This window comes from Arachis ipaensis, chromosome B5 (assembly GCF_059453495.1).
Source record: "Arachis ipaensis isolate K30076 ecotype BB chromosome B5, ASM5945349v1, whole genome shotgun sequence".
In the NCBI taxonomy this organism is placed as follows: domain Eukaryota; kingdom Viridiplantae; phylum Streptophyta; class Magnoliopsida; order Fabales; family Fabaceae; genus Arachis; species Arachis ipaensis.
The window spans coordinates 158660341-158788951 of NC_142440.1; the positions used below are offsets into that span (position 1 = coordinate 158660341).

A 128611-nucleotide genomic window follows, 5' to 3' on the forward strand; every position below is an offset into this window, starting at 1 on the left:
TAAATCAATTTAATTCAATATATTTTGTATGTACTCTTTTTGAGTACTAATTCAAATGACTTATTTTTAGAAAAATAATGTACTTATTTAAAATAAATAATTTTAAATTACTAGTTTCTTATTAAAATTAAAATTAATATTATTGTATAAAATTAAATTATATTAGAGAGATCGTTTATAAAAATATTTAATTTTTAAAAATTAAATTAATTTAATAATAAAAATTAAATTAATATTATTTTAATGATAATTTTTTTTATAATAATACACCTATGTCATTTATACAAATTATGAATTATCTCTATTCATATACGGGAACGATGGCGTAGCATGATCTTTCACCGGGAGCGCCTTTCTTACACTACCCATCCATGCTCGGTAAAAAAAATCTAAAAATGTAAATAAGGATGTGACCAACGACTTTTATCTCTAATAGGCCGATTAGCTAACTTATGGCATTCATATATAATAAAACTGAAAGAGTATACAAAGAGTACATAAAAATAAAGAACATTTTGTTATGTATTTTTTAATTGATTGAATTATAAAAGTAAAACTAAATATCTATAGAATATTATCTACAAAAAATAAAAACAAAGATAAGATAAAAAATAATATAAAGATAAGATAAAATGATAAAAATTAAAATTAAAACTGAATTTTTATATACTCTATTGGACTGAAATTATAAATTGTAAAACTTCTTTATTGTTACGAATAGACTAAGATAAAAAAAATAGTTTAATAACACGTGCATCGACAGAATCTAGACCACCATGTGTTATGTGACACAAAAGTTATCATCAAGACCAAAAAACAAACAAAAAGGCTCTTGAGAGTAATATTTTGTACTCCCTAACAATAGCACTAAGATATTTTACATGCACTTGAAGTGAATAAAAATTGTTAATGCATAGATAAAAATACAAAATTTAAGTATAAATTAATTAGACGTGTTTAAAACATTTATACGCAAATGAATAGTTAAGACTTTAGATTATGTAATTATTATTTAAAAAATATTATGTGTATACCAAAATATAATCACTAAATTAGCGATTATATATTTTTATGTATATTAATTGACACATTTTTTTAATTAAATAATGTCACTAGAATAATCAAACTTAACCTAGTAAAATAATCAAAGCTATAATATTAATAGATAAATATTCAAACTTATTTATAATAATAATAGTATATTAATTTTTTTTATAAGATATCAAATACATATTTCTATATATGATAGCTGATAAATAATTATTTTTGTGTAAATATAACCTAATTAATATTATTGTATTAGTGAAGCCTATGAAAGAAGTTGGAAAATCAATTTTATTTGAATTTCCAAACAATTAATTTTATATATAGGTATTAATTAAAGAATAAGGATCTATATATAAAGGGATCAAACTCGTGAGTCATGCCATAAAGTTATGCGAAAGGGTGATAGAAAGGAGGCTAATACAAGTAACACAAATAACAGAGAATCAATTTGATTTTATGCCAGAAAGATTCACGCACCACTGAAGCTATATACCTGTTAAGAAAGATGATAGAGAAGTATCGTAGTAATAAAAGAGATCTACCTATAGTGTTTATTGATTTAAAAAAAGCTTACAATAAGATGCCAAGGGAGGTCTTATGGAAGGTTTTGGGAAGGAAGAGAGTAAGGGTCGCATATATTCGTACAATTAAAAACATGTATGCTGGGGCTACAACTAGTGTGAAAACTCAAGCTGATTTGGCAGAAGAGTTTCTTATTGGTATAGGATTACACCAAGGATCATCCTTAAATTCATACCTTTTTACATTAGTCTTGTAAGTATTCACAGAGCATATTAAAGAGCCTGTGCCATGGTGTATGCTTTTTGCTTATGATATCGTCCTTATGAGAGAGTAAAGGGAATACCTAAATAAGAAGTTGGATTTATGGAGAGAAGCTCTAAAAGTGTATGGTTTGCGCATAAACCGTAGCAATATGGAATATACTGAATGTAAGTTCGACCGTCGAAGGAAAAACTCTAATACAGAGGTGAAGATTGGAGAAAACATCCTACGAAAAGATAAAAGTTTTAAATATCTTGAGTACATCATACAGGATAATTGAGAGATTGAACATGATGTAAATCATAAGATCTAAGCAGGTTAGTCAAAATGGGGAGTGCGTCTGATTTTATATGTCACACAAAAAGTGTTTTTAAAACTTAAAGGTAAATTCTAATGCACTGCTATCAGACCGACTATACTTTATGGTGTAGAGTGTTGGGCAGTCAAAGGGGAGCACGAGCATAAGTTAAGTGTGACAGAGATGAAGATGATGAGATGAATGAGTGGTCATACACGATTAAATAGAATAAAGAACGAATATATGAGAGAGAGAGTTGGAGTAGTATCTATTGTGAAAAAGATTGTATAATCGCATCTCAGATGGTTTGAACATGTGAGAAGAAGACGCACAGAGCACCCAGTCAAGAGAGTGGATGAGATGGAAGATGGACAAGGGGTGAAAAGTAAAGGAAGATCTAGGAAGATCATATATGAGGTTGTCAATCGAGATCTACATGTAAATGGTCTCTCTATAGGCATGATATATGATAGAGCTCAATGGCGTCGTTTGATCCATAGTTGTCAGGATCGAACCGGTGATCGAATCGGTCAAGCTACTGGTTTATTGGTTTATTAGTTCAACCGATAAATCACTAGTTGAACCGGTAAACCCGGTATGACGTAAATAAAAATATAAAATAACAAAAAACTTAAAATTAAAATTTGAAATACATATCTTCACTAATATTTTATGAAAAATTAAATCTTAAATTCTAAAAATAACTAATAAAAAAATATAAAATTTGTCACTAATACTACAATAATATCTTAATTTGACACAATAAAAGTAACAATTAATTCACAAAGCCTATCATCTAATTATAATATCAGTAGATTTTAACACTAGTATCAAAACAAATAACCTTAATTACAATAATAGCATTGAAATCGATCCAAGCAAATTAATAAATTTTTAGTGAAATATATATTTATATTAATAATGGCACATAATTAAAATATAATTAATTCAAAAAATAGATAATACAAAATTAAATTAAATTAAATATCTATAAAATTATGTAATTGAATGTATACTATATAATTACTATTTGTCTTATATAATAACAAGAAGCATGATGGTTGAGTGGCAAAGGGAGAATGCTGGTCCGAACCTTTGCTTCAGCATTTTGGAAAATTTTCAAAACAGACCAGTTCAGTTAGACTGGTTTACACCGGTTCTCACTGATTTTGACCGATTCTTATTAGTTCACACCGGTTCTTTTTCTTGAATGGTCCAAAAAGTAAACCAAACCAGCTTAAGGTATGATTTACCAAATTTTTTGTCAAATCAACCGGCCCAATTTAATTTTTATAACTATGGTTTGATCCATATAGTCGATCCCATCTAATGGGACAAGACTTTGTTGTTTTTTTATAGGTATTAATTAAATTATCAAGTCTTGCTAACAAATGTTTTAAAAATACTAGTTAATGATATTATATTAAAAAATTTGTAGAAAATACATAGTAAATTATTAGAACACTCTTTAACTAAATACAAGTATTATAAATAAGAGGAAGAAGTGATTCGTCGGTAGATATGGCGCGAGACTGACAAAAATGGTTCAGTAGGATGAAACCCTTTTGAGATTCAAAGGGTCTTATGGTGTGCAAACTGCAAACATATCACTTATGTGGTTCTACATTTTAGTGATGACAATCAAATAGATAAAGAAAGTAATCGAGGAAACAAAATACATCAAATTAAACCTTGCAAGTAGATATTTGATGTTTGGTTAATCATAATATAATACATACATACATCTTAAGTACTGTACAAGTGTACAGACCCTACACAAAACTAGGAAAACTATACACTCATTATTATTTCCCTTTTACAACATTGTAATGGTAATTGATATATACAAAGAACACCACAATGAATGAAGGAAACTAAGGCTTTGCTTAGCCAAGATGCTGTGCAGATAGCAATTACAAATCACAGTAGGACATTATACTAGGCTGTGACTTGTGCCTTTCAGCTTGTTTCCTTTCCAAGGAATCTTGCATAATCATGCAAAATTGTGAACCTCCGATGAGGTGTTTTCCCTTTCCAACACCAATCTAGGTAGCAGCACTCTTCAACTGATCATCCTGAAGTATATCTGCATTGATGTAGTCATCTGTATCAAGTTCAACCTCGTATGTTGAAAGAACCTTCCTCTGCATGAATTACAACAACATGCGCAGTTGTAAGGAAGCTGACCAACAAACATGTTAAACTATTTTCAATTATTAATAACTATTTCTCAATTCAACTAATTTCATCTAGACTTTTCTTTTCTCCAACTATATCTCTTGTTTCATTTGATGACATATATCCTTATTACAGGTCCAGTAAAGACATGTAATCATTTTATTTTTCAAAGATATGGCAAGCCAGAGATTCAGTAGCATGAATACTTACATGGTCCTCAAAATCTGGGCTAGTTAAATTGACAGAGAGATTTCTCATCAACAACAGGACCTAAATAGAGCCAAGGTCATAGAAAGAATAGATTTGTCAGAACTGTTAAATCATAAATTCATTTATACAGTTGCCGAGCAGAATAGGATAGACTAGACTGAGAGAAGTAGAGAACATAAACATACCGTCTCAACATCTATACGGTCCATGTTTTTCAGTTTGTGCAAATGATCAGTTGTATTTGGATCAAATACACTGCCAATGAAGCTGTATACTTGAGTGAAATCGGGAAGCACTGCATTAGAAGAGTGCGGAAATTCATTATAATGGCAGTTAATCTATATAGAATGTAGACAGCATAAAATAAAAGAGTAACCGTACAACAAAAGACAAACTTGGATGAGAGAGAGAGAGAGAGAGAGAGAGAGAGAGAGAGTTAATCATGGAACAAGAGCACATAAATTTTCAAATAGGATCTTGCATGTTGAGCAAAGTGGAACTTACATATACGCTTAAACATAACATTATCTGCCTCCATCAATACAAACTATATTTTTAAAGCCTTGATAATTGTAAACTAAAACCAAAAAACATTACCTCTTAGTGGAAAGCTACTATTCCCCTGTCCATTGGATTCATCACCTGGCTGCACTCTGGGGGTACTCTCACTGCTACCAGAAGGGTCGTTCACTTTTGGTACTGCAAAACAAGTTTGATAGGGGAAAACAAAATATTGTTACTGTCTCTCTGTTTTTTCCCCCTGATAATGAGTATCATGGTTTATAAACAAAATTTTCAGAAAATTTTGTCAAAGAATATATAAACAAAAATTTATATACAAAAAACTGTAGTATTTAATACCATGCAGTAAATTAGTGGTTTGCAAGGTGGAGTTTGACCATGAAGGCACCACAGTGTTCATAATAGGAGTTTTAAGCATTGTGGAGGGGTCATGTTTCAGGACATATCCGGACTCAAGTAAAGCAGATGAAGATTGAAAAGATTCTGATAGCTGTGAGAGTAAAGGAGCTGCATTAAACAATTACAGATTATTAAATATAATATAGCATTAAATTATGAGTTTACGGCACAAACACAGCATACACACAAACAAACATATAGTGAATGATGATGACCATTTTTGGAAGCCTTTTGAGGATAAGGATGCGCAGCTTTTCTTTTCGGCCTGGGTGGAGGAAGATGCTCACTTGTCCCACTCTTCTGAACTTTTATGAAGTATTTCTGTGCATGACTACGAATCTACAAAGTCAACAGACATTACGTTTTGAATTAAATTATCCATATAACAATGAACAAGCCTCAACAACTCATAAACATCTACAGTACATGCATACAAATGTTTCCCACTGGTTAAGCTGTTGACACTCAACCAGCAAACGGCATGAAATACGATCAAATATATTTCCCCAGAAAAGATGTTTCTTCTAAGTTACATAAAAAAAAGTTTTCTTCCGCCAATGTATTGATGTTTCTGTAACCAACTAACCACATTCCAAGATATTATGAGAAGCTTCTTCCAATATACATTTTTCATGTTAACAAGTTACTCATTTGAATGCAAAACCTAGACTCAGAAACATGAAATATTTAAGACAAACATTTCTGAAGAAGACAAGTTTTTTGTTTTCCTTTAGTTTGGAATAACCTGTATAACTGTCTTTGATCCAACAAATGCTCCAATCTTTTTCCAGTCACGATCAAACCTGGATGCAGAAAGAAAAGATCAAAATATCAGGACACTGCAAGACAATGACACCAAGCTTGAGAAAGCAAACGAAGAAACTCACTATGATTTAACTTGAAACACAATATTTTTCATGTAAGGCAAGCAATTAATGAAGCTTTCTACTTCTACCAATACATTGCAAGCAATATAAAATTTCAAATATCAAAAGATATAATAATTGGAGAAGAATGTCCATATTTTTAAGGTTATGTGGTGTCACTAAACTTGCCACTGGAAAGAATTAGCTACTTCGTTCTCTTTACTTGCTAATAGATGTTTCTACGAAAGTCCAATAACTGCTATGCAAAGTGACTATGCATCTGCTTAGCAATTTTTTGGCAACTTTGTAACTTGGTATACTCATTCCTTTGTTTCCCGTCTCTTTTCTTAACGGGAAATTCTTATCCTACTCCTAGTAATTTTTTTCTTACACTTCAAAACAGTTAATACAACCACGTAAAATGAAAGGCATCAAAGAATTGAACACCAAAAAGAAGTAACCAAGTCAACAACCCAAAATGCTTAAGTGTAGCTAGTGGAAAAGCTTAAGCACAGCTCAAAAGAACAGAGGCACAAATTTGATGAACCCAATATCCTAACTCAGCTCAAAAATCAAACTTCACCCTACTCCATTTGTTCATTTTCCAACATTTTCAGTTCACCCACTAATCAAACCAACCCTAAAATTTCCCCCAACCTAAAAACCCTAAAGTCTACACCTTAGCAAACAAAATATTCACATGAATTTTACACACCACACTAGAACTAACCAATGTCTCATACTCTCACCTAAAAACAGTCAAATTCATCGATTACATTTTTTCAGAATCAAAATCAAGAGAACAAAATAAAGCTAAAAATAGCAACAAAAAACAAAGGGGAAAAAAAAAGGAAACTTTACTTACAGTTGAAGAGCTTCGAGGAACTTGTCGTGTTCGGGTTCAGTCCAATTCTCCCTGGACTTAGTGATAGTGTATGGCTTTCGGATTTTCTTTGCGGCGTCCTCCGCGGAGTTAGGGGCGGATACAGCGGTGGCGGTGGCGGCGGCAGTGACGGAGGCGAAGGGGGCGAGGCCGGGAAGAGCGGCACCGGTAGGGTCCAAATAGAAGCCCTCCGGCGGGTTCGGGTTTTTGGATACCATCGAATTGGAATTGGAATTGGATTTCACGAATCACAATATTTTTGGAGAGAAATTCGCAGTTCTAAATTCTAATTTCTAATAGCTGCGGCGAATTACAACTTGTCTTATTAGGTTAAAGGTTGTGGCTTGTTTTTGAAAAATTAAAAATTAAAAAAACTAAATTGTGGATAAATCGATTTTTTATTTTTCCTAGTCATTTCAAATTTAAGACACAACATACAAGGATATTAAAAATAAAAAAAAATGTATTACTATAAAACTTTTGTTATTATCAAATTTCAATTCAGAACACGGTTGTAAGTTGTAATATTTTATTGGATGACACTTTATCGTATATTTTACTAATAAGAATCTTCTATAAGTTGTTTAAGTACCAAGGGAACAAAATTTTGAGAAAAATATTACTACAAAAATTAACTATGATGATGGGACATGGGAGAATTTAAGATTTTATAAAACTATTTTTTGAGTGTTGATTTTTCAACATAAAACCTTTTTTTAGGTATTAGTCCTTTGAAACTCATAATTAGGGGTGAACATGAGTAGTGGGTACGCGATTATTCGTTCGAATCCAAATCGAACCAATTAAATTGGTTCTGGAACCAACGGTAATTGGGTCCAATCCGAACCAAACCGATAACCTTTATTAGTAATTGGTTCGGATATCAATTTTAGGGGTGTGGAATCCGAACCAACCCGCAAATCCGATCATGTATTAATTAAATAAAAAAATAAAATATATATATATGACTTTTTCATTAGACAACGATTATTCACTATTAATATGTTTAGATTTTAATGAGTTTAGTTTTTAATGTATTTGGTTGTTAACATATTTGGATTATTTCTATTGATTTTACATATTTGTTGTACTTGTTGAATTTTTTAGATAAAAAATTAGTTTTTTTTTATAAATTTCAAAGTTATCGAGTACTCCATTATCCGAACCGAACCAATCCGTTCTTAACCGGTTTGGTTTGGTTCGAATACATATACAAAAAAACACAAACCCAAATCAAACCAAACCGATTCATGCTCACCCCTACTCATAATAATCAATTGGGTAATCCTATTTGTTTGTGTTATTAAGAATTTCCTTTATTTATATTTTTGGGTCCATGGAGAGGTTGTGGGCTTGTGGCTATGTGACTATGTGAGCGATGAGAGCATTGCCAAAATTAGTTAACTTATCTTATTTGATTTTAATTTTATTCCTATATTTTTTCATATTTTTATGGTTGTATTTGCCTGAATAATTAGAAGCCTTAACTAATTTGAGTTTCATTGAATAACTATACAATAAAATTATCTCTTCGTATTTATGTTTCTCTTGTACAATATTTTTTCTTTTCTTAAGAGTCTTGGTAGAATTTTAAGCTGAATAAGTGACTAACAAAGACTTTGATACCTGCAAATGTTTGCTAAATCGTAACATTCACCTCACATTCATATTTAAGAGTAAATGACGAGTTAATTAAGTTGATCAAAGATTTAACCTTGATTAAATCACATTATTTTTCCAATTAATAAAGAAAACAATAATTCTTTTTAGCCACAAAATCTACATATATACACGGTAGTCCCTTAATAATTAACTAACTTTCATATGTCAGATACTAGATTTGGAATGATGATGGTCCACTTGAATGAAGATTCCTTGTTGGTGATGTAGAAATCGAAAATGGAAGGGACAGTTACATTGCTTGGAAACAAGAGGGTGTTACCTAGTGGACCATGATGTGAGTGAGTGCAATGCAAGCAACAACTTGGATTTACTCAAATACAAAGAAAATTTAAAAAAGTGAGTGATTTAGGATTTGTCTCATTTGTTCCAACATATTGGTTATGAAGTTTGTTAAACTTAACATAATAACACCTAAAAAACTCAAGTTAGGTTGATGTAGTTGTTAGCTTATTAGTTAGTTTAAGTAAATATTGGAGATTCAAATTCTGCCTTACATATACAATAACCTATTGACTAACGATAAACTCTTAAATAAAACTTCGATTTGCGACGAATTAGTCCCTTACATCTGTGTTATGTATAGTATATAACCTATTAAATGTACTTTTATCTTCAAACAAGTGATGTTTACTTGCAACAAGAGGAGCATAAAAACAAATTCCTGTTTATTTTGTCTCCAATGAGAAACAATAATCACGACATGGCAAATTTAAACTACACTCAAGAATTTTGAACTAATTAATGAGTTACAGTATATATATGATGAGATTAAGGCCAGTTGTGGGCGAGGAGGGCCGACACCGTGGTTCGTAACCACGTGCTCTAATCCTCTGAGCTACAGGCCTCATCCCGTCTCCACTGGATCTGTTTTCCGGAGTACCCTAAAATTGAAAAAAGGGAACATTCCCTTGCGTCGTTGTGCCTGGATTGTGAGGGCTCTCAACCACATGGATAGTTCAATATGCTCATCGGTGCCTGACCCTGAGATGTATATCATCCAAGGCACGTTAGCATGGCGTACCTCTCCTGTTCAAACCGGTCGAACGACCTTCAACAAAAGGGTACCTGTATCCGAAATCGACACCGGTGGATAGGTAGAAAATACCTAAGGGCGCGAGACAATTCTCTCTAAGAAACTCGGCAAAATAGCTTCGTAACTTCGGGAGAAGGGATGCCGCTCACAAAGGAAATCTTCGAATTTGCGATATTTATTTAAGCAAACGAGTTAAACTAACAACTCAAACAAACAATTTTTTTAGTTTACCAAATCTTTATAGTATACAAATGGGAAGCTCATTTGCTGACGTGGCGCTCATACGTTGAGTCTGGGAGTTTATTTGCTTACGTGTCGTCACTAGAAACTTTTAGATTTATATTTATAAATTATAAATTATTATTTACTTAGGTTGTTATTTTCAAATTTTAAGTTTGGGTTGTTTTACTTAGGTTGTTATTTTTTAAATTTTAAATTATTTTATTTGTTTGGGTTGTTTTACTTAAGTTGTTATTTTTTAGATTTCAAATTATTTTATTTAAGTTGTTATTTTTTAAATTTTATTTAGATTTTACTTAGATTGTTCTTTTTTATATTTTAACACTATTTTTTAAAAATCTGTTAATTCTTTTTAGCATTATTTTTAAAAATTTTATTGATTTTTTTTTAAATTGCAGCTACATAAATTCTTTTAAAGAAATTTAGAGTTTTAAAAAAAATTACGTTAATTATTCTTCGGTTGTTACATACTAATATTACTATAAATAAAGATTTACGTTAGTTTAGAATTTTTAAATTATTATTTGTTTAGGTTGTTATTTTCAAATTTTAAGTTTGGGTTGTTTTACTTAGTTTGTTATTTTTTAAATTTTAAATTAAAGTCAACCAAATTTAAAAAATTTTAGTTATGATGCAACTATAAAAGGATAAGTTATGAGAGATGTAAAGCACCACAATTTAAAGTACATCAATCCCTTTCTTTACATATATCCAAAATCTCCCTACTTATTCCAATGGCTGGTATTCACAAAATTGCTGACATCAATCCTACCATCGACAATTTGTGTGTACATATACGAGTGATACGGTTATGAACACTATCAAGTTACAAAAATTCTCCATTGCCATACTCAATTGAGATTGTTTGACATGAAGACACGAGTTTTCTACTAATATCCTTTTATCCATGACTCCAAGGTTATTTATTTATTTTTTTAAATTAAAGTCTATGTATATTGGATTAGATATTGAATAAGTCTATATTTAACTTTTTTTTTATGTTATTTTCTTTTTTAAGCAGGTATCGAATAAAGTTTGGTGTCATTGATGATTCTGACTGTGCATGTAATGTAGTCTTTGACAAGGAGGCAAAACAAGTTTTGGGAAAGAGTTGTGTAGAGATACTTGATTCACTCCTATTGGTAAGATCTAACCAATATTTATTTCTAAAAACATTAGTGAAGATATTTTTATTGGTACTTTTTATATTATTTATTATTAATATATTATGTAATACCCTAAAGAAAGGAAATCTATTGGATACACCTACACTTTTGCTCAACCTAATTGATAAGATCTTTCTCTTCATCGTTGAAGTTCACATATATGATAATCCACATTTTTCACCTTCTTATAAAGTTAAGAAGATGACTGATAATGTTGTTTTTTGTACAGAATTTGTTGCTTGAATTCCAACGAAGTTGCGGCCAATGATGAATCCGAATTGTTGGAAAATGCTATTATACCAACTAAGCGACTATCCTCGGAGTCGGAAGATTCGAAGGTGGAAGGAAATACCTCAACTTGCAAGAAGATCAAGATTGAGAAAGAAACTTGAGAATTTGGATGCACATGTTTTGGAATCCCTTTTAGAGTCTATCTAATAGAATAATGCCAAGCATATGTTTGTTTTGGTGAAAACATTGTCTTTTCTTGAGTTATTTTTCTTTTTGTTCTTTTCGATTTTTATGTTTGGAATTTAGAATTTTTTTAAATATAAATTGAAGTTATTTGGTTATTACTTGTGATTTTATTTTTAATTTGATTCTCACCGTTGATATTATGATAATTTTTAATTTAATATTTAATGTCATAAAGTTATAAATTTCTTCTTTGAATTATTGTTGATATAATTAAGTTAGTTATTAATTTTTAATGTGTACTTATTTAAAAAAAATCTAATTATAATTTTTAATTAAAGTATTATGTTTAGAATTTTAAATTTAAATTCAAATATATTTTTTTTTTAATTTTTAAGTAAGCAATTGGGTTTGAGAATATTTTTTAAAAATTTATATAATTTATAAGCTACTATGCTAATTACAAAGGATTATAATAAAGTAAATAGAATTATCAGTCTTATTAAGATGTGAAGTTATTTATACTATTTAAAAAAAATATAATACTGTTTAAATTTTAGAAAAAGTATAATAAAGTTAATACTATTTATGATGAAATCTTTATAGTATACAAATGGGAAGCTCATTTGCTGACGTGGCGCTCATACGTTGAGTCTGGGAGTTTATTTGCTTACGTGTCGTCACTAGAAACTTTTAGATTTATATTTATAAATTATAAATTATTATTTACTTAGGTTGTTATTTTCAAATTTTAAGTTTGGGTTGTTTTACTTAGGTTGTTATTTTTTAAATTTTAAATTATTTTATTTGTTTGGGTTGTTTTACTTAAGTTGTTATTTTTTAGATTTCAAATTATTTTATTTAAGTTGTTATTTTTTAAATTTTATTTAGATTTTACTTAGATTGTTCTTTTTTATATTTTAACACTATTTTTTAAAAATCTGTTAATTCTTTTTAGCATTATTTTTAAAAATTTTATTGATTTTTTTTTAAATTGCAGCTACATAAATTCTTTTAAAGAAATTTAGAGTTTTAAAAAAAATTACGTTAATTATTCTTCGGTTGTTACATACTAATATTACTATAAATAAAGATTTACGTTAGTTTAGAATTTTTAAATTATTATTTGTTTAGGTTGTTATTTTCAAATTTTAAGTTTGGGTTGTTTTACTTAGTTTGTTATTTTTTAAATTTTAAATTAAAGTCAACCAAATTTAAAAAATTTTAGTTATGATGCAACTATAAAAGGATAAGTTATGAGAGATGTAAAGCACCACAATTTAAAGTACATCAATCCCTTTCTTTACATATATCCAAAATCTCCCTACTTATTCCAATGGCTGGTATTCACAAAATTGCTGACATCAATCCTACCATCGACAATTTGTGTGTACATATACGAGTGATACGGTTATGAACACTATCAAGTTACAAAAATTCTCCATTGCCATACTCAATTGAGATTGTTTGACATGAAGACACGAGTTTTCTACTAATATCCTTTTATCCATGACTCCAAGGTTATTTATTTATTTTTTTAAATTAAAGTCTATGTATATTGGATTAGATATTGAATAAGTCTATATTTAACTTTTTTTTTATGTTATTTTCTTTTTTAAGCAGGTATCGAATAAAGTTTGGTGTCATTGATGATTCTGACTGTGCATGTAATGTAGTCTTTGACAAGGAGGCAAAACAAGTTTTGGGAAAGAGTTGTGTAGAGATACTTGATTCACTCCTATTGGTAAGATCTAACCAATATTTATTTCTAAAAACATTAGTGAAGATATTTTTATTGGTACTTTTTATATTATTTATTATTAATATATTATGTAATACCCTAAAGAAAGGAAATCTATTGGATACACCTACACTTTTGCTCAACCTAATTGATAAGATCTTTCTCTTCATCGTTGAAGTTCACATATATGATAATCCACATTTTTCACCTTCTTATAAAGTTAAGAAGATGACTGATAATGTTGTTTTTTGTACAGAATTTGTTGCTTGAATTCCAACGAAGTTGCGGCCAATGATGAATCCGAATTGTTGGAAAATGCTATTATACCAACTAAGCGACTATCCTCGGAGTCGGAAGATTCGAAGGTGGAAGGAAATACCTCAACTTGCAAGAAGATCAAGATTGAGAAAGAAACTTGAGAATTTGGATGCACATGTTTTGGAATCCCTTTTAGAGTCTATCTAATAGAATAATGCCAAGCATATGTTTGTTTTGGTGAAAACATTGTCTTTTCTTGAGTTATTTTTCTTTTTGTTCTTTTCGATTTTTATGTTTGGAATTTAGAATTTTTTTAAATATAAATTGAAGTTATTTGGTTATTACTTGTGATTTTATTTTTAATTTGATTCTCACCGTTGATATTATGATAATTTTTAATTTAATATTTAATGTCATAAAGTTATAAATTTCTTCTTTGAATTATTGTTGATATAATTAAGTTAGTTATTAATTTTTAATGTGTACTTATTTAAAAAAAATCTAATTATAATTTTTAATTAAAGTATTATGTTTAGAATTTTAAATTTAAATTCAAATATATTTTTTTTTTAATTTTTAAGTAAGCAATTGGGTTTGAGAATATTTTTTAAAAATTTATATAATTTATAAGCTACTATGCTAATTACAAAGGATTATAATAAAGTAAATAGAATTATCAGTCTTATTAAGATGTGAAGTTATTTATACTATTTAAAAAAAATATAATACTGTTTAAATTTTAGAAAAAGTATAATAAAGTTAATACTATTTATGATGAAATCTTTATAGTATACAAATGGGAAGCTCATTTGCTGACGTGGCGCTCATACGTTGAGTCTGGGAGTTTATTTGCTTACGTGTCGTCACTAGAAACTTTTAGATTTATATTTATAAATTATAAATTATTATTTACTTAGGTTGTTATTTTCAAATTTTAAGTTTGGGTTGTTTTACTTAGGTTGTTATTTTTTAAATTTTAAATTATTTTATTTGTTTGGGTTGTTTTACTTAAGTTGTTATTTTTTAGATTTCAAATTATTTTATTTAAGTTGTTATTTTTTAAATTTTATTTAGATTTTACTTAGATTGTTCTTTTTTATATTTTAACACTATTTTTTAAAAATCTGTTAATTCTTTTTAGCATTATTTTTAAAAATTTTATTGATTTTTTTTTAAATTGCAGCTACATAAATTCTTTTAAAGAAATTTAGAGTTTTAAAAAAAATTACGTTAATTATTCTTCGGTTGTTACATACTAATATTACTATAAATAAAGATTTACGTTAGTTTAGAATTTTTAAATTATTATTTGTTTAGGTTGTTATTTTCAAATTTTAAGTTTGGGTTGTTTTACTTAGTTTGTTATTTTTTAAATTTTAAATTAAAGTCAACCAAATTTAAAAAATTTTAGTTATGATGCAACTATAAAAGGATAAGTTATGAGAGATGTAAAGCACCACAATTTAAAGTACATCAATCCCTTTCTTTACATATATCCAAAATCTCCCTACTTATTCCAATGGCTGGTATTCACAAAATTGCTGACATCAATCCTACCATCGACAATTTGTGTGTACATATACGAGTGATACGGTTATGAACACTATCAAGTTACAAAAATTCTCCATTGCCATACTCAATTGAGATTGTTTGACATGAAGACACGAGTTTTCTACTAATATCCTTTTATCCATGACTCCAAGGTTATTTATTTATTTTTTTAAATTAAAGTCTATGTATATTGGATTAGATATTGAATAAGTCTATATTTAACTTTTTTTTTATGTTATTTTCTTTTTTAAGCAGGTATCGAATAAAGTTTGGTGTCATTGATGATTCTGACTGTGCATGTAATGTAGTCTTTGACAAGGAGGCAAAACAAGTTTTGGGAAAGAGTTGTGTAGAGATACTTGATTCACTCCTATTGGTAAGATCTAACCAATATTTATTTCTAAAAACATTAGTGAAGATATTTTTATTGGTACTTTTTATATTATTTATTATTAATATATTATGTAATACCCTAAAGAAAGGAAATCTATTGGATACACCTACACTTTTGCTCAACCTAATTGATAAGATCTTTCTCTTCATCGTTGAAGTTCACATATATGATAATCCACATTTTTCACCTTCTTATAAAGTTAAGAAGATGACTGATAATGTTGTTTTTTGTACAGAATTTGTTGCTTGAATTCCAACGAAGTTGCGGCCAATGATGAATCCGAATTGTTGGAAAATGCTATTATACCAACTAAGCGACTATCCTCGGAGTCGGAAGATTCGAAGGTGGAAGGAAATACCTCAACTTGCAAGAAGATCAAGATTGAGAAAGAAACTTGAGAATTTGGATGCACATGTTTTGGAATCCCTTTTAGAGTCTATCTAATAGAATAATGCCAAGCATATGTTTGTTTTGGTGAAAACATTGTCTTTTCTTGAGTTATTTTTCTTTTTGTTCTTTTCGATTTTTATGTTTGGAATTTAGAATTTTTTTAAATATAAATTGAAGTTATTTGGTTATTACTTGTGATTTTATTTTTAATTTGATTCTCACCGTTGATATTATGATAATTTTTAATTTAATATTTAATGTCATAAAGTTATAAATTTCTTCTTTGAATTATTGTTGATATAATTAAGTTAGTTATTAATTTTTAATGTGTACTTATTTAAAAAAAATCTAATTATAATTTTTAATTAAAGTATTATGTTTAGAATTTTAAATTTAAATTCAAATATATTTTTTTTTTAATTTTTAAGTAAGCAATTGGGTTTGAGAATATTTTTTAAAAATTTATATAATTTATAAGCTACTATGCTAATTACAAAGGATTATAATAAAGTAAATAGAATTATCAGTCTTATTAAGATGTGAAGTTATTTATACTATTTAAAAAAAATATAATACTGTTTAAATTTTAGAAAAAGTATAATAAAGTTAATACTATTTATGATGAAACTAAAAAAAATTATTTTTAAATTAACAAATTTCTATATTCCTAATGGACAACAGACGTTTGATTAGAAAATTTTATTTAAAAATTTAAAATTTATACTAGCTAATTAAAAAATTCTATTTAAAAATTTTAAATTTGAATTTCTAATACTAATTTCTAATTAAGTTTTTAACCATTTCAATTTTTAAATTTAAATTTTTTTACTTGACACATTTATAAATTTTTATTATTATCTTTTAGATTGTAGAAGTACTTTCATCTTTTTCTCTTTTTTTAAGTATTTTTTTCTAAATTTACGTAATTTATAAGGTTATTAATTTTTAGATTGTATTTAATTTTATTTATTTTTATCGATAAATAATAGGATTGATACTATTTATGACGGAACTAATAAAAATTATTTTTAAATTAACAAATTCCTATATTCTTAAAAAAGTTTATTTAAAAATTTTAAATTTGCACTAGCTAATTTGGAAACTCTATTTAAAAATTTGAAATTTAAAATTCTAATACTAATTCCTAATTAAGTAGCTTCTTAACCGTTTTGATTTTTAAATTTAAATTTTTTTATTTGTCACATTTATAATTTTTTTCTATTTACTTCGTTTACATTGTTATTTTTTATATTATCTCAGCACAACAATAGAGGTACTTTCATCTTTTTCTCTCTTAGTTATTCATTTTCAATCTCTTTATTTAAGCAAATGAAAAAAAAATTTTAACTATAAGTTGAATTTATTGATAGTGAGATTAAACTTATATTTATTTGAAAAAAGATACTTTTATAAAAAAATATATATTATTTTTCGTAAAATATATTTTACGTAACTAAATAAATGAGAATAAATGAGAATAAATGCGATTTTACATAGACATAAGAAGACACTAATTTCATATTCTATTTGGTAAGTTAGACATGAGAAAAATTGTAAAAAATTAGTGTCTCAAGTTAAAAATTAGTGTTTCAGCATTTTAGAGAGACACAAAATACATGTTTTTAACGGGTGTTTGTGTATGACTATGTCTTTCATCATTTTTGTTTCCGTAAACAAACACCATACATGTACTCCTGTGTCTATATTTTGATGGAAATGTATACCAAAAATAAATGCTGTCATATGTGTACTACTTTATTTTTTTTTAATAATATAAAAAATTTGATAATAAAAATGTATTATGTATAATGTATATATATTTTTAATTGGTTAAAAAAATTATTTATTTAATATTTTTAGGTATATATTGAAAGATGCAAGAAGTCTAAAGAGAAGCAAGATTATATTGAAGAAAAAATTGATATTAAAAGACAAAGAAAATACAAAGCGAAACACAATTTAAGGTAGACTTCATATAAAAAAATAAATTAATTATTTTATCATTTTTGTTTTTAGGTTAGAATAATATATTTTTTTATTTGGTATTTTTAAGTATGTCAGTTCTATATATTTAATTTTTATTGGGTATACAAAATAACTAACATGTCATGAGTATTTTGGCCGAATGAAAGCTCATAAAATACAATATTTTCTATATATTATTTAGCTATTGACAAGTAATAAATTATTAATTTACATTGTCTTCGTAATATATTACTAAATTTGTTTATGAAAAAGTTATAGAAAATTCGAGTGATAGTTCCAATGGTGTGCATTTTCAATCGGTGTTGTCGAACATTACAAATAGCATTAATACAGATTTATTTTTGGATGATTTTTTTTGGAACTTGCTTATGTAAATGTACATGCACTTTATGTATTTTGATTTTCCTACTATTTATTCAATTATAAACTTTAACAGAAAATATGTTCAAAACTAATATCTCGAGTTATCTTATTAGGTAATAACCCAACACCATATCGATCAAGGACTCCAACTACTAATCTACACTCTGTAGATGAAAAAGAACGATGTTCCAATATTAGTGATATTAGTAATTCGGGTATCACACGTGAAGCATATGATAGCCCATGTCATTAGACAAGTCAACAACATCTTCAACAAACATCAAACAATATCGACCAGTTACAAAGCCAGCGTATGTTAATATGCTTTTATTACTTAAAGACCAAATATTTAACTTTTCAATTGATCTATTAAAAACAATCTTTGGTATATGTTAAATAATTATTATAGATTCATTGGAGTACACAAATCGAATTAGATTGCAAAGGGATGTAAGACTGAATAGAAAGACTATGCTACTTCAAAAGAGACATGGTAAGATAAGCATCTTGTAATTATCACAAAGTTAAAATTTTACTTCTTTTATCTTTAATACTATCTTCATAATATATATTCATAATTCATCTTATTCAAACATTTAACATATATTCATTTTTCTTTTTTTATAATATAAAGTACTTGATGTATTATCTCTAATGATTACAGGAGCAAGTACATCTAATTCAAATTTAGATACTAAAGAATTAGAAGAAATGTGCATAGCTGAAAAAGAAAGACACCTGATACAAAGAAAAACATTCTTGAAGGAATTGACTATAAATCTTTCAAAAATTTTTGAAGAAATTGAGGATATTACTGAAAATACGACTATATTAGATGATTCTGTGCAAATTGAATACCCAGTCATATTCGATGTTGCTGAGAATACAGGTAATTTAAGAAGTAGCAATATCAGCACTTTATTATTTACTATTGTTATGCTTTTTATAAACAAAAAATTATCGTTTAGTGTTCAAGTTTTAAAATTCAAACTAAGATATGGTTATATATTATAATTTTTGTATTTGAACATTGATTTATTGTAATTCTTATTGTTTGATTAATGTGAATGTAAAAGTTAAATATTGAGGTTGGCACAATGTAAAACTTCTATTTATATTTTACTTTGAATAAAGATAAAACAACATATTTAACACGTTTATTATATAACGACGATGATAGTGTTATACTAAATTTAAAAAATATATGGTTATAAAATATTATTTTTAATTTAACTTATCAAATTTAAATATAAGCCCGTGCATCGCACGGGTTTAACACTAGTAGTAATACAAATGGGGAGCTCATATGCTGACGTGGCGCTCATACGTTGAGTATAAGAGTTTATTTGCTTAGGTGTCGTCACTATAAATTTTTAGATATATATTTATAAATTATAAATTATTGTTTGCTTAGGTTGTTATTTTCAAATTTTAAATTATTTATTTGGATTGTTATATTTAGGTTGTTATTTTATAATTTTTAAATTATTTTATTTAGGTTGTTATTTTTAAAATTTTAAATTGTTTTACTTAGGTTATTATTTTTAAAATTTTAACACTTTTTTAAAAATTTGTTGATTCTTTTTAGCACTATTTTTTAAATTTTTGTAGATTTTTTTCAAAAATTGCAGCTACATATCTAAATTTAAATATATTTACGTTAATTTAGAATTTTAAAAATTGTTAATATATTTATTTACTTTATCTACAAATTTAATTTAAATTTAAATTAAAGTCAATCAAATTTAAAAAATTTTAGTTATGACTCAACTATAAAAGTATAAGTTATGAGATATGTGTAGCACCACAATTCAAAGTACATCAAACTCTTTCTTTATATACATCCAAAATCTAAAATTTCTCTACTTATTCCAATGGCTGGTATTCACAAAATCGCAGAAATCAGACCTACAATCAGACCTACAATCAGACCTACGTAAATTTCTAATACTAATTTCTAATTAAGTTTTTAACCATTTCGATTTTTAAATTTAAATTTTTTTACTTGCCACATTTATAAATTTTTATTATTATCTTTTAGATTGTAGAAGTACTTTCATCTTTTTCTCTCTTTTTAAGTATTTTTTCTAAATTTACGTAATTTATAAAATTATTAATTTTTAGATTGTATTTAATTTTATTTATTTTTATCGATAAATAATAGGATTGATACTATTTATAACGAAACTAATAAAAATTATTTTTAAATTAACAAATTCCTATATTCTTAATGAATAACAAACGTTTAATTAAAGAAGTTTATTTAAAAATTTTAAATTTACACTAGCTAATTAGAAGACTCTATTTAAAAATTTAAAATTTAAAATTCTTATACTAATTCCTAATTAAGTGGTTTCTTAACCGTTTTGATTTTTAAATTTAAATTTTTTTATTTGTCACATTTATAATTTTTTTTCTATTTACTTCGTTTACATTGTTATTTTTTAGATTATCTCAGCACAACAATAGAAGTACTTTCATCTTTTTCTCTCTTTTTACTTATAAGTTATTCATTTTCAATCTCTTTATTTAAGGAAATAAAAAAAAAAGATTTTAACTATAAGTTGAATTTATTGATCTGAGATTAAACTTATATTTATTTGAAAAAAGATACTTTTGTAAAAAAATATATATTATTTTCTGTAAAATATGTTTACGTAACTAAATAAATGAGAATAAAAAAGAAATTAAAGCGGCCATTGAAAATAAAACCTGTGCGATTTTACATATTCTATTTGGTAAGTTAGACATGAGAAAAAATTGTAAAAAAATTAGTGTCTCAAATTAAAAATTAGTGTTTCAACATTTTAGAGAGATACAAAATACATGTTTTTAATGGGTGTTTGTGTATGACTATACCTTCCATCATTTTTATCTCAGTAAACAAACACCATACATGTACTCCTGTGTACTCCTGTATCTATATTTTGATGAACATGTATACCAAAAATAAACGCCGTCATATGTTTACTACTTTATTTTTTTAATAATATAAAAAATTTGATAATAAAAATGTATTATGTATAATGTATATATATTTTTAATTGGTTAAAAAATTTATTTATTTAATATTTTTAGGTATATATTGAAAGATGCAAGAAGTCCAAAGGAAAGCAAGATTATATTGAAGAGAAAATTGATATTAAAAGACAAAGAAAATACAAAGCGAAGCACAATTCAAGGTATATTTTATATAAGAAAATAAATTAATTATTTTATCATTTTTGTTTTTAAGTTAGAATAATATATTTTTTTATTTGGTATTTTTAAGTATGTCAGTTCTATATATTTAGTTTTTATTGTGTATACAAAATAACTAACATGTCATGAGTATTTTGGCCGAATAAAAGCCCATAAAATATAATATTTTCTATATATTATTTAGCTATTGACAAGTAATAAATTATTAATTTACATTGTCTTCGTAATATGTTACTAAATTTATTTATGAAAAAATTACAGGAAATTCGAGTGATAGTTTCAATGGTGTGCATTCTCAATCGGTGTTGTCGAACATTTCAAATAGCATTAATACAGATTTATTTTTGAATGATTTTTTTTGGAACATGCACTTTGGTATATGCAAAATAATTATTATAGATTCATGGGAGTACACAAATCGAATTAGATTGCAAAGGAATGCAAGACTGAATAGGAAGACTATGCTACTTCAAAAGAGACTTGGTAAGATAAGCATGATAGATTGTAATTATCACAAAACTAAAATTTTACTTCTTTTATCTTTAATACTACCTTCATAATATATATTCATAATTCAGCTGATTCAAACATTTAACATATATTCATTTTTCTTTTTTTATAATATAAAGTACTTGATGTATTATCTCTAATGATTACAGGAGCAAGTACATCTAATTCAAATTTAGATACTAAAAACTTAGAAGAAGTGTGCATAGCTGAAAAAGAAAGACACCTGATACAAAGAAAAACATTCTTGAAGGAATTGACTATAAATCTTTCAAAAATTTTTGAAGAAGTTGAGGATATTACTAAAAACACGATTATATTAGATGATCTATGCAAATTGAATACCCGGCCATATTCGATGTTGCTGAGAATACAGGTAATTTAAGAAGTAGCAATATTAGTACTTTATTATTTACTATTATTATGCTTTTTATAAACAAAAAATTATCGTTTAGTGTTCAAGTTTTAAAATTCAAACTAAGATATGGTTATATATTATAATTTTTGTATTTGAACATTGATTTATTGTAATTCTTATTATTTAATTAACGTGTATGTAAAACTTAAATCTTGAGGTTGGCACAATGAAATTGTATTATATGATCTCATCTTTTTAATCCATAAATTGCATTCTTCGGTAATCTTTTATAAATATTATTTTTATACTTAACATGGTGAAAGAAAGGTATATTTTTATATAAAGTATTTGTTGCAGATATAACTGAAACAATTTATTATCTTGGTGATTATTAGATGTGATAGATATTGGTGACCCAGAATTTTTTTGTCGGCATTGCGACGCCATGATGTGGTATGAGGAGAGATCAGAGAAGTCCAAAACATGATCCAATTTTGAGTTCTCAATATGTTGTATGCGAGGGAAGGTACAACTGCCGTTTTGAAGCACTTGATCGGACGCTTAGGGATCTTATGTCAGTTACCGATCAACATAAGACACATAAACCATTTGGTGGTAAGGTTGTTGTTCTAGGAGGTGATTTCAGACAGATACTTCCGGTGATTCCGAAAGGAAGTAGACACGATATATTGGCATCCGCTATTAACTCATCCCATCTGTGGTCATTTTGTAAGGTTCTGAAACTGCATACGAATATGAGGCTTATAATGTCTTCTTCGGATCAAGATGAAGGTGAAATGAAGAGATTTGCTAATTGGATACTTGATGTTGGAAATAGAAATATTGGTTCTGTTGTTGGTGTTGAATCAGAAGTTGAAATTTCAGATGATCTATTGATTACAACTACTGATGACCCTTTCTCTCATTTGGTAGACAATTTTCATTAACAGTATGCTTTGCAATGACCATTAACATGAGTCAGGGTCAATCATTATCACATGTACAGCTTTATTTGCCAAAATTAGTGTTCACCCATGGACAACTTTATGTTGCTTTGTCAAGAGTTAAGAGTCGCAGTGGCCTCAGGGTTTTAATTCTAGACGAAGACGGTAATCCAAAGTCATCAACAACAAATGTTGTGTTCAAAGAGGTTTTTAATAATATTTATGTAAGAATAATATTATTTTCATTTTAATAGCATGTTATGATTTACACTTTTGTACAAATATTTACTATAGATATAACTAAGGGTTAAGTACTGTTTTCGTCCCTAAGGTCTGGGGCGAAAATCAAATTCGTCCCCGACCTTTTTTTGTTATTAAAATCATCCCCAACGTTGCAAAACGTTATAAAATCGTCCTTTACTACTTCAATTTTATTATTTTGACAAAATTACCCTTTATAATTAATAAAAATAATATTAAAAAAAAACAAAACAACACCCTCCCCCCCTCCCCACCCCCCAACCCGAACCCAAATCCTGCATCTCTTCAGTTTCTTCCCTCTCAGCCCCTCATCCCCTTCTTCTTACCCTTCTTCCTACCCATTTTTTCGAAACCCCCTCCCAACCACAACCTCAATTCTTCTTCTCTCTCTTTCCGCCACCGTACCATCTCCGCCCCCGTCTTCTTTTCTACCTTCTTCTCCCCGATGAGGTCCACAACCTCGCCGCCCAGTCCCACATCGCCGTCTCCATCGACAGCAAAATGCACCAAACCAGCGAATCCAATCCTATGAGCGTTGCAAGAGGTCACTGCCATGGACAGTGAAGAAGTCGGTGACTCTGTCCCTGCGATTGGCTTGCAAGGCGTGAACGACGAAGAAGTGGAGAAGAGAAGTTGATGATCTTATCGACTTGGAAGTCCTTTCCAAGATCGGTTCAGAGCTCAGAGTCGTAGGATTGGAGAGTGTTGGTGAAGTCTCGGAAGACGTAATGCATGTTCTCCATTAGTAGAGAGAGCATGGGTTGGTGGTGTTTGGCTATTTTAGGGGGTTTTGGATTCATCTTCGTTCCTCCTTTTCTTCGTTCTTCCTTTTTTTTTGAAGAACATAAACATTTTTTTATTCTTTTTAATTTCTATGGTTGCTGATTTTGGATTTGAAGTGCAATTGATGATTGTTGAATTGTTGTCAAATATAAATTTTAGTGATTTATTTTGTGGTTGTTGTTGCTGCTGAATTTGTTATTGTTGAATTTGCTGGATTTGTTGTTGTTGCTGGTGAAGAAGAGAAGAATAATTGTTGTTGCTAGATTTAGTTGTTGCTGTTGCTAAAGGAGAGAAGAAGAATTGGAGTTTTTTGGGTGGGAGAGGGGGAGGGGGAGGAAGGGAGAGTCCGAAAAGAGCAGAAGGAAGCTAAATTTGTTATTGTTGAATTTGCTGGATTTGTTGTTATTGCTGGTGAAGAAGAGAAGAAGAATTGTTGTTGTTAGATTTAGTCGTTGCTGTTGTTGAAGAAGAGAAGAAGAATTGGAGTTTTTTAGGTGGGAGAGGGGGAGGAAGGGGGAATCCAAAAAAAGCAGAAGGAAGGGGATGGGAAAGGAAGAAATATCGGTGATGGGGATGGGGATGGAAATGGGGATGGGGTGGGAGTGGGGTGGGGGGAGGGTTTTTTGTTTTTGTTTTTTTAATATTATTTTATTAATTATAAAGGGTAATTTGGTCAAGATAATAAAATTAAAGTAGTAAATGACGATTTTATAACGTTTTGTAACGTTGGGGATGATTTTAATAAAAAAAAAGGTCGGGGACGAATTTGATTTTCGCCCCAGACCTTAGGGATGAAAACAGTACTTAACCCTATAACTAATTTATCTATAACTCTTTTTTCAAATTTGAAATGAAATGTGTAACAAGGAGCACAACATCCTATGCCAATTGCTTTTCTAATGAAGTTAGTAAGATACTAGGTTGTAGATAAATTTTTATTAGCTTTTTGATATAAAATTTAGGGTAAAATTAACATGCTATTATTACCGTTATATATGTTCTTATTTTTTTATGTCTTCCTCCTTATGGTTCAAGAATATTATAAATTTCAAACTCTTCTATTTATATTTTACTTTGAATAAAGATAAAACAACATATTTAACACGTTTATTATATAACGACGATGATAGTGTTATACTAAATTTAAAAAATATATAGTTATAAAATATTATTTTAATTTAACTTATCAAATTTAAATATAAGCCCGTGCATCGCACGGGTTTAACACTAGTATGAGTACAAATACAAACACTTCCCAAGAAAAGCTCAAAAAGGCTTTATTAAGCAGGCCATAATCCCTTCACTAGGTGTTTTTTTTTTTTTTTGGACATGTCTTCACTAGATATTTATACACTCTTCTTTTCTTTTCTTTTTGTCAGATACTTAATTTTTATTTTGTACGTGTAGATATGTTTTGCTTTTGGGGTCTAAACTCTGAAGTCGTAATCATCTCTAGAAATCTTAGGCCCCAAATAAAAATTTGACCTTGAAACCATCCTATGCATGATGTGGGCTTTGTGTTTCCTTGACTTGCGCTAGTCTTTGTTTCAAACTTTCAATTTTATTTTATTTTCAAGAACAACAGGGTCTTAATAAATAAAATAAAATAACATATTGTAATTAGTAATGTTAATGAATCTATGATAGTATGATTGACTGACTAATGTGGACAAAAATAAATTAAATGGTACTTTCACTGCTCAACGAATTCAACAAATTTAGCTCCATAATAGAATGACAATAAAGGTAATTGTCAATTAATGGGACAAATGTACCTTCAAAACATATGCGATTTTAATGAATGCATTTCCATCCTGTGCTGTTTTGTAAATGGGATATTTCCGTAAAGATGCGTAAAACGTTTTTTTTTTAAAATGTTTACGTATTGCATTATTATTGGACGTATTAATGAATCTGTTATTTTTAAATTTTTTAACAAATTAGAATAAAACCAATTTTTTTATAACAATAATAATAAACCCAACTTCTTTTAGAGATTTAATTGTATTTTTAAATTTTTAGGAATTTAAATGTCCGTAAAATAAAAAATCAGGGATATATTTGTTTTTTTATCAAAAAATTTTAAAGATATTCGATTTAGATTGTGTAATTCGATTGGATCAAACCGGCTCTAATAATTAATTAATTATAATGCAGATAATTGAGTTTATTATTGTTGCTATAATAAATTAATTTTTTTCTGGTTTATTAAAAAATAAATTATTAACCGATTTAATAAAGATGTCCAATAATAATATAACATATGTAAACATCTTAAAAAAAAAAGATATTTTTAGTGTCTTTATTAAGGTGGTGGTCTCCTTTGTAAATATAGTTGTAATTTTATTAGAGGAGTGTCAAAGTCAATAAATTTTGTAATTTATAATCATCAATTAATTATTATTAGTATTTTTAATAGTATAAAATTATATCTAATAGTATAAAATTACTCATTTTTTTTAATAGTAATGTGTTGACAAAAAGTAAACGTGTGTGCTTGCTTAGTCATATTTTTTATAATTATAGTCCATGTCCGTATCCCATGCATGCCATTGGGCTTTGAATATGGACCGAGTCAGCTAGTTTTCACTGGATCAAAGATGCATGATGCATGATTGCATGCGACAAATCATGAATTGTTGTGGTAAAGCTTTCATGATCATTTTCTTTTTGCCAAACTAGGGAAATAATTAAATGCTTTATCACTCAAGAGTATTATTAAGTATTATTAGTCTCAAGGTTTTTGTTAGTTTTTTTTGTTGCTTATAGTATTTTCTAGTCTGATAGAATAATGATTAATCTGTTGCAGATATAAAATTTATTTAAAAATTTATTGTTGGCTAATAAATTGTTGCATATACAATACGAGATCTCAAAATTTTTGTTAGTTAAACATACAATAATCACATTTAAGCTTTGATTGGACCATAAGACCAATTAAATTTATTAAGAAATTTGGTTAACATGTATCTTAAAATTATTAAAATCATCCATTAAAAAAATCTAAAAAATATAAAATTTAAAATTTTAATACATTGCTGTCTATTTATTAAAATAACAAATTTAAATATTTTACTAATAGTAATATTAATATTATATCTATTTAAAAAAAAAATACTAACTAAACTCTCTATTGTTAAATTACCTATACCTACTTAATTGGTAATTACACTCTTGCCAATAGTGATGAAAAGCAACAAAGTCATTAAGATATTAGATAAGTATTTTAAAAATATTGATATTTTAGTAATTTTAATTATTAATTTTTATTATATCAAATATTTCTGAATAACTTATAATTTTCCTAAGGTATATTATTAGTCGAGTTCCGCTAGGGAGACAATGGACTATTTGTACAATGTGTACAATGGGCTATTGAATTACAAAATGAACATCCTCCATACTATCTAAAATAACAATCCGAGTACTAGAGATAATAAGCATCTTCCCAAAAGCTTAAAATGATTTTGAATTTCACCGAGAATCGAACTCTTGATCTTTCGAATCTAGAACTCTAATGCCATATTATAATACTACTCATCTAAAAACTCTATTGTACACATTTTACAAATATTCTATTGGCTCCTCATACTTTCCCTTACTAGTCAGGTAGCTAGCTAGAAAGTTCCCAACTGAAAGGATCCATCCACGAAAAAATAGTAGTATAAACACTAATAAAGAGGCTACAATAATATCAATTTATTATTGTTTGTCTCTTGACTTGGGGGTTGACTTGACTCCTTCAGTCCTTCATCATTGGCTTCTCATCACTTTCCTAATAATCCTACATAGCTGTACTACCTATAGTATAGGGCAATTCACACTATTTAAGAGTTTCGTTCTTCACCACCCTTCAACTGAATTAACATACCATATCTCATATCTAATATACACTAATACGACCGTTACTTCATCAAGTTCTCCAAGCTCATCTTAATTAATTAGCATATAGCTTCATTTCACCCTTTGAAACTTCATTTCAATAATCTTGCTTTAAACTCTTACAAATCATCAAACTCGTCACAAGATAGTAATGAAGGTTTGTTAGAATTATATTATGCATCATCAATCTTTAACCAATATAATCTAGCATGTTGTGTCTCCCATTTTTCATCATCTAATCAGTGCATCTTGAGTTTTAATTAGGATCTTTTGTACAAGTGTTTTATAAGTTAAGAATACTAAAAAAAATTGAATAAAAAAAATTTTTTTTTTTACCAATCAATAATCTAAGGATACTCTTTAACTGAATTAATTAATTAATTTGCTTTGTTTCCATGCATCAGGACTTTTTTTTTTTGTATATGATAATAACATGCTTAGATTTATTTTGGCTTATAGAAAGCTTCAAACTAAGAGCTATTATTAATTTGATTTGTTCTATTAATTAACAGAAAGCAGTGTTCAAGTTAGACATAAACGGTGACAAAGCCAAGCAAAAAGCTATGAAGGCAGTCTCTGGCATCCAAGGTATTCAATAATTATTTCAACTTATTATTGACTAATTAATATATTTAATATTAATACACTATTAATATGAAACAGTTTTACAAGTGGATCTAATTATGTAATGCTATACAAGCAAAAATAATTTTTTACATTGACTGCATGAATAATTATCCAAATGAACAAATATAATTGAATAACTTTGTAAACTATTTTAATTTTTACATTATCAATACATCAAAATTAAACTCTTAATTAATATCATGTATATATTTGACTTATGGACATGCATACATAAATTAGCTAGCTAGCTTCAAGAATAAAGACTGCGTTTGTTTTTGAGAATATGACAGGATAAGACACTGAGAACAAGATATAAAAGAAGACGGAAACATAAAATTTTGTGTTCTTATATTCTGTTTGATGATAAACTAGAACAAATTATGAAAATCTAATTTATTTTCATTTTTATTCATTCAAAAAAATTGAGATAAAAAATATAATTATAAAAAATTAATAAAAATAATAAAAAAATAAAAAATAAGTCTTGTTAGTGTTTTCGTGTTCTTCCTGTTAGGATTGACACAAAATACACTAATTCAATGTTTTGGACACATTGTTTCTGTCCATATCTCCTCTATCAAACACGATTTTGTGTCTCTGTGTCCCTGTCTCAGTGTCCTATCTCTGTAAACAAACGCAGCCAAATTGATTTTTACTTTATTTCAATTATTTTAACATATTAAGTTGTTATTATTACAATTTGTAGGAGTTGCTTCAGTATCAATGGATATGGCAGAGAAGAAATTAACATTAACAGGGGACATTGATCCAGTCCATGTAGCAGGGAAATTACGAAAATGTTGTCACACAGAGATAGTTTCTGTTGGACCAGCCAAAGAGGAAGAAAAGAAGGCATCATCAGAAGAACCTGCTATCAAAGTTTTTGAAACCTATCCTCTTCATTATTATCAAGCCAGAGCACCTTATTATGTTTCAAGTATGGAGGAAAATCCTAATTCATGTGTCATTTGCTAAGTTCTGTAATATCATAGACAAATGGATCAAATAAAATACGAGACACTAAGAGTACGTTTGATTCGTATTTTTATTTTTCATTTTTAATATTTTTTAGAATTTTGTGAATACAAAAATAAAAATTGAAAATAGAAAACATAATTTTAAAAACATAAACCAAACACATCATAGTGTGTGTCAACAATGGAGTGAAAGGTAATTTCCTTGATTGCAATGTTGTTATTAACTCGATGGGAAAACAGTTATATAGATGGTCTTATATTGCTGCTACTATATAGTTTGGAATCAATACTAAAATATTTCTCAGTGACTATTGCAACCGACATTCACGAATGATGATTCAGAGTTTTATTTCATTTTCCTAATATTTAAAATTTTAAATAAATAAATTTATATATTTTTAAAATTTTTTAAAAAAATACAAATTTAATTTAAATTAAGACTCTTAATAATTTTTCTTGTATAATTATTTCAGAGGAATTGAACGAGTGGTTGATAGAGGTTTTTTTATTTTATTTCTTTCAAATTGCTGCTATTGCAAATACAGTTACCACTATCTACTTCTATTAATAATATTAGGAAGAAAAAGGGAAATTATCTGTTAATAGTACCCTTGAAACTTGATAGAATAAGTGATATATGGGTTCAGTTAGTTATATAGATAGTTTAGCTTTCTATTTATAGTAAGTTTGGTTAGTAATATAACTGTTTTTAGTTAGTGATCTGTTCAGAGTCTAATATTTTATCATTGTGTAAGGCGCTCTGCTTCCTCCTATATAAGGCAGCATTCTCATTTATCAAAGGTAATTAATTCAATACACACATTATCACTCAGTAAATTCACAAATATGAAATAGACAATGTTAGAGAGACAAAAAAAAAAAAAAAAAAGACAGAACTTGTCTTATTTACCATTTATTACTTTATTTAGTATTCATTACAATTAATGAATGCTAAATAAAGCAAGTTCTGACTGATTTTGACTAATATTTTTTTGTTATCAAATATTTTTCATATGAAATATCTCAGCTTTCTCTAAAATTTGTATATCATTATTATTTATTTATTTATTTTTCAATGTTTCATTTATTGGGATCTGTATATTCTTTCCTCTCAAATCACACCTTAAATTGTTCAAATAGCATATCTCCAAATTAAAATTTTTGAAAAGGAAAACAGAATAAAAAAAAAAAACAGAACATTATGTATTTATTTTTAGATATTGAAATTTGAATTATAAGACTGTGATTTAGAATTATATTTAATAATAATTTTATTCTCAAAATACAAAATTTTAGTTTTTCACCTTTTTCAATATTTTTAAAAAATAAAAATATAAAAGATTGAATGAAGACGAAAATTAAAATTTTAATAATATTTTTTTTAAATAAAATAAATGTACTTATCTTAAATTAAATAAAATACTAAAACATAATTTAATTCTGCATATATTATACCAAATATATTATACAAATTTAATTTAATTTTAATTTTTTAATTTTTATTTCTCTGTGTCAATTTTTTTGCCAAATACAATTTCTAATCCATAAAAAATAAAATTTTATAGTATCTAAATTTCATCAGACTTATCTTTTGTAATAAATTTTAAATTTTTTAAAATTATTTATTTTTATAATTTTTAAATTAAATATTAATTTTAATATTTTTTTAAAATATTAGACACCACTTTTTAACCACTATAGCTATCATAGTTTTTTTACTTTTTAGCTTTCAGTCTTTTACCAATCAATGGACCTACCAAGTGCCAGCTAAGAATGAATGAATGAATACCAACCAAGCAAGCATCTAAGAAAGTTCCTTATGACTATCCTCATCATTATTGAGTTCTTGGGATCCATCCACGAAACCAATTTCCTACTACTTTTCCCCTTGACTCAGTTGACCCCTCTTCTCTCTCTACCCTCTTCTTCTTCCTATATAATCTCCCTCACACTTTGCTTTAATTCACCACCTTCACTTCAATTCTAATACACATATATTCCTTTGCAACTTAGCTTCAATCTTTCTTATTAGCCTCTCTACTTGATTAGAGATCACAAGTTGCATACAATGAAGGTAAGTTAGAAGTTTATAATACATTAAATAAAGTATATAATATGAGTATTTAGTTTATTATTAATTATTTAGTTTCATGTATGATATGTTAATATTAGTCCTAATAAAATCTTTTATTGATCTGTGTTGTTCAACAGAAAGTTGTGTTGAAGTTGGATTTACACGATGACAAAACCAAGCAAAAAGCTATGAAAACTGTCTCTGGCATTTCAGGTACTTGAAATAATTCTACCATCGCATCTCTTATTTTAGGAAAAGTATGGGGAACCAATGGAATATTTATACAATGTATACAATGGAAGTTTAGAGAGTATTAAAGATATAATCATTAGTGTTACTTTTTCCCATCAGTTGAAGCTTTTGGGATGAGTGGTTTCATGCATGGTATTAGAGCGCTCTAGTACTCGGATGATTATTCTAGATAGTATGAGAGATGTTCATTTTGTAACTCAATAGCCATTGTACACATTGTACAAATACTCTATTGTCTCCCTAGCGGGATCCCTTATTTTATTCAGCACATAAATAAATAACATTTAATTAATTTGTAGTAATTATTTATTTTATTTTTGCAGGGGTTGAATCAGTATCTATGGACATGAAGGACAAGAAAATGAGTTTAATTGGTGAAATTGATCCGGTACATGTAGTAGGGAAATTACGAAAATGGTGTCACACAGAAATATTATCAGTTGGGCCAGCAAAAGAAGAGAAAAAGAAGGAAGAAGCTAAGAAGCCAGAAGAGAATAAGAAACCAGAAGCTGCAAAAATATATGAAGCTTATCCACTTTATTACCAAATGAGACCCGCAACTACACAATATCATTATCAACCATACCAATATGCTACAAGTGGTGGAGAAGAAGAATATAATAATGGCTGTGTGATCTGCTAGATTAAATACTATTATTATGGAATGATTATGATGAAGAATCACATGAAAATTGAAATTCTCATCAATGAGAATAAGTGAATGTAATGTGTGCTGGATAAGTATATATGTTGGTACTTCAATTCATGGATGTAAAATTTTATGCCAAGTTTTGATTTGTTATATGTTATTCGTTATTAGTAATAACTAATGAAGTTTTGAGAGGTTTTTGTTCAGTTCTATGGCGCACAAGTTTTTTTCTCGTATACTCTGTTATAGTTAGTAGTCTTATTTGGTTCGGCTTTTTAGTTCCTTCATCATTGATTATAATTAATTATACACGTTTTATTAACCTTTGTGTTGAAAAGTTTAAAGGGAAAGATTAGTACACACTGTTGAACCAACACAAATTAACACAAATAGATAAAGGAATCAGGGAAAGTATCTTTTAATTATTTTTAGGATGAAAACTCAAGTGAAGTCAACTTCACGTGAAGTTGATATCTGAGAGTCGTTAAATGAAAATTTAGTCAAATCAGTCAAATCATCTAATGGTTTTCAAATATTAACTTCACGTGAAGTCGACTGCACCTGAGTTTCCATTCTCTCTTGAGTTGGATTCTCCTTAAAAGATATAAATAGAGTTTGCTTATTTAAAATGGTTGCCTACTTTATATTTCTGCAATATTCGAGAAATTATTCGTTAAATTTTTGACCTGATAGATATTCAAGTGAAAAAAAAAGTATATAATGTTAAAAAATGATTATAATTTTTTTTATAACATCTTTTATTAATATATTTTTTTATGGTGTGCAGTCGACTTCACGTGAAGTTGATAGTTGAGAGCCGTTAGATGAAAATTTAGTTAAATCAGTCAAACCATCTAACGGCTCTTAGCTATTAATTTCACATGAAATCGACTGCACCTGAGTTTCCACCATTTTTTATATATGTTTAATATACTCCTCTGTCCTCTCATCTTTCTTTTTGCATGTAACTTCAACCTTTTCTTTTTCACGATATATGTCATTCTCACTTTTCTATCCAACTTTTATTATTAAATTACTAATTATATATATACTCTTAATCTATAGAAGTGTTGAAATTTAAAAATGATTCTATTGTTAGCTCTCTTCATTGCTTAACTATTGTTTATATCATTTTTTCTATGATATGAAGTTTAATGATATTACTTTTAGTTTAGTCTTAGCTTGATTTCGAATTTCTCAAGGATTGTACATTTAATTATTTATCTCTGCTGTTCTATATATTAAGGTAATATATATTATGCAAACTTTTCACACAAGAGTACATAAGCCTCACTAAAAAACCATATATAGGTCCCAGGTGCTCTTGTGATGAGATGAAATTAAACATAGAGAATTCACAGAAACATTTTTTTATTTTATTAATATATTTTATTCATTTACTTTAACCATGTTATATGATACCTATAAATTAAGAAAAGATAATTAATTATGCTATTTTTTAATAGAAATATCATTACAAATCAAAATTAAATTATTCCAGTATTTTCGAAGAATAAATTACTATCTTTTATATATTATCAGATAATAAACTTAATTATACATGTATGTAATACATAAAAAAAAATCTTTCTGCATATTTTGTTGGAATATAAAGGAGTTAAGTTTTAAATAATTAACTTTATGAGTTATAAAATATTTTGCACAGTTATACAACGATATCTGTCTTTTGGACCACTATTCACGTGATCTATATCAAAAATAGTTATTTTTTATGATTTATCGTTACGTAATTAAATACATGTATAAAATTATTTTATATTGATTGTACATCAAAATTAAATTCTTAACTTATTGCATCATTATATTTTTTTCTCGTTGAGCTATAAAACTTGATAAATTCTTGCGTAATTATTGATTATATTAGAGTGCACCTTGTATTATTTGATATGTGTGTTGCAAAATTTATCCAAACTTTAACTATATGTTGCATTAATAAATGTATATTTATTTTATATATATTAAAAAATGTATAAAACAGACATATTATTTATATAATAATAATAATACATGAGAGAATGTAAACCTTTAATCTCAAAGAAAAATTCTCCACATACAAGTCATACAAGTTATTTATTTCTTCTTCTTTTTCTTTCTCCATACCTCCTCTTTTTTTTTCTCCTTCTTCTTCTTCTTCTTCTTCTTCTTCTTCTTCTTCTTTTCTTTCTTTTCTTACCTTCTCTTTCTCCTTCTTCATTTACGTGCTTTTTTCTCTGTTTTCTTTTTTTGTTATTCTCGATGTCCATTGTTTTTTGACATCAAACTCTGAAATCGTTTTTGAAGAAGAAGAAGCAGCAGAAGATGAGGAGGAGAAAGAGAAAGAGTTCTGCATAAGGTGTACTTCAACAAATTTTGGGTGTATTTCTTAAATTCTTTGGGTGTATTTTTGTAATCCGTTGGGTGTATTTCTGTAATTCTTTGAGTGTATTTTTATAATCGTTTGGGTGAATTTCTGTAACTGTTTGGGTGTATTTCTGTAATTCTTTGGGTGTATTTATGTAATTGTTCGGGTGTATTTCTGAAGTTTCATTATCTTCAAAACGATTTCAAAGCTTGATTTCAGAAATCATGAAAATCGAAAAAAAAAAAACGAAGCAAGAATACCAGTGATAAACACAGATAAAACAATGAATGAAAAGACAAAGAGAGAATGCACAAAGGAGATCAAATTTGACAAGAAGTTCGTTTTCATGGAAGAAGAAGAAGAAGAGTAGGAGAAGAAGAAGGAAGAGGAGAAGAAGAAGAAGAAGAAGGAGAAGGAGAAGAAGAAGGAAGAGGAGAAGAAGAAGGAGGAGCACGCCATGGAAATCGTATATGGGTCATCTGGGTTAGCATGTTTTTTGTTAAGTTTATCGCACCTTGTACGATGACTTGTAAACCAAATGACTTATATGTGTATCACTCCTCAATTTCAAAAGGGTACTGAAATAATTGTCATAAATTTTCAAAAATAGACTACTATTATTTGAGAAACAGAGGAAGTAGTATATCTAAACAGTATAGAGAAATTGCAAAGAACTTTACTAGAAGTGATTCTTCGCCGCAAAATTGGATTTGAAGCCATTACTCTCTCCAGGGTCACGATGACTTTCTAGCTAGTTTCTGTTGATCCGAAATTACACGGTGGATTCCCATTGACAAAACATCACTTTTGATGGAGTCATGAGAAAAGATTAAAGGAGAAAAAGACAATAACATTGTTACACCTTTTTCCTCAAATATATGATCGATTAACTTTAATTTCATGAAAGGAGAAATAAAGCTAATTAGGATTTGATAAGGGTGCATGCAACAACAATCAACGAGTCCACAAAAGCGTTGCGCGTTGAAGCTTGATACAAACATTATACACATTATTGAAAAAGTCTTTTTATGCGACTTGGTCTTTCTATTAATGTTTGAATCATCATTCTTCATCAGATCAAAGTTTCCTTTGTTTTTTTGGTAAACATAAATTTCTAATATGTTGAATGAATTGCAACTATTAAGAGATGAATGTATTATATATACAGTTCCTACCTAACAATTTATGATTGGCGTTAGGGATGTCAATGGAGCAGGGCGGGGGCGGGGGATGCCTCCCTACTCCCCATTCCCGCCCTCAGATTTGCTCCCCATCCCCGCCCCATTTTCTGTCGTGGGGGAATATTGCTCTCCATTTCCATTCCCCACGGGCCCCATTTCCCGCGGGGACCCCATTCTCCATCTACATAATAGTTCTAACTAATTATTAATTTCCATATGAATAGAGCTGCAAGTATCTATCTTATACAAAAACTGCAAGATTTTATACAAAAAGTCTAAATGACACGATGGTGACTTCTTTCGAAATAACGCAATGGGGGGACGCAACGACGAGTCAAAGGAAAAAGCAGTGGACGAGGTGGGAGACGCGGAAACAGAGAAGAGAATGGACACAACGGTAGAGTTACGAAAATGAACGCCGCAAATAGAAATTACGACACGGTAAAGGTGATAGCACGGTGAGGTGTGACGATGCGGTGAGAATGGTGACGAGGGGGTGGCTGCATAGAGGTTGGATGGAGTATGGACAGCCTTAAGATCTCTGAATTGAAGAATGATTATGCAAATAAAGAATAGGAGTTTTGGGTTTCTATATATATGTGTGTGTGAGAAATGACTAAAAAACATATATGAAAAATAAACTATTAAGGATAATTTAAGGAATTCATTAATTTCGGAGAATAGCGGGGACGGGGCGGGGATCCCCGCTCGGGTCCCCGCGCCTGCTTCGGAGAAATTTTGTCCCCCATCCCCATCTCTGCGAGAAAAATTCCCCACAATCGGATTCCCATTCGAGACAGTCCCTACAGGAATCCCCGCGTCTCGGAAAATTTTGCCATTCCTAATTGGCGTGTGTTTATGCAAAACATATTGATAAACATGAGTTTATTTGTCTTTATTTTTTTTATAGACTAAGTTATGCTAAATTTTTTCTAATAACATCTTTAAAATTCGTAAAAATAAAGGATTAAAGATCAATAAATATATTATGTAACAGCTCAGACCGAAACTCCCTCACTCACTCGTCAAAATACGTCATACTAGAAAAAGATATTTATATCTTTATAAGGCATGATTCGTTTCTCTCTCCCACCGATGTGGACCTTACATATTATATAGATTATATCAAATGGCATATATATATATACAACAAATATACATATATGCTTTTCACTAATCTGTCCTCTACCGTGTAACTAACTAGTGGTAGCTATTGTAACAATTCTTTGCTTTTTAAAAGGGAAAAAGATAAGAGGGAAAAAGGCTTCAATAATAAGTATTTGTGTATTACACGCTTATGTTATTTCATGTATCACTTTTGTTAAAGCAATTGCTTTGAAGGATGATGATAGATGAAGGTGCAAAATTTGTACTATTCTCACAGCTTCCGCGTTGTAAATAGTGATAGACACATGATTGAATACAATGATGGTCATTTTTTTATTTAATTAAATCAATGATTTTGAGTTTAAGCTACTAAATATCTAATTAATGCTCTAATAACTTTACTTTACATACTACTCGGCTTGACTTGGGGTTGACTTGACTTGACTTGACTTGAATATATATTTTCACTTCACCAGCTTGCTAGAATCATCCTCATCAATTATATCTTCTATATAAGTGTGTCTTGCTCAAACTTAGCTTCATAGCAACACACATCATCACCACCTTCACCTACTTAATCACAACTCTATTCTACTTAATTACCTTAGCTTTCAATTTGCAACTGTGACCAAAAAAATTTACTCAGCTCTCACAAATTTCATCAACAATGAAGGTAAGAATTATTAGACTCTACACTGGTTAATATAATAAAATTAAAGTATATTTTTTATCTTTAAAATTTATTAAAAGTTTTAAAAATGTTCTAAGTTTTATTTTATTTTAATTTTAATTTGTTCTAGAAATGTTTAAATCGCATGAAATATACTTTTGATGACTAATTTTTTAAAAAATTTAGAACCAATTCAGTAATAATTTCATAAGAATAATCTTTAACACAAACAAGTCAGACATAATCGTCATGCGTTATTATTGGATTGGTCCTAAACTTTTTGAAAATTTAGCTATCAAGATATATTTGATACAAATCGAAAATTTTAAGGACAAAATTAAAATAGGGTAAAGTATACTTTTTGTCCCTGAAGTTTGACAAAAATTTCAAAAATACCCCTAAGTTTTATTTTGTTTCAATTTTGTCCCAAAAGTTTTCGATTTGCATTAAATATACCCTTGGCGGCTAATTTTTCAAACAATTTAAGACAAATTTAATAATAATTTCATAAGAACAACTCTCAACACAAGCAAATTAAGCATTATTTTCATGCATTATTGTTAGATTAGTCTTAAATTTTTTTGAAAATTTAGCTGTCGGGAGTATATTTGATGCAAATCGAAAATTTTTGGGACAAAATTGAAACAAAATAAAACTTAAGGGTATTTTTGAAACTTTTGCCAAACTTCAAAGACAAAAAATATACTTTACCCATTAAAATAACATAAAATTTAAGAATATTTTTAAAAATTTTTACAAACTTTAATGACAAAAAATATACTTTATCCATATAATAATTACTTTGTTAATGTATGTACTACAAGTCCTAACGTGTACTTTAATTTGTTAATGTATGTTTCAGAAAGTAGTTTTGAAGGTGGACTTTTATGATAATAGAACCAAGCAAAAAGCTATGAAGAAAGTCTCTAGCCTTTCAGGTATATATATAATTTATATTGATCTTAATTTTCTCTCTTTAATTTGCTAACACCTCTAATTATCAATCATATGTACAATTATTAAATTATATTTGTTATTTAATTTTGAAGGGGTTGAATCAATATCTGTGGACATGGAAAACAAGAAATTTGCTATAATTGGGGAGATGGATCCAGTAGATGTTGTAGAGAAGCTTAGGAAATTGTGTAATGCTGAAATGGTTTCTGTTGGACCTGCCAAAGAAGATAAACCATATTATGGCATGGAATTTTTAACAAATATTAAATCATCATCATCAAATTCAGATCCAATCATCACATTCCATGAAGCCTATCCTCCTCTTAATTATTATTACTATCAAATGGGGCCACCACTATATAATAATAATCAGTGTTATTACAACTATGTTGGACATGCACAAGAAGATCATCATGGTTGTGTTATTTGCTAGATTATTGTAAAATTGCAGAAACTTTAATTTTAATCAAGAGTGTGTGTCCTACTATGTAATATATGGTAATTTCTTCTGTACCTAACTAATTTAAAGGTATTACCCTTTTTACATGTTTCAACTAATTAGTGACAAGTGTATTCATTAATTTCAATCAGCAAATAAATTTTTAATTTTTAAAAATAAAAAATAATAAATTTAATATATGTATTAAATACTTTATATATACATATCTTACTATATTGTACATATATTTAACTTTGTTAAATCAAACCACCATAATTTTATTTAAAATTTATCATATATGGTGGTTTGATTTAACCAGAATTAAATGTATATACAATGTATTAAGATATGTATATATAAAGTATTTAATATATGTATTAAATTCATTATTTTTTATTTTTAAAAATTAAAAATTTATTTACTGATTGAAATTAATGAATACACTTGTCACCAATTAATTAGAACATGTAAGAAAGATATGTAATACCCTCAAATTAGTTGGATATCCAAGAAATCACCAATATATATATATATATGCTGTAAGCCTGTAAGGATTAGTTTTGTGATGATGTTTATATTATTTGATTACACGTTGAAACTTTAATTTGATGTGGTAATGCTATTATTTCATAAGTCACTGGAATAAAGATGCGTGCATTGTTAGTTATCTCTATAAGAATAATTTTGTTGCCTTCCTTATTGTGTTTGTTAAAAAGTTAAATGAAATTTGTCACACTAAAAATTAATTAACTATTTTTAAACTGATAAGTCACAATTATATCTTCATTATGGAGTACATATGATATTTCAATAGTATGACTCCCTAAGCCTCATTTTGCCAAGGTTCGGAAACCGGACCGGTCATCAAACTGCTCTAGTTACTGGTTTACTGGTTTACTGGTCCAACCGGTCTAACCGGTAGTTCAACCGAAAAAACCGTTTTAAAATAAAATAATAAATAAATTATAAATAAACATGCTAAAATATAATTAATTAATTATAGTATAACATAAATATTAAAATAGTTTTCAAATTTAAAAAACTACATTAAATGTCATCAATCAAATTCATATAATCTTATTAATATGTTGATGGTGGTGGTGTCTTCTGAGGCATCAATGTCTCTTCATCCAGCCCCTCCAATTTCTTCGGCTAAAGCCAACAATTAGAAAACAAAGCCAGCAATTAGAAAACACTAAACCTTCACCCAGCAATTACAAACAAAGCTAGCAAAACCAACACAACCAGCAACTACAAATCAAAGCAAAACCAGCAACTACAACACAATGAAAACAGAGTAGCATTCAGCAACAACCATTACAAAACAGCAGCATAACAACAACAATGCCATAACAAAACAGCAGCATAACATCAACAGCACCTTAACAAGTCACTAATCAGAAATTCCAAATTTAATTAGCAATCCTATTCTTGTTTCGTGCATTTAATTACTCATAAACAAAACTCAACTCCACCTGAATTGTTAATTTAACCTTGGTCTTATGGAATCATAAATAGGAATACATTACATTGCTCTTTCTACTAAAATTCAAGCAACAACACATGATTTCACAGTTTAAAACCTTATTCACCGGCTTCTCTTCTGATGTTGTGACTGGGAAGCAACAAATTCAGCAACAAGCAACAAATTTAACAAATCCTAGTAAAGTCCCGATTTATAGCAAAAAGGCAAATTTATTGATTACCAATTCAGCAACATGTAGAAATACAAGAGAAGGGAAATATGGAAAAGAGAGAACACCAAACCAAAACATTAACCAATAATCACAAAACACTAAACTTTCACCCAACAATTACAAACAAAGCCAGCAATTGAGCAACAAACAGAAATTGAGCTACAAACAGAAATTGAGCAACAAATAGAATTTTAGTAACCATGGAATATAAAGGGATCTGATGCTGTGGAACACTAGCAGCCACTGTTGCTGCATTACCAGCTGAATTCCTGAATTGAATCGGAAAAATAAAGTGAACTTTCAAACAGATCAACACTCTACAACACAAACTTCCCATTTACAATCATATATATATACACTAGCTTAGTTTGAACACCCTAAGAGATTTTAGGGAGAAAAACCATTTTCAAGAGCTATGTCATAAATTTTTGTATTACAGGTTATTATTTCAAACACAAACTAACTTAATCAAGTAACCAGAGCAAAATTACAAAACAGAGCCAGCAACAAGCAACCAGCTAACAACGATTAGAAAACAGCAATTACACTAACATTGGTACATTATGAAACAGACCAGTAACCAGAGCAAAATTACAAAACAGAGCCAGCAACAAGCAACCAGCTAACAACAATTACAAAACAAACCAAAACATTAACCAATGCAATAATCACAAAACACTAAACCTTCACCCAGCAATTACAAACAAATCACTGAGGACCTAGGGAGGGCGGCGGCGCTGAGGACCTCGGGCACGACGGCGGCAATGAAGGGCTAGGGTTTTGCTTTGCTTTAGAGGTCTCCAGGGAGTGCACAAATGATTTGGGATTTGGAATACAATAAAATAGAAATTGGAATTAATTTAATTTTATGATTATTTTTTTCTTATACTAAACAAGAAGACCGAAGAAGACCAGAGGCGAAGAACGAAGAAGATGAGCAGTGGAAGTTCAGAGAAGATGAAGGGGACGAGTCACTCACCTGGGTTCGATGGAGGGCTACTGGTGTTGAGGACCAGGCGACAATGAAGACGATGAGAGGGCTACTGGTGTTGAGAAGATGAAGACGATGGAGGGCTACTAGGCTGGGAACCAAGCGACGATGGAGGGCTACTGGTGCTGAGGACCAGGCGACGGCGGTGGCGCTGACGACCTGAGACCGCGGCGACGATGGAGGGCTACTGGGCTGGGAATGCTTCAGACTTCAGAGGGCTAGGGTTCACTGAGACTAAGATGAATGAACGGGGGTTGAGGGAAGAAGGGGGGTGTGGTTCACGGGTGGGTCGGGTTTTTTTTTTTAATTTTTTAAAAACAATTACAAAACGGCATCGTTTATAAGAACCGGCCGGTCACCGGTCCGGCCCAACCGGCCGGTTTTCGGCCGGTTCACCGATTTTTTAGCGATTTTTTATCTAACGGTTATTAAAGGAGGACCGGACCGCTTACATCGCCGGTTCGCAATTAAACCGGTCGAACCGGCCGATCCGGTCCGGTTTTCAGAACCTTGAATTTTGCACAATGAAAAATCTATATAAAAGTCATAACTTTTTATTTTTTATAGTTTATGTCTTACCAATTTAAGTAATCAGCTGACACATACTATAACTTTAAAATAGAAAAAAGTATTTAAATAATGACTAGCAATAAATTTTTAAATAGAACTCAAATTTATTTATAACAGATTAATTTTGACCTACTAAAAAATATCGTAAAAAATAAAAAAATAATATTATTTGTATAATATTCTATCTCAAGCATACAATTTTTTTACTGTGCAAGGTAACCAAAATCAACAATCAGAACATGACGGATGCTTTTTCTTTGAATAAATACTAGTGTCAAATTATAGGTTTTTAGATTTTTTTTTTTGGTGACTATTATAGGTTTTTAGATTAAACACTTGAATGTTTGATATAGTTGTATTGCTTTAAAAATTTTGAAAAATTATTTTTGTTACATAATTTTAATGTTTATATTATACAAATAAATTTTTAATAAATTATAGAGTAAAGTATCGTTTTTATCCTCAACGTTTGGGGTAAATTCTATTTGTGTCCCTAACGTTTAAATCGTCCTATTTATATCCTTAACGTTTATAAAAGTGATTCAATGTTATCCTACTATCAATTATACTAACAAATCAGATTATATTTTTCAATTATTCTCACTTGGATGTATTCATCCTCAATTAGGTCTCACTTGAATGTGTTCAATTTTAATATTATACCCACTATTTGTGTTTAGATTCAATTATGTTCCTAGAAAAGTGAATTATGTAATTGTTGTAGGAATTAGTTTCAATATTTGATGAGCTATTTTTCAGAGTAAATCATCAATTTCATCCCAGACATTTGTATTCTAATTTCAAGAAGAGATTTTTAAAACTCATACTAAAGCGCTCATGATGTGTAATTGACGGCAGGATAACATTGAATCACTTTTACAAACGTTAGGAATACAAATAGGACGATTTAAACGTTAAGGACACAAATAGAATTTACCCCAAATGTTGGGATAAAAACAATACTTTACTCTAAATTATAATATAAAATAATTATGTCATAAAACATATATATAATATGTTTGAGAAACTTTTAGAGTAATAAAAAATTATTAAAATTAAAATATTCTAAATCTAGCTACTTTTGATACAACTAATATTAACTAATATTATGTGTACTTAAACAATAACTACTAAATTAATTATTCGTAAAAATATATATTAAAAATTAGTTAAATAAAACATATATTGATCTATAAATATTTAGTAACTAATTTAATAATTGATTTTTTTTGTATATAGTATTTTTTTATTGAAAACCATTTTTTTCTTTTCAAGAAACTCTTGATTTTATTAAAATTGGTGGCAAGATATAAGAGGATAATATAACCCAATAACACAACATACATACTTAACATACTTATCGAAAATTTTACTGTCTAAGCCATTGTTTGAATTGAGAAAAAATGATGGAAAAAAATATAAAATGAAAGAAAATAAATAGAAAAATATATTTTATTTTATTTAGATAAAAAAAGGAAAGAAAATTTTTATGTGGTCTTACCACAAAAATTTTCTTCCTATCACTAGCAAGAAAACAACTGTGTGTGTTAGTTTTTGTATTTTTTCAATAATACCCTTAGCTATATATTTTTTATGCTAGGAACTAAGAGGGTATCAGTCAAAAACTAATTAAATATCTTTGGGTGAATTTAAATTTCTACGTGGATGGTGTTTATACTAGATATTAAAATATTTCTTCTATTAAGTATCAGAATTTTTTTTTCATACTAAATAGATGTTATTCTTTCATACTAAATAGATGTTCTTTTATATATTTTATAAATTTTTTTATATACTAAAAATCAAGATTGTTAGAAGTTCCGTGATCCCTGCCCTTATTTCTTAAACGTATCATTCAAAATTTTAATTTAAGGTGAGAAGTAATTAATATCAAATATTATAAATTAAAAATAAATAAAATTAATTAAATATAATTATAAATTAATTAAATTATTTACTTTTGACAGATCACCTCTTAGTTCCATATACTTTTTCATATTGTTATTATTAATTGTTAATTACAAACGTAGTTTCAACTTTCAACACAGTTTGAATATGTTATTACAATATAAATTCACTTCTAAACATTACATTTATTAAATAAATAATTTATATTATTGTATGAATTTATAAGTTTTTATAACATTTCAAAAAGCAATTAAAATAAATAAATAAAAATATTTATATTTTATTTTATTATAAAAGTAAATATGTCATTTTATACAGTAACTATTTTAATTTTTATTGTCTTCTCTTCTTATCCAAACAATGTATAAATAAATAACCTTAGTATAAAACTAAAATCCGTTTCTAATAACTATAGATATACTCAAAAATCAAATAAAACTCTTTTTTGTGGCCACAAAAGAATGTCCTATATTAAATACGAAAACCAGTGGCACAAAAATATAGTTGATTGATAAAAAAGGACAGAGTCAAGTTCTACGAACGTGGCAGTAAGCGAGTTACACAGTAACCGATACAAGGACGCGGTTTTGTCTTGGGAGTGGACTTGGAGTATAGAGACCCAAAGGCCGAAATAAGTGTAAGATATTACCAAAATATCATTTTTGATTCAACACGTAGTTTCGTACTTAGCTAGTTAACTTTGGCTTTGTTTCTTTCTAAAAACAAGAATATGAGTTGAAACCTATTTTGTCCTTTGAAATTTTTTATCCGTCTTAATTTCAATCTCTAAATTTATAGTTATTCAATTAACATCCTCAAATATTAGATTGTATTTTACGTTTGTTCGAATAATTATCTCCGTTAATAGAAATTTAATGTGACACGTTAAGTTAACAGAGTATGTATCTACGTGGCACCTAATTTGTCAGAATGGATGTGTGATGAGTGAATGGTATGACAAAAGTTGAATGAACTCAATTTCTCCAACAAAATATCGAATATATTGGAAAAAGAGGACTGTAAATTGAATTCATTCAACTTTTGTCACATCATTCACTCATCACACATCCATTCTAACAAGTTGGGTGCCACGTGGATACACACTCTGTCAACTTAACGTATTACATCAGACATCCATTAATGGAGATAGCTACAGAGACAAGTGTGGGGCACAATCCAATATTTGGGGTATTAATTGGATAACTATAAATTTAAGGGTCGAAATTAAGGCCGGTCGAAAATTTCAGGAGACAAAATGAGTTTCAACTCACAAGAATATATACAAAATTTTATATTCTTATATTTTATTTAATAATAAATTAAAATAAATTAAAAAAATTTAATTTATTTTTTATTTAAAAAATTTGAAATAAAAATATAATAATAAAAAATTAATAAAAATAATAAAAAAATAAATTATATTTTATTAATGTTTATATTTTTTTATTATAATATATATAAAATATATTAATTTAATATTTTAAATATAATATTTTTATATATATTTTATCTATCAAATATAATTTTATATTTTTATTTTTCTGTACCCTCTCCCTGTAAATAATTACAGCCTTTTAGATTATTGATTATTTGTCTTTTTACTGTTTTGTCAATGCTTTGCTAGTTGCTGTGATATACATAATATATAAATTTAATTGAAATTAATTACCGGTAAGTTTTTTTATTTGATTTTCATGTATACATATACAATCAGTATAAAAATTAGTTCACACAAACAATTAATGGTATATTACTATATCAACAACAACAAAAAAAAAAAACTAATTTTTAAATTTACTTTAATTAAATGATTGTACAAAACTCAATACATTTTTAATACATGAAAATCACATTCGAACTTTTTTTTACGTCGCCATCCACTTATATTATCATATTAATTAGTCATTAGAGTCAATTCTTTCACATGCACACTATTAAGATAGTAATCATACTGATTAAATTCCATGTAAATTTAAAAATAAAAAATAGAAAATAGAATCAAAGACTAAGAGTACTTCTTTTGAATCATCATCACATATGATATATATTAATTTCATATCATGACTGTACTACTTATACTATTTTAGATATTTTAAGATTCCTATCATTCTCAATACATTCTACATCATATATGGCATAATAATATACTAATCGCCTCAATTAATTGTAACCAAGAAAATAAGTAAAATTCTTACTAATAAGTAACACATAACTATCATTACCATAATTGAAAAACTCAGTTGTAAACACATGCCCTTTCATATGTGAAAAATGAAAAAATATTTCTTGTACAATAGACCTACCTTCTTATTTGAAATTATTAATAATCTTGTTTTCACTAGTTCATTTTTATTATTGGTTCTTAGATATTTTGGTAGGTGTACATATGTTTATAGGACCAACTCACTCTTTTTCTTATTAGAGTGATTTTTTGTTGTTGTTCATGGTATTTTTCAGTATGACAGGATAAGAACTAATTCGTCGCGAGTTTGAATTTTATTTAAACGTTTGTCGTTGGCCAATAGATTGCTGCATCTACAAGGTCGAATTCGAACCCCTCCGACACTTGTTTTAAGTGGACGAGCCACTCGACCAATTCAAATTTTTTTGTTGTCCACGGTATCTCTCTCAACCCGACAGATAGGAGTGTCCATGGATCGGATCGTATCCGCGGTAAATATCCGCATCGAATCCGAAAATTGCAAATTGATCGGATCGGATCGTGGATATCTGCTCTACATCCGCGGATCCGCAGATCCGCATTATAATAATTAAAAAATAAATAAATATATATATATGTTTGGTATTATATTTACTTGTTTTTATGTTTTAGTTAGTAATTATTATTCATATATTGTATTATTTTATTTTTATTATTTAGAGAGAGTTTGATTAAAAATATTTTAGGAATAAATAAGTTTAAAAGTATGAAAGAAATATTTTTATCGAATTCTTTTACATAGAAATATGATTAAAAAGAGAAGGTTAAATTATGCGGAAATATCCGATATCCAATCCGACCCGACCCGCACATTTGCGGATCGGGTCGGATTCGGCACAAAAAATGCGGATATGATATCCGATCCGACCCGATGGAAATTGTGCGGATCGGGTCGAATTTTCAGCCATATCCGATCCATCCGATTTGATCTGCGGACACTCCTATCAATAGACTAAAGACTAATCTGTCATGGATCTGAGCTCCATTTAAGGATCAACTGCTGGCCAATGAGTTGCTGCATATATAAGACGAAATTCAAATTCCAACACTTATTTAAGCGGATGAATAAACTGACCACTCGAAAAACCCAAGTTAGTTACCCGACCAATTCAAATTAGTTTCTTATTAGAGTAATTTGATTTTATTCTCACACTCTATAATCCAATAGTAAGCCAAAGTAAATGACTTGTGTTATGTGCTAATAACAAGATTGATGGAAGGCCCAAAACAAAACTGGGCTTGACTTGTGTGTTGACTTCCTCTCTCTAAAACCTCCACATTGCATCTCTCTCTCTAATTAAGGAATAGTAGCTTGTGATTGTTTGTGCCTATAAATACCCTCAAAGGGAAGCCTTAGAAGTTCATCATCAGTTTCATTCAGAACTATCTCTTCTCTCATTCTCTCAACTCTTACCCTTCCTCAGCATCCTAATCCTTCTTCAATATCAACATGATGGTGAGATTTTTTCCTCTCTTATATAATTAGCTTCTATCTCATTTATATAATATTTTCAACCACTCTTTGATGAGATCAAGTTCTTAATTATGTATCAATTTCAACATGTGCCTATGTTATTCATTCTTTAATTAATTAACTCATTCCTATTGTAATTTCCTTGCTAGTAGAATAACACCTTCTATATATCATGTTGTGACAGAAATTGGTGCTAAAAGTGGAACTCTATGATAACAAAGTTAAGACAAAGGCCATGAAGGCAGTTTCTGGTCTTTCAGGTACATGTCATTAAAAATCGAATAATTTTGTCGAACTAATTCAAATTTTTTTTTAGCCAATGAGTTATAGCTCAAATGGCATAGTCTCCCCATACTCAATTAAGAGGTTGCGGGTTCGAGTCTCCTATCTTTGGTAAAAAAAAAAAAAAGTTAGTTTAGATCTTCTATGATTAAAATTGTAAGAGTTGAAATATTTCAGGAGTGGAATCAGTGTCGGTGGACATGAAGGACCTAAAGATGACAATAATTGGGGAAGCTGATCCAGTGACAGTGGTGGGGAAGCTTAGGAAACTGTGCCATGTTGAGATAGTCTCTGTTGGGCCAGCCAAAGAGGAGAAGAAGGAAGAGGCGAAGAAAGAAGAAAAGAAGGGAGGAGAAGAGAAAAAGAAGGATCCAAAGGAAGAGATGGCTGATCTTATTAAGGCATATGAACAGTATTATAATCAGACGAGGCAGCCATATCCCTATCACTACTATTACAGAGTTGTGGAAGAGGATCCTAATTCCTGTGTTATCATTTAGGGGGATTTGAATATTGGAAACAATATATATATTTATTTTAAAATAGAAAATAAATGAGGACATGGTGGGAAAAGAATAGGGTGGTATGTATACTACGGTACATTTTAGTTTTGTTTAAATTTTGGGCTTTTTTTCTTGGAATAAAGAAAAAAAAAGTTGTGGTTGTGAGTCTTGTAAGTTGTGACTTTGTGGAGGAGCAATATAATCTGTACATTATTTTTATGGTGCAACAGTGTTTTTAGACTTGCTTGGACTAGATGTATGTATGATGTATCAATTATGCTATACGTATACTAAAATCAGCCATAAGTATAAATACATGTTAGAATATAAATATATATTGAAAATAAACTAAACTACACACGTAATTACACACAAATATATTGGTAGCTAATTTTAGTGACTAATTTTAGTATACAAATAATATTTTTGATGATGTATATATTCAAAGCTAAATTTCAAGTAGTTAATTTACTCATCTGCTTAAATAAGTATTGAAATTTTGAATCTTAATTTGTATACGTGACTAATTCATTAAATGAAGTTTAAACTCGCTATAAATTAATTCTTCTTTAACTTGTCAAATTAAAAATTACAGGAGGAAAAAAAAAACTGTTGTATAATAATAAAAGTGACATTTGAGATATTTGGTTTGATTTTGAATATTTTTACCATATGTTAATTAATTTTTAAACTTAATCTTGTAACTATTTAGTTTGAGAATGAGTACTGGAGCCAAATTAGTAAGAAAAATAAAAACTATTCTATCAGTTTTGTATTCTTCAGCATGATCAATTGCAGTTGAAATAATTCCTCCAGGATTAGTGACTTTATTATCAAAAGAATTTTCCTTCCTTGCAATCAATATTCAACAGGCAAACAAACAAGGAAAAAATGTAGAGACAAAATAATTATCTATAAGAAAAGGAAAGAGAAAAAAAAAAAAGAGAAGGACGTATATATGGACAGGGAGGGGTTTATATTATTACAAGAGATAAGACAAAATACAGTTGTGGTTTTAAAAAAATTCGGTGGGCATGAACTATTCATTTTCATATGGATGCATATAATTCGAGTGTTATATGTAAATGTAATATGAGTTGATAGTGAAAAATAATAATTACTAAAAAGTTAAGGGGGTGATTGATTTGGCCATTTTAATGAAAATAAAAATAGAATATAAAAATATGTAAATGTAGGCATGCGCCAATTTTTTTTAAAATTTAAATGTCTCAAATTAATTACTGTGAATTAAATTGGTATAATTATTTGTTGTACGTTATTATTTAATTAACAGAATGATTAATTTGATTTATTATTATATTTTTTAAAACTAATTTAAGGCTTTAATATTTTAAGGGCAAAACAGAACAAAGATAATGGTTGATGGTGACAAAGGTTGATGACGACTGTGATGATGCCATGATGGTAGAGATGTTAAGTGGTATGAAATGTTGCTTCGTCGTGCTTTTAAAAATCTGTACGATTTTTAATTAATAGTGTTTGGTGGAGAGACAGAGACTAAAAAATTGATATTAAAAGACTGAGATTAAGAGATAGAGACTAAGAGACAGAGATAGAAATAAATTTCAGTATTCTGTTTGGTGCAAAGTGGGAGACAAAAATTAAAACAAGAATGAAACTTTAATTTAATTTGTACAAAAGGTAAAATTATAATTAATTAATTGAGATGAGCGTATTTTATGTATAAAATGTTATTAAAGTTTCGGTCTTTATCTTTAAAAATTTCAGTCCCTGTGTCTTACTTTTTGAAGGTACTAAAATACTGAAATTTTAGTGCCAGTTTCTGAACCAACAAACATGATACTGAATTTGAGTCTCTTAATTTTTGTCCCAATACCTCAAAACAAACGCTACGTAAGGATCTATTGGCTTTGGCTACTTCTAATTTTTAATTCAGTATGTAATACTCTGTCCTAATAAATTTATAAGGATAAAAATTGATTTAAAATTTTTAAATTCTCAAAAATCGTCTTGTCCTTCGAAGTAAAAACCATAAATGTTTACTTTAATAAAAATTTAAAACATATTAACTTAGTAACAAATATTCTCGAGAATGGTAAAAAATGTCTGCATCTCTGAGAGGATGAAGAAAGAATAGATGAGAAACATTTTCAGTTTTTTCAAAAATTTAAAAACAATCGTTAGTCATTTGTTGAATTAATTTCTTTTTTAAAGTTTCTTCTAATAGCTGTACCCACTTAAAGATCAATGTTAACAATGAAAAATACTTTCACATAAACATAATGGAAAGGAAAGACTATAACTTCCATATATCAATAATAGAGATACCTGAAATGTATATCTTAAGGATAAATATAAAACAAAATTGGAAAAAATTAGTCAAAATCAAATAACCTAAATTTTGAATTTTTATAATTTTTAGATTTTAAATATATAAATTTATTTTTATCTAATTATTAGTCAATTTTTATTTTTCCCTAACAAGACAAAATTTCTTTAAATTTTCCCTGAGTGCATAGTAGTATAATAGATTAATAATATGGGTCAAGTCTCCTTCTTGACTCAGTATGATTAGTACACATTATAGTGGCAGTGTGGTACCCTTTCTATTACGTTATTCTTCTTCTGTAACAACTAACTAGTCTTTTTCATAGAATCAAATCTGCACACGAAAGTGGTTTAGCTTTGTTGAAAAATTATTAGGGAATCACTTTTTATTTATTATTATTATTATTATTATTATTATTATTATTATTATTATTAGGGTAAAGTATTAAATTGGTCTCCTATGTTTAGGCGTATTTCTATTTTGGTCCTTAAGGTTTAAAGTGTTCATTTAGCATCAATTTAGTCCCACAGTGAGGTCAAAATTAAATAATTAACGAAATGTCCTACATAACAATAATAGTATAAGAACAAAATCGATAATCTGACTTTGACCTCATTGTGGACTAAATTTGATGCTAAATCAAACTTTTTTGGATTCAAATAGAACACTATAAACTTTAAAGACCAAAACAAAAATACGCCTAAACATAGAGGACCAATTTAGTACTTTACTATTATTATTATTATTATTATTATTATTATTATTATTGTGGATATTATTCCAATCAAGTTGAATTAGAAAATTTTACATTACTTAAACAATGCTTAATTACAAACTTTTCCCTTCAAAAAGATCCATAGTCAATACCGGAGACTCATTTAATCTATAATAAAGGAAAAAGAAGAAGCACACATACATTATTCTATTACTCATGGAGGCTATATTTTAATTTTTGATATTTTTAATTAAATTATGAACCATAATTTTAAAATATTAGAAAGGGGGTGGCGTCTCCATCATCTTCCTTTCAGCTTCTGCTAATCTGGTGTACCAATTCTTCTGGCTTCTTCTAAAAAAGACAAGGCGTATCATTAATTATTATTGGACTTATTATGAGTTGATGCAAATTTCTTAAGTGCTTCCGGGCCAAGATTTTATATTTTTTCTTTATTATTATTATTATTATTATTAGGGTAAAGTATATTTTTTGTCCTTGAAGTCTTAAGTTTAGCAAAAATTTTAAAAATACCCTTAAGTTTTATTTTGTTTCAATTTTGTCCTAAAAGTTTTCGATTTGCATCAAATATACCCTTAACGGCTAAAATTTCAAAAAAATTAAGACCAATCTAACAATAATGCATGAAAACTATGCTTGATTTGTTTGTGTTGAGGGTTGTTCTTATGAAATTGTTGTTGAATTGGTCTTCAATTTTTTTAAAAATTAGCCGTTCGGGATATATTTGATGCAAATCGAAAATTTTTAGGACAAAATTGAAACAAAATAAAATTTAGGGATATTTTTGAAACTTTTGTCAAACTTCAAGGACAAAAAATATATTTTACCCTTATTATTATTATTATTATTATTATTAAAAGTGGATTTGAATCCTCTAAAATTTGAATTTCACTTTAAAGAGTAAAGTATGATTTTTTACCATTGATTTTATAGGTGAGACCAAGAATAAATATGAAAGAAAAACTATTCAAAGGTAAAAAATCACATTTTAATCTCTAAAGTGAAATTCAAACTTTAGAGGATCCAAATCCATTAAAAGTATAATAGTTGCTTAACCAAAACAATAAAATTTCAACCATATGATGCTAAAAGCCTAAAAACAAACTAGAAAGCTAAGTCTGGTTCCATCAATGGCATAATAAAAAATAAAATAAAATAAAATAAAAATCATCTAAAAAATGAAGAAAAAAAAAATTTGCTGTTCCATAAAGACGTAATTGATCTTCTCTCTACTCTATCTTCCATTCATGATAACGATGTTCTTCTCATTGGAATATATAATATTCTTTGAGCAATTTTATCACGATAAGTTCATGTTTTCAATATCCGTTGGTTTTTTATTTTTTATTTTGAATATGACACTTGTTTTTTTTTTTTAATTGTTGAGAGTATACCTTTAAATTTACGAGAAAAGTAATCTCATTTCTAAATTATGTGATGAAAATAACTCATAAAAAGGTAGCTTAAAAATAATAAATAATAAAAAGAGTGACATTATCCATTAGAAAATGACAAAACCTATTCCCTTTAATCTGATGCATCATTTAGGTTGGGGGGTTAGTTTGATTTAATTTGCACTCATATTAATTTTGATATACTTTTGATGAGTTAAAGCCATCTTTTAATTATTTCTATCATCAATCCCTATTCACAACTAAAATAGACAAACTATTTGTATTAATTAATTATCCAGTATATTTGTACGGATCTTCATAGCATAAATGAATAAATGTGCACCAACGAATTATAATTCAAATGACATAATTTTTTAGAAGTTGCAAATTTAAATTTTTCTATCTTTAGTTAAAAAAAAATAAATAAATACATGTGTATGGTGTTATAGCTTTGGACACACTTCTATAATTATTGTATCGGTATTTATTAGATTTAGTTAATGTTTTGAGTTAAGATCAAGTTAATTTAACTCTTAATAGTTAGCAAAAAAGTTAATAACACAAAAAAAAAATTATAAAAAAATTTATTATTCTAATATCTGTTACAAATAACACACCATAACACATTCATTTTTTTATTTATAATCATCTATTTTTTCAATAGACAACTAGGATTAAATCTAATCAACACAGTTCATATTAAGTGTTTAAAACCTTTACTACAAATATCTAACGATTTAGTACATTTTTTAAAAATATTTTTATATTATTTTGTATTACTTTTTGTATTTTTATTTATATTCATACTCTTTTAGAATGTTTTATGACCTTTCAGAATTTTTAAATTTTTTTTAGGATCTTTTGAAATTTTTTAAAACATTCTAAAACACTCTAAAATAATTTAAAGTATTCTCAAATACTATAAAATATTATATAAATATTATTAAATATAATCTTCTAAAATTTACGGTAACATAGACATGTAAAATTGAATAAACCCACTTAAATTATAATATGATATAGTAGTGATAGGATGAATTATTAGTGGTAATTGATACTTATTTATTTATTTATTTTTTAAATTTTTTGGGAGAGGATCGTTCAATAATTGATACACTTTAGTTTTGCTACAAAAAAAGTATTTGTAGTGTTATAAATTTTAAAAATGTTATTTGTATATCAAAATCAGGCATTAAAATTAGTTATTAATATATTTGTATATAAATATATATAATTTAATTTATTTTTAATATTTATTTATATTTTAATATATATTTTATACTAATAACTAATTTTAATGACTGATTTTAGTATGCACATAACATAGTTATATAAATTTTCACTCACCAAAAAGCAATAGTTGAGTTGTTACATATTGTTGAATTGGAAATGATATTTTAACTCCTAAGGGACAAAATATGTGGACTCACACCGTGTATCAAAATTAATTAGATAACATGTATATTAAATATTAGTCACCAATCAGACATTCCGTATAAAAAGTTAAAAATATATATTTGATTTTTCGTCTATTACATATTTGGTTAGTAATCTAATATAACATTTAATTATTCTAAATTTGATTATTTGGTTGAAAAAAGATGTAAATATTTGTAATGATATCTAGTCATAAATGAAGGTGGATACTATCATGAAGATTTTACTATTATCTTTATATGAAGATGTTTCTTTTTTATCATTAGATGATGAAATGTATGGTTTGATTTTGATGTGTTATAAAAGTGTTATTTTTTTAAAGTGTGGCTAAACAAACAAAGTACACTTTTAACACAAGAATCTTCATAAAAAGATGTTTTTAGCATCTTCATTTGAGTAATTACCATAAATGAATGATGTATTGTCCCAAAATTCAATTAGAAAAGTAATATTTCAAATATGGTGCACTAACAATTACACATCTATGCTTGTTGAGGGATACAATACAATACATAATCAAAATCCAAATATATACTATACAATATGCATTAATATTCCTTGTGAATCATCACTACCTTTAGGTCTAACTTTGATCCTCCTGATCCTCCTCTTGCCACATCTCAGTCCAATTGTTCTGAAGTTCATTGAGGCCAAGAAATGTACCTTCCCTATCTTTATCCAAACTTGTGGAGAGTGCCCCATAAGCAATCCCAAGAGTGGAAGCTCCAAATGTCAAGAATGTTGTCATGAATGGCACCCACATGGGCATGTCCCATATGTGTCTCACCTTAAGTTCTCCAAACACATACAAAATTCCCAACCCTAAACCCATTGGTGCCAAAACAGACACCAATATTCTAACTATGATCCTGTTGAACACTTCCCTAGGAATCTCATCATCTTTATCTTTGTTCTTGTTGGGATTGTTATTCTTGCTACTCACAAGTTCACCCTCAACACTTGAAAATCCCTTGGCATTATAAGCATGTGGTGGATTTAATGTGCTTAAGGGGTAATTGAGTTTTCCTAAACTTAGTTTGGGGCTTAAAGGTGAGAAATTTGGTTTCCTTGATGGAAGATTTGAGAGATGAAGAGTTGGGTTTGATGAACAAATAAGAGTGTTCATGGCTTCTAATTTGGGCTACATGTAATTTCGGTTACAGATTCTTATCATAGGCATATCTCTTATCCATAAAGTAAATGTATGGACATGAAACTCATGGCCTTATCGCCTGAGATATTTGTTGGTCTCTAGATTTTTAGCATTAGGGGGTTGCCGAAAAGGGCATATTTGGTATTTTCTTTTCAGGCTTTGTGTCATGCTTCAAAGTTTTTTTTTTTTTTTGGGTCAGTATGCTTCAAAGTTTTAACTTCCCATACTACTTGGGTCTAGAATTAGTGAATTACAGTATGGATTTATTGGCGATGGATTATGTAGGTAAGCCCACATAATAGGACATGCCTAGACATAGCATGGATTTCTGGATCAAATAGAAAAACATACGGTTTTGTATAAGTTAGCTCATAATAAAGGAAAGGCCCATACATGCCTCCAATTTTGTAATGTCTTTATTTTTGGGGCTTTCTGGATAAATTGGGCTTTTTTTATTTATTATTTGTTAATGTTAAGTGTTAACAAACTATCATAATCATTCTTACCCAAAAAAAAAAAAATTTATCATAACAATTAATCAATTAAACCAAAAAAAAAAAAAAAAAATCATAATCAACTTATATTCACTCCTCCTTTTAAACAAGTATAAGAAATTTGAATATTGTCTTGTGTATATAATAACTCATTAACTAAAAACAAACCTTTAAATAAAACTTCAATACACGATAAATTAATATTTGACCTGTCAAATTATAAAATAAAAACAAACTATTATACTCAAACTATCGTACTCAAATTTTTGTATTCTTTTTACTTTTTTATTATAAAAAAACTTTATTCTTTATTAAATACACCATAATTTGTCATATTTTATAATAATACATCTTTTGTGAATTTTATTTTTAAACTGATTTGAAACCTCTATTTATAAAGGGATTATAAGAAATATATAGAATAAAATAGTCTATCAAATTCGCCTATTTAATTAGATTTGGACATTTGTAAAATAAATATAAATTTTAAAAAAATATATTAAAAAATAGCAGTATTTTAATATTTTTAATTGTTAACCTCAACTATAAAAAATATATAATATTTAAATTTAAAATTAAAATCAATAACTAAATTTATTAGAACACCAATGTCCTTAAAATACTTGAAACCTAAACTTTATCACGGTGTACTATACAGAAATAATAAACACAAAATAAAGATAATATTCATTTTAACATTACAATTTACAAACGATAATTACAATGGACTTGTTTAGGTGAGCTTTTAAAAAAAAGATCTTTTTTCGAGTTATTTTTTTTTAAAAGATCTTATAGAGAAGTAAAAGTAATTTTATGTTTGGATATCTCATGTAAAAAAGATCTTTTTATCAATCAATTATGTTTGGGTATAATAATATAAAAGTACTTTTTTGTTTATTTATTACATGAAAAACATCTTTTTTTTTAAGGAAAAAAAATCTTTTAAAAAAAGATGTAAATTACAGCTTCTCAAAAAAGATCTTTTTTTGATTTTACTAGTGCTTTTACTTTTACTACTAAAAATTTGCCAAACACGTTAAAAAATAAAAAAAGATCTTTTTTCATTGAAAAAATATCTTTTTTTAACAAAATAATGACGCCCAAACATGCACTTGAGAACTTGAATTTGAAATTGTTTGAGCAGCACTGCTGCACTTGGATCCTAAGTAAGCTGAAGCTCAAGCTTTTACTCAACCTCATATGAACTCAAATGGCGGCTCTATGACTCCCTCTCCCAGTCCTTCTGGAAATTATAAACAGTAACAGCAATCTCGTAAATGTTTTCAGTAGTCTGAATAATTTATATGTGAACATATAGTATTTTCGTTAGTGATTATTCTCATAATTTACATACATCTTTGTCTAGCAATCTATGTCAGAACTAGTGAATAATAACAGTGATATGTACATATTAATGGTAGGTGGTAAACTTATAAGTCTAAATATTTTGGTGCAATCAAGTTTTGGTAGAAGTCTCCTTCCCCTGTTTTAAGTCTTGGATAGGTGTTGTCCACCATCGGGAGAAACCAAGTGAGAAAACAAATATCCAAATTAAAATTTTAAAAAAAGTATAGGGAGCCAATGACCTAAGTGTACAATGTTTACAATGAAGGTTTAGAAAGTATTAAGGATATGGTTATTAGTGTTACATTATCCTGTTAGGTTACGCTTTTGGAATGAGTGGTTTCAGGACATGGTATTAGAGTTCCAGATCCGGAAAGTCAAGAGTTCGAATTTTGGTGAACCAAAAATTAGCTTTTTATAACATGAGATGTTTATTATCCCTGGTATCCGGATGGTTATTCTAGATAGTATAGGTGATGTTCATTTTATTCATAAACCAAAGATTTAGCCCATTGTACACATTGTACGTTTAGGCCATTGGCTCTCTAGCACTACTCAAAATTTTAAGGTATTTCACCTTAATACTTTTTAAAATTAATGAGTCTCTCATCTTATAAACTACTCACTTCTCTTTGTTCTTTTTGAAGTGGACCTAATTCATTACAATTCAGAGTTCCTCACACTTGCAACATTAATAATGTATTATTATTGGCAGTTTGACACTGATAATCTTGCCGACCAAGTCTACTGATTTTGCAAGCTAACTACTCAAGAAAACAGAGAACAGAAATGATTAAAGTGCATTAATTACGGGATTCAAAGTCTAGTAAGTCAACTTGATCTTTGGAGCTTGATATTTATTTTCTTAGTTAATTGGTAAAATCAAATATGTTTATATTCAAGATCTCGGGTTCAAGCCGTGAATTCAGTCACTAATATAATTATCAGATTAAACTGCCTACATTAACGCGGAATGTTTGTGCACCGGGCTGCTTTTCATTCTACATTTCTAAGTGTTGATTCCCAGTCAAACATATTTATGAAGTCAATGTCAGGGAAGCACCACTTTATCCGTTCTTTCCAAGTTGAATGGCGCCTAACACATTATTACTATTAAAAGGAAGAACAGGAATGCCACAATGTTTTAGTCTTCCATATAAATACAAACCTCATTCCCATTATTTGGTGTGTACTCTTATCCCTTCTTAAAAAATGAGAATGTCATTGAATACCTTAGCATTTGTGATGCTTCTCTTATTCACAATAACTGCTGACCAATGTTTGAGCTGCATTGAACAAGAGAACCAGGCTCTTCTCAACTTCAAAAAAAGCATTCGCAGCTACTTTGATGATGATCCATCATCACCACCTATATTTTCCTCATGGGAAGGCCATGAATGTTGCCAGTGGAAATGCATAGCTTGCAACAATGTTACTGGACATGTTGTCAAGATTGAACTCAGCAGTGGTTGTGCATCAAGCCTTTTATCATGGGAAGACACTGCTATTATAGAACCAAACTATGATGACTTTTACCCTGATTTGTTTGTTGAACACTTGAATTCATCTCTGTTACACTTAAAACACTTGATCCATTTGGATTTGAGTGGAGTTTCACTTTATTCGAGTCCGGCCAAGTTCCTTGGTTCTATGCAACAACTTAGATATCTTTCTCTGTGGACTGAGTTTGAAGGCATGATTCCCAGCAGTATTGGAAACCTCACCAATTTGCGTGTTCTTCGCATCAGTAACTTCTATGAGACTTATTCTGATGATCTTAGTTGGGTTGCTCAACTTTCATCATTACAATACCTTGGCTTCTTTGGTGTTAATCTTTCCATGGCACACAATTTGTTTCAGGTACTTAACATGCTTCCTTCTTTGTCTCAGATACACCTAGTTGATTGTGGGCTTGGAAACATGCCAATTCCTCTTCATCCAATTAACCTCATGAACCTTACAAATGTTCAAGTTCTCAATCTTGAAAGTAATAATCTCAAAGATCCAGTTCTTGATGCTTTCAGAAACCTGACCTCAATTAGATTTTTTCACATTTCACAAAACAGCTTAACTTCACTGCCACAGTGGTTTGATAAGCTTAACAAACTTGTTGGTCTGTACCTTGCTGGCAATCAATTTTCTGGTCAGTTTCTTCTTAATCATCAAAACATGACCTTCACGCCCTTCATTAGAGAATTTGACCTTAGTAATACCAATCTATATTCTGTACCTTCATGGTTAAGTAAATGCAAGAGCCTTGTGAAGTTAGGCCTTGCATATACTTCCCTTCACGGATCAATTCCGTATGCTCTAAGAAATTTGACATCCCTCACAGTTCTTAACCTCTATGGCAACAAACTCACTTCAGTTCCAATTTGGTTAGGTGAGTTAAAGAGTCTTATCCATCTCAATCTTCAGAGAAATGATATCACTAGTGTAGAGGAGGGTTCTCTGGCATCAATTTTGGGAAATATGTGTCATTTAAAAGAATTTTATTTGTCTGGACACAAGCTTCAAGGAGAGGTATTTCCCAGTAGTTCAAATATATCTGGCTGCAACAACTATGATTTAGAGGAGTTAGATTTGAGTAATAACAACTTCAGTGACAAGTTACCAAGTTGGTTGGGGAAATTTAAAAATTTAAATTACCTTGATCTCAGCTCAAATTCATTTTCTGGCCCCATTCTACATAGTCTTGGAGAACTGGTGAATCTCACATGCTTGGACCTTTCTTCTAACTTATTTAATGGTGTCATTCCTTGGAGTATTGGGAAGCTTGAAAACCTAGGCACATTAGATCTTTCATCCAACTTGTTTACTGGTGTCATTCCTTGGAGTATTGGGGAGCTTGAAAACCTATGCACACTAGATCTTTCATCCAACTTGTTTACTGGTGTCATTCCTTTGAGTCTTGGAAAGCTTGAAAATGCAGCATTTATGAGCCTTGCTAGTAACCATTTATATGGGAACATTCCAGATAGTCTTGGACATCTCAAAAATCTGAATACCCTTAATCTTTCTTCTAACTCTTTGGAAGGAACAATTAGCCATTTAGAAAGATGGACTGCAGCAAAGAGGCTTCAGACCTTGTGTCTCTCCAATAACCGAATCAGTGGATCCTTTCCAGAAAACCTTGATGAGATAATCCCTGAGTTGAAGTACCTGGCACTTGACAATAACCATATAAATGGTTCATTACCAAATTCATTGTGCAAACTCAAAGCAGTGGTGACTATTGATATTTCCAACAACAAATTATCAGGTAGAATTCCGGACTGCCGGAGGGATGCACTTATAGAAGAATTTGATTTGTCATCAAACAACTTATCAGGTGTTATTCCAAACTCTATCTTGAACATGACATCATTGGTGTGGCTACATTTGAACAACAATAGTCTTCATGGAGAACTTCCACTGTACATAAGCGTGGAAAAGTTGTTGATTTTGGATCTTGGTGATAATCAATTATCCGGTGCCTTACCTTCATGGAAGAATGACGCAATTCCTGAGCTGCAAATTCTTAGATTGCGGGGAAACATGTTCAATGGTACCGTCCCTTCAAACTTGTGCCAATTTGCTAAATTGCAAATATTGGACCTTGCTAACAACAGTTTAAAAGGTCCAATACCTCATTGCATTGGCAATATCACAGGAATGGCTTTAGTAACAAAAATCCTGTCAAACGGGACGCAAGTCAATGCCACCAAGCAATGGAATCAAGAGGATGTCAAGCAAGTCATCAAGGGAAGAGAGCTTGATTACACTAAAAATTTGGTTCTTCTAACCAATTTGGACTTGTCAAACAACAGATTGGACGGACCAATTCCTAAAGAACTATCTTCACTTTCAGGATTACTTGGACTGAATTTGTCTTATAATAATCTGTCTGGAGAGATACCTGCAATGATAGGAGATATGAGGTCCCTAGAATCTCTTGATTTCTCTCATAACCACTTCTTTGGTGCTATTCCAAGTAGCATGTCCAGTTTAACTTTTCTTAGCCACTTGAACTTGTCAAACAACAACTTTTCAGGTCCAATTCCAAGTGGTAACCAGTTCCAGGTTCTTGATGATCCACTTATTTACTCTGGCAATCCATTTCTCTGTGGAGTTCCACTTAAAACAATCTGCCCTGGTGATGTTTCTCATCAAGATTCTCATGACGAAGGCTATGATGATGAAGCCGGAGAAAATGACAAGTCAGGTAAAATATTGTTTTACTTTGTCATAGCCGTCGGCTTTGCAACTGGCTTCTGGGGAATTATTGGTGTTTTGTATTTCAAGAATAATTGGAGGTATGCTTGCTTTGGATATGTGGATGAGGTAGCAGACAGAATTTATGTTGCAATTGTGTTGAAAGTAGCAAAGCTGAAGAACAGATTGCAGTAAAAATGTCTTTTATTAGCAATACTTTGAAACCTGCTTTCTAGTTTTTACATCTCATCAGAATGTTTCACCTCAATTCAAATAAGGCAGTGCCAGAAATTGTATCTTTTATTAGCATGCTTTTGTATTTAGCTTTGGTTGCTGGTTATACTTTGGGTTTTTTCTTTGGTTGTTGCATTTGTATCCACTTCAGACACCTTTCTTTTGGTTATCTCTTTATATACCGAAGGAAACAGGTCAAGTCAGTCCAGGCTTTGCTCTTAACGTAATAAACATATTTATATGTAATATGTTATATTTAATATTTATAAAAAAAAATTTAAGTTTTAAAGTATTTAAAATATACAAATTATTTATAATTAAATATAATAAATTTAAAATATCTCATAATTTTGTTAATAATAAAAAATTATTTTTTTGGTAATATAAAAAAATTATTTATATATGTAATTATGTATTAACAAGCCTAGACAGGCTAATAAGGTTAATTAGTGAGCTTGGGCCTGGCCTATTAATATCATATCTTTTGGAATGAGTCATTGTATATGAAACTCATAATTCTTACACATATGAATTTATATACTACATCCAACTCAAAACTTTAAAATAATATATTAATGGGTCTCTCATCTTATAAACTCTTCACTCTTTCTTGCTTTTTTTGATGTGAGACTAACTTCATACACTCCTCACACTTGCAACATTAACACATGTGAGAGAGAAAAAATAATATATAATCTAAAACTCTATGCCTTAGAATTGAATTGGCAAAGAAAGAACAGATATACATCAAGATTTATTATTTGGGGGAAAGGTTCCCCCCATCATGAATCCACTTGTTGAACTGAACTTTCTTTTCTACTCAAGTGTGCATGCAAAAATGGATGGTAAAAGGGGGAGACATGTTGCAAAAAATGGTAATTGGAGGACCCTTCGCCATCCTCTTGAAAATATCAACAAACAAATAGATAGTTTATTTTATAGTTATATTATAGCAGTCATCATAAAAGTTCTAATGTGAGTTTTAAGTAATATATTGAACTATACACATCTCCTAATTAATGTGTGACTTCAATAAATAGCCCTCAAAAACACCTTCAATATAAATTGTACACACAAACTACTAATGAAGCCAAGCATGTGTTTTGTGATGATCAAGTGCTTGGTATCACTTTCAGCCATGATGATTCTAGTTACTGCTCTGCATCCACAAGATGCTAAGCCGCTGCCGAGTGCATTGGACTCTCCTCCTCCTCCACAAAGCCCACCCAACTGTGATGAAAAGTGTTCAACACAATGTGCTCAAAATGGAATCTTCAGTAGGATGTTATGCTATGGTGTGTGTATGGCGGAGTGCACCATTTTGCCATTGGATCATGCTAACTCCCCCTGCACTCAAAACTCTGTTGTAATTAACACCATCCACCATAAACCATGTATGGACTAGTCAGTGTTCATCTTAACTTCTTTGATCAACTCAATCCACGCACGCCCACGCGCACACACACTAGTAACTTTGTTGGTTTTCTTTTTATGTTCTAATGTGAATCATTGAATTGGCAGATGAGAAGCACGTTGATGGCATTGTCAACCATTGTTAGAAAAAGGTTCAATTAGAAGAGAAGCTGCTAGAACCAGTTATGTCAAATAAACAAGGGGCATGAATTAAAGTCAATTGTCTAATGCTATAATGTAATGTCCCTTTCAATATTGTTTTTTTTTGTTTTTAAATTTGAAGAGAAGACCCTTTCAACATTATTTTGCACTACCAGTCCCTTGTTACATATATGCCTTCATAGTTCATTCTCTTCCACCAAGTTGCAACAGATTTTTATGTTTATTTTCATTTTTTGTTGAACAAAATTTTCCGTTTGAGGCTTTGCTGTTAGGTGATAAGCATGACTTGCATGGATAGTTACCATTCTCATGCTTGTTGCACTATGAAAAACAATAGATACATCAAATATATGTGTAGAATAGAAAAATGTTAGACAACTTTGGAATAACTCATTATTCAGCTCCTTGTTTTGGTATGAATGAAATAATGGGGCAGGTTTCAATTGTTATAGGGAATATTCAATTTCCTGATATTCTTTTTACTTTTTCATTTTCACCAAATATTTCAATATAGGATGCATATTCACTTTTGCCACTAACCAATTCAAACTTACTATCATCTGTAAAATATTTATTTCACAACTATGAATGAGTAATATTTTACAATTTTTGCTTTGATTGATTCAAAATCAGAATTTGAATACACTGACCTAATTAAGTGCATGACTTTTGTGTGCTGCCAATAGTGGTTGATAATCTTTGAGGAGTATGTGTATATTGCACCAAAATAATTGCTTGAAGGATTGTTAACTCCATTATTGAAGGAAGGATGTGATGAACTTTAAAAATCGAATACTAAAAACTAAAGCATTACTTTGCAATACAAAAAATAAAGCAAAATGTTTACAATAATAAGAGGGAAAAAAAAAAAAAAGAAAGAATGTACCAAAAAACAAAAAAAGGAACCTAAGGAAAGCAAAGCAAATTATTCTTAGTTAATATTTTACAACCATGCAACGTGTATACCAAATTTTAATCACGGTAGCGAATACATGTTGAAATATAAAATATACATTGAAAATGAGTATATACAGATTTGATAATAGATTTTTAGTATATACATAATATTTTTTAATATATTATTGGCATTTGTAATTCAATTTTGCCACAGTAATACAGCATCTGAAAGAACTCATAGTTGTGTTTCTTCTCCCTCCTTTCACTTCTTTATCAAAGGATAAAGTACCGAAAGAAAAAGTAAAAGGGCATAGAAGAAATAGCAAGTATATTATTAACCCTTTTGCTTTCATTCATATCTTTGCTGGGGCTACAAAGTAGCATAGTGGGACCAAAATAGATGTTGAACAACATTTTATTCCTCTTTTCTCTTAAATAAATTAAAAGAGTTTGGTGAAAACAACTCATGCATGATGCTTCATTTATTCATTTTTCATCTTTTGACTAATGTACATGCAATGCAACCAATTATGAAGAAGCACAAAATAATTGAAATGCTACATCTTTTTTTATCTTTCCAACTTCACTTCTGCCAAAACCATAGAGAAAGAAATGCTTTTATGAACTTTCAAACATAGCATGTGATTCCAAAATTGAATATCTCTGTTACTAACTTTATCATAGCATTATATCACATTTATAAGCTATATCAGTGTATTAATAGGTATTAATGTGTTTATTAATTCACCTTTTTATTAATAATGAATTGCTGTAATCATTTTCATGCTACATAAGAACTTCTTTCCAGAAGAATCATCCATACAACATCCTTTTCTTTTCATCCCAACAAATTTTCCCGCTCTCCAAAACCCTCCAAAGAAAACTAATCATTACCATATATATATATATAGAACAATATCATCATATCAATACCTCTTTCATAGTTCAGATCATTTAGGATTCCAAAATGGGAAACTGCTTGTTAGGGGGAATGTCAGAACCTGAAGGAGTAATCAAAGTGATAACATCAAATGGTGGCATCATGGAATTCACTGCACCAGTAACAGTGAATTTCATCACCAATGAGTTCCCAGGGCATGCCATTTTCCCAAGCCATGACCTCTTCTGGAAGCCATTGTCATCATTAGATGAGCTTGAACCAGGTCAGTCATACTACTTGCTCCCAATCAGCAGCAACAACAATAACAAAGAAGCTGAAGAATACCCTTTTGCCACGGCCACGGCCGGCTGCAGTATCGTCCGGCAAGGCCACGTCCGCTCTCGCAGTGTTCCTACAACTCCTCATCCTCCTCCATATAGAATGTCATTGGACTATCAGCCCCAGAAAGGAGCAGGGTTGCTCAAAACAAGAAGAATCTCCAAAGAAAACTTCTCTTGCAAGAAACTGACTAGTAAGAACAGTACTAGTACTAATAGCAGTAGCTGTAGGTTCTGGAAAGTGAAGCTGGCGATTACGCCGGAGCAGTTGCTGGAGATTTTGTCACAAGAGGCTAGGACCAAGGAGTTGATGGAGAGTGTGAGGATTGTGGCAAAATGTGGTGGGGTTTCATCTTGTGCAGGTTCTGCAGCAGCAAGCATAGTTTCTGAAGATTGGAGCCATTCAAGCAGTGGTAGAAGTGTTAATTCCTCTAAGATTGATGCTTTAGTACTAGACATTTAACTACAGCTACAAAACCACCTATGCTTCCTCCTTATGTATTTTTTTTCTTTTTTTTTGGATAGAATTTAGTTTAGAAATACAACTTATTCTCAAATTTTATGCCATGTTGTACAATCTCTGTGCGATTTATCTTATGGTAGTTGTGTTGCATGCTTTCAAGAATCATGATTATTCCTATACATATGTTCTGTTCATTTTAATCTGTTTGGAAAATTGGAAGATATGTGAACCCTCTTTTTTCTTTTATAATTAGTGATATAGCCTATTATATGGAGCAAACAATGCCTCATAAGATTATTGTAAGGAGCTTCTGCCATGTGAAGAAATCTCCTAATAAATAAGAATGTCCAAATGTCAAGGAGAGACTCAGAGAGTGCCTCTGGAGAACCATGAAATGGCAATGTAGAAATTGTTTTAGTAAATTATTCTTCAAAACTTAGTACTATTTGGGAGACTGGTATTATGATTGGTTCAAAATAAATTTGACTCTAGTACTAAAGCAATTACTGTGATAAATATTACATAGCATTATTATAAACTCATCAATTCAGAACTTTGAAGTCCTCATAAGTTATATCATATACCCCATTGGATAGATGAATGAATGTAATCATACCAAGCAAAGAAATTAGGAAAGGAATAAAAATTATGATGCTTTGAGTATTCTACTATAAGAAAATTATTCATTACCAAACTCACATAAATATTTTAGATTATGTCTTCAAATTTTAATATGCCTTCTACTATAGTTGCTTGACTTTTTTCTCTTAGTCTTAGGTAACTCTCAAGAGTCAGGAATTCATGATTTGGGGGCCTTTGACCAAAATTTTGGGATACCCTAACTTTGTATTTAAGTCTTTAGGCTTCCTTGAGGGAGCTATGTGTCTTGTGCTTAGTTACATTCCATTGTTGCAATAGCTTTTGTCATTGATCTAATTCTCTTTTACTTCTCCACTTACTTTCATCATCAAAAAATAGAATATGAGTTCATTCTTTGATGAACAGGCACCATGTTGTGGAACTCATTTTTGGGTTATGGTAATCATGTGTTGGATCTTTGTACTATTTGCTGCTATCACATCTGGTTTAGCTCTTGGGCTCTTGTCCTTTAGCCAAGTTGATCTTGAGGTTCTTGTTAAAGCTGGCCAACCTCATATTCAGAAAAATGCTGGTAAGTGAAATACAAATATACAGAGAAAGGGAAAAAGAAAAAGATAAAGTGAACATTTTTTGTATTAGCTTTTAGGAAGTACAAAAATATAAGATAGAATAGAACCAAACGATTTTATATTGTTTCATTTAATTATAAGAATATGAAAAAGTGACATATAAAATTATAAATCTAAATACTTTCCATTCTAAGAGGAATGAGTAATATTATTTGCATATTAAAAATAGATATCAAGTACTATTTATAAAAGAAAAAAAAAAAAGAAAAGTGGCATGGAATCTAAACTCTACCTAACACTTTCAAACATGTGGCTTTTAAACGCTATTTGACAACTATTTAAGATAGAAATATATACAAATATAAAAAAAAATGATACACCATTTTTGTTTTAAGAGACATTTACTTTATCCAAGTCTCTAAGGTAGCGTTTGTTTTGAGGTACTGTTTGTTCGCTCAGAGACTGGTACTAAAATTTCTGTCTCTGTCTCTAAAATTTCAGTATTTCAGTACCTCCAAAAAGTGAGGACACATGGGACTGAAATTTTTAGAGACAGAGACTGAAACTTTAATAATATTTTATACATAAAATACCTTCATTTGAATTAATTAATTCCAATTTTATTTTTTGTACAAATTAAATTAGAGTTTCATTCTTATTTTAATTTCTGTCTCCCACTTTGCACCAAACAGAATACTAAAATTTATTTCTGTCTCTGTCTCTTAGTCTCTCCGTCTTAGTTTTTCAGTCTCTGTCTCTCCACCAAACGCTACCTAATTTTTTATATACACATATACAATGTTAGTTGCTGGCTAATAATATAAAGTTTGTGAAAATATCTAACCAAATATTAATAATAAAAGAAAAAAAAATAGTAGAGGCTATAATTAAAGAAGAAATTTTGGAGAAGAAACAAACACTGAACTTGGAACCATTTGTCCCTCTATTTTGTTAAGTATTGAAAACTTCTTTTTTTTTTTTTTAATATTATTTGCAGCAAAGATTATGCCAATTATTAAGAATGAGCATTTACTTTTAAGCGCCCTCCTCATAGCTAAATCATTGGCATTGGAGGTATGTTCACATAAACTTTTCAGCTACTTTATACAACATTTGATTTTATCATTTATGTGAACAAGGCATGTTCCTCCATGTCCATTTTGGTATGATTAATCTAAATAAAATTTGTGTTATACAAGGGGGTTTCTGTTTCTATGGAGAAAATGTTCCCAGAGTGGCTTGCAGTAATCATATCAGCTACCCTTTTAGGTATCATTGCTGAGGTAAAATTTCTATACCTTTTATAGGAACATTTATACATAGATTCATAGTTATGTATATACATTTTTGTACTTTGTTTAATTTCTCATGTTACAAATTTGATCTTAGATTATCCCTCAAGCATTGTGCTCTAGATATGGTTTGAGTGTTGGGGCAACCATGACTCCCTTTGTGAAAGTACTTCTGTTGATTTTCTTCCCCATTGCATATCCAATTAGTAAGGTATACTCCTTTTATTGCTTAAATATTAAGTTACCATAGTTGACTCACTTAATAAATCATTGTATATCATTTTTCTTCTATTGGTAAATAATACTAAATTACATGGCATCAAAATTAGGATGAAAAGAAAAATGATTTCATTATATTAGCAGCATTTCGAAGATAATGAAAGTGTCACTTAATATATGACACTTGATTTGATACTCCTATATTTTGAAAACATGACATTTTAGATAAATTTAGCCCTGTTCTTTAGGTGTTGGATTGGCTTTTTGGCAAGGGGCATAGTGCACTTCTAGGAAGAGAAGAGCTCAAGGCTTTGGTTCATTTACATTCCAATGAGGTTAGTTTTTTTGTTTATTTATTGAGAAACTTTATCATACTTTTACTGCCACATGCTAAGGTTCATTTTCATTCATTATTAGGCAGGTAAAGGGGGAGAGTTGTCACTACATGAAGCTACAATAATTGCTGGAGCATTAGACTTAACTTTGAAGACTGCTAAAGATGCCATGACACCAATAAGTGAAACATTTTCTCTGGACATTAACTCCAAACTCAACATGTATGTCCTTCAATACATGTCTATCACTAATGCATAAAAGTGTTACTTTTACCTAAACTTAAATTTTGCTAATTCAATACTAATAGGCATACAATGGCCTTGATAATGAGCAAAGGTCACAGCCGTATACCAATTTATTCTGGAATACCAACAAATATTGTTGGTATTATCCTGGTAAGTAACCATATGAGTCATTTTGTTAATATGAAATATTAATATCTTTTGATGTTTGATTAAGCTTGTGCTTTTTAGGTCAAGAATTTAATCTTCTGTCGTCTGGAAGACGAAACGCCCATTAAACATATGACGATTAGGAGAGTTCCTAGGTATGGAGTTTATTGGTAAATCTGTCCATTTTTTTATAACTGCCAATTTGACAAAATTGGTACATTGAAAAATTAACATTGTTCCACAATGGCTAACAGAGTAGGTGAAAATTGGCCACTATATGAGATCTTGAATCAATTTCAAAAGGGTCAAAGCCATATGGCTGTTGTCATCAAGGGTGAAGTGAACATCAAAGATGCTGCAACTGATTCACATGGTATGATTCTATATGAATTAAGTCACATTCAGAAAATCATTAGGAGTTCAATGTTTTCATGACATTTTAGGCCATTTAACTATGGACTCTGCAGGACTTCGCGCCTTTGAAATGGTTGATTATACTAGTATGTCAACTGATGCATCAAATTTGACCTCACAAGAAACAGAATATTATAGTGCAACACTAAAGAATACCATGAAGCTAGAGGGTGACTCGGATGCATTGCGCGCAAGATCACGATGCGAAAGCGAAGCAAATGCATCATTTGAGAACGTGGAAGCTCTTAATGTTCATGAAGAAGTAATTGGGATAATAACATTGGAAGATGTTATGGAAGAGCTACTTCAGGTTAATTTAAGTAGTAATCATATACTATTAAGTTATGACATTGTTATATCCTCACAAATCTTTAGTACTAATAATGTTTTACTTGTTTAAAATTTTCAAGGATGATATACTGGATGAAACTGATCAATATGTTGATGTTCATCAAAAGTGAGAACAGTTTCATGCTCTAATAACTCCATAGCTACTCTAGCTTTAAAGTTTATACATATCTCATGCATTATGTTGCTCTATATTTTGTTTTAGTATCAAGATCAAACTGCAAAATCCAAGAAGAATGTCATCAGGGTCCTCCAGAAGATCCTCAAATTCTAATCAATGGTGGAGAAATTCAGACGCATCTCGAGTTTGCTTCTTAACTCCTACATATGTTTCACCCATTTCGGAAACTAACCAGAACTGAACAAGAGCCAAGTCTCTCCTCATGATTTGATTTTGATCCAAGGGGGAAGATGATAAATGTTGCTAAATCATCATAAGTTACAAAAGATTAATGTACTTTACATCATTTTTCTCTCATTCCTATTAGTACTATTAGTTTTATACATGTTCTAAGTCCTAACTTCATTAACAAACCAATACTCTTGAAAGGTTGAGTTTTTAGAAGACTCGTATCTTTTTTTCCTTTTTCGTGTAAGAGTCAAACGAATATAAACTTCTTTTCAAAAATAATTATATTTTTTTATTAATTATTAGTAAATTATAATAACTAACTACTAAGATGAAATGAAATTGATATATTTACGAGTCTTGCTAATATATGTGTTAAGAACACATTTTAAGAATCCGATAAAAAAAAATTGTTTTATCAAAAAGTTATTAAAAAGATAAATTTGTATACATTTATAATATACTGAATTCACCAAAAGCTGAAAAAAATTATATGAATAAATTACCATTTGTATCCATGAAAGATATAAACGCTGACAAATGTATCCATATAAGAATAAAACGACAATTGTACCCACGGAAGATAGCTTCCGTATGCCAAGAATACCCTAATGGACTAATTGTGTAACCAACGTCTGGGTACTCTTGGCACACGGAAGCCATCTTCCGTGGTTATAATTGTCGTTTTATTCTTATATGGGTACATTTATCAGCATCTGTATCTTTTATGAGTACAAATGGTAATTTATTCTAATTATATTATTATCTTAAAATGTATTGTGATTTGTGTGTGTGTGTGAGAGAGAGAGAGAACAAACTATGAAGTCAATGATTGGGGGACCTTGGACTTGGAGTCTTGGACACTTAAAGGTACTTCTGGGCCAATTTTTGGGTCCAATTTTTAAGATAGTGGCTAACAAAAAGCCCAACAATCGGACTAAAATAAAATGCCCCGGACATGAAGGCCCAATATAAAAACCCGAAGATTTTCCATTTCGTCCGCGGAATTCAAATTCCCGCCCCTTCAAAACAATCGAGAAGAGAAAACCATTACCTATTTTCCAGTCCGAGAAGAATTCTCATTTCTCAGAGAAGAACAAAAGAGAAAGAAGTAAACAGAAAAAAAAAAAAAGCATATGACAGGAATCAGAAAAAGTAATAACAGCATGGAGGACGTCGATCGCTTGTTTGCAAACTTCAAGTGCGGTTTATCCCCTCCCGGTACATATTCGCATTCTTATTTTCTGTTTGATTTTCTCGAGGAAATTCAACTAATCTTGGAAAGGACAAAAGAAAGAAAATAAAGAAGAAGAAACTATTTATACGCTTCAAATTTCGATTTGATATGAATTTGATAGTTCCTTTCATGTTGATGCTGCCGAGTATATGACTGTGAGAATGTATTGTTGTTTCAGCATCTGCTCTGAGAGAAAGGAAAAGAAGTAAGAGCAGATCTGAGAATGGCGGTTTGAGGAACGATGAATTGCCGTCACGATCTCCGGCAAGTGGTGGATCAGTTGGCGGAGAACAGAAAACGCCTTCAACATGCAGTAATGCGACAAACTTGCCGTCTTCAATCGAGGCATCATTGATCTGTATTCGCTTCTGTACTTCTACCAGCTCATCACAAGTACAATCATGTCTAGCAAATCTTTCTAATTTGTGGAATATTCTAATAAGATACTAACAGAATAAAGAATAAAAGCTGACTCACACATTCTAGAATAATAAAAGAAAAATGTAGAGTTATTGATCATCTTATTTGGTCTAATAATTGCCTCTATATTTTGTATGCTTCACCGATTACATATCGTTGTGTTGTGTCTTACTTGATGCTAATATAGTGGCTTGAAGTTGAACTCTACACAATTGTATAAGGTTCATCTTTTCTTTCCTTTATTATTTTTGAAATTTTCTTATTGAATCTTTTAATTCATTTAAGCTAACTATCACAATTAGTAGAGTAGCACTGCTCCAAATTTTGTCCGGTTTGCTATTAGGTTACGGATATTTTCTGTTTGAAGTGTAGATAGTGTATCCCCTTCAAGTATTTTTTGTTTGCTTCGTATAGTTCCTGAAGTTTGTATCCACATCTATGCAATTTAGCTCGTAGCAAATTAAATTACCTTGTCTTGAAATTTCAGCTAAAATCTGCAGCAGCTAAAGCAAAATGGTTTAATCCTGGGAAGCAGCTTTCTCCAATTGTATTCTATGGGTCTCCTTGTGGTGTGCCTCCCAAAAAACCAATCCGGTTATGGCGATTGCTACATGAGATTCGTCTTGATCTATCTCAGCAAAATAAATTGATGTCAAGGTTGTTATCCCGGATGCTGGTTCAACCTTTTACTGTGTTCACTTGTTTATTTTTGTTCTTATTTCGCTGTATCAGAATATGATTTGACTCCTGATTTGTATTTGTTTAGGAAGGAAGTTTGGGCTACGTTTCCAAGGCAGGATGAAGCAATGAAGTTTGCCAAAGACCAAGAGGATGTTCATGTTTTCAGCTATCAAGACCACTTCAATGGACAAAGAAGGTTCCTTGTGTCTACGTATACAGAATTCTGGCGAAGGTTGCTTTTCATATGTTTTGTTTCTTATATACTGTATTGTTTGTTACCAAATGACTAATGAGAGAGATTTATCATTTATGTCCCTATATTTTTGCATTACTGATGTATGTACTCTCTATATACTCTCAGGTACAAAAACATGGATTCAAAATTCCGTCATCACTATGAAGTCATTCAAGAGGTAATAAACTTGTTTGTTTCATATTCAATAATTTAACGGGGACAAATGGTAGTGGCATTGCAGTGATATTGGTGCATGAACAATTGAACATATTTACCTTTTCCACCGGTCCTAAAGTTTCTTTGCCTTCAGGGTTTACCATGCCACCTTTATTTTGACTTGGAGTTTGATAAGAGAGTCAACATTGGAAAGGATGGAGATGAGATGGTTGACCTCTTTATATCAGTAGTTCTAGAAGCCTTTCAGGAAAAATATTCAATCCATGGAAATCTTGATTGGATAGTAGAACTTGATTCTTCAACCAAAGGTATGGCTTTTTAGTGAGCTTTTGGTGTATGCTTATATTCCTTTTCTTGCAATGTTCGTGAATTCTTGGTTCTGAGGTTTTCTTATGTTCTTTATAGGTTCACATTTTTTTTATTTTTCACTCAATCTAATACATGGAAGATTTGTGTCTAACTGATCTCCATTGACACTGACACTGACAATTTGGCACTAATTGTTTTACCACTTAATAATCAACAATTAAGATTACATAGTTGAACTTTTGGACTGAGTGACACATTACGCACTTACTATTATAAGTAAAGTTGTTAAGCAACCATGACTTCAGTTCCAATTTTTAACAAATATGATACGAGCCTTATCATCTTTTATCTTATACACAGAGAAGTTCTCTCGTCATCTAATCATTCGCATACCAAAAGTTTCTTTTAAGGATAACTCTCATGCAGGAGCTTTTGTTTCCGAAGTAAGTATGAATACGCAGATCCTGTCTTGGCTAGAGAGAAATTTAGATCTTAATGGTTTCCTATCGATTATTGAGATTTCACTTCTTTCTTTCTCTCACTCTTGCATAAAGTGAGCCGTAGTTTGAATTTAATACAATAAGTATCATTAACGTTGAGTATTTTTTATGACAATGTTTTTGGAATATGCACCTTTCCTATGGTATTTCTTTTGTAGAAAACTAGAAATATCAACTACCAACCTTTGTCACTTCATGATGACGTGTTACCAGATATGCTCAAGAATTCAAAATGCAAGGGAGACAGATAAAAGCTTTGAAAAATTGTTTATTATGAAAGATTCAAGCTGCAATGGATCTACAAGCCATCTTTTTGTGGACACCGCTGTATATACTCGGAATCGTTGTTTCCGCCTTTTCTTATCTTCAAAGGCGGGAAAGAGTTCTTTTCTTCTACCAACAGGGCGATTCAAGTGTAAGAACTTGGTATGGTGTTTCATCTAAATTTCTATTTCAAATTGCACTATCAAAATAGTTTTATTTAGAAGCAGGTTCGTTCAAAAAATAGGAAAGAAAACCCAACTTTTTTTGGGGATAAAAAAGAAGAATTTTATTAAGATAGAAAACATAAATATTCCAGTTTCGATTGTGTAATATGGAATAGGACCGAACTGAAACAGTGTAAAATTTTATCATCTAAAATGTCCTGTTGACAGAGTTCTAGACTTCTAGGATCATACTAATGTAGATTTCTCGGTATTATGAGAAAAATAGTGTATGTATGACTGCATTCCGTGTATTGTTCTCGATGCAGATTTTTTTTGTTCACTAGGTTATTTTTTTTGTTACAATATCTCTAAGTGACAGGATGAAGAAGAAGTGTTTAAGGCTTCCTTGATTTGCAATATGGATGTTGATTGTGAAAAGCTTTTGGTCTGCAAACCAGACCTCGATTGTGTAAAGACTCTGCATTTTGATACAGAGGTAGTTTTGCTCTTTAAATAAATTTAATAAAAAGACGTTCACGGCATCAAATTAGTTTACTCTCAGCTCAAAAATATTACTAACTATAAAATTGCAGCATACCTTTAATTTCAATTTGTAAAATTTATTTATTTATTATAATACAACTTTTTAAATTTGGTATGTGCTTAGAAAAGTCGTTTATCACGTTATATTTTGACAGCTGAATTGCAATTCTGGAAATTCATGCCAAATTCCTTCGGAGTTTACGCTGAATACTTGCGGCAGTGAGGTTTCAACAACATACTTCGTTGGAAATTCTCCATTCCCATTTCTGGACAGATTTATTCTATCTGTGGCCTCTGTTGGAAATATACCAGGCATGCTTTGTTATATCATATTTTCGATATGCATAGATTTCGTCTTCACAAATTCCTCGCACTCCCATGCTATCTATTGGATAATGTCTGCTCTCATTTTTTCTGTTTCCACAATTACTGTTAACTTCCAGATATTTTGTTTCATACTATCACTGAACTTTGAAGCTCCAGGTTTCAATCTGATCCTGCTCACTGCTGATAGTTTGCTGCAATTATAGGAAAAATACACAGCTGGTATTTATTCTCCGAATTTGGGTTGATGGTTTACAGCATGACAAAAAATAGATACTGTGAGCGAATTGGCAGACACCATAAAAGCAATAATGGTAATTTTCCTGGAAGTGCTTACTCTTTTGCATGTATTTTTTTCTACTCAACTACAGTCTGCACATTCGTGAAGTTTAAATTATGTCCCTGTTATGAGTTCTTTATGTTAGGCAGGAGGTTTCTTGACTTATAATTATGGTTGTAAATGTAGCTAGGTCAGGAACATTACTCATGTTTCTGTCTCACAAAAATGGCTGCACCTGTCCTGCACCATATGTGTTTCATTTCATTGTTTATCTGAATGTAACTTACCAATACGTTTGATATGATTTTCTTTACTGGTACAGTGATATATGTCGTTGATCTGAGAAGGGCAGTATATTACCAGAAATGTCATGATCCTGATTGCAGAGGTTAATATGATTTTCATTTTAACATATATGGAAGACTCTTTTGACACGCAATTCTTAACTCCGTTATTAACATGCTAACCAATGGGACCAGGGTACAGATCTCCCTTGCGACAAATTCCAGTTCATGTCTTCGCCAATTCTTCCGTTGTATGTGGTTCTGAGATATTAGATGATGAACAGACAATAGATAATGAGAGAGAAAATATTTTACAATATGAAGGGGATGTCGACGACAACTGCAATGATTCTTGGTGGCTAGATGTCGTGAAAGTTGCCGAAGAGATTGAGAAGCAAACCAAGACAGAACCGAGCACTGTGGTTTGTCCATCTTACTCGTATTTAAAATGCAGTTAAATAAATAAAAAATGCTTCGTTAAAAAACTATAGGCAATGCTTTGATCGGTCTTGTTATAAAATGCGGACCAATTTGGAATAAAACTGGAAGGACTAAGCTCCTGTTTAGGTAAACAACTTAATTAAGTTTCTTTTGAAAAAATAGTTTAAATAATAAATGACTATATTAAAAATAGCTTATAAATAAGTTATTTTGTACTTTGATTTTTAGTTCTAAAAGTGCTTATTTTATAAAAATGTAGTAAAAAGTATTAGTATTATGAGAGAAGTCATTTTCTCCTAAATAGCTTCTTAGAAAGCCACAATTTAGTTTTCAAAATTGCACCAAGACATTAATACTACTACTTTTCATAAATCAAAAGCTAAAAAAAGTTACTTTTGAAGCTTCCCAAACGGACCATAAGTCTAGAAGAATGAAATTTGGCAGTATCAAATAAAAGAGTTAACTACTCGTATTCGAAAAAAAGTTTTGAAAAATAGTATTGATAAAATAGTCTTTGAAGAATTTGAAAATATGAAAAAAAATCAATAAATACAAGAGTTTAATTTTGATGTAGTTTTATATAATTGTGTTATCATATCTATTCTCTTGAATAATCATTTATACCGTCAATATGAAAGTAATTTTTACTAATGTGGTGTTACATCATTCATATTATATATTTTTTTGTAAGTAAAAAAAAAAATTCATATTTAGCAAATGGCTTATTTGTTAGGTTTAAATTTGTGATAATATTTAAATATTTAGAAGGTGCACAAAAAAATTCAGAAAAAAATTTGATCTCTAAATTTTTTTATTTTTCAAAAAAATGTGGTCATTCACAATAATGTTTAAAAAAATTTACTTGACAAAAAATTATAAAATTTTCAGAATGAAAAGATTTTATTTTTCTAATTATGATCATAAAAATTTGCATCAAAATTTCATGTCTGAAGTTTTTTAGAATATATAATATTTAATTTTTTTGTCGTCTTTTTAAATCTTAAGGATTTATTTATCGTTAATATTTTTTGGGGTTTGTTTTATTAACAATGAATATTTTTTTATACTATTTTAATAGCTTACTCTCAAATAAATGACATTAGAAAAAATTTCTATCACAAAAAAGAGACCATGAAAAAAAATATCCAAAAATTTAGGTGCATATAATATAGATAAGCAAACCAACAAAAATGAGAAAATAATAAAATCGTATAAAAAATATTAGGCACACGTTAAAATTTAATTATTATGTATTTATGTATAAATATATTTGTCATTAAATTTATTTTTAATGTATATTTTTTATTTTAATATATATTTCATATCAATAACTGATTTAGTGATTAATTTTTTATGTATATGTAGTATGATTGCGTGATTGTTTTTGCATATACTTAACATGATTGAATACGATTTTAGACTTATTTCATTTATTTAATTTTTGACTATTCACAAAAGATAATAATAATTTGAAAGGAAAATTATTTTGCGTAAAATAACTATAACTTTAAAAAGTGAAAAGATTTCATTTTCCTCCTCATATTTGGAAAAAATATCAAAGTTTAATATTAAATTATATTAAAAAAATTGTGTACGTTAAAATTAATAATTTATTTTTAATGTGTATTATATATTTTAATATGTATTTTATATTAGTTAATTTTAGATAGCCTAACATAATTAATGCAAAAACAGTTATTAAATAGTTATTTGTAAAAAAATATATAATGAAATATAAAATATAAATTAAAAAGATGTAAAATAATATATGTATGTATTGATAGTAATTTTTAAAGTATATATATTACTTTTTAATCAAATTTTGTTTTATTTTTACATACATTTCCTAAACATTATCCAAAAATGAAATGCTTACACTATTTATCACTTATAAATATAATTTTTTATTTTTATTTTTTCCTGAAAGAGAAGATAATCGATGATGACGACGGAGATGTTGAATGGTGGTTAGCGGTAGAAAGGACTGCATCTCAGGCGGAACTGACAACTTCCATGAACTAATTCAGGATAGGATAATTGATGTTCATTAAGCCAAAGTTATTGTAAATAATCTATCTTTTTAGGATACTCTAGCAGTGAAGAAGAGGTCAGTGATACGTCATATACTCATATGATAGACGGTTCTTCACTTCAGCTGAGAGATTCTAGATTTGTTATAATGATGCAATCCACGGCTATATAAATGCTTCTTGAGGATATAAATATTAAATAATCGTTTAGCTCTAGTTCAAAAGAAAAAACAATAAACAGAGTGGCCGACATTTTATTTCATTTTTATTTTTTGGTTATTCTTTTACAATTTGGTTTGGCAACTTCAATTTTTCAGAAAGTTTAACAAAATTAGTTTTTGAAAAGTAATTTTTCAAAAAATTATAATAGCTATATTTAGTAAATTAAATATAATTTTTAGTAAGTATAAATAACAATAATTATGTTTAGTAAGATCATTTTTAAAATTTAAGACAATCATAATAGACAGAAATAAAAAAAATTTGTTCGTAACTAAAAATAACTAACTGAAGATAATTTTAAATATTTATTAATGTATAATATATATTAGATATTTTAATTTTAATAAATACAAATTAGCTTTAAAAAATATCTCAACTTTTTAAAATTACAAGCACATGTACAATCACAATTTTATTTATTTATCAAATACCAATTAAAAACACAAACTACTCTCAAAAAATTTTTGGCAAATTAGGTCCATGTAAGGAACACGAGACAGAAAATAAGCTAAATATATATTTATTTTTTAATTATAACGCCATATTGCCATGATCAATTAAGTGGCACGCACGGAAGTGAAAACCTTGAAAGTAGAAACTCTTTCATTTACAAGCCTTAAAATTCGGGCAATTTACTTAAATGAAATAAACGGATGAAATGTTTACGCAATTACAACATTTAAAAATTATTTAGCTTTGTGTTCTATTACAATTCTATGAAATTTGTGAAAACCTCTTACGTTTTAGTGTTTACACATAAACTATGATAACCTACCACTGTTTATGAAGACAACAATATAAACGTAAATCTTGGTAATTTACCACAGTTTATAAAGAGAAGATATGTACACATAATCTGTGGTAACCTGCCATGGTTTATGATGAATAAAAATTCTATATATACACGGTGAATCTCATTCAGTTGTAGAGGAGCATTTTCACAAAGGTAAGTGAGGATGAGAGTTTCTTAGTACTAGTACATTGTTCTGGAAAAATTTAAAGAAGCAAGAAATATTGTGTGAAGTTCACTGACAAAATATATTTATCCGTCATCAAGTACTTTGTCAAATCTAGTGTGTCATCAAGTACTTTGTCAAATCTAGTGTGTGGGAAGGAGTTAGGGTTTCTAGTTTTTCTATATATATATATATGGGTGGTGAAGTGACTAAAGCCAATATAAAAAATAAATTATTAAGAGTGTTTAAGTAATTTAATATATTCGTGGATGATGGAAAATACGGGGACGGGGACAGGGATCCCCACTCGGGTCCTCGCACCTGCTTCAAGAGAATTTTACCCCCCGTCCCGCAGGAAAAATTCTCCGCCATCGGGACCCCATTCAGGGCGGCCCGCAAGGATCCCTGCCTCCTGGAAATTTTTGACACCCCTACTTATATTGTTGTCTTTATAAACCTTGATAGATTACCACGGTTTATGTGTAAACACTAAAACGTGGGAGGTTCTACGGATTACATAGAATTGTAAAAGAATACAAAGATAAACAATTCTCAAATGTTGAGATTGCGTAAACATTTCATCCCTTTATTTCATTTAAGTAAATTGCCCTAATTTTGGCGTTTGTAAATGAAAGAGTTTCAACGGTCAAGGTTTTCACTTCCGTGTGTGCCACTGAATTGATCATGGCAATATGGCATTACAATTAAAAAATAAATTATATATTTAGCTTATATTCTGTCTAATCTCTCATGTTGCTTACGTTTTCAGACCTTAGAATAGTCAACTAAGGTTGAGTTCAATACTTCAGCGAATGTGTACATCAAAATACATCCACAGTATAAAATATGTTAAAATATAAAAAATAAGTTAAACAATAGATGTATTTAACTATTTATACATAAATATATGGTGATGGTGGCTGATTTTGTGTGCACATAATATGCTTTTGTAAAAAAATGTTGAATAGTGTAGGAAACAACTGCGAAAAATAATTACTTTAAAACAATTAAATGCGATACAAAATTACATCACCTGATTTGCTCCGCATGCATGGCTGGCCATTACTTCTATACACAATCATTGGCCAATGGCATATAGACATACAAGTACAAAACTTACTCGAGATAATCAGAAGATTTCGGCTTTCATTTGGAGGGGGGTGCTTCGTTTTTTGCAGCTTTTGGGTGATTTATAGGAAATAATAATTCATTGAGTTGTCTCTCTGCACTGTACTCTGAAGTGGCCTGTAAAGTAAATTGAAATGAATGATAGTGGGGGTCAAGAGAGAAGCCCGTTTTCTTTTCTAAAATGTGAGTCAAAGATATGCAAAACCTTTTAGCTGGAGTTTGGAGGAGGTATAATGCACGGCAATACTAATATCCAAACTTGAAAAAAATTAAGACATCAGAACTTGTAGCTATGAAATAAACTCATATACCCTCTTTTTGAATGTAAATCTCAGGGTTTGAACTTGAGCTCCTGAACAAACTCTTAGATCAAACCCAAGGGAGTCTACAGAAATAAGTTGTGCCTCCTGCAACAAATTGAAACAAGAAGATCAAATTGATCATAACTGGTTGTAATGAAAAGTAATATTTCTAAATAGATATTAATGAAAAGCAATAAGGTAATGGATTACATTGTTCTTAACTGTTTGATTAAATTGAGAAAGATAACTTTACGTATTAATGACAAAATGAATCAAACCCAACTCTATGCTAACTTGCATAACATAACCAGTTAACTATTCCAACTGGCAAGAAAAATGTTTATAGAAAATTACTCGATCAGTTCTTAATTAATTGTACCAAAATAGTGAAGATGACAATTAATTAAGAATGCAGGGAGTACACAGTAAAAAGAGAGCCTAAAACAAACTATTCAAGAGTTTATTTAATACCTCTACTTGGATACTCTTGTATCTCCAACACACAGACTTAAAGGCCTGTAAGGTCTTTTCCCCATCAGCTTTCAAACGAGCTATGATTTTGGAGGCTGAGTGTGCAAGGGCATCAGGTTGAGCTTTGCTGTAGTCTTCTATTTCAACGTCAGTCTGCAGAAAACCAGATTAACATTTTATTTTCCAACAAAAAGGCCAAATAACACGTACTATGCACAGGCATCAAAGTGCAATATTATTAGGTATTGTATACATATTACGCATATGGATGAAGAATGTGTCTCACTAATTACACTAGGCTAAAAAGGCTAAAAAGTAGGACATTTAGTTTCTGCTAATTAATGTAATTCCAACATCTAATCTGTGTGACTGCTTAGTTTAACCATTGTATTAAAGAGTTAGAGAATTTTTTTTTTTTTCATAATATAACCCATAGAACATGAAGCAACAAAAACTCTGGTTGATATATCTTGGTGCAATGGTACTATCCATTGAACACCAAAATGTCAGAAATTGCTAACTAAAACATCAGTACCATTGAATTACATTGTGCATAATCAATTTGTGCTTGTTCAGAATATAACCAAAACTTACAGGATGTCCATGTGCTGAAATCACTTGAATCTTAATCATCTCCAATTTGTAAAATGAAGTCTCATTGAAAGGCAAATCACTATTCTCATTATTCTCCACCTGTTCTGCTGTATTATCTTTAGATGACATTGAGTTATGCACATGACCATTAATAACACCGATTTCCCCCTTTACAGATTCAGTTATGTCAGAATTATTTGATTGATTGGTAGATAGATGCTTTTGTATTGTAGAATGTTCTTCAATAAAAGCAGGTCTTATAACCCCTTGGATAGCTACACAAGCTGGAGGCTGCTCCATCCAATCAATTGGATCATCAGAAGCACTCTAGAAAATAATAATATATAATATAATAAAAAAGTTAATTTGTAGCAATAAATCAAGTAAATTTGCAATGGAAAAGATGCTATGTCAAGGCCTTTAACTTAGAAGACACAAATTCATACTTCCAAACTCCATATGATGAACATTCTAACACTAATTGATACCTCAGCCAATTTTTTGGCAAAATACATTGGATGAGAAGAGCGCATAGTCTCCAACTTTGCCCAGTCTTCAAGTGTTTCATCTGCATCTTCTTGCTCATCGTTGTCGGAAACAACAGTCACCCATTCCTGCAAATACGAGTATAACAAATTAATGGATAGTTTAGAAAGGAAAGCTTAGGAATAACCTTAAAAATAAAATTTAGAAGTAAATTCAGACCGAATCATATTCTTCATTCTCATCCTCATCTTCATCCTCTTCATCACTGTCATCTGTATCATCAGTATCTTGATCATCAATTTCTTCAATCCCAAAACCAATTTCTGAGGGACCTGATAAGTCCATCTCAGACAACATTTCCATGGCATCCACACCAACAATAACTTGCTACAAGGTACAGTAAGAGCAACACAACCAAAAAATCATTAAATGTTAAAGAGACACAATTGTCACTTTTCTAAGGAAATTATGGGGCACCATATAAAATATTAAAGACACGATCATACCACAAAATTATTCTCTGAAGTTAGAGATTGCAAAACATCATCACTGTTCTTCACCTGGAAGTATATATCTGCAATGCATATAGCATTTGATTTGATGGATGAAGCTTCTCAGCATGAAACAACTAATACATAAGAAATTATATCATATGGCCTTCACTTACTTCCTCGATCATCAGTCAAATAAGGCATATCTGGCCAAACAACATTTTCATGAACCACATCGTTAATCACACTTGTGAACATCAGTGTTGCTTTGCTGTTAACCTAAAAATGGTATGCGTAAGTAATTTTTAGCTATGCATTCTACATTGCAATGACGAGAATGAAAAGCAATGGATGTGCTGCTTGATATATATTTCCTCAAATTCAGCTAATCAACTTTTTCAGAACATGAGTTTATATTGTGCTTGATGCCATATTACAATAAGTGAGACCACACATTTATTCCAAAGAGTGAATTTCTTCTTTCCCTACGTCATACAAATAGCGTTTCAATATGAAGCCTAAATGGCTAAATGTTTCCCAAATTATAGTTGCAAAAATTGATATAAATTTATACCTCAATAATTGTTCTACTTGTTTCTGCTGCTGTAAGCCTAGCATCTTCAGTATTCTCAGATGTTGACATGGCAATTTCTTCAAATGGATGATAGGATGACTTTTCATCTTTCTTGACAGGATCCTGAGGCGAGCCCAGATTCTCTGATGATACTCGAATTCTATTCTTTACATATTTGTTTCTTTTTATGAATGGAGTGCCAGTGTATTTTTGACGTCTTATCCTATATAATAATATAAATTCATTATGTATTGTTCTATTCATAACATTTAACATTAGAGAGGTAGAACAAAATTTCAACATAAATAGACAGCTAGAATTGAAGCATCACAATATTTTTACATTTTGTGAACTCATCACATTCTAAAGTATTTCCACTGACAAAAAAGAAAATAAGAAAGACAAAACAGTAAGAACGAAAACATAACCAGAAACTTCGCTACAATGGAGAAGATTATATTACAAATGCGCAAGACATGCTCCCGTCGGTAATTACAAATATTTTTCAGTGCTAGAATGCAAAATTCAATTAAAATATAACGTGTGTTTATCAATCATTTAGGAGCGTTTAGATAAACTAATATTAGAGTTCAAAATAACTTCTAACCAAACATTTTCCTCAGACAAAGTGACAAATGCATCAGAAGCTAGTCAGCTACTGATACTTAGCTTCTGAAAAAAGTTATTTATACTTTTACTGAATTTTTCTGGATCAACAAAAACAAAAAGGAAAAACCAATAGCTGTTGTTTGCATCTCTATCCTCAAGTTCGTAGAATAGCAGATCAGAAAAATGAACTGTTAAATCGAACATACCACGGAGCTTCGAAACCGCACGTACATGCAAGCTGGTACGAAGCAACGGAACCTGCTGCATTTACATCATCGGCACTCCACAGTGATCTTTTATCTGAAAAAATAAAATAGAGAGAGAACTTGTAAGTGAAACGAAAGAGCGCACAAATCAAAACTAGCAAAACTACAAAACGTTGTCGTTTCTAAAATCGCAGTCCGAATCATACAAGAGATAGTAACTGCTTTAGAGAGAGAGAGAAAATGCGTGTTGTGTGTGTAAAGAGAGAGTACGAAATCCAGCGGCGGCGGCGGCGGAGCGAGTGGCGGAAGCGGAGGTAAATCGGACAGCGATCGATGGCTCGATGATCATCATTCTTTGTCAGTTATCGCTCGCTCGCGCTCTCTCTCTCTCGCTCTCCCTCTCTCCCTCTTTTGAGAGATCCAAAACGCTCAGCTTAGCTTACTACTAGTAATAGATGAGGATGAGGTGCTCTTTGCTTTTGGGGCTTTGTTAAGCTACGCCCGGAAATATAATAAAATTTCTACTCTAGCGACACGTGTCTTCCTTTAAGTGGTTCCTACAAGAGGGTACTAAAATATCAATATAATTTTAAAACCATGTGAAAAGTCAAATTTAGCCCACTAATTTCTTAAACCAAGTTATCGTACATTAGGGTGTGCATGGGCGGGTGAAACCGGGTTTGATGTGATCCAGATCTGATCTAAAATATATACTGGACCTATTTGTTAGACCCAAATTCGACCCGATGAAACTTATAAACTTTCGTGCCACGATTATATCGGATAAAAACCGGGCCGTTAACATTATATTACCTTGATACCTTCTTGTAAGTTAACATGTAAAAATATCCAAATTTCCAAGACTCCAATCATTATTTGACATGGTAAAATTTACTTAGAAAAATATAATAAAAACCAACTATTCTCTAAAATTAAAGCATAACCATAATCAATACTAATATTGCCTAACAACACCAAATATTTAAATCAATACAAATAACACAAGATTATGCATTAGTCTAAAATCTTATGCATTTTAAACATAAAATATTAACTTATAGTCTTATATATAATGACTAAAAATACAAAATATTAAAGTTTACAACACTTAAATTTCACATAATAATAACCATCATCCATCACTAATAACACAAAATATTAATTATGTATGATGACCACCAATCAGGGATGGATTTAATCTTAATAGAATACATGAAGAGTTAGGTTATATATTACTAATTATTGGTTAAATATATTGAGGATTTTATTTGAATGTATTAATTATTATTGGAATTGATTCTATAAACATTGATTTGAGGCTGTTAATGCATAAAATTAAGATTTTTTGGGGTCAAAATTACAAATACATTATTATTATTATTATTATTATTATTATTATTATTATTATTTAAAAATAAAAAATCAACACCGAGAACAAGACAAAGCCACAAAGGAATGCTATGCTTAGTTCGAACTTCGGACAGGATATAGGCAGTTACTAATTAGGCATACAGCAAGCATTACTTTCTCTCACAGCTGACCTGACAGCATCCAATCCCCCGTCGTCGATGGCTCAGCCGTCAGAACCTCTCCGCCGCCGCAACAACCACCACCACCGTGACAACCACATCTGCAACTTCCTTCAATCAACAGCTTCCAACCTCCTCTCTCTCTTCAACAACAACAGCAGCAGCAGCAACCTTTCTCCTCCAACCCTTCCACAACCACTCTCCTCCAAAATCTCTCTCGCTCTACCACTTCCTCTCCAATTCGCACCGCTACTCCCCGCGCAATCATCATCCACCTCGGCCGAGTCAACTCGCCCCGACTCACCATTCCCCTCCGCCGCCAAATCGCTGCGCGTGGCCGGACTCAGCAAGGATGGCAAGGGTGGCGGCGGCCCTGCCTTCGTCGGTCAGGTATTCAGCATGTGTGACCTCTCAGGGACTGGCCTCATGGCAGTTTCCACTCACTTCGATATTCCCTTCATCTCTAAAAGGTTCCTCTTAATCTTATCTTTTCCGTGTTTTCCAATATTAAGCTAGTTTTGTTGAAAACGTCTCGTTATAAAATCAGTTAATACCTGTTTTTCTCCATCTTCTAGTATTTATTTGTTGGTCTAAGGAGGGAAATTGATAACAATTTATATACTTGTGTTATGGATTTATGAATGAAAATTTGCTCCATTTTCCCCCTTTTAATTCTGATGTGTAAATACACATAAAATTACCACATGAATTAGACAACTTACTTGTGCTAACTTCTAAAACATTATTGTTCTGTTTTAGTGTAAGTTTGTGATTTTGTGGGTCTACTGGTTTTGTATGTTATACCATAGTGTTATAGTGTCTTTGAATTACTAACATTTGTGGTGTCCTAATATCCTGCCATTGTTGTGACTGTATCTTGTGTCATAAAAAGAATTTTATGGTTAAGACTTAAAGAGTCTTAATTGAAATGGCTTTTGTTATTATATGTAGAACACCTGAGTGGCTGAAAAAAATATTTGCAGCAATCACCAAGAGTGAGAGGAATGGCCCTGTATTCCGCTTTTTTATTGATCTAGGAGATGCAGGTTAGCTTTTAATCTTTGAGGCTACTTTGATAGTTCGATTGAAATTTCTCTATAGCTTTTCTGCAGCAATTGATCAGATGATCTTTGGTTGTAACATTATCTAAATATCATTTTTAAAATTGCATATTTTTATGAACTGAGATTGCTTTTTGTCTCATATATGACTAAGATGAGGAAAGTAAATCTATGTGAGAAATAGATATTCGACATAACCTAGATAGTAAAACAAGGAGCGAGAAAAATAACTTGACTGCCCATTATCTGCATATCCAAAATGGCAATTCCATTAAGTAGCTGCGTGCGTATGTTTTGTGTTATTTACATGTGTATCCATGAATTTATTCTCCTATCATCTTTGTTTGGCTAATGTTGATATCTGATATTTCTTCTTCATATACTGACCCTTCTGATGGTCTTAGTTTCATATGTCAAAAAACTGAATATTCCAAGTGGTGTGGTGGGAGCCTGTCGTCTTGATCTAGTATATGAACATTTCAAGGTACTTCTGAACATTTTCGGTTGCCATTCAGATGAACTTATGATGGTTTGATAAAGTGCATTAATGTCATAAATGATGGGATTTGATATGTTATTTTTTTCTTTTCACCCATTTTTATGATGTTTGGTTAATCTATAATGTTCTTCACTATATACCATGCAGGAAAAACCACACTTGTTCCAATTTGTACCAAATGAGAAGCAGGTATTATTTGTCTTACGTTGGTTCATGCTATAGTTTGATGCTGCCTGAATTTTTTATAGATACACTTTTCTTCCTCTGTAGGTCAAGGCAGCTAACAAGCTTTTGAAGACAATTCCACAAGATGGTGTTGGAAAAAAGGTCGATGGGGTGCCTGTGTTTAGTGCCCAGAACTTAGACATTGCAATTGCAACTAAAGATGGAATTAAATGGTGCATGTTGCTCTTCTTCTTTGTTACATATGACCCTAGTGTTATTTTCACAATTTGTTGATATGAAATTTAGTATCCATCATATGAATATGGATTTTGAATTGAAGGGTACCTCTCGATTTTTTCCCCAGAGAAGTGATTCAACAGGAATATCTCATGTTTCTTGTGCAATTGTATGGATATGAAATAATAGTTGCTTTATCATAGCCTGTTTCTTTTTGCCGTTAATTTTTTCTTCTTTTTGGGGGTGTATTTTGGTTTTTGAGCTTTTTTGGCATTTTATTTTTCATCCCTACAATGGTTGTGAGCTGAAAATTTTTCTGTTAGGTTTGAAATTGTTTTGGTTGTTTACCCCATTATACCGAATGGTTGTAGAATATCTATAATGTATGATAAGAAAAGCACATAACAGAGTATACATTATGCTTACACTTCCTTCTTTTTCCTTTTTTCTTTATGCTCGATCTATCAGGTATACTCCCTACTTTTTTGATAAAGGCGTGCTTGATAACATTCTTGAAGAAGCTGTTGATCAACATTTCCATACATTAATCCAAACTCGACACTTGCAGCGACGGCGAGATGTGGTTGATGACAACCTAGCAGCAGAAGTGATTGAGGAAATGAATGACAGTTTAGGGGATCCTCCAGAGGTAGGATTCATTTAATGACATTTTATACTAGAAAGAGAGAAATTTCGTGAAGAAGGATACGATGTTGTTTATTGCATGACTCTGATATTACACAATTATTTGCAATCATAAAAGCACTGAGTATGATCCTTCTTTATTACTCTTCTCATTTCTCTTTGGAAAATTGGAAAGTTTAGTTTTTTTTTTTTTTTTTTTTTTCCCTGTGATAGGTTCAGGAAGTCCTAGATGAAATGGGCCATCCAAGTATACCACTAAGTGTTATTTCAAAAGCTGCAGAACTTCAGTTCCATTATACTGTTGACAAGGTAATCCTGGGTAATAGGTGGTTGCGGAAAGCAACAGGCATACAACCAAAATTTCCCTATATGGTCGACTCGTTTGAGAGAAGGTACATTCCATGTTGGTTTTATCCTTTTAAACTGACTTAAAATCCAAATTCAGTGGTTTCCTAGTTACGTCGATCTTATCATATATGTAAAATTAACAAATATTCGCAAGTCTGCCCAAGAATATACAATAGTTATTCTTTCAGGTTAAATTGAATTCAGTTTATACTTTCACTTGTCAAAAGGTGTGATTTAGCTTGTGTTTTGAAATGCTGCTACCTTTTGGGTTCATCTACTATGGTTTTATTGTCAACCACAGAGCATAACTATTCTGCTTTGGTTGAAATAAGTTTTCCAAGTGAGGTTTTTTATTTCCCATACAGTGATTTGTAACTTTTTTTTATATGGTTCTGCAGAAGTGAAGCTTCTTTGCTGAGGATTTCAGATTCAAGCAGCTGTCTTGATAACTCTAAAGGGGAAGATGATAGGAAACATTCTGAATGCATTGACTCCTCTTGTTTCAATTTGAATGATAACAATTCTACAATCGAAGACTCTCATCCCAAATTTAGGCTACCTTTTGGTGGTTGGTTTCCCCGAAAACAGCAGGAAAAAGTAGAATCCTCGAGAAAAGGGGTACACAAAGAAGATTCAAGACTGAGTCCCTTCCTTCCAAAAGTAACAATGATTGGTCTATCTACAGAGGAAGCAAGCCAGATGAGCAAAGCTAGTTTGAAAAAGCAAATGGAGAATTTAACAAAAGAGTTGGAGAAGTCAGAGTTAGATAATGTGATTGGTAGTGGTAGCAGTGAGGACAATGTAGAAGATAGAGATCCACTTTTTGTAGCAAACGTTGGTGATTATTATTCTGGTATTGCAAGAAAAGGACCTGGTCGCTGGATACGTGGAGGAACCAACTAAAACCTTAATTTATAGAAAGACAACTCCATTTGCAGTTGTAACCTTGCAGGTAATTGTGCTCTTGTGGATATTTTTGTTTGTCTCCCCAATAAAATATAGAGAGGATTTGTTAGAAACTAACAGGTTAAAACGTTTCTGAGGTAGAAATAAACTTATAATGAGATAGAGGTGCATAATGCCACTGCATACTGTGAGCTTGAGATTGGGGCTGGTCAATGTTGTAAATTATTTATATTTTTTTCCTTGTAATCCATCAATATGGCCCATTTTGCTGACCTTTGAGGAGTTAAGTGAAACTTTTGTACCAGAAGAATTGAAACTATATAAATCTTAGAGACTATCGCCTTCTATGTTAATGCTGTTTCGATTTTTTTATCAATACACACGTCTTGATAGTTATACTTACATTCATGGATGATTTTTATACCATGTCTATGGTTTATTAAAATTTTTTACCTTATTAAACGAAGAATGAAGTTTCACCCTTTTGTATCTTTCAAAAAGATTCTTCTACTAACTAACTTGGATTGGTCAAGTAATTTGTTTACTTGTCTGCTTAAGCAAGTGTTAGATTTAAATCCTGTCTTATGTATATAACAATTCATTTATTAATGATGAATTCTTAAATGAAATTGAGATCTACGGTGAATTAATTCTTGGCCAACAAGTTGGAGAACTATGTGAGAAATAATAGTAAACAAAAAAAATTAAAAAAGAAAGAACCTTCCTCTGAGTGAATAAGAAAGGAGAATGTCCCTTGGCCAATAATACATAAGATGTGTCTTTGTTTTCAACAGCAAAAAACGAGTATTTTTCAGCTTACTTGATTGAGTAACACTTATTATAGCTATTGGTAGTGCAATTGTCATTGTAGGTTTGATCTCATCTGAAAGTGTGGAACTCAAGTAGTGGAGCATATATATTGCATGATGATTAGAAGCACTTAAGCACATGCCAGAAAACGTCATGTATTGGCTCTATTTACAAATACCTTTCATAGTTTTGTTAATGGAATTTCTTAGTGCTCCCTTATCTTTCTAGTAGTTGTGATATTGAAATATTTATACACGCATTTTCTGCATATAACTCTTAACTCATTAGAGAACTTGATAATTATGCAAATTATTTTTTTTAATTTAATCGTAATTTATCCTCATTTTAAATATATTTTATATTTTCTTTTAATGCATGTATCCAGTTACCTATTATTGCTATATCAATAGAAATATAGAATATTTAACTTTCATTCATATTTGTAAATCGCCACCCAAAATATACATTTAATTACATATTTTTTAAAAAAAAATTACACGGTTAGTGTATTATTATTTTTTTTTGTTGGCACAAAACAACGTTAAATTCTTATATTAGGTATATGGCATATTTATGTCACCCACAATGTTTGAATCACAACAAACCGAGAAATATATATCTGGAAAGTTGGTTTGGGTATCCTCGAAATCACATCTTTTTAAAATATATTTTGAGCTTTTAGTCTTTTTACTATATGTGTCAACTCTCCTAGCTTAGCCTATCAATTGATATCTAAGTCATGGATATTGGACTCTCACCATCAACATATTGGTAAAGTGAGCAATGGTTAGCGGCTAACAAAAAAGGAGGATGCTCGAAAACATTTTTTCATAAAAAAACACTTATGTGTCTTAGACGTATTAATGAATCGGTTATTTTTTAATTTTTTAATAAATTAAAATAAAACTGATTTTTTTATAACAATAACAAATAACAATAAATCCAATTATTAGTCGAATCGATCAATTTACATAACCTACTAGATCATAGGTTTTTTTTTGTTCTTTTTAAATAAAAATCAGGGATATATTTATCTTTTTATCAAAAAATTTAAACATGATTCGGTTTAGATTGTGTAAATCGATCGGATCAAATCGAGTCTAATAATTATAATACGGAGAATGGGGTTTATTATTGTTGCTATAATAAACCGATTTTGTTCTGGTTTATTAAAAAATAAATTATTAACCAGTTTAATAGAAATGTCCAATAATATCATGACATATATAAATTACATAAAAAAAAAAATATTTTAATGTCTTTATCGAAGTGGACTCCAACAAAAAAGTGACAGGTTAAGGACTAATTCAAATCCCTGACACTTGCTTAAGCAAACGAGTAAATCAACTACTCGACCAACTCAAATTGGTTAAACCGACACCTTTCTTGATCTATCTAACTCAATTTAGTCAATTAGATAGTTGAAACAAATAATAGAATATAGAGATTAAAAGTTTAGAGACAAACAAAACAAGTGCAATTGTGCAAAGATAGGATCATGCATGTGCATGAGCTTGTTAAACATTGTTAATGTTCGTTCTCTATATATATCTTTCTTTCTTTTTTTGGTTAAGTGGATTGGACAGCTCCCAATCTTAGATATTACACCCATGCATTACACACTCACACAATCCACTCACACACATTACATGGGAGTACACACAAATGGTTCTATATTTCTTTATGAGGATTTGAATTCGATGCAACTCTATAAGAGACAAATAAAATTGCCATTTGACTCAGGCCTCGGCTGCGTTCTCCGTATATATCTTAAACACACACACCACTATCCATGGGTGATGGATGAGTATCAACTTCAGGTTTTTTGAGATGTCCCTATCAATATATTGTCATGATTAATTGATAAAAATAGTAAGACATCTTTTGCCAAACTAGCAGGGGGAAGTAATTGGAGTTGCCAAACCAAATGGATCTCACGCTACCCTTTCAATTTTTGCGATAGGTACATACCTTAATCATGCTATTACTGAAACTTCCATTGATAATGACTACCAAATCAGATTATGAACCAAACTATCAATTTCATGATATATCCTTTCAACCTTGGTATGAAATTAGTTTCTTAAAGATTTTTCGCTTCCACTTTATCTTTCATTGATTTAAAATAGACTTTAATTTTGAGTATCAATAGTGTAAAATATTTTATGAAGTTATTTAATCATACTAGTTCTTTTGGATGACCATTCATAAGATTAATGTTTTACAAAGCCAATATAAAAAGTAATTTTTTTTATTTTGTGACATTACATAATTAAATATAAGTATAAATTTATTTTATATTGATAATGTATTAAAATTAAATTCTTTAAAATAATAATAAAATAGTTTATCTGCTCGTGTCATAAAAAGCTTGAAAAAAAAATATTTGGATGTAATTTTAATTTTTAGAAGAAAAATATAGAAAATTAACTTTCTTTTAGCCAATTATTTCCTTTTAATTTTAAAAAAATTATTTTTTGAGAATTTAAAGTTTCAGGTTTATAATTTAGGATCTGAATTTAAAATAAATAAAATAATCTTAAAAAATTTATTAATATTAACTGAAAAAGTTAGTTCTCTAACGTTATTCTTTTTAAAAAAATACAAACCAAATAAATTAGTAATTGAGGATTTTTTTTTATGAGTTAATTAGGTTCTTTAATTTCTCTACATATTAGCCTTAACTTTTTTCTGCCTTTTAATTTTTTTCTTGGAGTGGATTATCATATGATTCAAGAAATGCAGCGAAATTATTTGAATGTGTAGAGTTTTATCATTATTTAATAGCTCGTTTCATCCTAAATCCAATTTTAAGAATTTTTAAGAAAATCCGCAAGTGCTAGCTAGAGGATAAGGCGGGTGAATATAGATCAGCTTCTCTAGAGAAGATCATTATTTTGTTCATCAAAATCAAATGGATGGAGATCAATATATATTATGATTAGGGATGGCAAAATTATTGGAAATAAGGAAATTTTTGTGGAGATTGTTTTAAATTGGATTTGACAATGAAAAGTTTTTTTTGCGAAGATGGGAATGGGGACGAAATTTTTTTGAGGCAGGTGTGGGGACGTAAACGGAGATTTTCGCTAATCTACAAAATTTATAAATTTACTTAATTGTCTTTAATAATTTATTTTTCATATATGATTTTTTAGTCATTTCACATGTCATATATATAGAGAAACACTTAAAATTTCTAATCTTCATTTGCATAACCCTTCTTTAATTTATAAATTTCTAGCGTCGTCCATACTCCATCTAACCTCTCTGCAACCATCCCGTCGCCATTCTTCCGTCTCACCGCATTGTCACTCCTCACTGTTTCATCACTCTCACTGCGTCGTTCTCTATATTCATGGCGTTCCTTTCTACAACTCTGTCGTCATGTCTATTCTCCTCTCTGTTGCCGTGTCCCTCACTGCGTCATTTTGAAAGTCACCATCTTGTAGTTTAGATTTTTTGTATAAAATTTTGCTGTTATTGTACAAGATGGATACTTTTAGTTCTATTCCTATGAAAATTAATAATTAGTCAGAACTATTAGAGAAATGGGGAATGGGGTCCCGCGAATAATGTAACTCTATGAAAAATAGGGATGAGGAGCAATATTTTCCTATAGCGAAAAATGAAAACAAAGACGAGGAGCAAATTTTGGGGTGAAGATAGGGAGTAGGGAGGCATCCCCCGCCCCGCTCCATTAACATCCCTAATTGTGATCGAAAGAAAACTAAGTAATTAAATTTCGATATACAACAACACAGTAAATTACTTTTAATTTTTCCCTTAAAAAAACATAATTGATATTTTAATTCCCCGGTCACAAATGAAATGGTTGAAAGACCTTTTTTATTATTATTAGGTGAAAATTTAGGTGTAGTTAACTTCACATAAAACTGATAACTGAAAATCGTTACATAAAAATTTAGTTAAATCAGTTAAATTATTTAATAATTCTCAACTATTAACTTCACATAAAGTTGAGTGCACCTATTTTCACCTTATTATTATTGTTATTCCTCTCCTTGCTACAATTACTTGCTAATAATATGCATGCATACAAATTTTATATATATATATATATATATATATATATATATAATTAATGATTATTATAAAATATATATTAAAATATAAAATATATTATAAATTTATTAAATAATACATCTATTTATATATAAATACATAATAATTAATTTAATAATTAATTTTTTATATAAAAAAGTATTGATGGTAACTAAATTGAATTTACGAGTGGCTAGCGAGTGAAAAGCAAGGGTTTGAAGGATTGAAGTTGCATAAACATCTAAGATCAATCTTTTTATATCCTGTTTATCTCCCCTCTCCCATGGTATTCTCTCCCCAAAATAATTTGTTTATAATATCTTATAAATCAAGAATTAATCTACCATAGATAAAAAAAAAAAGTTTATACATTTTATAATACGATTCGGATTAGTCTTACTCCAATAAAAAACTCGGCGTGTATTTTTAAAAGTGCGTGGATATATAAATTAAGTTTAATTGATATGAAAATAAATTTATACCATGAATTAATAAAATAATAATTATACTATGTATTTACCAAAAATTTAACAACTATGTATTTGTATAATAATAATAATAATAATAATAATAATAATAATAATAATAATAATAAAATAAATACATATAATATTAATTCTTTTAAGTGAATATCTTATTGCACAAATAAATTCCTTTAATATATATCAAGTGGTATATGGTGAAAATATGTTTGTAGACAATTTTATTCCCCATTACTAACGGTGAAAAAAGATCAGGTGGCCTGTTAGGGGGTTTATAGTTTGGCCTGTGTTTGGCTTGACTTGGCCTATCATAAAATAGATACAAGCTCAAGTTTTTATAAAAGCCTTATTATATTAATAGACTAGGTCCAAGCTTATTAATTAATCTTATTGACCTGTAAGTCTGTTTGGTCCTGTTAATACATAATTACATATATAAATAATTTGTTATTATTAACAAAATTATGAAATATTTTAATTTATTATATTTAATTATAAATAGTTTTGTATATTTTAAATATTTTAAAGTTTAAAAATTCTTATAAATATTAAATATGACATATTATATATAATATGTTTTTTAAAAAATAGTTTTTTAAATAATATTTTTATTTTTATAAAAAAAATTATCAGACCTTTTAACAGGTTTCAGGTCAGACTGAATAACAGATCAGGTTTAGTATTTTAAAAAAAATCTATAGTAGACTGCAGATCAATCTCAGGCCAATTAACTATATAACAGGCCAGACCTGTTAAGAGCAAAGTCTTACCTGACCTGGCCTGTTTCCACCCCTACCCACTACTCCAAATTTTTACCAAAGATAGGAGACTCGAACCCGCAACCTCTTAATTGAGTATGGGGAGACTATGCCCTTTGCGCTATAACTCATTGGCAAAAAAAAAAAAAAACATTTTGTTATTGGTATTTTATATTTGGTGAATGCTATCCTACCCTCTCTAAAATAACATATAAGTTATCCTCTTTAATGTGTCATATTTTAATCGGGTATTTAGTTTAACCTGAGTTAGTTTAATCTCATGAGAGTTAATAATATCTTGGAAGATGGTGACGGCCTGATAGAAGAAGAAAATGGAATACCCAATAAAACGGTGATACTTAGGAGGCACAACTACGATCACAAAAGAGTGGGAGGAGTAAACGCAATTAGAGAGAGTTTGAGTACTTTTTCTGGAAGAATAATTTGGGAAGAGAAAACAAGACACACAATGAGACGGTGATGCTTGGGAGGCGTAACGACGACGATGAAGGAGTATAATGGGGAGGAATAAATGCAATTAGAGAGAGTTGGAGTACCTTTTATGAAAAAATGATTTGGAAAGAAAAAATAAGACACCCAATAAGATGGTGATGCTTGTGAGACGTAATGACGATGACGAAAGAGTGGGGAGAAATAAAAGCAATTAGAGAAAATTGGAGTATCTTTTTTAGAAGAATGATTTGAGAAGAGAAAATGAAACACCAATAAGACAGTGAGGCACAATGACGACGAAAGAGTAAAAAAAGTAACTCAAATTAAAATAAACACCCAATTAAAATATGACACATTAAAAAAGATAACTCTTTTATATTTTTATCAAAGTCAGTAAGATATTAATGTTTGAAATTTGAGAAGAAGAAATAAAGCCACTGGATAATCATAAATCAGCAATTCTTTTCAAGTGGGCTCTCGTCACAAGAAGGAAGGATGATATCGATATAAAGCAAGAAAGATATGTCTAAATTAAAAAATATATATATGTCTAAATTAAATTCTCAAAATGACCACACAAGAAAACTGACGTTTTGTAAATTATTATTCCATTGGAAAACGGCCAATCAAACTCAACTGAAATCAAGAAATATATACTTAAAAGATCTCATTATTATATATTCTTGTACAAGAGAAAAAAGAATTAAAATAATTTTTTGTTTGGACCCCTCCCACAATTAAGGGCAGAAATTAATGGGTTATACATCAGAGATATGATAGTGGTGGTGGTCCATTCTACACATTTAGCTTCCTTGAGGTACCGTCTCTATATGCTTCTACTCCTTGTTACAATATATATTTTAATCTAGCAATGTTATATGTATTATTATCTTTGTACGTACATCTTTTTTATATTTTTTATTTAAGTAACTAAGAAATGAAAGAAGATAAAAAAATTTATCTTTTATACTATAAAAAGAAGATATATAATATATGCAAAAAAAAATTAAAAAAATATACAAATATCATTTTTATTTTGATCCATTGCTATATATATTGGTGCACCAATTAACTATATATCTGCATGTTTATTATTGAAATATATAAAGCTGTTTGAACAACACTCCTATATCACAATCATCAAAGATGCCATAGAAATAGTGTCATCAAATCATATTCTCGTAGTGATTCCAGAAACTTGGACAATGAGAAAGGACTAGCTTTTTCTTTTTCGGAAAGAAAAATAGTAAGTGAGAATCTTATTTAATTATTTCATGGAGGTAATTAAAGTAAAATCATAACCTCATCAAGAATTTACTTTACAAATTACAATGGACTACCTATAACTATACTTCTAAGAATTTCAAACTCGCCTCCCCTTAGGATGTCAACGGAGCAGGGCGGGGGCGGGGTGGGGATGCCTCCCTGCTCTCCATTTCCGCCCCCAGATTTGCTTTTCATCTCCATTCCCGTTTTTCGTCGTGGGAGAATATTGTTTCCCATCTCCATCCTCCACAAGGCTTCATTTTCCGCGGAAATCTCATTCTCCATCTATCTGATAGTTCTAATTAATTATTGATTTCCATATGAATAGAACTGCAAGTATCTATCCTATACAAAAACAACAAGATTTTATATAAAAAGTCTAAACAACAAGATAGTGACTTTTTTCGAAATGACGCAGTGAGGAGACATAACAGCGAGCCAGAGGACAGAGTAGTGGACGAGGTGGAAGACGCGACAATAGAGAGAAAAATGGACACGACGACAGAGTTACGGAAAGGGACGCCGCAAATAGAGAGCACGGCGCGATGAAGGTGATGGCACCGTGAGGTGTGACGATGCGGTGAGAAGGAGAGTGGCGACATAGTGGCTGCAGAGAGGTTGGATGGAGTATGGACAGCGTTAGGGGATATCTGAATTGAAGAAGTGTTATGCAAATGAGGATTAGGAGTTTTAGGTTTCTGTGTGTGCGCGCGCGTGCGTGTGCGCGTGTGCGCGTGCGTGTGTGTGAAAGGACTAAAAAACATATATAAGAAATAAACTATTAAGAACAATTCAGTAAATTTATGAATTTCAGAGATTAGCGGGGATGAGGCGGGGATCCCCGCTCGGGTCCCCGTACCTGCCTCGGAAAAATTTTGTTCCCTATCACCATCTTCACAAAAAAAATTTCCCACAATCGGATCCCCATTCGAGACCGTCCCCGCAGAAATTCCTACGTCTCGAGAAGTTTTGCCATCCTTACCTTCCCCTCTTCCAAAAATTATGTAGTTATTAATAATCATCAAAGAGCTTGAAAAAAATTAAGCTAACCTTTTTAGTCCTGCTTCAAGGAGGATTCATTTGAAATAATCCTAACCTCTTTTTTCTTTAAAATTATATCCTAACCATGTATTGAGAATAAATTAAGTCTATATTGGGAAAAAATGTTAGCCATCAAAAGTAATTGTCATTCCAGCCATGCCTAATAAAAGTGGAAGCTAAGTGTCCTACCGTATATTGTTGCTATTATATTTATATTTTAATTTTATGTTAAATATTCATAATAATAATCTATATAATATATTATCATCAAACTTTTAATCCCAACCCTTATTAGTTATACGGTCATTGTCTATTTTTCTTACATCGCACGTCAATATTCCCTTTTAAGTATTCATAAACCACTTAAAGTGATGATTTATTGATCAATATATTTCAGAAAATACTCTTTGACCACTACTAAAATTAATTATCAATGCATTTATGTATAAATATATGTGTAGTTTAATTTATTTTAAATGTGTATTTATATTTCAATATATATTTTATATTTTAGTGGCTAATTTTGATATACACTAGCATAATCCATATATTCCAAACAGCTTTTTCCACATAAACTCACTTTAATGTTTAGTGTCGAAACTTCTAATCACATATAGATAGAATTAGCAATGAGTAATGAGTAGGGTAGCTTAAGCTTTAAATTTCGCTCTAATTTTATACATCAATTTATTTTTTTAATATAATTTTATTATTTTATCTACGAATTGAAAGCTCTTAATTTTAATTTTATTTACATTTTAAAATTTTTCTCCCGACCATACTCAACCCTATTTGCAACAAATGATTTTTTCAATCAAATATTCAAATGAATATTTAATTATTTTCATTAACATACTAATAAAACAAAAAAATATAAAATTAAATCCACATTAAAATTTAAAGCAAAAAAATCATAATAAAATCTATGTTAAAATTATAAAAGAGAGAGGATATATGTTTAATCTCCATCAATTTTATTGTAGTACATATATATTAATTTTTAACTACATACTATAATATATCAAGAGTATAGGTTGGTCGGATAGGATTAAACTTAAACTTGTAGCTGTCACCAAAAAAAAAAAACTTAAACTTGTAGCTGATCTTATCCACAATTTAACACGTTTTGCTCTAAACCTGACCCATTGCGGATCGAATTGCCAATCTTATTCAAATGGGTTAGGTTATCTTAAATATTTATAGATAAAGTTAGTATTGTTATTTTTTAATAGAGTAAAGTATCGTTTTTATTTCCAATATTTGGGGTAAATCTTATCTGTGTCCCTAACGTTTAAATTGTCCTATTTGCATCCTTAACGTTTGTAAAAGTGATTCAATGTTATCCTGACGTTCAATTACACATCATGAGCGCTTTAGTTTGAGTTTTAAAAATCTCTTCTTGAAGTTAAAATACAAATGTCTGAGATAGAATCAATGATCTACTCCGAAAAATAGCTCATCAAATGTTGAAACTAATTCCTACAACATTTACATAATTCACTTTTCTAGGGACATAACTAAATCTAAACACAAATAGTAGGTATAATATTAAGATCGAACCATCTAAATGAGACCTAACTGATAATGAATACATCCAAGTGAGAATAATTGAAAAATATAATTTGATTTGTTAGTATAATTGATAGTAGGATAACATTGAATCACTTTTATAAACATTAAGGATACAAATAGGACGATTTAAATGTTAGGGACACAAATAGGACTTACCCCAAACGTTGGGGACAAAAACGATACTTTACTCTTTTTTAATATAAAATCTAATGTAAAGTTTTAATTTTTTAAAAATAATTTATTAAAATTGATATTTTTTAAGATAATTTTCAAATATTATAATAAATCTGTTTAATAAATTAAAATAAAAGTAATTTTAAATAAAAATAAATTACAAAATTTGTATTTAATAAAATTATTTCTGTTTAAAATTATTTTAATAGATATAAATATAACAAAAATAAGAACAAATATAGATGTTTATTAATATATGAAATTATATTTTTTAACTTTAAAAATATATTTATAATTTTTTTTAATTTTAAAATTAAAAGTATAAATACGTGATCTTTTTATTTATCCAATACAAACTAAAATATTTATGTTTTTAAAAATATAAACGCTTCTCCAAAATATTTACCAAATTGGGGCATAATATGTTATATCAAACTTACTTTTATTAAAACAAAATTACGAAGCAGTTCATTCAATCCACAATACAATCAAGTGTGTAAAAATAGTGCATGCAATTCTTTACATTTTACTTCTATTTTCAATAAAATAGTATATTATATAGGAAAAATTTCAAAATGTATTTTGAACACTGATATTTCAATAATTTTAATCATTAATTTTAATTAATATATTTCTTATAATTAAGATCAATGATTAAAATTATTAGAACACCTAATATTTTAGATACACTTAAAATTCTTTCTATTATATAAATGTAGGGATATATTCCGGTCTCTGGAAGCATCAACATATATATTGTTTTTTTCATATTCATTCCTCATTTCCTCCCTCCAACTTTGTTCCGGTTTCTCTTTTTTATTCTAAGTGCAAAAAAAAAAATAGTATACAATGTTTTAATCTTTTGCTAAAAGTATACATATCTCAAATCACTTAACAGGCATGATTCTTTGCCAAATTTAGCTGGATTTTCCTTATATATAAAAACAAGATAGAATTTTTTTTGAACCATAATACTTGAAATAAATATAAATCATAGATATTTTATAAAGTTAACTAATGTAATTTGTTATATTTGCGTTGGTGTTAATTGATTTCACTATATATTATATATATTATTAGTCCTTGCTTGTCCAAAAGAATATCACATTATTGTATACGATCCAAGCACACAAAAATTCTTTTAATTAACCATGTTACCTAAATATTTAAAAATCAACAGTTAAATAATTCGTATAAAATATATATTAGAATATAAAATATATATTAAAAAATAAATTAAATAATATAATATAAATATATAATAATTAATTCAATAAATAATTTTATGTGCAAAGGTAATAATTTTTTAAAATGATTACTTTAATTTGCACAGTTCATTGAAAATACTCCTTTGCTGACTCTAGGTACCTTTGCTAGCTTATAAAACATTCAAAACCTAAAACACTTTTGTTTTGGTGTAATAATAAAATAAATTAAAGGTGAATATTTATGTATATTTATTTTAACATAAAATTAATAATAAAAAAATTATTAGACTAAACCACCAAAAGTAACCATAAAAGATTGATTCGCGACAAAAGTAACCATAAAAAATCATAACTTCTGATATGCCCACAAATGATTAGATCTGTTTGACAAAAATAACCACGTACATAAGTCATATTCTCGTAGCTTTGATTTTACTTTTAATCTTCTTCTCAATCTTCATGGCTATGTATGTTAACATTTCTCTTCCTATGATCTATTAGAGTAATCGTCTATTGGCTATTTTTGACAAACAAAACTAATCAATTATAAACATATGAAGTGTTATAATCTTTTATGGTTACTTTTGTCAGCAAATTAATCTTTCATGATTACTCTTTTGGTGGTTTAATCTTATATAATTTAATAGATTTAATTAAATTATTATTTAATAATTTTTTACTATCAACTTTAACTGCAGCTGAGTTCTCATCAAAATTAACAACGATGTGTGGAGGATGTAAATAAAGAGAGAGGAGGAGGTAGTGCAGAATGCAGAATGGGGCCCCGATGGTAAGAGACATGATATATGCATGCCATGCAGAAAACATGACACAGTAACGACAGTGTTGATATCCATTACATTATTGGGTCACCATTTTGAAACAAAAGGCGCCACTACTACTCCACTATTTGTTACTACCACACCTAATTCATGTATAAAGATGGGTGTAAACTCAGATGCAGTTGATTTCACGTAAAATTGATAACTAAGAGCTGTTAAATGATTTGACTGATTTGACTAAATTTTTATGTAACGACTCTCGACTATTAATTTCACGTGAAGTCGACTGCACCTGAGTTTTCACCATAAAAATGTTATATGTATTATTGTTGTATAATTTTTTTTACATTCTTTATAAAATAAAATAAAAATATACAAAAAATACAAACATTATTTATCATAGTATAAATGAATGTACTATGTATGTACGTAGGTACATTCCCAAACTAGCAAGCACGCGCATTCTATCATGGCAAGAGGTTGCTATTAAATTTTTATCTATTTTATTCAATGTATTAATAAAAATTATCTAAAAGATCTTATTCGTTGAATTATAAATAAAATTCGTAAATAAAGCCAAACCCTTTAAAGTCTTTTTGTATCTTCTAAAATTTCTAAATCAAAACTCACAAACACGCTCTTAAAGAATAATGATTACTAGTTGAGTTTCCTACGTACAAAAATAAATAAATAATTGAATGTTCAATTTAGTAATTATTTTTTACATATATCACATTTGAATTTATTATACTGTATTTGATTTTTTTTTTGGGTATCTCTCAATCCGAAAATGAATTTAAACCTCATTTAAAAATTTATATATACAAAATCAAATATTTAAATAAACAAATAAATTAACTACTTGATCAAAGTTATTTTTTATATAATGTTAAAAAATGTTACTAATTAAAAGACATATTGAATATTAAGATCCAACTAGAGTTTTTTTTTTATATAGTCAATGTATTAAACTAACAAAAGATCTTAATATATAATATTTTATTCTTTTTATTTTAAATTAAATGTCTCTTTTTCATTTGTCTAAAATATATTATTTTTGTAATGTTTTTTTAAATACTTAATATAAAAGGGAAGGAATATATTACACATTTACACTACTTATTAGTTATTACTATTATAAGGGTATCTAAATATTTAATGGCATGGTATAGGGCATCTCTTAGCAAGCATCGGAATCATCGTCCTAACTCCTAACATTGCTAATGCCACCTTTGGTACTTGGGTCCCCCTTTGACATTTACCAAAGTCAATGAAAAAGGTAACCGAATTTTCCCCTCCCTTGTATGGAGAGAGAAAAATCTTCCACTTAAAATAACCCTCAAATCCATTGGAAAAAAAAAAACAAAAGAAAATATAATAAAAAATGTTAACAAGTAACTTTTATTGAATTACAAAATGAACATTCTCCTACTATCTAAAATAATCATTCGACTACTAGGGTTAATAAACATCTTCCAAAAGATTAAATTAATTTTGGAATTCACCAAAGATTGAACTTTTGATCTTTCGGATCTAGCACTCTAATACCATATCATGATACCACTCATCCCAAAAAGTTCAGCTGATGGAAAAAGGTAACACTAATAATTGTATCTCTAATACTCCCTAAATCTCTATTGTATATATTGTATAAATATTCCATTGGCTCCTCGTATTTTTCCTTTTTATAATGATAAATTAAGTGGTAATTTAGAATTGTCCAAGTTAAGTGCTCCACCATCAACACAACATATTGCTTCCACACACACCCTTTTTCTCTCTTCAAACTTCAAACAAAGTCCCTTCTTTGTTTTTTGTGTGTGTTCTGATTTAAAGCAAAAAAGTCAGCGCCGTCCTTTGTGCCTCAAATTTCAACCTCTGTCTGAGTCTTCCCCTCTTTGCTCTCAAATTTCAACTTCCTTCTATTGGCCCAAAAAACACAAAAAGCACCAAAAAACCACAACAACAACAACAAAATCATTCTCTCTTTTCCTTTCTATTTTTTTTCCTTTCCTTTTTTCTCCCTCTGCTGAAAAATGAGTAATGAGGAGGATTGGGATCTCTTTGCCATAGTTAGAAGCTGCAAAGCTGCAAACAACACTGCACAAACTCCACAAGACACAACAACAAAAACTAGTAGTAATAGCATCATGTCTACTTCTTCTACAACTTGCTTGGCCACTACTACTATCACTGCAGAACAAAATGATGGTCCATTTTCTTCTAACAATTTTGTGCAACCCAGGACCAATGGTTTCCAAGAGTTAGAACAATTGCTCAATACCTTTAACCCCACCATCACCACCACCACCACTACCACTAGTGCCCATGGCATCAATTCTAATAATCCTCTCACTTTTCCTCATTTCATTGCACTGCCATCCACCCTTGGAGCCTCCACTTCTGGTTTTGATGATAGATTCCACCACCACCAACAACATCAACAAAAGCAGCATAATCTACTACAGGTTCAAGTTCCCCAAACTAGTACAACTACTTCTCTGACTTTATTACCAAGCTCAGAATCACAATCACAATCACAAACGCAAACACCCAGATCAAGAAAAAGGTAAATAACTATGAAAATATTCTCTTTTTCCATTAATATACTAATTTCCAATCATTCTCGTTACATCCCAAATATAAAAAACCAAACTTTAATTTCTGCATACATAAATACCCTTCATAACATCAAATAAAAAGTACTAACATTTTATTACTTCTACTTTTCATTTTTTTTTTCCCTTTTACAGAAAAAGCCAACAGAAAAGAATGGTATGCCATGTAACCGCAGATAACCTCTCATCAGATTTGTGGGCATGGCGTAAATATGGCCAAAAACCCATCAAGGGTTCCCCATATCCAAGGTACTAGTCTTAATTACTTTACATTAACACTCATAAAACACAATTAGTCCTCTCATAAACATTTTTTAATGTGCCATCATCTCTTTCCAGAAACTATTACAGATGCAGCAGCTGCAAAGGTTGTGTAGCAAGAAAGCAAGTAGAGCGAAGCTTATCAGACCCCACCATGTTTGTTGTAACTTACACCGGAGAACACAAGCACGCTAAACCGGCTCACCGGAACTCACTCGCCGGAAGTACCCGGAAACCATCCACGCCTCGGTTAGCTGAGACCCAAGAAAATAATGATACTAAGAATCCTAATAATAATAACAAAAATAATAATCCTGATGAGAAGGCTCAGAATAGCAGCACCACAACGAAAGAGCAGAACGCTGAACCGCCGGAAATTGAACAAGAAATGGATGATTCTTCATGTGAAGACAGTGATGATGATGGTGTCTTGATTCCCAACAGCACTGCTGCAATGTCGGATGCAGTGTTCTTGGGAAGCAGCTCCGCCGCTGAAACATGGCACTGCGACGGTGGATTTGAGAATAGGTCCGATCCGGACGGTCCAAGTAATCGGATCTAAGGTTTGTTTTGAACCGGTTTATGATATAACCGGTTCAGCACCGGTTGGACTATCTCTGTCCGGTCCAAAATCCTATGAAGCATAATAGCTTCTTTTTTGGGTGGCTACTAATCTACTATTAGTCTATTACCATTTGTAAACATAATATCTAAACAAAATTAGGTTGTGTAACAAAAAAATCACTCACCAAATTAGTTTTTACTAATTTTGTGACTAATTTTTTTATATACACATAGTAATATAATTAATATCTAAAATGTACACATATGTTATATTAAATAGCTTAGTTAATTCATTTTCAATTATTATTTTGACATTGAGATATTTTATGTTAATAGTTGCCTTTTCTTTTAGTTACGTAAAAAATTAACAAAATTTGATATTATTCTTTTTTTTTTTTTGCCAAAAGGTTAATTATAAACGGCTTGTCTTTTTTATTTTTTATTATGCAAATAAATGTAATATTTATATTTTTTAATTTTAATATACTGTAAGTGTAAATTATTTTTTAGTTTTTTATTTGTTTGTATTGTTATAAGTCAATAGATATCCTTTTTAGAATTTTTGTTTTTACAATAATGTTGATTTAATAGTGCTTTTTCAATGTTTATAGACAATAATTTTAATTATATCCAATCTTCTAACTTTATGGGAGCTAACTTTGTTAACATTTGATTATTTCATTAGTACATAATTATTTTACCTTTATAAATTTCTCACTCCTTAATTAAGGGACGTAAGATTTACTATTGCATCTTTGGTGATTGAGTTTTGTTGATGTCATCATCATGAAATCATCGTCATCCGATGGCTTCATCCTAGTGTTGGATGCAATTAAGATTGGTTTAATTTAGTGTTAAAATGTTTGGATAATATGTGTGAAATCTTAGTTAGTACAAATTTTATTGTCCATATGCGTAACCAAACTCATTGACCACATAGAAAAACAAATTTGTCAAAATTTATTTTTTATGATAAAAATTGAATGTCAAAATATAGGATCATGACAACAACTCATCGAGTTAATTAATGAGTAATTAGAAAATTAAATAATTATTTCTATTCATTTCAATGACCATGTCAAAGTTTGAACTTTGAAGTCGGCATATCATTATCAAAGTCGTGGCAAGGAGTAACGCCAAATCAAATCCAATTTATAAATCATGCAATATTTAAGTTTCTATTGAATATTTCATATATACAATTAAGAAAGCTCAATCTAATATAATTCATTTTCCCCCTCTGTCTGGTGTCTGCAACTGGGGAAGAAAAGATTTTGAAAATGTCATGTTGTAAAGGAGTGAATAAATTATTTCAATCCACAACGTTATAATAGTGCAGCTTGTATAAGTTATAATTTTTAATTCATTGAACAATAATACTTGTCTTTTTCCCTTAGAGAATGATATATAGTCATACTTTGAATTAAAATGTTCAAAATTCTAAGAGGAAACAAAAGATTTTATTATGTATAAGTAGGGAAATTATCAGAACAATGTGTGATTGTTTTTTTTAATTCAAAACCACGCCTTTATCACGAGAATGATATTTGATAAAAATTTAAATAAGTTGACTTCAGGTAAAATTAATAATTAAAATTTATTAAATAATTTAACATATTTAATTAAATTATCATTTAATCATTTTTAGTTGAGTTTACACTTTTTTTTTATATATATATATTTATTCTTCTCACATCCACGATCACCAGCTGTTGATACCAAGGTCAAAGCTTTTTTATTCCTCGGAAGGAGCAGCCAGTCAACTATATTTTATTTGGTGTTTCCTTTATGCAAATAAACATATGTGCCACATTTAAGGCAGACAAAAAATATCAAATTAAAGCATATATATTATTGAAACATTTTAAGTGCACCGAAAATATTGATATTCCAGTTATTTTAATCGTTATCTGAATTATAAAAATATATATAATATATATTAATTAAAATCAACGGTTAAAATAACTGGTATACCGATACTTTCTGATGCATTTGAAATGTTTCCTATATTATTATTATTGCAGCGTTGCAGTTAAGTATTTTTTTTGTGACTCTTGCAGTTAAGTATTTGATTGGGGGTGTGTGATACACGAAACTGGTTTTTTTATTTATATAAAATAAAATGTGTGTATGCAAGTTGTTTAATTATATAATATGTATTTTTTTTATTTAATTGGCCAAGTTGTCAAAGTATTTTAATAAAGGGAATCTGATTAAGGGTGACCCGGATTTGGAGTTTGAACTAGTCTTTAAAAAGGTCATTTTTGGCGATAGACTTCATTATCCAATTTGTTTTGTTTTGGTGATGTTAAACAAGTGAATAAACAAGCATACACCTTCAAAGTTCAAAGTGTCATGGAGGTACTTAAATTTACTTTTTGAGAGACTTATCACGGCCTTGGACACACTCTAACGCTATCATACCGGCACTCGAATTTACTCAACCTCTTGAGCTAAGACCAAGTCAGCCTAACCTTCAATACTTAGTAAGAAAGTTAAGAATAGAAGAGAACACAAGAGAAATGAAGCTTTGGTGGAAGAACACTTTATTGCTCAAGTGTGGTAACAAATAATTCACACACACCCAAACTCTAACTCTCACTCCTATTTATATAGCCATCCACCTCCTCAATGGATGGTTAGGATTAAATCTAATTAACGGTTCAGATTAATCATCCAGAACCTTCTTTACAAATATCTATTCTACCACAACTCTCTAAATGTTTCTAGATTATTCCATACCACTCTTTATATTTCTATATACATCTACACTTTTCTAGAATACTCTATGACCTTCCAGAGTCTTCTAGAACCTTCTAGAACATTCTAGAACGTTCCGGAACCATTTAGAGTATTCTCAAACACTACAGAAAACTATACAAATACTGTTAAATCTAACCTTCTAAAATTTACCGTGACAGACTGCTGATTATATAATTTTTAATATTATTTAATAATTAAATAGACACAATTCCTTTCAAAAATGATTGAAATGTCTTATATTTATAAATATTATAAAAACCTTGTTCCAATGAGGTATTGAGAATATAAACATTTTCAGGTAATCCATTAATGGATATATCATAAAACTTCAAACTATCAATTGAGCCATAGGTTTACAAAATAATTATTTTTTACGTTAGTAGGTCAATAAATAATTTATTGTAGATTTAAATTTTATTTAAAAATTTATTATTGATTAATATGTTGCTACACACATACAGAAAAGTAGAATTATAACTCTCAAAACTTATTTAAATAAATCAATGAACTAATTATTTGGCCAATCTAAGTTAGTTTAAATAATTATATGTTTAATACTAATAAAATATAAATAATATTAGGTAATCAATTTTTTCAATCAACATCAATCAATTTTTTAAAAGTTATTTGTTTATCTTAAAATCTAAATCTTAATAATAAATTTTAAATTTAAATATAAATACTAAAATTAACTAAGTAAATGTTAATTCCTTGTACTTTCTCTTAAAGTATTCCAAACAAAAATACTAAGGGTTGGTCTGGTAAAACTTTTATATTTTGAAAGTAGTTTATGAAAGTTGTCTTTTAAAAGATAAATTTTTAAAAGATGCAGTATTTACGTTTGGTAAAATCAAATTAAAAATTACTTTTAATAAGCACAAACACCACAATTATGTTTGATAAAACAGCTTTTAAAATTTAAAAAAATTATAATAAACATATTTATAACGAAAAATAATTTATTTTTTCAAATTCTTTAAAATTTTATATAATATTTTAAAATAAAATAATTTTAAAATAAAAAATTCATAATAAACATAAATATAATAAATAAACTCTTTTATTTTTTAAATTTAAAATTTTATATAAGTATCATAAAAATTTATTTTATCCTAAACATCATCATTAAAAATACTAAATTACCTAATAGTTTAAATATTTACTTGATTGTACTAATATAAATAGAGTTATCACTCGTCAATAATAAAATTTGTATGTAATCCAATGTTAATACTGGGTACATCCATTACCCACCTATATATAGGGGTGGCAAAACGGGTCGAGCCCGTCGGGCTGATCCGCTAAACCCGCTAAAAAAGGCGGGTCGGGCTAGGAATTAGAGCCCGCCAAATTAAAAAAACCCGCCAAACCCGCACCGCCAAATTGGCGGGTTTTGGCGGGGCGGGGCGGGCCGGTCCGCCGGGCCGAAGATTTTTATTTTCTTTTTTTTTAATTAAATAAAAGAGTGATTATTATTATAAAATTAATAATTATAGAATTTTTAAACACTTTTTTTTTTCATTTTTTGTTTTTATTCTTTTTTGAGTTATTAACTTTATTTATTTTATTTTATAATTTTGTATATATGCTCAAATTATGTGACTTATTTTTTAAAATAAATATGATTCTATTGACAAATATTATTTTGAACAATTTTATTGAAGTTAAAAATAAAAAAAATAGTAAAAAAATTATATTATAATTAGACTATTTTTTATTTGTATTTGATTTTTTAATTATTATTTTTTGGTTAATTTTAATGAATTTTATTTTTCAAAAAAAAAAAAAAGAGTCAAGCGGGCTAGCCCGCCAACCCGCCAATCCGCCATAAAACGGGGCGGGCTAGCATTTTGAACCCATTTTAGTTGGCGGGGCGGGCCGGTCCGCCCCGTTTATGTGACGGGCCTATGCGGGGCGGGGCGGGTTGGGGCGGGCCAGCCCGCTTTGCCACCCCTACCTATATATATTGGCTCACCTTTACAGATCACATCAAATGGGACACATATCTCAAATAAACTACTCTTATGATTATATATCTATATTTACATATGTATATACATGTTGTTATTATAATTTTGACTAATGTTCCTGCAAGAAAAATTTTATCATTGGCTTTCATAAACCAAGTCAACATCTTCACATTTCAAAGAACAGATAAAAAACAAACAAACATAATAGATCTATTGAAAAAATACAAAAACAACGCAAAAAAATAATATAAATAGATAGAAGTTCATATATGATAGAGATGTATTTGACTATTTGTATTGAAATTTGTGAAGATTAGTTTGAAAAATAAAAAATATATGTAAATATAATACCCACAACTAAATGGCCCTAGGATCACTCACTCATATAAATGACACTATCATATTTTTCATCTCTCAAACTCACTAACACTCATAAGACAAAGGAGAGAATTTCATAACATACTCATTTCATTATGGAACACACAAAATACACAAGACATATGTGCCTTTATATAGGCAATGCTTCCTACTAAAATAATAATTTATGAATCACAAATCAATTTTGTAATGACCACCATTTTATGAGTTGGCTTCATGAATCTTCTTTCAACTTGTATTCATGTAGTTTCTATCATCTTCTAATTTCAATTCAATTTGATTTTGAATTTCTTCAATGTTATAGAATGTTGTAGTTGTGCTATTCTTTTGAATGTTCTTCAAAACTCTTCAAACTTCTAATATGTTAGCTTCTAGCAATATCTAGCCAATTGATGATTATTTGTATTCAACTCAAACTTTACTTCTTCAATTCTTTAACCATGTTTCATGAAAATTCTAATCTATGCAAGTTGATAGATAGCACAAGAAGTTTGTAGAATCTTGGTGATGAACCATGAACTTTGTAACCACTTTGAATTCAAATTGAATTTTGCCTTTGACTTTTCTAAACTTTTGTTACTTGCATACCTCTTAATTTAATTTTCTAACATTGCCTCCCTTAAATCAAGCTTGTAGAATTAATCATTCCAAGCATCCTTTTCAACTTGTAAAATAACTCTGTCTTCAGTGGTTTTGTAAAGATATCAGCAACTTGGTCTTCAGTGGGACAGTACTCAATAAAAACTTCTTTCTCATTCACTAACTCTCTGATTTTGTGAACCCGAATATCAATATGCTTCGATCTTCCATGAAATACTGGATTTTTGCAAAGTGCAATAGCTGACTTGTTATCACAAAATATTGTTGTTGGAGTACTTTGTTTCTCGTTCAATTCCTCAAGAATTCTTCTTAGCCAAACTGCTTGTGTTGCACAACTTGCTGCTGCTATATATTCTGCTTCTGCTGTAGATAGTGCTACTACTGGTTGTTTCTTTGACGACCATGAAATTGCACCAGAACCAAGATGAAATACAAACCCTGAAGTACTTTTTCTTGTTTCTATATCTCCGGCCCAATCACTATCAGTGTAGCCAACAAGGTTTACTTCATTAGTATTCTCATAATAAATTCCATCATTTAAAGTACCTTTGATATATCGAAGAATTCTCTTTGCCGCTTGCAAATGGTTGGTACAAGGCTCCTCCATAAATCTGCTAAGCAAACCAACTCCAAACACAATATCTGGTCTAGTCGCAGTTAAGTACCTCAGACTTCCAATCAAACTTTTGTAATATGTAGGATTCACTGTTCTTCCTTTATCTTCTCTCAGCAACTTGAACTTCTCTTCGACTGGAGTAGAAACTGGCTTTGAATGCTCCATCTGAAATTTCTTCAAAATGTCATTTGCATATTTCTTCTGAGAAATGAAAATTCCATCATCTCTTTGAACCACTTCAATACCAAGAAAGTAAGACATCAAGCCCATATCTGTCATTTCAAAGTGCTTTATCATAGCCTCCCTGAATTCTGTAATTATCTTCAAATTGTTCCCAGTGAAGATTAAATCATCAACATAAAGACACACGATCAAGATATCTCCAGGTTCAACGAACTTGATATAAAGAGTATGCTCAAACGGACATCTTCTAAAACCATTCTCAATGAAATAAGAATCAATCTTCTTGTACCATGCTCTTGGTGCTTGTTTTAACCCGTACAAAGCTTTCTTTAACTTATAAACTTTATCTTCTTTTCCAAGAACTTCATATCCTGCAGGTTGCTCAACATACACTTCTTCTTCTAAAGTGCCATTTAGAAATGCAGACTTAACATCCATTTGATGTATCTTCCATTTATTTTGAGCCGAGAGTGAAATAATCATACGAATAGTGTCTAATCTAGCAACAGGAGCAAATACTTCAAAGTAGTCGATACCTGGTTTTTGTTTGTATCCTTTTGCAACTAATCTTGCTTTGAAACGATCAACTTCACCATTGGGTTTGTACTTAGTTTTGTAAACCCACTTTACTCCAATCGGCTTCTTATCTGCTGGTAAATCTGTCAGCTCCCATGTATCATTCTTCTCAATGGCATGAATCTCCTCATTCATTGCTTTCTTCCAATTTTTGTCTTTAAAGGCTTATTCAAAGTTCAACGGCTCACAATCTGAAAATAGAGCAAAATTTATGATCTCTTCATCGGACGGATCGTTGTCATTGCCAACTTCATAATCTGCTAATCTAGCAGGTAGTCTCTGTTCTCTTTGCGATCTTCTAGATGATTCTGGTTGTTCAGTTATGTCAGGTTGTCTTTCTTCTACTTCGTCACATGTATTTGGAATTATAGTCAGCTGCTTTTCTGTCTCTGTGTTCCAGTTCCACATGTCTTTCTCGTCGAACGTCACGTCTCTGCTGATGATTACTTTCTTTGTTTCTGGATTGTACAACTTGTATGCTTTTGAGTCTGTGCTATAGCCAATAAAGATACACTTCTCGCCTTTGTCATCTAACTTCTTCCTTAATTGATCTGGTACATGGGCATAAGCGATACACCCAAAGACTCTGAAATGATGGATGGAAGGCCGCTTTCCACTCCAAGCTTCCTCTGGAGTTTTATCACGAACACTCTTTGTTGGACACCTGTTTAAAATATGAACTGCTGTTGCGACTGCTTCTGCCCAAAACTCTTTAGGCATTTGTTTTGACTTGAGCATGCATCTGACCATATCCATGATGGTTCTGTTCTTTCTTTCAGCAACTCCATTTTGTTGAGGAGTGTATCTAGTTGTTAGTTGATGTTGAATCCCGTGTTGCTTAAAGTATTCTGAACATGTAAGATATTCTGTTCTTCTGTCTGTTCTGAGAATTTTGATTTTACAACCACTTTGTTTTTCGACAAACGCTTTGAATGTCTTAAAGACATCACATGCTTCTGATTTCTGCTTCAGAAAATATACCCATGTATATCTACTAAAATCATCAATAAAAGTGACAAAGTACCTGCTACCACCATTACTTGGAACTTCTACAGAACAGAGATCTGAATGCACAATTTCAAGCAATCTTCTAGCTCTCCAAGACTTTCCTGTAGGGAATGGATCTCTGTGCTTCTTTCCCAGTTGACAAATCTCACAAATACAATTGGGAATATGAATCCGTGGTAGACCAGAAACAAGTCCTTTTCTTGACAGGTAGTTTAGGCCAGAAAAATGAAAGTGCCCAAACCGCATATGCCACAGCCAGTTATCATCAAGTATCACAGAACTCATGCAAGAGGGATTAACATGTTGAATTTTTAATGGAAACATTCTGTTTGAAGTCATCTTTGCTTTATCAATGAACCTTCCATTGTTGTCAAATACAGTGCAATATCCACGATAAGTTATCATCTTATATCCCTTCTCAAATAATTGCCCCATACTCAGTAAATTGTAATCAAGTTCAGGAGCATAGAAAACATCAGAAATATAACTCAGAGAACCATCCTTCAATCTAATTGGTATGTGCCCTTTTCCTTCAATAGGGATCTTCGTACTATTACCAAACTTCAATAATAATTTAACGGAATCATCTAATGAAGAAAATAACTCCTTTCTACCAGACATATGGTTACTGCAAGCATTATCCAAGTACCATATATTTTCATCTTCAGCACATGAATTACTTGTAAAAAATAAAGTTTGAGTACCCGGATTATCATCATTATTTTGATGCTGATTTTCTGCAACGTGTGCTTGATTGTTATTCACCACTTTGAATCTGCAATCTGTTGCTTTGTGTCCATACTTTCCACAATGAAAGCAGTTGAAATTGGTTCTTTCTTGATAAAAATTGCCTCGACCTCTTCCTCGGTTGACAGGCCTAAAATTCATTCCACCTCTTCCTTGATTAGGTGGTGTAAAGTTATTGTAACTTCCTTGGTTGTAATTGCCACGACCTCTACCTCTGAAACTTCCTCTGCCTCTACTTTGAAAATTAAAACCACGACCTCGTCCTTCTTGTGTACGGCTTGATTCTGCAATGTTGTTGAAATTCACTCGGCTTTTCAGGGCTTCCTCGGTTGATTTTTCTGACTTCTCCAGTATTCTACTGATGTGGCTTTCCATGGTTCCTTGCAATTCTGCAATTGTCATAGTATCCATATCGTGGGACTCTAGTATCGTAGTCACCACATGGTCATACTTCATCGGCATGGTGCGAAGAATTTTCTCCACTACTTTTCTATCGGGCATATCTTCTCCATAGACTCTCATCTTATTGACAAGATCTGTAACACGAGTAAAATAGTGCTCAACAGTTTCTGAGCTCGACATCTCATACCTTTCATATTCTCTTCTCAAAGACTGTAGCTTTGCTTTCTGAGCTTTATCTACGCCTTTGTATGATAGCTTCAACGTGTTCCATGCTTCCTTTGCACTTTTGGCATTTGCTATTTTGCCAAACACCGTATAATCTACTCCTTGATGAATTTGAGATAGCGCCAATTGATCTCTCCTTTGTTGGGCAGCATCTACTCCTTCTTGCAAACCCGGTTCAATGAAATTCCACAGGTTCTGGGCCTTCAAATGGGTAGACATCAAAGTCTCCCAATAACTATAATCAAGTTTCCCATCTAACTTGGGACCGGACCACACAATATTGAAAGTGTTTGCCATACCGACTCTATGAACAAACAACTATGTGAGAACTCTCCCACACCTCATAAACTCTCAAACACCAGGCGCTGGATTAACCAGCTCTGATACCAAATGTAAATATAATACCCACAACTAAATGGCCCTAGGATCACTCACTCATATAAATGACACTATCATATTTTTCATCTCTCAAACTCACTAACACTCATAAGACAAAGGAGAGAATTTCATAACATACTCATTTCATTATGGAACACACAAAATACACAAGACATATGTGCCTTTATATAGGCAATGCTTCCTACTAAAATAATAATTTATGAATCACAAATCAATTTTGTAATGACCACCATTTTATGAGTTGGCTTCATGAATCTTCTTTCAACTTGTATTCATGTAGTTTCTATCATCTTCTAATTTCAATTCAATTTGATTTTGAATTTTTTCAATGTTGTAGAATGTTGTAGTTGTGCTATTCTTTTGAATGTTCTTCAAAACTCTTCAAGCTTCTAATATGTTAGCTTCTAGCAATATCTAGCCAATTGATGATTATTTGTATTCAACTCAAACTTTGCTTCTTCAATTCTTTAACCATGTTTCATGAAAATTCTAATCTATGCAAGTTGATAGATAGCACAAGAAGTTTGTAGAATCTTGGTGATGAACCATGAACTTTGTAACCACTTTGAATTCAAATTGAATTTTGCCTTTGACTTTTCTAAACTTTTGTTACTTGCATACTTCTTGATTTAATTTTCTAACAATATATGAAAACTGTATTAGAATTTGTGAAGGTTAGGATGAGAAGTTAGAAATATAAAAGGATTTCAATGGTAATATAATAGCGAAAAATATGTGCGAAAAAATAAAGAAAATTTGATAAACATAAAACCAACTTTAAAAAGCTTCCGCTGAGGTGCTTTCAAAATAGAGTTGATTGTGCTTTTTAAAAACACAAACACCTCTTGAAAAAGCTTTGTCAAACTCATCCTAAATAAGCTGCATCATCTTGTATGTTTAGTCATGGAATAAGCTGCATAATCAACATTGCACATGAGAAAAAAAAAATATTTGGGCCTCATTATAGGTCCAATTAACAACAGAATCTGGACCAAATTGATTCGGATTTTAGAACACCCGACCCATAAATGGAAGGCCCAATATAGATCCATTCACCACACAGTCTCCAGCATCTACTCTACGAGAGAGAAAGAGAGAGAGAGAGAGAGAGAGTCAGAGATCGTAGAAGAAGGAAGGAGTGACTGAGAGTGAGTGATCGGAGGAGACCGAAAATGTTTCTGAGGGCGGTGGCTCGGCCGTTAATGGCGAAGGTGAAGCAGACAACGGGGATCGTTGGATTGGACGTGGTGCCGAACGCGAGGGAGGTTCTGATAGGGCTATACAGGAAGACACTGAAGGAGATCCAGGCGGTGCCGGAGGACGAAGGGTACCGTAAGGCGGTGGAGAGTTTCACGAGGCACCGGCTCAAGGTCTGCGAGGAAGAAGAGGATTGGGAGAATATCGAGAAGCGACTCAGTTGTGGCCAGGTCGAGGAGCTCATCGAGGAAGCTCAGGATGAACTCAAGCTCATCGATAAAATGATCGGTAATTGTTGGATTCGTGATTCGCTTGTTGAATTCAATTGATTTGTTCTGTTTGATTGTTTGGATTGTGAGAAATGGAGAATTTGGGAATTTTTATGGGATTGATTTTAAGGGAAGGTCAATGTGTGCTGAGAAATGGGAAATTTTTAGGTCGAATTAGTTGTTTCATTTTAGCGATTAATATTAATATGTGGGATACAATGCATTTTGCGGGGACTGATTTTTGAAGTTTTAACTACATGATCAAATTGTTGTTTGATACTTTGATGTGTGCCTTTGTGGAAAATTGGTGGTTCTTGAAAATGATAATTAAGTCGTGTTGTTTTTATCATATGCTGGTCATACAAGGGTTGTGATGTTTTTTTTTTTTTTTTGTGTTTTCCTGCACCTGTGTGTGTTATATGCTTGTGGAATCGCGTGAATGTTGAGCAAAGGAAGGAAATATGTATATATATTTGAATAAACACGGGGATGTTTTCCTTTGGTTCCACTTTGCTTTTCATTGTTAGCAAAAGTTGGTCTATCAAACCTATAAAATCTTGTGTACTACATAACCTGTGTAGAAGTTAGCAATGGGATAAAAACTATCTGAGGAAGACACTATCAAGTTGGTTCCTGCCTCCGCCTATAACATCCTTGGAGTTTTAGATTTTAGCATGTACTTGTTTATCTGTTTTTCTACATTTAAAGTTCCTTGTGGACCTGGTTCACAGTCATACTCAATTGTTTTTTTTGTCTTTCAAGCCTAATTCTGGATTTTTATCCACTTGGTACACAATAAGTTGAGATAGTTCACACCTTCCTGGGTTTTTACCTGACCCTTGGTGTTTCGAGGTGTTTCATTAGCTCTTGATGAATGTACTGGTGGATAGTTTTTCAGTTCAAGATGCGCTCCTGTCTTTTTGACAAGTTAAATGGACTTGCATCACAATATTTTAGCTGTTAAAGTTTGAGCATTTCAAGTTCTAGTAGTATAGTTTATATAACCTTGAATTTTGATTAGAAGTCACATTGTAGGATCATACCATTTCACCAAAGAATAGTTTGCTTAGGTTTCTTCTTATTGACATTCATTCAAGTGCAGTTGATTTTCTCTTATAAGTTATAACCATGTTTCAACATATGCAGGATAACAATGTATATGCAAATATGATACAATAATACTCCTAAATATGACATTCACTTTGTATGATATAATGACTCACGTAGTTAAACAATACACGTAGAAGTAGCATGTTATCTGCTGCCCATTCTGCACGTGCTTTACCTTTCTTTTTGGATTGAACGATACACATGTAAGGCAACTGTTATATTACGAAATTGATTTAAATAGTCATGTTTATGTTTGGATTTCAGAGTGGGATCCTTGGGGTGTCCCAGATGATCATGAAATTGAGGTGATCGAGAATGATGCACCAGTTCCCAGGCATGTTCCCCTCCACCGACCTCCTCCTCTTCCTCAAGAGTTCCACGACACGCTAGAAGCACTTCAATCCAAGTCAGGAAAGGATAATCCTGCTATCAGCTCTAGTGAATCACCTTCAAAGGCTTGATCTGCAGCCAGGAAGATAAAGAGCTTTTGGTTTCTCAATTCCAATGTATTTTCCCCTTTCTTTTCATCAAATTGTTTCTGCTAGGTAGTTTAAAACCGAACAGGCTCCGCTTTTGTGAGAGAAAACTGTTGGCTTCCTAAATAACCTGAACTTTGAACCTTGAGAAAGAACAAATATTGCTTGTGTCTTTATATGTATCCGTGATTAAAAGTAATTTTAATTTAAGTCTTTTGACACCAAATTCTGCCATTTTCGTGTTCCCTTGACTCTCAACCTTGATAAATGAATACCATCTCGGATTTAAAATGATATATTAAATAATCAATGCATTTCGAATAACTATGGTTTCGTTACAAGTATTTTCTCCCCAAAAAACAAGGAAATAATAAATAAAAGAGAGGAAGGATAATAATGATATTAAACGTTAAAAATCATTGCAAAATATCATTCATCATTTGCGGGTGGTGTTTATGATTTCAAGATACTATCAATACAGTCGTTCCAAGACATGAAAGTTTCTCAGTGGGAACATATGCTATTCAATTTCCAATGTCAATATCAATAAGCGAGTACAAGTATAAAATGATCACAGTTACGGGTTACTTAATGCGCCAAAATAAACAAGCCAAGGAACAGGAGGATCTTCCAAAACAAAGGAAAAGGAGTTAAAGAGATTATCAACAAGGAGTGGTTAGGTGTGAATCACTTTTGTTGTTGATGGTAATCCGGAGATATCAAAGAAATATATGTCGAGCTTCTCTTTCAAAAAAAACAAGCCACCACCACAGACAGACCTGCACCTGTGGGTGAAATGGTTTTTTTTTGTTGGGTCAGATCTGTGGGTGAAATGTTAGATTGTGTCAAAAGTTACTGACCCAGAAGTAAAGATCCCAAGTAGAACACCGTCCAGATGCGCAAGCACCGTCATCGTTTTTTTTGTCGTGAGATGGGCCGGATAGACCGACCCGCCCCGAGAAAAATACCCGAAAACAACCCCAAAATTCAAAAACAGAAATTGCTTTCCCCTCTCCCTCTCTGCGATTCCTGATGCTGCGCTTCCAGAAGGAGAAGATGATGAAGTCCGCCTGAGGAGCACTACTTCTACCAGAGGATCGCCGTTCCAAGTCGCCGTGGAGCTAAGGCCGGCGAGCTACCTCAAACACTTCCTATCATCGGTTAAGCCATCGGACCGCAGCGGAGCTCTCCTCTCGGCGTCTTTGGTCGCTTCCGGCGTGGTTCCTGATCGGTTCCGACTAGGCTCTTCAAGAGCTCCGAGTGCTACGTCGTGCGTGCTGGTGGGTTTGTTTGAGATGATTGATTCTTGGTACTGTGAACCCAGCGGCAAACGCAGCGTTGTTGTGCAATCTTCTCTCCCGGTAACTTCCTCACGGCCGAATTGACTCTCTGTTTGGCCCCCTGTCTCTCTATTCTGGACCTGGCTTTCGGAATTGAGATGATGGTTTGAACCTGCTGGCTGGAGTTGTCTTGTTCTTGGTTGGTTTCAAAATGCTCATTGATTCGGTCCTATTTTACCTCCAAAACCAACTTCACATATAACATGTTCGATGAAATGCTCCATAGAGACATTTCCCATGTAAACTCCCTCATCACCTCATATGTTCGCCGTGGAGACCTTGCCACTGCTTGGACCCTCTTCTGTGACGTGCGACGCACACGCTCTGACCTTGATGCACACACCTTCACCCCTGTCCTTCGTGCGTGCTCTTTGTTACCACTCTCTAAGCGGGGCAAACAAGTCCACACTCACATGATCAAAACCGGTGCAGATATCGGAACTGTCGCAAAAACTGCACTGATGGACATGTATTCGAGATATGGGTATTTGGAACAATCCAAAAGGATCTTTGAAGAGATGGTTCACAGGGATGTTGTTGCTTGGAATGCTTTGCTTTCGAGTTTCTTGAGGCATGATCTTCCCCTTGAAGCACTAAGTGTTCTAAGAGAAATGGGAAAGGAGAATGTTATGCTCAGTGAGTTCACACTTTGTTCCGTGTTGAAATGTTGTGCTTCTTTGAAGGCCTTGGAATTGGGTAGACAGGTTCATGGTTTGGTGGTGTCCATGGGGCGTGATTTGGTTGTGCTGAGCACTGCTCTTATTGATTTTTACTCCAGTGTTGGATGTATTGATGATGCTTTGAAAGTTTTCTATAGTTTGAAGGGTTGGAAAGATGACATGATGTATAACTCTTTGGTTTCTGCATGCATCAGGAATAAGAGGTATGATCAAGGGTTCAAAATTCTGAGCTTGATGAAGCCTAATGTGGTTGGTCTTACCAGTTCTCTGGTTGGCTGCTCTGAGAATCTGGATCTGTGGGTAGGGAAACAGATTCACTGTGTTGCAGTACGTCAAGGTTTCACTTATGAGACTCAACTGTGCAATGCCTTGTTGGACATGTATGCGAAATGTGGGAAAATTTCACATGCTCGTTCATTGTTCAATGGAATTTCTCAGAAGGATGTGATTTCCTGGACATGTATGGTTGATGCATATGGTCGGAGTGGGTGTGGACATGAAGGTGTTGAGCTGTTTGAGCAGATGATGGAGGATGGGAATAAGGTGATTCCGAACTCTGTGACTTTTTTGTCTGTATTGTCGGCTTGTGCTCACTCTGGATTGGTGGAGGAAGGTAAAAAATGCTTCAATTTGTTGAGGGAGAAATATGGTCTTGAACCAGATCCAGAGCATTATGCATGCTTCATAGATATCTTAGGCCGAGCCGGTAACATGGAAGAAGCATGGTCAGCATATCAAAATATGATTGAGCAAGGTACTAAGCCTACTGTAGGAGTATGGATAGCATTGCTGAATGCTTGTAGTCTTAATCAGGATGTTGAAAGAGGTGAATTTGCTGCAAAGCATCTCTTGCAGATGGAGCCTGATAAAGCTAGCCATATTGTGCTTGTATCGAATTTTTATGCAGCCATTGGAAAGTGGGATTGTGTAGATGAGTTGAGAAGCATGATGAGGACAAAAAGGTTGGTCAAGGAAGCTGGCAATAGCTGGATTAATGTTTCAGCCTTCAATCAACATGTCGGGTTGCGATCTGCTTGATGTTTGCTAGCAACGGCCAACACAAAGTTGAGCCCAAGTCTTACTATTAAGTATGGATTGAATATAGTGGCAAGTTGGCAATGTGTCTGCTCTGCATTCTTTATATCATTGGCTAACATCGTCGGCCTTTTGCTCGTGCTTGGTTCTATTCTAGGCTCGACTCTTGGTTGCTAACATCGGTATGCTAAATTTAAGTTTCCCTATTAGCACCTAATGAGACCATGAATATGTCCTGGTCCTGTTTTAGGAAGAGCTTTTTCCTGGTCCTAATTGTTTTCCAGACTCAAACTCTCTTCCTCCCTCAATTTAGTTCAATGAAAATTATTAATTGGTGTTGTATCTGGAATAGTTTGTATCTGGAATAGTATATCATTAGTATGAAAAGAAAAAGGAAAAGTTCTTTAGGGGGATGAAGTGCACAGGCCTCACTCTGCTGTAATTTTCTAATCTTTCTGTGCTCACTTCATTCCACTTTTGAATATGCAACTGAAAAAGCTTCTTTTATCTACTTGTAAAGTAAATAACTTCATGGCCCTGACCTTTTGAATATAATGCTTTGTGTAGACGAGCTCTTCAGTCTTATGCTTAATTTGCAAAGTAAATGACACTCTCTTATACGCATTTGAGGGTGGAATATCTTGGTAGTGATGTTTCTTGGCAGGGGTGCTGTTGTAGTTGGTGTCTTTCATGTTGGGATTGCTGTCTCTGTTTTGTTGTGTTTTTTGTTTTTATGTTTTAGCTTTAGCATTGATGTTGTTGCTAGGCTTTGAGTGTTTGTTTTGGGTGGTTGTTGGGTAATTTTGTATCCATGATGCCTGTTGGGTGATTAAATTGGGTACCTTTCAACTATAATCTTGTCTTTTTTTTCACTGTTATGTACGGAATCTTTTAATCGTTAAACAAGTGGTTGATATTATTATTGTAAATTTAGTTAAAGCATTATGAATCCTGCATGCTGAAAAAGTGTAAAAATATAACAGGTTTGATATTATTGTAAATTTAATATTATTATACATACTATCTGATAGCCAATCACATCCACTATATTAGTTCAAATGCTTGATGAGTGTTTTGTGTCTTATCATGATATTTTAACGGTTTGTAGTAGTTTTATTGAATGAACGGCCTAGAGACTTTGATCATTCGATTCATCTAACCTGCACATTAATTTTGGAAAATCCAATGCCAGTGATATGGTATTTTTAAAAATACAAGCATCTAGACAACAAATTATGGATAACTAGAACCCATCATTTTAAAATTGGATATCATATATTATTACTTTCACTTTTATCTCTTAAAGAGTACTGATAGATTTTTCATTTGATATAATTTCTCTATAAATTGCCTTAAGGATGAATTGATAGATTTTTCATTTCATATAATTTCTCTATAAATTGCTTTAAAGATGAATATCTCACATGTTTAAGTTTGATATGCTGCTTTCTCCAAAGTGTATGTAGCAGATTAGGAAAGAGAATAATATCTTGTGTCGTTACTTATTTTTTTTGTTCTTTTAATTTTGTAGAGGATACCTCAGAAGTCAGAAGAAAGAAAATTGGGTGGAGCCCAGGAGAAAAAGTAGTGACCTGAAGTCCTGAACATAATCATATCATGCCTATTAGAGTTACTTATATCGTTTATTTTTCAATTTTTTACCGTTTTCTTATATGATGATCTTATCTACTTTATTTAATTTTGTGTGGGTTAAGATGATATCACTCTTTTCGACAAGGACTAAGGATCAAATTATGCAATTGAAGCTCTAACTCAGCAGCCTTACTAAGTTGGTGGAAAATTTAACATGAATGAAAATACATACCAGCTTCAAAATTCAACAAAAAATGATTTTTCCAAAGACATCTTAGCCAGTGGTACATCAACATGTCGATCCATGGGAATCAATAACCAACATGAAGATTGTAATTCATATAAAGACCTGCTAATCATGTTTGATTAATTTTGGAATAACTTGTTTGATTATCATTTCCTTTTGATTGATATTGACATTAAGCACACTGGTAATTTTTAATAGCACTGGAAGTGTTAGAACTGAAATTTTTTAGTGTCCAATGCTGAATACATGCAATATTAATTTTAAGTGGTTGAAGTCTTTCTTTTCTCACTTTAAGCAATGTGCTTGATTTGATGTGCATGCATTAAGTGCAGAAATCATTTACTTTTGTATTTTATTACATTACATGTTCAATGTTTTTTTGATTTGATAATTATGAACTGTAATTGTCATTATGTCATTAAAGAAGTGAGATTATAATTCTTGACACAGAATGTCAAAAGTGATAGAAGATTTGGACTGCTCAGTTAGTTTGTTAGCCATAATAAATTCATTTTAAAACTAACTCTGAAATATCCATTATTCAAGGTATTTGCTGCTTTTGTTAATACGACTCTTTAATAAAATATAGGACTAGGAATATATCCAATTTTGAGTAAATGAAATCTACAATATCAGTTACCAAAGTTTATAGTTCGGTGAATAGCTCAAGTGAAATGGCAAAAATGTTGATTTTTATAATTTTTGTCGTAACAAGAAATCTTTTGACATTAAAAAAATTATATTATCTTTTTACTTTTCATTAATTAGTTTAGGTGTTTCATTGTGTAAAAAACTGTAAATGCACATATGTAATGAGAAATTTTAATCAAAGAGAGTAGGTTATTAATCAAGGAGAGTAGGTAATGTAACACTTTAATACTTTTAAATTGAGTTAAGCTTTATTTGGATTATATTTAGTAGCTGATATTCAAAACCTTGCGAAAATTTTCTTTTAAAACAAATGTGAAATATTTATATAAACTAATTTATAGATAAAAATATTGAATAATTAGTTTTTATTAGAATAGTTACTAGTTGAAAAATATAAGTGGATTTGAAAATATTAACATGAAAAACCGGTGTGCTAAACTATGAAGGCACAACAATGACAAGCTTTACTCATACCAAATAAAAAAGGAAACATAATAGTTACAATTGCAATCAGTCAATAAGGATAAAATAAGACACATAGGAAATCCTAATTCTCTTATTTTGTTTAACTATGGCTAAAACAATCGCATATTCTTCCTTCTTAAGATAAACGTTTAATGTTTTTTATCTACGTCCTCGATAGCTTGCTCCCACTAGTGCACCTGTCTTTTCACCTCAATTGTATTGCTTCGTACTGCATCGTTCCTGAAGATGGTACGGAGAGAGGGGTGAGAAACAAAAGTTTCTCAGTAGTTTATCTATATGGTGTCATCGTATCCATCCCCAGCCACTCCAAGTTTTAAAATAAAAACAGTGATGATGCAATGTTGTTCAATTATTATTTTCAAAAGTCTTGATTAGTCGGAGTGGTGTGACTTTTAGATGCTTCTCATTTACTTATGTTATGACATGTGTAATGCATACAAAATGCCTATAGCGTTAAAACATATAAAGGTAACTCATAAACCTTGGTATGATGTTCTCATAGGCCATAAAGCAAGACGAAATAAATAATAAATAAGAGAAGAATAGTAACATTGCCATAGATAAATCAAACAGAATAGATCTGAATAAAATAAAGATCTTAAACAATATCATACATTATACAAAAAGGAACTTTGGAAAAAAGAAGGATCTTTGAATGCAATAATAAACATAATCATAAATTAAAAAAAAAAAATAAAAGAAGAACAATCATGATCACATTTTTCATTGCACTTTTTATTACTTTTTCTCGTAGCTTTTTTGGAAGGTATTGAGTTCAAACCGGTATAAAAGGTGGGAGTCCCCTTCCCTTACCGAAGGTTCTTATCCCAAACGTTTTGGCGATCACCTTCTCTTACCAAAGGATCATATCGATATCTTGTCTTTGGGGGTCACCTTCCCTTACCGAAGGATTATTCTCTCAGTTCAATTTACAATCAAGGTTATTTAGACATACACAAGAAGGGAGTCATGTCAACAAAAATATATTATTATATAAAATTGATGGGATAGTCCCCTTCCCTTACCGAATGTTTTTATCTCAAAGGTTTGCCGATCATCTTCCCTTACCGAACGATCATTTCGATTATCTTGTCTTTGGGGTCACCTTCCCTTACCGAATGATCATTCCCTCAGTTCTTTAATGCACATAAGATTGTTATTATAATGCATAATGCATATGAAGAAAAGAGACATTATATCATGACGTCCGATGCTAACATATATGTTCAAAAACATTTAAGATATGACATATAAAAAATAGCACAAAACTCCCTACCTCAAGTGAAGTTCCGCTAGGTATTCCGATGCAAATAGATGCGGTTTGTTAGTGAAGAGAGACTTGTTTCATGGCTAGACTTTGTGCATACTAGAATGTTTTGTATAGAAAAAGGGAATAGAATGAGAAAGGAAGGATCAAATAGCTCTCAGGTATGTGCAGATTATGTTAGGAGGCATTTAGGTGAAATCTTCAATCTGGATCGTCACTTTGTAATCCCTATAACTTTTTCTACGTTTGGAATTTGGAATTAGCTATTAGAGACAAATTTATAGAGAATTGAGTTAGAGTGCCTATGTTCTATGTCCCAAATCTCAACCTTCTGTTGCTTCGACCTTTACCTTTTACTTTGTGAACTAGCTTATTTACCCTCGTCCGTTCACGAAAACGCGAGAACCCTTGCTCATTTAACACTATATCCGGGCACCGATGCAGCGACTCTTGCTTTGACACCGTACTCGAGCCATACGGCGCGTTGCTTCCGGGAAACGACCTAGCTTTAGCGCAATAATGTCTTTGATTAATGTCATGGGGGTTCGGCTATATTTTTATGTTGGTTGCCGAAGACCTAACACAACCCTCCTCCTTTATCCGGACTTCAGACCGGCTATGTACCGCAAGTGTAACATAGGCAGAGTTACTGTGCTTATTTACTGTTTTTGTTAATTTGAGTTGTTTGTTTTGAGTTGATTTTGTGATTTAATTTATTAATAATTCTGATTCTGTGATTCTGAGCTGCTGGTTTTAATTTATTTTTGCTTGTTTTGAGTTGATTTTGTGATTTATTTGTATTCAATTTCTACTCAATCTATTTGTTCATTGTTGCTGATTGTTGTTCATTGTTGTTCATTATTTGTTCGGTTTTGCTGATTGTTGTTCATTGTTCATATTTGCTGAATGCTAGTAATTTTATTTTGTTGTGTTTCTGTTTCTGTTTTTTTAATTATTTGTTCATTGTTGTTCATTGTTGTTGATTCCTAGTATTTGTTGTTCATTATCTGGTATTGGTTTTTGGCAGGATATAAGAAGAGAACTTGGAATCAATATAATTGATGAACAGAAGGTGCAATTCTCTAAGGTAATTGGTCTTTCTACACATGTCTCGGTTGCGACTTTTAGTTTCAAGAGAACTAGATGGGCACAATGTATTTATGTTTTGCCTGCATTTTTTTTGTGAGAAAGTGCATTTCAATTACAAGTTATGAAGTTCTTTGTACTATGAAAGATGTCTTCAACATTCTACATATATTGATATAATGATATTAAAAATAGAAAGGAAGAATTTTATTGTTTGTAATATACCTTTAGATGTGTTATTTTCTTACATAATGCAATGACACTTATGTTAGTCTTGTGTTATCTTGTGTCATTTAATAGAGTTAATTCATTTGTTTTACTACATTTAGGAATTTTTTGGCATGTTTGTGAAATTGTGATTCTGAGTTTTATTTATTTTAATTTCTTTTGTTGTCAAATTTCATTGAATCAAGATTTTTGTTAGTTATTGCATATTTGTGTTATATGAGCTTAATGTTATAATTTTGTGAAATAGTATGGCAAGCTTTTCTTTGAGTTGATTGAAAAAACCGAACAAACCGAACCAAACTAAACCGATTTTAATTGGTTTGGTTTGGTTCGGATGGTCTTAATAAAAAAATCGAATCAAATCGAACCACAGTTTAATTAAACTATTGGATCGGATGACTTTTTTTTAAAAAATCGAACTAAACCGCACCGCAAATGCCCCTAGTGAGAATGCAT

The 128611-nt window shown here is 30.4% G+C and overlaps 16 protein-coding genes and 1 pseudogene across 20 annotated transcripts; 13 read left to right on the plus strand and 4 right to left on the minus strand.

The window, feature by feature from the left end:
* Positions 1-3807: 3807 nt before the first annotated feature.
* On the minus strand, positions 3808-7624 carry LOC107644885 (protein REVEILLE 6). The gene is made up of 8 exons (XM_016348836.3): positions 7169-7624; positions 6183-6240; positions 5653-5776; positions 5378-5545; positions 5114-5215; positions 4702-4811; positions 4517-4576; positions 3808-4272 (listed from the first exon to the last, which is right to left on the minus strand). The coding sequence occupies exons 1-8, from the start codon at positions 7402-7404 to the stop codon at positions 4174-4176; spliced, it is 957 nt and encodes a 318-aa protein (XP_016204322.1). The 5' UTR covers positions 7405-7624; the 3' UTR covers positions 3808-4173.
* A 15302-nt stretch (positions 7625-22926) lies between these two features.
* On the plus strand, positions 22927-23418 carry LOC107641539 (uncharacterized). Its single transcript, XM_016345024.1, has one exon. It carries the CDS (start codon positions 22927-22929, stop codon positions 23416-23418), a length of 492 nt encoding a protein of 163 aa, XP_016200510.1.
* A 4846-nt stretch (positions 23419-28264) lies between these two features.
* On the plus strand, positions 28265-30014 carry LOC107642227 (heavy metal-associated isoprenylated plant protein 39). The gene is made up of 3 exons (XM_016345521.3): positions 28265-28498; positions 28854-28929; positions 29675-30014. The coding sequence occupies exons 1-3, from the start codon at positions 28493-28495 to the stop codon at positions 29941-29943; spliced, it is 351 nt and encodes a 116-aa protein (XP_016201007.1). The 5' UTR covers positions 28265-28492; the 3' UTR covers positions 29944-30014.
* Positions 30015-31764: 1750 nt separating this feature from the next.
* On the plus strand, positions 31765-33126 carry LOC107644887 (heavy metal-associated isoprenylated plant protein 39). Its single transcript, XM_016348837.3, has 3 exons — positions 31765-32019; positions 32157-32232; positions 32595-33126. Exons 1-3 carry the CDS (start codon positions 32014-32016, stop codon positions 32912-32914), a joined length of 402 nt encoding a protein of 133 aa, XP_016204323.1. The 5' UTR covers positions 31765-32013; the 3' UTR covers positions 32915-33126.
* Positions 33127-38058: 4932 nt separating this feature from the next.
* Positions 38059-39773, plus strand: LOC107644888 (heavy metal-associated isoprenylated plant protein 12-like). The gene is made up of 3 exons (XM_021103263.2): positions 38059-38243; positions 39103-39178; positions 39290-39773. Exons 1-3 carry the CDS (start codon positions 38238-38240, stop codon positions 39628-39630), a joined length of 423 nt encoding a protein of 140 aa, XP_020958922.1. The 5' UTR covers positions 38059-38237; the 3' UTR covers positions 39631-39773.
* An 8549-nt stretch (positions 39774-48322) lies between these two features.
* LOC107644889 (heavy metal-associated isoprenylated plant protein 39) lies at positions 48323-49509 on the plus strand. The gene is made up of 3 exons (XM_016348841.3): positions 48323-48479; positions 48682-48757; positions 48957-49509. The coding sequence occupies exons 1-3, from the start codon at positions 48474-48476 to the stop codon at positions 49277-49279; spliced, it is 405 nt and encodes a 134-aa protein (XP_016204327.1). The 5' UTR covers positions 48323-48473; the 3' UTR covers positions 49280-49509.
* Positions 49510-55581: 6072 nt separating this feature from the next.
* On the minus strand, positions 55582-56335 carry LOC107644890 (transmembrane protein, putative (DUF3464)). The gene has a single exon (XM_016348842.3). The coding sequence runs from the start codon at positions 56284-56286 to the stop codon at positions 55744-55746; it is 543 nt and encodes a 180-aa protein (XP_016204328.1). The 5' UTR covers positions 56287-56335; the 3' UTR covers positions 55582-55743.
* A 2872-nt stretch (positions 56336-59207) lies between these two features.
* Positions 59208-62827, plus strand: LOC107644891 (uncharacterized). The gene has a single exon (XM_088486267.1). It carries the CDS (start codon positions 59364-59366, stop codon positions 62538-62540), a length of 3177 nt encoding a protein of 1058 aa, XP_088342393.1. The 5' UTR covers positions 59208-59363; the 3' UTR covers positions 62541-62827.
* A 3075-nt stretch (positions 62828-65902) lies between these two features.
* On the plus strand, positions 65903-66834 carry LOC107642229 (uncharacterized). Its single transcript, XM_016345523.3, has one exon. It carries the CDS (start codon positions 66019-66021, stop codon positions 66730-66732), a length of 714 nt encoding a protein of 237 aa, XP_016201009.1. The 5' UTR covers positions 65903-66018; the 3' UTR covers positions 66733-66834.
* Positions 66835-66956: 122 nt separating this feature from the next.
* Positions 66957-71406, plus strand: LOC107642231 (DUF21 domain-containing protein At2g14520-like). Its single transcript, XM_016345524.3, has 12 exons — positions 66957-67903; positions 68899-68975; positions 69101-69184; positions 69291-69404; positions 69661-69747; positions 69830-69969; positions 70056-70143; positions 70222-70295; positions 70395-70513; positions 70608-70864; positions 70965-71011; positions 71108-71406. Exons 1-12 carry the CDS (start codon positions 67714-67716, stop codon positions 71262-71264), a joined length of 1434 nt encoding a protein of 477 aa, XP_016201010.2. The 5' UTR covers positions 66957-67713; the 3' UTR covers positions 71265-71406.
* An 848-nt stretch (positions 71407-72254) lies between these two features.
* On the plus strand, positions 72255-79350 carry LOC107641540 (DNA primase). Of its 3 annotated transcripts, none has more exons than XM_088487726.1 (14): positions 72255-72472; positions 72667-72833; positions 73396-73565; positions 73675-73821; positions 73951-74002; positions 74135-74309; positions 74671-74753; positions 75024-75236; positions 75618-75734; positions 75937-76093; positions 76312-76419; positions 76708-76773; positions 76865-77091; positions 79040-79350. In XM_088487726.1, exons 1-14 carry the CDS (start codon positions 72388-72390, stop codon positions 79130-79132), a joined length of 1860 nt encoding a protein of 619 aa, XP_088343852.1. In that variant the 5' UTR covers positions 72255-72387; the 3' UTR covers positions 79133-79350. The 3 variants fall into 3 exon arrangements, with proteins under 3 accessions (XP_088343852.1, XP_088343853.1, XP_088343851.1); XM_088487727.1 differs by having other exon boundaries at positions 79043-79350; XM_088487725.1 differs by having other exon boundaries at positions 72328-72472; positions 72667-72881; positions 79043-79350.
* A 1785-nt stretch (positions 79351-81135) lies between these two features.
* On the minus strand, positions 81136-85660 carry LOC107644892 (uncharacterized protein At3g49140). 2 transcript variants are annotated; one of them, XM_016348844.3, is made up of 11 exons: positions 85450-85660; positions 85180-85273; positions 84365-84587; positions 83967-84069; positions 83806-83873; positions 83519-83686; positions 83302-83427; positions 82814-83140; positions 82220-82372; positions 81758-81853; positions 81136-81563 (listed from the first exon to the last, which is right to left on the minus strand). In XM_016348844.3, exons 1-11 carry the CDS (start codon positions 85529-85531, stop codon positions 81465-81467), a joined length of 1539 nt encoding a protein of 512 aa, XP_016204330.1. In that variant the 5' UTR covers positions 85532-85660; the 3' UTR covers positions 81136-81464. The 2 variants fall into 2 exon arrangements, with proteins under 2 accessions (XP_016204330.1, XP_020958924.1); XM_021103265.2 differs by having other exon boundaries at positions 82814-83104; positions 85450-85645.
* Positions 85661-86615: 955 nt separating this feature from the next.
* On the plus strand, positions 86616-90922 carry LOC107644893 (Tic22-like family protein). The gene is made up of 8 exons (XM_016348846.3): positions 86616-87178; positions 87660-87754; positions 88174-88253; positions 88416-88457; positions 88539-88666; positions 89139-89319; positions 89529-89707; positions 90062-90922. Exons 1-8 carry the CDS (start codon positions 86748-86750, stop codon positions 90564-90566), a joined length of 1641 nt encoding a protein of 546 aa, XP_016204332.1. The 5' UTR covers positions 86616-86747; the 3' UTR covers positions 90567-90922.
* A 14195-nt stretch (positions 90923-105117) lies between these two features.
* On the plus strand, positions 105118-106768 carry WRKY27 (WRKY DNA-binding protein 27). Its single transcript, XM_016345027.3, has 3 exons — positions 105118-105749; positions 105934-106047; positions 106138-106768. Exons 1-3 carry the CDS (start codon positions 105217-105219, stop codon positions 106619-106621), a joined length of 1131 nt encoding a protein of 376 aa, XP_016200513.2. The 5' UTR covers positions 105118-105216; the 3' UTR covers positions 106622-106768.
* An 8661-nt stretch (positions 106769-115429) lies between these two features.
* On the minus strand, positions 115430-116566 carry LOC107641542 (uncharacterized). Its single transcript, XM_088486116.1, has 2 exons — positions 115677-116566; positions 115430-115594 (listed from the first exon to the last, which is right to left on the minus strand). The coding sequence occupies exons 1-2, from the start codon at positions 116386-116388 to the stop codon at positions 115479-115481; spliced, it is 828 nt and encodes a 275-aa protein (XP_088342242.1). The 5' UTR covers positions 116389-116566; the 3' UTR covers positions 115430-115478.
* Positions 116567-117544: 978 nt separating this feature from the next.
* LOC107644894 (NADH-ubiquinone oxidoreductase-like protein) lies at positions 117545-119776 on the plus strand. The gene is made up of 2 exons (XM_016348847.3): positions 117545-117975; positions 119331-119776. Exons 1-2 carry the CDS (start codon positions 117663-117665, stop codon positions 119525-119527), a joined length of 510 nt encoding a protein of 169 aa, XP_016204333.1. The 5' UTR covers positions 117545-117662; the 3' UTR covers positions 119528-119776.
* Positions 119777-120537: 761 nt separating this feature from the next.
* LOC107644896 (pentatricopeptide repeat-containing protein At5g66500, mitochondrial pseudogene) lies at positions 120538-124334 on the plus strand (annotated as a pseudogene). The gene is made up of 2 exons (XR_015883788.1): positions 120538-122779; positions 124129-124334. The product of XR_015883788.1 is annotated as a pentatricopeptide repeat-containing protein At5g66500, mitochondrial pseudogene (transcript).
* Positions 124335-128611: the final 4277 nt, after the last annotated feature.

What these genes read in the sequence shown, in the direction of transcription:
- LOC107644885 (XM_016348836.3), bottom strand. Translation starts at nt 7,404, where the DNA reads ATGGTATCCAAAAACCCGAACCCGCCGGAGGGCTTCTATTTGGACCCT. An exon ending in TTCCTCGAAGCTCTTCAACT is followed by an intron (nt 6,241 to 7,168) that starts GTAAGTAAAGTT and finishes TTCTGCATCCAG; the next exon opens with GTTTGATCGTGACTGGAAAA. An exon ending in TCAAAAGGCTTCCAAAAATG is followed by an intron (nt 5,546 to 5,652) that starts GTCATCATCATT and finishes TGTTTAATGCAG; the next exon opens with CTCCTTTACTCTCACAGCTA.
- LOC107641539 (XM_016345024.1), top strand. Translation starts at nt 22,927, where the DNA reads ATGAGGAGAGATCAGAGAAGTCCAAAACATGATCCAATTTTGAGTTCT.
- LOC107642227 (XM_016345521.3), top strand. An exon ending in GGCAGTCTCTGGCATCCAAG is followed by an intron (nt 28,930 to 29,674) that starts GTATTCAATAAT and finishes TACAATTTGTAG; the next exon opens with GAGTTGCTTCAGTATCAATG.
- LOC107644887 (XM_016348837.3), top strand. An exon ending in AACTGTCTCTGGCATTTCAG is followed by an intron (nt 32,233 to 32,594) that starts GTACTTGAAATA and finishes TTATTTTTGCAG; the next exon opens with GGGTTGAATCAGTATCTATG.
- LOC107644888 (XM_021103263.2), top strand. An exon ending in GAAAGTCTCTAGCCTTTCAG is followed by an intron (nt 39,179 to 39,289) that starts GTATATATATAA and finishes TTAATTTTGAAG; the next exon opens with GGGTTGAATCAATATCTGTG.
- LOC107644889 (XM_016348841.3), top strand. An exon ending in GGCAGTTTCTGGTCTTTCAG is followed by an intron (nt 48,758 to 48,956) that starts GTACATGTCATT and finishes GAAATATTTCAG; the next exon opens with GAGTGGAATCAGTGTCGGTG.
- LOC107644890 (XM_016348842.3), bottom strand. Translation starts at nt 56,286, where the DNA reads ATGAACACTCTTATTTGTTCATCAAACCCAACTCTTCATCTCTCAAAT.
- LOC107644891 (XM_088486267.1), top strand. Translation starts at nt 59,364, where the DNA reads ATGAGAATGTCATTGAATACCTTAGCATTTGTGATGCTTCTCTTATTC.
- LOC107642229 (XM_016345523.3), top strand. Translation starts at nt 66,019, where the DNA reads ATGGGAAACTGCTTGTTAGGGGGAATGTCAGAACCTGAAGGAGTAATC.
- LOC107642231 (XM_016345524.3), top strand. Translation starts at nt 67,714, where the DNA reads ATGAGTTCATTCTTTGATGAACAGGCACCATGTTGTGGAACTCATTTT. An exon ending in TCATATTCAGAAAAATGCTG is followed by an intron (nt 67,904 to 68,898) that starts GTAAGTGAAATA and finishes TATTATTTGCAG; the next exon opens with CAAAGATTATGCCAATTATT. An exon ending in TTTTAGGTATCATTGCTGAG is followed by an intron (nt 69,185 to 69,290) that starts GTAAAATTTCTA and finishes ATTTGATCTTAG; the next exon opens with ATTATCCCTCAAGCATTGTG.
- LOC107641540 (XM_088487725.1), top strand. Translation starts at nt 72,388, where the DNA reads ATGACAGGAATCAGAAAAAGTAATAACAGCATGGAGGACGTCGATCGC. An exon ending in CTTCTACCAGCTCATCACAA is followed by an intron (nt 72,882 to 73,395) that starts GTACAATCATGT and finishes TTGAAATTTCAG; the next exon opens with CTAAAATCTGCAGCAGCTAA. An exon ending in ACACCATAAAAGCAATAATG is followed by an intron (nt 76,420 to 76,707) that starts GTAATTTTCCTG and finishes TTACTGGTACAG; the next exon opens with TGATATATGTCGTTGATCTG.
- LOC107644892 (XM_016348844.3), bottom strand. Translation starts at nt 85,531, where the DNA reads ATGATGATCATCGAGCCATCGATCGCTGTCCGATTTACCTCCGCTTCC. An exon ending in ACAAGAGTATCCAAGTAGAG is followed by an intron (nt 81,854 to 82,219) that starts GTATTAAATAAA and finishes AATTTGTTGCAG; the next exon opens with GAGGCACAACTTATTTCTGT. An exon ending in GATTTACATTCAAAAAGAGG is followed by an intron (nt 81,564 to 81,757) that starts GTATATGAGTTT and finishes TTTACTTTACAG; the next exon opens with GCCACTTCAGAGTACAGTGC.
- LOC107644893 (XM_016348846.3), top strand. Translation starts at nt 86,748, where the DNA reads ATGGCTCAGCCGTCAGAACCTCTCCGCCGCCGCAACAACCACCACCAC. An exon ending in TAGTATATGAACATTTCAAG is followed by an intron (nt 88,254 to 88,415) that starts GTACTTCTGAAC and finishes TATACCATGCAG; the next exon opens with GAAAAACCACACTTGTTCCA. An exon ending in GTCGACTCGTTTGAGAGAAG is followed by an intron (nt 89,708 to 90,061) that starts GTACATTCCATG and finishes ATGGTTCTGCAG; the next exon opens with AAGTGAAGCTTCTTTGCTGA.
- WRKY27 (XM_016345027.3), top strand. Translation starts at nt 105,217, where the DNA reads ATGAGTAATGAGGAGGATTGGGATCTCTTTGCCATAGTTAGAAGCTGC. An exon ending in ACACCCAGATCAAGAAAAAG is followed by an intron (nt 105,750 to 105,933) that starts GTAAATAACTAT and finishes TCCCTTTTACAG; the next exon opens with AAAAAGCCAACAGAAAAGAA. An exon ending in AAGGGTTCCCCATATCCAAG is followed by an intron (nt 106,048 to 106,137) that starts GTACTAGTCTTA and finishes ATCTCTTTCCAG; the next exon opens with AAACTATTACAGATGCAGCA.
- LOC107641542 (XM_088486116.1), bottom strand. Translation starts at nt 116,388, where the DNA reads ATGGCAAACACTTTCAATATTGTGTGGTCCGGTCCCAAGTTAGATGGG. An exon ending in AGGCAGAGGAAGTTTCAGAG is followed by an intron (nt 115,595 to 115,676) that starts GTAGAGGTCGTG and finishes AATGAATTTTAG; the next exon opens with GCCTGTCAACCGAGGAAGAG.
- LOC107644894 (XM_016348847.3), top strand. Translation starts at nt 117,663, where the DNA reads ATGTTTCTGAGGGCGGTGGCTCGGCCGTTAATGGCGAAGGTGAAGCAG. An exon ending in GCTCATCGATAAAATGATCG is followed by an intron (nt 117,976 to 119,330) that starts GTAATTGTTGGA and finishes TTTGGATTTCAG; the next exon opens with AGTGGGATCCTTGGGGTGTC.